This window comes from Lygodium microphyllum, chromosome 4 (assembly GCF_053477565.2).
Source record: "Lygodium microphyllum isolate KBCC chromosome 4, Lygodium_microphyllum_v1.1.10, whole genome shotgun sequence".
Lineage (NCBI taxonomy): Eukaryota > Viridiplantae > Streptophyta > Polypodiopsida > Schizaeales > Lygodiaceae > Lygodium > Lygodium microphyllum.
In genome coordinates this window covers 93,664,277-93,808,455 of record NC_141138.1, presented here as the reverse complement: position 1 = coordinate 93,808,455, position 144,179 = coordinate 93,664,277, and the positions used below count along the sequence as shown (strand labels likewise).

The window sequence follows — 144,179 nt, the reverse complement described above, 5'->3', positions numbered from 1 at the left end:
AAGTTCTCAGCACGTATTCAACCATCAAATCAACGAGGAGAAGTCATGAAGATTTCTTGCAGATCATCAAGTCAAACTCAAGCAATAACATTAAATTTCAAACTAGTATCTTTTGATACTACATTGCCATTGCTTGTGTCTCTTGACACATCCAAAGTCCGCTCATTTCTAAGAATTTTGGTGTTGATTTGCTACTATTCCAGTCACTCCAATATGGGCTTTGACATGTCGCTTCAAAGGAGTCAGGTTTCACACCTGGCAAACATGCATAAAGCTTATCCTGATGAAGAAGGGCCTATGGGCCATCACTAATGGACAAGAGAAGAAGCCCCAATATGCAACTCTTGTAGTTGCCTAAGAGAAAAGTGATGATGAAGCTCAAGCCATCATAAAGCTTCAGAAGGATGACAGCTATATCCACCATGTGTATACATGTGACACATCCCATGACACTTGAAAAAGATTGGATATTCTGTTTGGTGCACAGTCAAAGACTTCAAATTATGGTTTATCAATTGAATTTTTTAAACTAGACATGAAACCTAACACATCTCTTGCTACACATCTGAATTACATGGAAAGTCTCTTAGCCCAGCTTGCAAGGATCAACATTAAAATGGATGAAGATGTATGCATTGGTGTTTTGTTTAAAATTTTGCCTCCAAACTATGATCATGTCTCCACTACTTTAATCAACATGCAAAATCCTAAACTCGTTGACATTTAGGCCTCTCTATTAGAAGAAGAAAAGAAGATAAAAATTAAAGAAGAGCCAAGTACTTCTAAGGATGAACAAATGTTGTATGTTAGTAACAAGTACAAAGGCAAAAAGAATGTGACTTTTGCAAAAAGAACGAACACACTGAAAAGTTCTGTAATGCCAGAAAGAGGCATCAAAAGGCCTATCTCGCAATTGTGAAGGAGGAAGAAGACCATGGACACAAAGAAGTAAAAGAAGAGGAAGACCATAAGGAGCAGAAGGACAAGCCTCACCAATCCTTCTATTCACCCTACTTTGATAGACTTTCTTGAAGCCTTGTATAACCTTGCCCTAATGTTCCTTTCATAAGCTTGTAAACTCCTCATGTGACCTGGCACTACAACCTTTGTACACTTTGTGAAGCCCCTGTTATAGCCTCTAGATGTCCACCATCCACACTTAACTTTGTTTGCGACAGTCTTTGGATGATTAACATGCTTGTGGTGTGCACACACTTTGTAGGTGGTTGCTCACTAAAGCCTCTACACACTTTGTGCCTTTCTGGTTGTGATTGAGGAGGGGTGTTCAGAATTGGGCAATCACATCTAGTGTAGCCCCTTTTTTTGTATGAAGGAGTGGGCAAGGGAAATGCAAGTAATCTAGGAGAAGAGACTGAATCCCATAAGCACAGTGGTGAAAAGTACTACCTACCCAAAAGACTATAATGCATTGTACTTGCCTATCATTTGAATTTAATGTCATAGTACTTGTGTCCTTTCAGTCAACTATCATTGTCCACTTACGCAAGATTGTATTTATGAGTCTAAGCTTCAATCTTAGAACCTAATTCACTTGTGTAACAATCAATTCTCATATCTATGTCTTCATGAGTCATGTCTTTATCTTCTATCCTCCATAGCCATGCTCTAGTTCCATGCTTCTCAACAAGGAGTGTAATACTTCTTCATTCAGTAACCATTAATTAAGAAGGGATCATCAGAGGCATCAATGGCTTACACTTGGAGAGACCCATTAGGATTGATAGTGAGTACCTTGTAGGGGTCCATGTAGTGTTGTTGGAGTTTTCCTAGAAACTTGCCAAAGCTCGAATCATAGGTGAGGACTAGGTCACCTTCCTTGAATTCTTTGTGCTTGATGAAGCTGTCATGGTAAGCCTTTCGTTGAGCATGTGTAGCTTCCATACATTGTAAGGCCATCCATCATATTTCATCCAAACATTCCAAGTATAGGAGGCGGCACTATAGGGACTCAACATCTCCCAAGTGCTCTGTGATAGCCACTTGTAGAGAGAGTAGTAAGTCAACTAGAAAGATAGCTTTTGTGCCTTATACTAGCTGGTCTCATAACAGCCTTGAAAGTTCTATATGCCCAAAGGGCCTCTATAAGTCGATCATCCCAATCAAGGTGATGTACAACAATTGTCCTCGTTAGATTGAACAAATGATGCAATTGGTAACTTCAACTTGAATTCCATAATCTTGTTTAGAAAGTGAGTGCCTCTGTCCACTAACCAACTCTAAAGGACCACCAAAGTGAGTCATAATACTCTGATCCACAAATAGAGCCATATTGTTGTCATCATCTCATTTAAGAGCATTAGCTTCACCCCACAATGTCACATAGTTTGTACATACCAAGATGTACCAATTCTACTTCCTTTTGGTTGGAGGTTCAATTGGGCCTACAAAATCAATGTCTCACTTCTTGAATAGCTTCAGGGGAAGGGTGGGCTATAGTGGTATAGCACTGGATTTGATAGGCTTTTCCATTCATTGACAAGCATCACAATATTTGCAATAATCATAGGCATTTTTATTGCAAAATGTGCGATGAACTACATATAGTAGCCCAAATGGCTAAGAAATGGCCTCAATTGTTTGAAGTTAGTTTGTGCTATTAGAACTATAATATTCTCAATCTTAGCAAGGTCTGTTGCTATCCCTTGTGTAGAGACAATGCGGCCCAAAAGAACTCCTAAAGAGACTTTGGAGATGCATTTGTCAAGGTTGAGGGAGATCCCATACTCCCAGCATAGATCAAAGTACTGCTCCAGGTGTCCCCAAAATGCTCACAAATTAGGCTATAAACACAGAAGTCATCCAGATATACCTCAATGAAATCATGGAAGTAATTTTGAAATGTGGCCTTCATCACTTTTTGAAAGATGGCAGGGGTGTTACCAGAGCCCAAACAACATCACTCTATAAGCATAGGTTCCCCATTCTGTTGTGAAGGTTGTTTTGAATTGATCATCTTCTGCTATCTAAACTTGGTTATATCCATTGAATCCATCCAGTAGTAGGGAAGAGAGCTAGTGTCCAACCACTTTGTCTAATAGTCGGTCTGTGAAAGGGATAGGAAAATTGTCATTCTTTGTCTTTGAGTTCAACTTGCAGAAGTCCACACATATTCACAGCTTTCCATTCTCAACTGGGTGTGAGATAGGGGTTATTTTTTCTTCCTCTCTAAGTGATGTGAGCCGTGGGGCAAGAGATTGATCTATCATCCTAACACGAGTGATTGTTGAACTTAGTGTCACATTCTTCATCACCGATAACTTAATAGTTCTCCATCAACAATGCTATCCCTGGCACAACTGCTACATGGTCCCTGGACGCATGTTGTGGTGAGTTGCGACACCTCTCGCGGCGGATAACTCTGACTCTCAACACATCGAGATGGTTCACCTTGACCAACTAAATGGGCCAAGTGTTTCTAACCCTACCTCTTGCATTTATATATGTGTGTCATGTCTTAAGTGTGGGGATATAAGGATTCGAGTAATCCTCAAGTGCTAGGTCCCTTTGCATCTCGTCTATATATATTCATGAACAACCCACTATCTGATCTTTAAATGATATCACATTTTATCTATGTTCTATTGAGGTCTCTTTCCCACCCAGCCATCCTCTTCCACCCCGTCCTTGGGGTCTTTCCTTGCCCCTTTAGACTTTTTTTTATTTTGTTGTTCTTTCATGTGAACATATCCTATGTTCACCAAAATTAAAATCTAACCTTACAACCATGTTCATTCCTTTCAACTTGACACTTTTCCTTTTTACTACCCTCTATTCTAAGCAATGATTTCTCAATTGTTAATTTTTCAAGAATTTCATATAATTAGACGTGTTTCCATGCGGGCATGCCTTCCTCAACCGAAATCATAGTTTGACTTGACAATCTTGATCTTTCCCCCTTCTCTTGGACATTTTTTCCTTTTGTAGTCCATCATTTCGATGCATAGATTAGCTATTATTCATTTTTACATGTTTACGAGTATTTTCTTACATGATTTTTTCTATTTTTCTATGTGAATACGCTCTCTTCCCAACCATCGAAATGATGTCCTGCTTGGATACCCTTGCATGGCTTGTTCCATTGGAACTTTTTTCTTTTTCCTTCCCTCAATTTTGGCACATGGATTTTGTGTTATTAATTTGTACTATGTTTTTAGATTTTTTTAATATTTTTTCATGCAAACAAATCCTCTTGCCATTGAAATCGCATTCTGACTTAACAGTCCTATCCAACACTACTACTTTGACAATTTTGCTTTTTGTTGCCCTCTATTTTGATTGACGCCTTCTCTTGAATTACTTTTTGTTCCTCTTTTCATATGTATTTTTGTTGTTTTTTCCATGTGAATGCATGTTTCTCATGCCAGACTTATCATTCATGTTATCCATCCTATTCCCCCTATTGTCCTTTCCAAATTTTCCTTTTTGTCGCATGTCAATCTGAGGCTCATATCTTTTCCAAATAATTTTCTTGTGAATTTTTCATCTTATTGTCTTTGCGTGTCTGTATGATTACCTAATTTTCACCTTAAATTGCATGCAATTGGGTCCATCATCTCATGTTTGACCCGCTCGTCGTGCTCCTTTGATGTTCATTCTTGCCCACTGCAAAATTTTTTACCCCACCCTACACTTGTAGGATAAGGAAAGAAGATTATGTTTATTTAATTTTTTAAAAATATAAAAAACACTTTAAAAACCCAAGGAAACAAGCAAACCACACACCTATTCATGTCCCTGTTGAGATGACAAGCTCAACACATGCGGACATTAATGATGGACCGCCTGGTTAGATGGGTCCACACGTCTACACTTAGCACGTCGGTGGTCATTATGACTCTCACATGGCCACTGACTCATTACTTATTATATTCAGGTTATTACACCTATTTACAACTGGCATAGTTATAGCGCCAGGGTCGACTAGTGTAGTCGATTATGCATTGTTTCACTTAGTAGGCCACTTTCCTTTATGATGTATCTTATCTATACTTTGTGTACATTGTAAAGTGTGTGGAAGAAGAAGAAAAAACCAGCAAGAAAACCTTTTGGCCTCCATCTCTCTTCTTATCTCTTGAGTGAGCTTCTCCTTGTGCATTCTGTGTGTGTTCGGTGCAGCATCTTGAGCAAATCCCCCCACCACGTGATTCTTGACGTGGTATTAGAGCTACACCACTGATTGAAGCTGGTTTTGAAGGCTAAAGCGGAGGAGAGGAGCCAAGGATTTGACCAAGCAAGCAACGGGTAAGAAGCTCTTACATTCTCTACTTCTTCTCTTGGACAGTGCCTATGGAGGCACCGGAAGGAGGACAGAGCAAAATTCTCAGATTGCAGTAAGATTGGGTATGTGCGAAGAGCGCTGTGTATTCTACAGATAACCTTAACCCTTTAGGGCTATTCCACTGCTATTTTGGTCATCCGAGGTCATTTCAAGTCCCGTTTTAGACTCGCAAGGTTGCGGTCAGCAGTTTGAGGTATCCTTCAATTTCAGCTGTGTCTGTCATATACAGGTGCACAGGTTACAGATTTCAGATCTGTAAGTTCAAAGGTGTCTACCAGCGAATAAGCACAAGGCTTATCTCCAAACTGGTTTTTGCAGATTGCATGTATTGTTGAGCACACAATGAAAAAGGCTGTCTGGTGTATTGCTGTGCACTATAGGTCGAGGATTGCAGAAGATTTGCTTACTGGTTGGTATTAGTTTTGTGATAATGGCAGAGAACAGTGGAAATCCCATTCTTGAGAAGCTCGACAAGAACAATACCCTTCATGGAAGTTTCGTGTGACGAACTTCCTTATTGGAAAGGGCCTTTATGAATTTGTTTCAGGTGAAGAAAATGAGCCATAGCCAGGTATCCCTCCGACTGTAGATGAGTTAAAAGCATGGAAAGAGTGGAATGCGAAAGACAAAAAGGTGATGTACTAGCTATCTACAGTAATTGATAATACTATGCTGGGACATATCAGGAATGTAGAAACTTCACATGCAGCTTGGACAATTTTTGAGAGCATGTTTTTAGTAAATACAAAGGCACGAAAGATTCAACTCAAGCAAGAGTTGAATACCTTGAAGAAAGGAAAAATGTCTGTCAATGAGTATGTTTTGAAGGTGAGGAGCATTGCAGATGCCTTAGCAGTGATTGATGCAATGCCAGATGATGATGATTTGGTTTCATCCACTCTGAGTGGCCTTAACAATGAGAAGGCATGGAAATCATTTGTTACTTCAATATATGTATGGAAGCCAATTCCAGATTTTCATGAGCTGATCTCTCTCATGATTACTGAAGAGATCAATATGCTGGGTGATTCGTCTGAAAGAAATGGTGAATCGGTTCAAGCATTTTACTCTAGTTCAGGAAGGGGACATGGAAGATCCTCTTCGAGAGGCCATGGTATGGGACGAGCTGGCGATAACCATTAAAACAGGTTCAATCAACAGTTTGGTGAAATGCAAGTTTCTGGAGACAAAGGAAACTTTAGAGACAGGGGGAGCTCTAGAGGAAGAGGTGGATGGCAAAACAGAGGTTCTAACAACTCTGGTATTGTGTGTCACTATTGTGGCAAAACAAGTCATATTGCAGCCCAATGTTATGCTAGGAAAGATGATATTCGCAGTGGTAAGTTGCAGCAAGGAAACTATGCATCGTCTTCACGACAGAATGAAGACAAAAATGAACGTCTGTTTGTTATGCAGCATATGCTGAATGCTATTACAAGAAAGGGAACACATGATGATGTTTGGTATATTGATTCAGGTGCATCCAATCATATGACTAGCCATGCAGAATGGTTTGGAGAGATGTAAGATTTGCAAAATGCACGTTATGTGCAAATGGGTGATGATTCATGCCACCCAATTTCACACATTGGAAAAGTTCTCTTGTCCTTGCATGATGGTAAGACAAGGAATCTGTCAGATATATTACATGTGACATCTATTACAAAGAACTTCGTATCAGTCGATCAGATGGTAGAGCAAGGGCCGCAAGTCAGATTTAGTGCAAAGGGCTGCTTTGTAGAAGACTTCAATGACAAGTGCTATGTATGTTTACTCTGGATGTTGGAATTCCTACTATGAATGCTGCTATGTATGCTAAAGGAAAAGGTGTTGTTGCAAATATTGAAATTTGGCACAAAGGCATTGGACATGCAAATGTACAAAGGCTGAAATTAATGTAGTCCAAAGGGTTGGCCTACATTTAGAATTGCAGAATTTCATAAGGTATACGAAGCATGTCAGTTTGGTAAGCAGGCAAGACACCCCTTTTCACATGACAGAGATGTAAGCAGAAATATCCTTGATGTTGTGCATACAGATATTTGGGGTCCTATACAAAATGTATCTCTTAGAGACAGTTCATTTGTCACATTCATTGATGATTGTTCTAGAAAGCTGTGGGTATATTTTATGAAGGAAAAGAGCGAAGCATTTGAGCACTTTAGAACTTTCAAGGCTGCAATTGAAAGAGAAACAGGCTTGAAAGTAAAGTGCTTGAGGTCAGATGGAGGGGGAGAGTACCTCTCGAATGAGTTTAGTGATTTTCTGAGGTTTGATGGGATAAAGAGACAGTTCACATGTAGGTATACCCCATAGCAAAATGGGGTTGCAGAAAGGAAAAACAAGCATATTGCAGAAGTTGCACATGCCTTGATGGATGAAAAGAATATGCCTAACCTTTTTTTGTCTGAGGCTGTTCATACCATTGTTTATATTATGAATAGAACTCCCATAGCTGCAATTCATGATATGACCCCCAAAGAATGTTTTACAGGTAAGAAGCCTGATATCTCACACTTGAAAGTGTTTGGCTATATTGCATATGTTCATGTGCCAGATGAGTTGCAGAAGAAACTAGATCCAAACGCTGAAAAGTGTGTCTTTCTTGGATACTCTTTAGAGCAAAAAGGATATCGTTATTATAACCCTGTCACATGTAAGTTTAGAGTGAGCAGGGATGTCATCTTTGATGAAATGAGCTGTTGGTATGCATCTAGTGGTGATGCATTGGATGATGATGATGATCATGACACTCATGTGCAAGCTGAAAAGCAAGAAGCATGGACTCTTAGTGGACCAGAGACATCATCTGGTAGTCCTTGGTCTAGGAGACTGAGTAGCTCTACATCTTCAGGTGCATCTAGTAACACTACAGGTAAAGACAAAGGAAAGAATAAAGTGTCAGATGGCATTGATGCAGTTCTTGATGGAGACTCCAGTGGCTCAGAGAGCTTGCATGATGAGCTTAGCATTCCTTCAGTGAGGACTCCAGGTGTGCAAAGAGCACGTATCAATGCAAAGACTCCATTGAGTGATCCAGTGGTACGCAGGTCTAGCAGGGTGAGATACCCTGTTAATAGATTTGGTTTTGAAGGTTATGCAACTCACCATTATGCTTATATGTTGAAAGTGATTGAGGATGTTGAGCCCACATGTTTTGAGGACGATGTTGGTCATACTCATTGGGATGCAGCAATGGATGAGAAAATGGCTGCATTAGAGGCCAATAAGACTTTGGATCTAGTATCATTGCCAAAGGGCAAGAAAGCTATTGGATGTAAGTGGGTTTATAAGATTAAGCACAATGCAGATGGTTCTATTAGTAGGTATAAAGCTAGGCTAGCTGCAAAAGGCTATGCCCAGACATATGGCATAGATTATGAAGAAACCTTCAGTCCAGTTGCTAGGATGACAACTGTTAGATTTGTGATTGCTTTGGCAGCAGCCAAAGGTTGGAGGTTGTAGCAAATGGATGTAAAGAATGCCTTCTTGCATGGTGATTTGCAGGAAGAAGTGTATATGGATCAGCCAGCATGTTATGAAGATTTAGAGCATCCCACGTATGTGTGCAGGTTGAAGAAGGCGCTCTATGGGCTCAAGCAAGCACCTAGAGCATGGTCTGACAAGATCAGAGAGTATCTTGTCAATATTGGCTTTTATGTTTCTAATGCTGATCACTCACTTTATGTGAGAAAGGGAGATGCGGGTTTGGTCATCATAGTTATCTATGTGGATGACTTGATTATTACAGGTGATAGTGATAGTGGGATTGCTAAAGTCAAGGACTTTTTGAAGAAGAAGTTTGAGATCCCATCCCCCCCCCCCCCCCCCCATTCGCCTAGTAAGCCTCCCACCCCCCTCCTAGCTCCCATCCCCCCCCTCCCCCCCCCCCCCCCCGATCCCCCTGACATTCACTCGCCTCCCCTTTCAAGCCCTTGTTCCTCCCTAATATTAAAAAATCAATTATAAATATAAAAATTCAAATAAAATCTTAAAAAGAGCCAAAAAATCCAAAAAAACTTCTAAACAAATTTCTCAAGTTGAAAATTATTTTTTTTAAAATAAATACTTAATAAAAATCTAAAAAATTTATTAAAATTTTCAAAAATAATTAAAATTTTCTCTTGAAAATCGAAATAAATCCAAATCAATTTCCATGATCCATTCTCAATCTTTTTATTACTAGCTGCACAAAAATAAAATTTAACAACCAGTAAAATCAAATATAAAAATAGATGCATCTCTAAAAATCCCAAATATATTGAAAATTTTTTCATGTGGAATTTTTGATATTTTTTTCTCATGTTGCAAATTTTCAGCTTGGTGGGATTGTCTTTTGCATTACTTCGAGACTGTGTTTTTCTCTCTACCACCAGTCAATTTTTGTGTGCTTATTCAAATTAGGATACATTCACACACCCTATATGTATCCAAATTTTTATTTTCTTTTTGGTACACCACGAACCGCCTTAAATTGTTAAAAGGAACCAATTGATCACTTTCTCACATGCATCCACACTCAACACATATCATTTTAAATAAAATAAAATAAACTCATTGTTCACATTGCATTCATTTCATGTGCTACATACCCATATTTTTAATTTGTAATTAAAAAAAACTAGCTGCACTATTGCAAGTGTTGGGTTAAAAAGTACTCCACACATAATAATTGGTAACAAATGAATAACATGTAATAATTTTTCTTAAAGAATAAAATAAATCGCAATTTTCTTTTTTAAGGATGATCATTTAATAAAAAATTCACCCATTGCTAAAAATTGGTAAAATCCACCTCTCATTAAATGTAAATCCATCTTCAATGCATATCTCTCATCTAATCAATGAACACGATATGCAAAAATTAGAGTGACGTTGTCTACTACTTAGTCCATGTTGACAAGTTTCAGTCGTCTCAATTGTGTCAATTGTAGTGTAGTTTATGGTATGTCTTTTGTTTTGATGGTCATGTTGATGTAGTCTAGGCTACAATTGGTATGTTTTTTTTTCTTTTTCTGATATAAGGATCAGGTTGCCCATTTTTTTGCATTTCACGAAGCTATTGGTCACTTGTGCGGCCTGTAGAGACAATCAACCGCCAAGACCCACGGATCGCTAATTATTTCAAGCATTCCAAGCCAAGCACTAATGGCTACCTCTCACATAGCCGACGCGCTATCCATCTCTACGAGTGTAGTGAGCTTACCTCCATGCCTGATCAAGTTGCCTCCTGTCCCGAGCACTCGGGTAGCTCCATGATCCAACTGCAAGCTTCAAGCAAGCTCCATCCTCAAGCTCCACGCTCCAATCTCCATTGTCGTGAGCAAGAGAAGAGAAGAAAATAAGAGAGGAGAAGATGGAGAGCTTCTCCACCACAGTCCCTCACCCTCACACACTCACTCCCTCACACTCTCACACTCTCTCTCTGAAAGCACAAGCTCAAGCAAGCAAGAACAAGAAGAATAAGAAGAATAAGAAGAAGAGAGCTACTTTTGGCCACACACAAGAATGAGCTTCTCATTCACTTTTCAACTTTATATACAAAACCCTAAATCCCTTTTGGACAGTCATCCCCTTATCCCCTTTTTTACATAGCCTAGGCCCTTTTTCCATTGTCCTCCTATCTTCCTAGCTTCCTTCCTACCTCCCATCTACCTTTACAAAGTGCACGACGGGGCTCTTAAAATAAATCATGGTGCACCTTCCGCTCTTTTACAAAACTGTTGACATGCGCTTTTTCTTGTGCACCTTTCTCCTTGATTTAGGGCTTTTTTGCACTTCTTGTGTTTCTAGATTCTTCTTGGCACACCTTCATCTTTCGTTCCACTTTTGCCTTGGCCTTGTCTTCTACTTTAGATTTTCTAGATTTTCCACCTTGTTCGTTTGAGGGTTTAACATTGTCCCTCTCCTAGACAAGTGCCAATCCCATGGCACTCACCATCATAGGTAGCAGGCTTGAGCATGCACCGAAGACATGAGGTTTTTCTTGGAGGAGTTTTGGTGGTGGTGCGAATGAAGGTGGGTGGTGGCACTTTGTTGGTCTGATTGGTTGGTGATAGAATTATTAAAGTTGGTGATAGGGCTAGTTTTTGTTGGAAGTTGCACTCATGGGTTGGCACATGTATTGATGTTCTAGGGATTCTGCAGCAGGTGATGATTCTTTGGTGGACTTTCATAATGATAAAGGACAAGAGTTCAGAGTTGAGTGTTAATGAAGAGCTAACGGTACTTTTGTTGGAGTCTTCAATACCTGCAATTGAAAACCTCTCATATCTAGTCTCTCCCTAGGGGTACTGCTAGTCTTCTTATCGTGCACAAGGCATAGTTTGATTATTTTGGGAGACAGGTCGACGAACTCTAGGCGACGAGCCAAGAGTAATGTCCTATACTTGAGGTCCCAAACTGTGTATAGATTGTGGTGCAAATATTATTATGTGAGTGCACGTGCATATGTAGATATTACATAGTTAGAAGACTGTTGGCTTGGTACCTCATAGCAATATGTGGATAAATTAAGGGTTCAATGGGGTGGAAAAAATTATCGATGTTGGGGAGAAGTACACACGAAGGCTTCTTGAGACATCATTTGCAATTTCAACAACATGATGTAGCATAATCGAGCTCAGTAACACCTTAGCTTTTCGTAGCTGGTGGCTACTTGTATTGTTCAAAGAGTACAGTTTACTTTCCATGGTCTTTCGTGCTGTGCTTACCACTAGTGATTGCAATGGTACTACTGAAATGGAGTGTGAAAAAGAATTGTGCAAATAGTTCAGGGTGACAAGTCTAACTATAGGCGAGACAAGCTTCCTAGGTATGTCTTGCCCTTGATGTGCCCTGAACAATTGTGGGAGATGTGTAAAGGGCTAGGGGACTAAGGACGGAGCCAGCCAACCAAGGTCACTAGACGTACCTAATTTGAGGACCCCTAGGTGATGTGCTATGATCGTGGATGCCTTTCTTCTTTTATTTTATTTTCTTTATTTTCTTTTCTTTTTGTTTTCTTTTTCTTTTTCCTTCTTTCTTTTTTTCTTCTTCTTCTTCTTTTGGGATAACATGGATACAACCATTGCAATACATTGAGGTTATCAGCCTTTCATTTGGATTTGGAAATGTCAAGATCCAAAGGCTGTGAAAATGGATATTACAATGATGATTGTGTTACTAGCCTCCATGCTAGAGGAACAATTGTTGAGATGAAGAGATACACTTGAGATTTTGCAAACCTCTTTGTAACATGTGAGATGTCAGTACAATTGAGGTAGCAACTGCAGTGAGCCAAGTGTAGAGTTTGGCCAAGAAAGAGAGAGTAGCGAATGGCTATGCTTTGGGCCATGCTCAAATGCAATGTGGGCGTTCTACAAGGGTGGTTTTGTCTTCCAGCAGTGGGGGTTCCATCATGGCTCTTTGTTCTTAGTATTTTTGTTGCTTTTCTGTAATGGCTCTTTGTGGGGTCGGTGGTCTTATGGTAACTTGGACATTGAATGCTTTCGTACAGAGACTTGTGTCATCTTATATCCACTTGACAACTCGTGAGAGTACATGCAAGTCATATGCTTCAACTATAATGAACAGGTGCAATGCAAAGAGACATCACTTATCTAAATCCCATGGTGTTGACTTCGATACATATCACCTGCGCTTGATTATCTTTTTCGTTAAAGACATAAAATATATTAGAAGTAAGTACAGAAAGTTTGTACAATTGGGGAGCCTGCCCCTTTTAACCACCTAAAGAACAAAATTCATGGCAAGATAACATTTGGTAAGCATCTTATACAAAATAGGGGCTATTCTATTTGTATGAGGCAGGATGAGTCCTGGTGACCAAATGACTGAGGTACTACATGCAAACCCTTGTCCTAATCCATCATGTTAGGGGCCAGAGTCTGAGCAGTCGGGGAGGGTTGCACATCTTATTCGGGCTAAGGCCAGTGGAGCCACCGGCGGGGCCGGAATCCAAATGGCGTAGTCCCTAGTTATTGCCGTATTAAGAATGCTCTGGAACAATTCAGTAATTTCATTCTTAATTTTTGCTTTTTTTCCTTCTCTTGAGCATTTGGTTCCCGAGCGTCTATAGAAGGTCTACATGTCGTGGGTTACTACCCTCCGGGCATTCCTTTGAACCTTCCTCTTATTGGTTTGGGAAGGAGTTCTTGCATTCGGCTTGCGTCTTGGGCATTTTTGATTTGGGCCTCGTCTCGACAAATACCTCTTCAAGGTGGGCATGTAGCATTCCATTAGCAAAGCTTGTGTCGTGTGCTCCCTTCTACGGAGGAGAGCTTCCTTGTAAGCCAATGGCATGGGGTGCTCCATGACGAGTGACTATTGAGGAACCTGCAAAATGTGAAGCAAGGGTTAGGGCCTGAGACAGGACATAGCTACTCGCATGAGAGGGATTAAATAGTGGGTTAACATGCACATATAACGAGGAGGGGTGAGGCGAGGCATGTAGTATTTGTTGTAGAGGGGATGGCCCCTGTGATGATACCCGTCCTGCCTCAAGTATGGAATGGATTCTAGCCGATAATAGATCTTCGCTCATGCCAAGTTGTGTGGACTGGGCTGTGGTTGAACGAAGCAGGGCTCGTCCCCAGAAGGATAGACCGAAAAGGGGGAAAGCATATAGCAGAGGACTGTCCACACCCTCAAAGATGTTGGCAAGGGCTTCCAATGGCGACATTATAGCACGGTTTTCAAACCAACCTTTTCCAACTTGACTTCGACCCTCTAATTGTCGCTTTAGTTGCTCTATCTCAAAGAGATTCGGTTGGAAAAACACTTTGTTGAATGTCACAATTAAGCATAGTTCGTCAGCTTCCTCGTCAGCGATTAGTTGCATGCATTCATATAAGAGCCTGTCATAGTGCTCGTTAAGATATTCTTACTCTTCCCATGATAGCATCCAACTTAGTCAAGCACTCTATGACACTTCTATGTTCTATGAAGGCTTGCTCAGTTGCTATCTCATGCAAGGTTCTGTCAGTTTCCCTAGGCTTTAGCATAGCTGGGGGCTCATGCCTAGATGAGCAATATTGGTCAATGCTAGGATTACTTTTGTCCTTGGGATTTTCATGTTTCTCCTAAGCCTTTGCTCCTATTGTATCATGGTTCTCCTCAGATGTGGCTGGTATAGTTTTGTCACCCTATTGTGATAATGTTGTATCCACTCTTGACTGGTCAATGCAAGTTATGTTGTTGTTGGTGGATTGAGTGTTGCAAGCAATCGTTGATGGTAATGGTTGCTTTGACTTATCAGAACACACGGATGTGTCTGAGGCTTCACCGCTATTAGGAGAGATGGCAATGGGCTCATTTGTCGATGGACTCGATGCTTTATTCCTCAACTCTTCAACACTCTTGGTCTCAATATTCTTGGCATCTACAACCACTTACAACTGCCATTGTTTTCGTTGTTTCCTCCTCTTTTTCTTAGGCAATTGAGGTGTATCCCTTGAAGACTCAGGACCTTGAACTAGGTCATCTGTTGATGTGCTTGGTCGGTGGGCCTCAACATTATTTGTTTCTGGTGTGTCCTCATGGGACATAGTTGCGGCGTGCTGAATAGCCTCAATAGGTTGTGAGGGTACAACTGCCTCTCTTTTTGGAGATTCTAGCTCTTTACCTGATTCCCCTCCGTTTAGCTCCTCATCCGATTGCTTTGGCAGATGCTTTTGGTCACCGGCATTTCTCTACACACTTGTCCTTACCCATTTAAACATGCCTCCATTGCTTCTTATCAGAGCGGGTGTTGTGTGTAGAGCTTTTTTTCTCTTGCCCTAGAGATTTGGGTGACTCTAGTGTAGGACCAAGAAACGGTTTAGGATTCTTGTCAGGAAAGCTTGGACAAAACCAACTAAAGAAATCAGGGTTGTATTGAAGGGAAGCATAGAGATCTAGGATTGCACAGTCTTGAGTGAGGTAGAAGATATATGCGCTAACATCAAGTACCATGCTCCCTACTCCTAGCCTACTAGCCACGTGTAGATCTTCTTCTAGAAGCACTTTATCATACAAGGGATGTTTTCGACAGTGGCAAAAAGCTGGACCTCATGGACTATTGCCAACTGTAATGGGCCATAGGAACCCTCCCCTAAAAATTTTAAAAGAAAATGAAAAAAAATTTATCACTAGTTCAATTTTTTTTACTCCCCCCTCTCTCCCCGTCAACAGCAGTCGGGGGAGGGGGAGAGAGAGTGGGAGTCGTGGATGATGGGGGGGAGGCATGCAACCTCCAGGTGGAGGGGTGGCCATGCCACCTACCTCCTTCTCTCCCCTTATATAGGGGAGGCTTCTCTGCTCCCCTGTAAGAGAGAGAGAGAGAGGAGGCTACGTCGTCACGTCACCCCCCCCGTCAGCTGCTGTACCACCCCCCTAGTCGTCTGATCGAACTCCTCCCCCCCGTCACTTAAGGGTTTTCCCCCTCTCCTCGTTGGTGGCGCTACTGGGCCCTCCGACTGGGCGTTCCCTCCCCCCCCCCATTCGTGCTGTTGAAACGGCCCTGGGCCTTCGACTCTAGGCACCACCCCCCTCTGGTCACCCGCTGTGCTACTGAAACAGCACTCGACTACGTCCATAACCACCCTCCCCCTGATCACCAGTTGCGGGGGGCCTCGTGAGGAGGAGTAAGAAGAAGGGAAGTAGTGGAAGAGAAGGGAAGAAGAGGGAGAGAAGGAGAAGGAGAGAAGAGAAAGAAGGAAGAGAGAGAAGAGGAGGAAGAGGGAGAGAGAAGGAGAAGGAGTGAGAAAGAGAAGAGAAGAAGGGGAGAGAAGTAGAAGGAGAAGAAGAGAAGGAGAGAGGTAGAAGAAGAAGAAGAAGAGGTAGAGGGAGGGAGGGAGGAGAGAAGTAGTAGAAGAAGAGAAGAAGAAGAGAAAGAGAGGGAAGGAGGAGAAAAGAGGTAGGTGAGGAAGAACGAGAGAGAGAGAGAGAGAGAGAGAGAGAGAGAGAGAGAGAGAGAGTAGAGGAATAAGAGAGAAGGAGAAGAGAAGGAGAGGGAGAGAGAGAGAGAGAGAGTAAGAAAAAAGAAGAAGAAGAGAGAGAAAAAGAGTAATCGCTACAAGTCACCCAAACCACTCTCTCGGCAACGAACCCCATCCAGCGGTCTTTCCCAAATGAACATGTCAACCCAAAACCGTTAAGGTTTGGACTACCCAATCTCCGCGAGGCACATGGCTCCCAAGAAGAAAGTCGCCGGAAGCATAGGCGCCCAAGCCATCGGTAATATTGGAGGGGCGAGCAGAACGACCAACGCAGCACACATGAATCAAGCCCAAGTTCTAAGCCTTAAAATTAATTAAGTAATATTACTCGTGGAAGAGATGAAATGGTTTGTGCATGGAACAAGAACGAGTCTTAGGGTTTTGTTTACTCTAAGAACTAAATTGCATGCGCGAATGGAAGATTTTGGATTCACATAAAATGATAAGGTTATCGCCTTACCTCACATGAAATGATAGCTTTTACTCACATAAAATGATAAGATTATCACCTTACTTCACATAAAATGATAGCTTTTACTCACATAAAATGATAAGGTTATCACCTTACTTCACATAAAATGATAGCCTTTTAACCAGTTCAATGCATGAATAGTCATTTAGAATTCACATTTCGCAATCATGGTTAAAAGAACCACATGAAATGTTAATTTCTGTTCATGAGATGCACTTGCATCGTTAGACAAAACCCTAGACTTTCATAGATGCAAGTCACATGTGTTCCTGTGCATTAGGAATAAGTATTCATTGCCAGGAATAAAGAGAGATAAAAGTCGTTTAGGAGGTACAACTATACTAAAAGCACAATGTGCACGATGGTTAAGGTTGATTGGGCAATCCTGCATAGAACCGCACTAAGAAAATTGGAAGGATCGCATGCATCTAGATTGCATCTTGAAAGTCTAAATGAAGAATCATGTGGTTCCATGTGTGTTAACTTAGCTTGGTTGGAATTAGAGATTAAAAGACCCTTTATTGGGTTGCGAATAAGGCATGTCCGTTGCCTTGACTGACCAGCTAATGCTTGAGTTAGGAACTAAGATATCCTAAGGTAAAACCCAAGGGAAAAGGGCAAGTATAAGTCAACTTACCAAGACCATTTGCTTGCGTATCTTGTTTGGAAGTATTGGGACCTCGCCAAGTCGCGAAAAGACCAAGATCGGATGCTGGGAGCATCCAAGAAAAAAAAGGAGTCACACCTTAGCAATCAGTCGTACAAACGACCTCCGAAATGTTCGTGCTTGTACTTAGGTACATTAATTGATCTCTTTGCTCAAGGAACTAATTCAAGGAAATCACTTAATGCTTTAGGTTGAAAGCCTGGAGGGAGAGGCAGGAACAGTTACCTCTGACTGTCTGCCTGGCCCTATCCAAGGGGGTTGTTAGCTGCGCCGCGTATATGGACCTAACTTGCTGCAAGAGATCTCTCCGTGGGTGCTACTTGGAGCGGGAGGACGCTTGGGTGCCAGGGGAGGCTCTGGCTGTAAATCCCTTGCCTCCGGACCCTGCACAAGAGGCCAACGTGACTCGAGATGGGATCTCGAGGCCCGTGTACTAGTCAACCGGTGGAACTTGGAGCAGCAATCCTATAGATTGCTGGGATAGCCTTCGGGCGTGATATTGGATGTATTCCAAGATTTTGATAAATAAGAGCATTGGTGAAAAAGGAACTTGCTTGGCATTGTTTTTGTGTTAGTGCCTAAGTTACGTGAAGGAACCCGTGATTAATTTGTTTAATTAAGGAAGTTGATTTTGCATGTCAAAATGTAATGTGTTAGGTAATTAGATAACTAAAGCAAACTGAGGAAAGTGCGGTGGACGTGATTTAGGTCCGTCTTATGGAAGGGTGGTCCCAGTTAGCTGGGAAATTTTCTCAAATGATGAGATAATAAGACAATGAAGACCTAGTGTCAGTAGATGTAAAATTTTCGGTTTATTCTATTTTAGGGGAAAGGAATGGGGCTATGCTATATGGCAGAGAGGTTGAGCTTCGCATCCCTCTCGTTTTCCATTCTCCATGAACCAAGTGCAGCTTGAAATCGCTTCATCTCTGTTGTCCCTACAAAAGGTGGTACAACTGGAGCTCGACGCTAGCTCCTTCTAGAGACATTGCTGATAGGAAAAGAACCCCGACCTCAGGTCGATCCCAAGTGGGAACGGCTAGACACTTCCGATCGGGGCAAGCTCGGGAAGACCTACATCGCAAACCCTATATCATTCCCTGCAAGTGCCAGGCGGAGCCTTCTAGACCATCCTCCCGATGGGCTGCTAAGACGTGTCCCGCAAGCAGACAAGCGGGCACATTACACCAACACTCTTAATGAGGTCGGGGCAATGTATGTGGGATCTTGTATTGATGTCCAAAGGGCTTTCCTTTGCTCAGTGAGGGTCATTAGTCGGTGGCCAATTTTGGCTGCCAAACTCTTGGAGTGCCATTTCTGCACAAAGTTGCCTTGTCCTTTCCCTTTTCGTTCGATTGCTTCAAGATTTTTCTTGTTTGTCTCACATTGAGTAGTACAAAGTGAGGGTATCAAACGCAATTCTCTAGCTATGGCCTTTGGGATGTCCTATATGACTTCCTTAGCAACAGCTACATAGTGGGAGCAAACATGTTGTTGCTCGTCCCAAGTCAGGGGTTCAACTATGAGCTTTGCATGCTCTAATTTTGGCCTTCATATGTCCACATGGACGTACGCATGTGTGATGGCTGTCAGCTTGTGATCAAGCTTCATCGGGCACTTCGTCTCATCTCTGGTTCATTGGTCAGATGTGCCATCTCCTTGGCCAAATCTTCGAGAGATTTCTCCTCAAGCCTAGGCTTTAGGTGCTTCGGCAGTGCTGGAGGTGTCAAGGATGTTGGTTGTGACAGAGATTGGGATTGGGATAGAGATTGGGATTGAGTAGCTGCACTTGACGACTGCTATTGTGCCTCCTGTGTTCATTTAGGGAAAGAAGGTGTAGGAGATTTGGGACTCCTAGGTGGATTTGATCATGGCTGTTAGATGACTCTACCATTTGCTTTATTGAGCGATTAGCCTTATCATGAGCAACATTATGCCTATAGTGCTCATTATCCTCTTGGGAAGTCAAAGGCTCCTTGGGTACTAGTGGCTTTTGTGCACACTTGACAGTTACATTTGATATCCGCTTGTTAAGCATGCTAGGCTGAGGATCTACCTTTCCAATAGTCATGTTTGGTTTCTTACCTCAAGACTTGGATTTTTGTTTAGATTTCCTCCTGCACTTCTTTGGTTTTGATACAATCTAGCTTTCAACTGATAGAGATGGTTCAACAGGGGGTTTTGGTACCCAAATCCATCAGTTACCTACATAATACCCTTGAGCATGTAGCAATGCTTTGGATATCCATTGCAACATTGTGTTGGCTCTCCATCGATACATTTGTCTGTAAGGCTCGGCTTCTTTTGTGGTCTTCTACGATATTTGTAAGTCCAAAGCCTGTCCTTAGCATTGTCTCCTGACCTTCTCGTTTCAAGCATGGCCTCACTCACTGGTTCTCTCTGTTTAACATGCACAGGGCTAGTATGCTAAATACCATGTGTGATTGGAAGGTCCGTTTGTAGCCAAGTTTTGAACTGCTTGCTCTAGATTTCATCCCAGTGATAGATCTATGATGTGCTTTCAACTTTATACGATCTCTAGGTCGGCTTCAAGGCTTAGATGTGTCAAATATATATTCTATTCACCTGTTCAACTTTGATAGTTTTTTGTCTAATTCTCATAGGTCCGATTCTCAAGAGTCCGATTATCAAAATTGGACATCCGATTTTGGGTTGGTCGGATTGGCCAATTGGATGGTCCAAGTCTGAGTGGTCCATTTTGGTTGGTCCGATTCTTGTGGTCCAATTATGAGTTGGTCCAATTTTCGAGTGGTCCAATTATGGAGTGTTCGATTTTGGATTTTCGGATTATGGGATGTCTAATTTTAGGAATCAGACGTCCAATTTCACGGGTGTCCGATTTTGGGATGTCCGATTTTTTAAATCAGACTGGGTATCTCCGATCGCACAAGATGGGTTGGTCCGAGTCCAAAAATTGAACCGTCCGTGTTCGATTCTGGGAATCGGACTCTGGCAATAGTGTCTGATTCCTGCGTATGAGTTTCCAAGGATGACGAAAATCTCTCGATTCTGACGATTTTGGTCATGAGGGGTCGCATAAACTTCAAGAATGTAAGAATAGACCCTAATGAAAGATTATCTATACCTGGAATAGCAAATAAACTCCAAAATACAAATCGACAAACAAATCAAATCCTCTTGCCTTGTTATGGCAGCAGAAACCCTAATGCATATTTTTCTTTTTTTTTCTTTGTTTTTTCCTACCCTAATACATCCAAATCACAAAGAAAACACCTACACTACTCCCCCGATTGTGATCCAACATGTGCCATTGTTGGTGCATGACTATTCCCTTCTTTTGGAGGCGAATTGTGTTTGTCATGCTAGTCTCCATTCATTCATAGCGCTTAAGTTTTCGCCAGTGGGTGGATAATAAGCTCTACTACTCTTTCCTGGCATCATACACAAAACAGCGTGGTTTGGTCTATGACCGATGCTTCTGCCTATCCACTTCCAATATCAGTAAAGTGTTATGTCTGCCTCTTTCCGCTTCCTTTGTACCAAGTGGCAATCAATTATTAACCGTCGTGGAAATCCTTTCACCTCTTCAGAAGGAGACATCTACCCCTTCAGTGTCCAACAAAATTATTACTAGTTCTGGGGTTTCTTTTGCTCATATCTTCTCTCCAGTGTGGAAGCAAGTGTGCCAGTTCCTACAAGACAGATTCATGTCTGGAAAGCCTACTTCCAAATGTCTATCCAAGGAGCTTTTTACCACGTCTGCTCGGATCCTTGAGGGAGCCAAGTTTAATTGGGTTGCATTCATGTTGGCCAAGATGGATCAACATTTTCAAAGAGTCGGAAAAGGTCAAGGTAGTAATGTTTCTTATGGTGTCTTTTTTCAAAAGACTATTACTTTTGCCCCTCCTCATGGTGGTGTGCCAATGGCTTGATCCTACTCCTCTTTCGAAGCAGCTTCCACCTTCTGTTCCATCTACTCCTCCCTTATAGCTAAATTCAGATATGGAGGATGAGCCCTCTCCTAGGTTCTTTCAAACTAAATGCACACATACCACATGGTTGTCTAGTCCTTCTTTATCTTCAATTGCAAATCCTCCTGTGCAAGACACTATCCCTCATGTTTCTAGCAGTTCCCTCCTTTCATTCCTATCTTTTCCTAACTTATTTGCTACCCAAAGGGATGGACAGCTAGATCAACCAATTCCCTCTTCTTTACAGACAATGCTAGCTGGATCTTTGCTTTCCCAGTTGATTTTTGGTGTCCAATCCACATTAGAGACTTCCCTTACTTCATGTCTTCAATCTATTTACATGGGGATTTATAATTCATTGCAAGACAAAGTTGATTCCCTGACTAGTCAATTGAGCAAAGCTTTGGAGGACTAAGCATCTGAAAAAGCTACCCTCATTGGCATTCATAAACAAATGACTAATGTTACTACTTTGATGGATTCCTAGCAAGCCCAAATCAAAGAGCTAGACACTAAAGTAACTACTTTGGAAGCTGAGAATGTGTCTTTAACTCAAGAAAAGAATGCAGCTCTTGAGGACATGATAGAGTCAGCTTGTAAGTTGGATACTTTTGAGGGTGAATTGCAACATTCCCGAGACACTATTGAATCCCAAAAGAAGATTATTGAAGAGCTTAATCCAGAAAATTGTTGTTCTCTCCATTCCTCCTCCAGCTCCGATAGTTTATTTTGTCTTATCTTCTACAAAGGAGCTTGATCAATTGCAGCAAAAGGGTAAGCTATGTGATGGGTTTTCTACTAAGGTAGAACGCCTTCAGCAAAACAAATGAACTGTGTGCATGATGACTTTACTCGCTATGCTGAATTGGTGTCACCTCCCCTCTCCTTCTGGATTAAGTATAATAAGCAGAGGTTTTCCTTATATATTTCCTTCAACAATGTGGATTTGGAACCTCCAAAGGATGGTGGTTCAATCTATGGACTACAAATTTGCTGAAATCTGTCTTTGATAGATTTATGGATGAGCTAGTTTCACATGAAACCCAATTATTATCTTTTATGTATCTCACGGGACATCTACCAATTCCTGATGAGGAGGATCTGAATGTTTATGTGGGGGATGGACCCCATGCAATAATACCTAGAGCTTTGTTGTTCATCTTATTCCATGCATTTGTTTTAGGCTGGTCTTCTGCAATATCTTCTTTCTTGTCATCTACATCTTCTTCCTCATCTTCAAGCAAGTCCCACAAGTCTTTCCGCATAAGGTGATACATGGTCTTATCCTTCCAGGCATGAAAGCCTTCACTATTAAACTTTGCTATCTATTCCACTTCAATCATCTTAGTAGGAGGTCTTACCATGAGAACTCTTTGGTAGTGTCTATCCTTTTACAAGAAGATTGAGATTTACACAGGATTTTATCAATGTGACTTTAAATCATCAAATAGACTGAGAATAATCTTCAAAGTATGAATCAAAAGGTGAGTTACTTCTTGAATGTGCTAATAAGCACAAGTGATGGGACAATATCAAATCCCATTATGTAGTATCAAAAGATACTATGGTTTTGAAGATGATGATTCTTGTTGCTTGATGGTTGATGTTTTTCAGCTTGAAACCCCTCCTTGATGGTAAATCAATTTAATATTTGCTGGAAGACTGAGTGTTGTAGCAAATCTTGAATGGTAGGAACTCTACTTGACTGAAAAGAGTGAGAAATTGAATAGCTTGAGACTAGTAGTAGCAATTATGTTATCCCATTGAGCTTTGATTTCTCCAAATCTTCCAAAGCTTGATGATTGGTTGATAATATATTTGCTAAACATTGAGTGATTACTCAGTTCAAAATGATAGAAGCTTGAGTGTGCCAAGAGGAGTGAGAAAATGAAGAAAATTGAAGCTTTAAGCAATCTTGGATATGGAGTCTGATTTACGGTTTCTAAGGCAACCTGGTATTTCACTCTGTGTGGACTGCACAACTGATCATTCTTAAAACCTTTTACATGGCAATGAAGCTTGTCTTATGGGCTACAAAAGCCCTATGAACTTGGGGTTGATTGCGTGATGCGCCGACTGCGCAAAGCGTACAAATTAGGCTGCATCATTTTTCGCTTACAAGCTGGTTTTCTTGCAATGCCAAGCCATATACAAGTTAATGTTGAGGTTGCAGGTGACAAGAAGAAGCGCCCTAATGTGGGAAACGAGTCCTTAAAAGGAATCGTGAACTGAAATGGCCTCTACTGTGAGATCCAGGAACTCCAAGTAGGGTATGTCCTGTTTGGCTATGGCAGACTCAAGGTCAAGATGAAGATGGAGTTGAAAATGAGTGCCTGAGCTAAGTAGGGATGATTAGAGGTGAGAAAGGATTGGAGAGGTAGAGAAGGGAGTCATGTCATGCCCCACTAGGCTCGGATACCATGTCATAATGTGCAGATTTTGAGCATGGTAGATGCTATGGCGGGTGGAAGATGAAGACCAAATTCATAATGACATGGACAAGTAGAGACAAATTGTTACACAAATGAATTAGGTTCCAAGATGGCAGCTTGGACTCATAAACACAATCTTATGTAGAACTGACAAAGATAAGACACTTAACTGAAAGTACAAAGCATCGTGACATTGTATTCATTCCATATGAAAGTGATAGTCAAGTACAATGCTTTATAGAAGTTGGAATGTTCCACTCTCCTCACTGTGCATATGGGATTTAGTACAGCTCTTCTTGGAGCATACATCATTTGTCTATTTCTCAACAATAGATAGTCTACTAGTGGTTATGCATTCAGCATTGGTAGTGGCATGATTAGCTAGAGTAGCAAGAAACAATCAATAGTTAAACTCTCTAGTATTGAGGCAAAGTAGAAAAGTGTTGCATTAGTAGCTTGTGAGATTGCTTGGTTTGCTGAAGTTGGTGGCAGATTTGGGTATGCATGCAGATGCTCTAGTGACATTGTACTGTGATAATATGAGCAATGTACTTCTAGCTACAAACCTTTTTTATCACACCATAACAAAACATATAGAGATACACTATTACTTCATACGAGAGATGGTACTTGCAGGAAAGGTAGATCTCCTTATGATAGATGGTCTCTAATGGCTATGCATTCAACCTTGGCAATGGCATGGTTAACTGGAGTAGAAAGAAGCAACCAATAGTTGCACTCTCTAGTACTAAGGCAGAGGACAGAGGTGCCACATTCGCAACTTGTGAGATTGCTTGGTTGTGATGAAGTTGGTGATAGATTTGGGTATGCAAGTAGATGCTTGAGTTACATTGTATTATGATAATATGAGTAGTGTACTTCTAGCTACAAACCTTGTTTATCATGTGAGAACAAAACATATAAAGGTACACTATCACTTCATACGAGAGATAGTACTTGCAAGAAAAGAGGATCTCCTACATGTCAAGACAGAAGACCAAGTCGCTAATATCTTTACCAAGTCACTAGGTAAAGATAAGTTTTGTCACTTTAGAAAGCTGCTTGGAGTAGAGATAAGTTTTGTCACTTTTGAAAGTTACTTGGAGTAAAGATAAGTTTAGTCACTTTAGAGAGCTACTCCAAGTACAATATCTTTCTTGAGCTTGAGGGGGTGTTGAGAGTCAAGCTCATCTACTATCATACTTATCTTGACGTGGCGACTATAGACCTTAGCTATTAGTGGCCATGTGTGTGCCATTAATAAGTCAGTGGGTAGACTAGACTTAACCATAGTTAGTGAACTATGGTTAATAAGTTAGACTTATCTTCATTTACAATAGAGTAGATAGTTTTGTGTGTATTACTGATGCTAAAGAGAATAAGGAAAGAAGATGAGAGCACACTACTCTCTATGTCTACTCCATTCCTTTGTCTACACTTTCTCTCATGCATTTTTATCAAAGAGACCATTGTGCCACTTATAATTGGGAAACTCATCATCATCACCTTGCTATAATTTTTGCATGATCATTGCAGCATGGTGGCCCAACAAGTACTCTTCTTTGATGTCATTGATCCAATCCTTATATATAGTGGAGATGGTTGATGATGGATAAGCCCACATATGCAAAAGCACATTAGCAATAACATTATCTTTACCCACCACATAGGAAATCTCAAAATCATAGCTTTAAAGTGTGGCTAACCATCTTTGTTGCTTTGGTGAGAGTGTCAACTGTGAAAGAAAGTACTCCAAAACTCAATGATCACTTTTTACCTCGAAGTGACTGCCATAAAGATAATGGTGTCATTTCTTGATAGCACGAAGTATTGCTAGCATAATAATGAGCAAAGAGAGAATGAGAGAGTGATAGTGAGGAAGTGTTGAGAAGAATTCCAATGTGAAATTGAGTCATTGCCAACCAAGCATACTATGGAGATGCTTTTGATCTCTTATTTCTATCCCTTTACTCCATCTTTTCTCCATGTCTCTCCAAAAAAGAGCTAACATGGTGCTATCTCCAAATGTGGCAAGGTCCTCAAATGTGGCAGGACCTTACCTTAGAGTGGGACCATCATCGACCCTCAATGACACAAATGCCAACGAGAACACTTCAAATAATGATCAAATGCTTGTACTATTGTCATTTTTTACTAATAAAATTGTAGTCAAATTACTTTATTAATGAGAAAAGAAAAGGACAAGTTCCTCTTTAATGTGAAGAGAATGTATATTTCTTAAATCACCCTAAACTTTTATCTTTCATCTTATAAAAGTGTTAGAATAAGAAAATCATTAAACACATTGTAAAAGGTGAAATTAACTCATTGCCAATGAGGCATACTATGGAGACTCTTTTGATCTCTCATTTCTATCCCTTTACTCCATCTTTTCTCCATGCCTCTTTGAAAAAGAGCTAATAAGGTGGGATCTCCAAATGCAACAAGATCCTCAAATGTGGCAAGACCTCCCCTTAGAGTGGGACCATCATCGACCCTTGATGACACAAATACCAATGAGAACGCTTTAAATAATGATCAAATGCATGTCCTATTTTCATTTTTTGCTAATAAAACTGTAGTCAAACTACTTTATTATAATGAGAAAAGAAAAGGATGAGTTCCTCTTTAATGTGAAGAGAATATATATTTCTTAAATCACCTTAACCTTTTATATTTCATATTATAAAAGTGTTAGAATAAGAAAATCATTAGACATATTGTAAAATAAGGAAACATTATTTCAATAATGTAATTCTAGATTGTTATGAGTAGAATGGATGATGATAACTTGAAAAAACTACCTAGGGTCATAAGTTGTTATATTAGGAGAAAAATGTTGGATAGCTTAGTCAAATCATGACACAAATAACAATTAGATATGAATGCTTAAAACATATTGACAAATTAACAAACGATAAGTAGATAAGATATAATCCTTGTTTTAGTCTGAATAGAATAGAAAAGTGCAAGAAGTAAAAATTTAACTTTCCAAAAATCACTTAAGGAGATATGAATGTACACATATACACATAATTCTCAAAGTTACAATATCAATTGTGTAAGGATAATTCCTATAAAGTTCAAAAGTATATAGCAACAATTTGTATCCTTAGTTCTTCTAATAAATAAATTTTAATCAAAAAGAAAATTGGAAAATATTAATAAATAGTTATAATTACCATTCAACCAATGAGGATAATCAACCCTAAGGATTGAAGTCCAAAAAGAATGCTTACATTATCCTAATATTCATTCACACATTTGAGATGAGTATGGTGCGCAATTCAGATGATGTATGCATATGTAGTAAGCGTCGAAAGGTCCCCAACAACAAAGAACTCTACTTTAAGCTCAAAATTCAAGAGAATAGGCTTACACGATATGAGGCAAAAAGACCAATTGGGTACAATCTCCCCCCATGTCTTGTGGGGGCACTCCACAAAGCATGTATTTAATAATTTATTCATCTTCAAGCTCAAAAATAGCCCAATTTTACAATTAGCATGCTTTAGCTTTTGTGTCTACTTTTGTCCAAATAAAGAATAAAGCAGTTGGGCAGCCCAAAAGTCGGGCAATGCCCAAATGTCCAATAATGAATATTTAAATTATGCGCCCATGTGTATACAAAATAATAAACATATGTCAAGTGCTTCAATAAATAAGTGCACCAAAATAAATATTAGCGCCACACCTAAGATGCACGCCCATCAAAAATGATAATTTTTTCTAAATAACTTGAATACATGCTATCGCCCAGTGCTTCCCAGCGTCACCGCTGCCTACAAAATAAATATGTGTAGAGTAGGCAGCGGTGACACTAGCAATCTTGAGCTACAAAATAAATATGACAGCGGTGACACTGGGAAGCATTGTGCTAGCGTGTGATAGTGTCACCGCTACCTACTTGAATACCTAGCAGTCTTGAGCTACAAAATAAATAAATCGATTGAAACTCTGTCCTAACCTTAATTTAATATGAGTGTGCATTCAAAACTCATAAACATCCATTAATTTAAATATGTATTTTGCGAAATCACCCACTATGTAATTTAAATATGTACTTTGCGGAATCACCCGCTATGGAATCACCCACTTGCACATTAAATTAACGTGACGTCCGAAAAGGATAGGCGTCCTCGTCAACTTTTCGCACAAGGAATCCACCTTGTGTATAAGCTCTGGCAAATAACTATAATTTTATGGAATCCATTGCAAAACCTCACGGAATCCACCGTGGAATATGCCTCCTGGCATCATACCCCCGGGATGGGATAGCAATTGTCCTCAATTGCTATTAACTCAATTTGGAGTGAACAATGAGAGGTAAGCACTTAGGTCACGAGTGTGCATCCATTGGGCCTCTTCAACAAGATGATTTTTAGACTTTACCAAATATCTTGAATATCTACGGCCAATTCTAGTGGTTATATAATCATTGTCTAAAATGGTTTCGGGTTCAAGGATTTCAATTTCTTATTCTAAAAAAGGAGGATTTTCATAGACACCATGGAAGGTAATTGGCCTTTGAAAAGTCATAACAAATTGATATGAAAAGTATTGTGGATTCGCCAGTGTTGGGGTAGTTCTAATTTAAAGACATTGTCATTGATTTTGTGAATGATTTTGAAAGGTCCATAAAATCTAGGAGATAACTTTACAACAGGGTGTTTCTCTACACTTTGTAATCTTCTCTTGTTGTCAATGCGTAATCAAACATAATCATCAACTGTGAGATTCATAGCTTTCCTTTTCTTATTAGCTTGTTTTGTATATGATTGCTAGGCTTTCGCAACCATGTCTTTGCTTTAGCAAAAATAGTAGCATGCATATTGGCAATATCATCAACAGCTTTAACTTTGTTTGATAATGACGTAATAGGTGTAGCCAATCTATATCCATAAATGATTTCAAAAGGTGCTTTCCATGTAGCTATATGTGGGGTGTTGTTGTATACAAACTGAAGTAGATGTGTGCGTATCCCATGTTTGTGGTTTTGAAATTGTGTATGCACGCAAAAGATCCAAAATTGTATTGTTTGTAGCTTCTGTTTGTCCATTTGTTTCAGGATGAAATGTAGATGAAAAATCAATCTTTGTTCCTAAATTAGCAAACGAAGTAGTCCAAAAATTATTACAGAATCTAGAATCACAATTAAAAATAATACCTTTTGGCAAACCATGGTTAGTGAAAACAATTTTCAAAAACATTTGAGCAGCTTGAGATGCAGTTAATGTTTTCTTACATGGAATGAAATATGCTTGTTTGCTAAACCGATCCACAATAGTCCAAATCATATCCTGGTTAGCTTGAGTGTTAGGAAACCCAGTAATAAAATCCATTGAAATATGTTCCCATGGTCGTTCTAGAATTGGTAAAGGCATTAACAAACCATATTGCTTACCATGGTGTTGCTTAACTCTTTGACAAATTAAACATTCAGATACAAAGTTAGAAACATCAGATTCCATTTGTGGCCAGTAAAAATCTTCAACCAATGTACGTAAAGTGGAAATAATACCTCTATGGCCTTGATATGGGAGACAATGAATTTCATGCAATACAAATGATCTAAATGAAACGGTTACAAATCACCTTTTCTCATAAAACATAAATCCATTAGCATAAGACAACGAATCAATTGGAATCCAAATATTTGCAATTAATTTATTCCAATCAACTTGAAAACTAAGGTCTTGATCATAGGTATCTTTCATAGGAATAAGGGAATCAAAGGATAATATCATAGAAATATTATGAATAGTTGGTCTTCTACTCAAGGCATCGACAACAACATTTTCTTTTCCGGGTTGATATTGGATAAGTGAATGAAAACTTTGAATAAAAGCAGCCCATTTAATATGACGGTCAGAGATTTGTGGCTGACTAAGGAGATGTTTGATACTTTGTTGGTGGTCAGTTTTGATCATGAATTCAGATCCCATTAAATAGTGTTTCCATTGTCATAAAGCTTATACTACTGCCAGCAATTTCTTATCATAGGTAGAAATATACTTAAGTTCAAAGGGTTTAAGTTTGCAGCTAGAGTAGGCTATGGGATATGAATCTTGCATAAGGACAGCTCCTATTCCAGATCCACTAGCGTCAGTGACTACTAGGAAGAATGGTCTATTAAAGTCAGGGAGTTGCAATACAGAAGCATGTGTTAAGGCATGTTTCAGTAAATCAAAAGACTTTTGCAAATTTTTAGACCAATGATACACAATACCTTTCTTTAATAATTTTGTCAAAGGTAATGCAAGCAATGAAAAATTTCTCACAAATTTTCTGTAAAAGCTAGCAAGACCTAAGAAAGAATGTAATTCGTGCACATTTTTAGGTATCGGCCAATTCAAATTTGCTTCTATCTTTTTAGGATCGACTTTAATATCTTCATATGAAACAATGTATCCTAAGTATTCAATTTGGGTTTGGAAAATTTCACTCTTTTCAGGGTTAGCATATAATTGATTCTCTTTTAATAATTTGAAAAGCAAGGATAAATATTCATAATGCTCATTCTCATTTTTACTAAAAAACAATATGTCATCAAAGAAAACAATGACACAATGCTGATGCTTCAAAAATATGTGATTCATCATACGACTGAATGTGGTTGGTACATTAGTTAAACCAAAAGGCATAACAAGGAATTCATAATGTCCAAATTGAGTCCTAAATGCAGTTTTGAAAATATCGGATGTGTCCAGTCGTACTTGATGGTATCCAGATTTAAGATCGATTTTGCTAAATATTGCAGCCCCTTATAGTTTATCCATAAGGTCGTCTACCCTAGGGATCAAATATCTATTCTTGACAATGATCTTATTTAGGGCACGATAATCAATGCACGTCTTATAGGTGTTATTTTTCTTTTTAACTAATAGGATAGGTGCACCAAGAGGAGAACTACAGGGTCTAATGAGTCCTCGGGTTAACAATTGTTCAACTTGGTTTTGAATTTCTTTCTATTCAATTTGATTATGTTGATAAGGTGCTTTACATGGTGGTTAAGAATGTGGAATTAAGTCTATTTTATGATCTTCAGGATGTGTAGGTGGTAAACCAGGTGGTAAGTCAACATTAAAACAATTTTTAAATTGTGAAAGAAATTATACGTGCCTAAGATGCATCTGATTTTCTTTAACTTCAATTTCATTCACCCATATGCTCTCGTCATCATGTAAAACAGTTTTTTCTCTACCATGCACAAGACATTTCATCATTAATAAAGAATGGGGATTTAGTATACCTAGTAAAGTATCTGAAGTAGTATCGATATCGTCATTGTCTTCTGTGAAATCTGGCATTTCTTCATGGTCTTCATCTTCAGTCGCTCCCAAGTAGTTGATGTGAATAGTTAGCTTTTTGGATTGACAATTCACCGCTAGATGTCAAGGTTGATGGCACTTATAGCAGACTATGGATTTGGCTTTAGAAACATTATTGGTAATAGCAGAAAGCTTAGGAATGTTGGGATTTGGCTGGAAAGATGGCTTAGGATTTGGATTTGTGTTTGTTGGTAAAGCAAGGGGTCGTATCCAAGATTTATGGAATGAAGTTGGAACAAAGCGGTTTTGATTGAATCTTCGAAAGTTAGAATTTGAATTGCTTTGTTCCAAAGTTACCGTTATTTGAGAATTGTTATGGTTGCTTCTCTCATCCTCAAATTTTGTCTTCAGCATCATGGGGCAAGGAAATCGCATCCTCGAGAGTCATTGGCTTGAACATGTTCACTTCCGCATAGAAGTGACTAAGCAAACCGTACATAAACTTGCGCTTATGGGTCACCTCAGGTACATCTTTGAGCATTCGAAGTTGCAATAAGGCATTCCAAAAACACTCGATATATTGTAAAATAGACTCATGATCTCTTTGTTGCAGAATATCCCACTATTTAATTGCTTTTTCGTGGAATTGAGGTGGAAGAAAACTCTGCAAAAAATTCTTTTGAAGAGTCTCCCAAGTAGTAGGACAATCAATGCTTTTGCGGACAACAGTCCACCATAGCGATGCTATGTCCACTAAATGATTAGTAACACACTTGAGTTTGTCTTTTTCAGCATGCTGTTCTTCATGGAAATAATCATCAAACTGACTGATAAAAGTGAGAACAATCTTTCCATCGCGTAACCCATTAAAAGTATGGAATTTGAAATTTCTTTTACTTATCTTAGCTTCTTTCCAGATAGATTGTGCTTCAAGTGTCATATCGATCATGCATCATATAACATCTTCAGGTTGCGGTCCATCTTGATCGGCAGTAGATCGTTGAAGAGTGGCCAATTGAGCTTGCAAAGTTTGACGTGCTCTTCATTCCTCTTGAAGCTGCATCATAATTAGGTCCATTTTTTGCTCCATCATTGGTTCCGATAAATCACCTTCGGTCATAAAACCTTCCATATTTTGATCGGTCATCCAACAAAATTTCAAACAACCTCACACGCTCGAAATCTTGTTAACGGGATGAGCGTAGCTCAAAGTCGGGTTTACAAGGCTTGCTCTCTTTTTTTTTAATGGCTTTTTGCAATCTTTCTTCTTGGAAGATACGAAAGTTGCTGAAATCCTTCTTCGACGAATTCTTTGCCTGTGTGAAGATTGCATATAACAATCTACTTGCTGGAAATTATCTTTGTCACAGCACGGGTGTGAATAGAGGCTTGTAGAGAAGTGTAAAATCAATTCGAGAGTATGGCAATAGGAATTGTCGCTAAGGAAGAGATTTAGTGAAGTAAGGTTTTTAAGCTTTATTAAAGCTTAGCCTTTGACTTAAGCTTTTTAACTAAAAAGCTTCAACCAGTTGTTTCACTGTGCGTAGGTCGAGAGGATGTTCTCGCTATTTTTTACGCCGTGAAGAACGTGCCACCACCACAATTTCTTGGATTGATTAGGATTAAGCTTTTTTAAATAAGCTTACTAACCTTTGTAACCTCCAACTAATGAAATTTGACTTATCTTCTTCTTTGAGAAAAAACGACTTGATGAAGGAGCTTGGGAAGTGGTCCTCCGCCGTCAGAGACTGATCCTTGGCGATCCAACATCGCAGCAAGGGGTTCTTCACTACCAAGAACACGTTGGTATTGACGGATTGTCACGAGACTGAGTGTAGAGCCCATTTGTTCTAGGAGCTTTGCCTTCGCGCGAGATGGTAAGCGATTGGAAGCTCTCCATCTTAGCTTCGCTCTGATACCACTGGTGCGCAAATCGGATGATGTATGCATACGTAGCAAGCGCGGAAGGTACCCAAGAACAAAGAACACTACTTTAAGCTCAAAATTCAAGAGAATAGACTTGTACGACATGAGGCAAAAAGACCAATTGGGTACAATCTCCCCCCATGCCTTGTGTGAGCGCTCCACAAAGCATGTATTTAATAATTTATTCATCCCCAAGCTAAAAAATAGTCCAATTTTACAATTAGCATGCTTTAGCTTTTGTATTTGCTTTTGTCCAAATAAAGAATAAAGCAGTTGGGTAGCCCAAAAGTCGGGCAGTGCCCAAATACAATGTCCAATAATGAATATTTACACCACGCGCATACAAAATAATAGATATATGTCAAGCGCTTCAATAAATAGGCGCGCCAAAATAAATATTAGTGCCACGCCTAAGATTTGTGCCCATCAAAAATGATATTTTTTTCTAAATAACTTGAATACACGCTATATCCTAGTGCTTCCTAGCGTCACCGCTACCTGCTCTACACATCAACTGAAGCATTCACAATTGTTAGAAAATAATAAAATTAAACTAATAAAAGTGAATACCTAGCAGTCTTCAGCTACAAAATAAATAAATAGGTTGGAACTCTATCCTAACCTTAATTTAATACAAGTGCACACTCAAAACTCATAAACGTCCATTAATTTAAATATGTATTTTACGGAATCACCCGCTATTATGGAATCACCCACTTGCATATTAAATTAAAGTGACGTCCAAAAAGGACAGGCGTCCCTGTCAACTTTTCGCATAAGGAATCCACCTTCTGTACAAGCCCCAACTAATAAATATAATTTTACAAAATCCACCACAAAACCTCACGGAATCCACCGTGGAATATGCCTCCTGGCATCAGAGTAGGAAGAGGATTCTAATCCTCAAAAACACTAAGAAAAAGTATAATCCCTCCTAATTGTTTATAAACAACAAACTAATAATTCCTAGGGTCACCATCTTATAAATTGCAATTCAAAAAATAAGTAGATAATATAAATACAACAACTATACTAGATGTCGTACAAGGATAAACCTTGCTTAATAATCAAATATCTTAAATAATGTGACAAGTGATTAAGATAGCACTAAATATTGGACTTGCATTAAATAGACTCAAAATAAAGATAAATTGATGTAATAGGAAACTTATAGGTTTTTATGATCAAGTAGAAACTTATTAGCCCACAAATAAGACTTAAGGGACATTCAACAAGGGGTACTGCTCATCTGATTGGTTGCCTAGCTTAAGGCCATCCAAAGCTTGTAGCAAACTAGAGACCACTAGATGAACTTCAAGAAAACCTGATGATCCTCTCCCAATTGTATTGAAAGAGAGAGACATGCTTTTGATGAATGCTCTTGCTTTACACTCGTGGACACTCTCTCTTTTTACACGCATAGCCAGTGATCATTTTCACTTGATCTATTTTCTAGTTTATTTTACTTATTCAGGTTTTTAAAATTCTGCTTATGACTTTTTATTTTTTAAAAACCCACAAAAGTGACAATATTCCAACAATAGTGAAAAGCCAATCCAATGCTTCTAAAAAAGTCCAACATGTACAATGCTTTGAAAACCAATGCTATTTTAATGATGATGACCTCATGCTCAAATAACTTCACAAGCTCAAGCAGCAATAATAAAAATCCAACATTAGCAGTGATCCAATAACAATGGCAAGACTAGTTAGTAAGCACCAATGCCAACAACAAGGTAAATATTCTTGCTTTTTCATAAGTGTGTTGTCATCTTTTTATAAGTGTGTGTGGTGTGGTGATGTAGTGAAACAACATAGGAGCAAAGTGGACAGTGAATATTGCAAGGTGCATTTGAGGGGGGGCCGAAATTTGAAAAGGGGAAGTAGAAAACTGGATGAAATTTAAGGTGAAGCATGCGCAAGGGGAGTGGAATATACACTTATGGCCCAACAATACCTCCCTAGTGTCAATGATGCAAACTTGTAGATATGCTAGATGAGTTAAGTGATCCTCTTTGGGCCTGCGTTAGGGGCAAGTGGAACTTACACCTATGGCCCCCACAATGCCACCCTAGCATCGATGATGCAAACTTATAGATTTGCTAGATGAGCCAAGAAATCCTCTTTGGGCCTATCACAAGCAATTGCCTCTCTTCCTATTGTAATTACGAAGCCACACATAGGGTGTGACCATGGTACAAGAGTTGAAGGCAAGCTATGCACAATGATGACCATGGGCTTATTGATGGATCAACAAATATTTAGGCTTTGTGTCACATCCATGAATGTAACACTCCACTAGTTGATAGCTCCCTTGTGGTCTATGTGGACGAGGTCATGTACATATCTACATTGTCCATGATATAGTGGCTTCAAGGTGATAACATTAGCTTATGTTTGTAGTTAGAATCTGTATATGCACTGGGGTATAGCTAGCTTGCATATCATCTACAACCTCATTTGCTTTTGGACAACATAGCTTAAAAAAAGCCGAAGTGTTAAATTCAAATGTAGACACTCTCTTACAATGCAGTAGAGGACTAGTCTCACTAGAAGCTAAAATGAGAAAGAGTAATGGAGAGAGAGAGAGAGAGAGAGAGAGAGAGAGAGAGAGAGAGAGAGAGAGAGAGAGAGAGAGAGAGAGAGAGAGGCTATAGGCATAGAGAATAAAAACTAGTTGTGCTGGTTATAGGCATTGAACATGGATACATATACACACACCCCCATAGATATATATATATATATATATATATACATACATACATATATATAATGTATTACTAGGTTATTAAATAATTATGTATTATTTATTAGTGTATTATTTTATTAGTCTATTTTAGTATTTTAGCTAACACACACACACACACACACACACACACACACACACACACATTAGATATTACTAAGATAAAGTATTGCTTAGTTATGTATTACTCTATGAATAGTTTATTAGTTAGTGTATTTAGTTAATTAATTAGTATATTGTGTTGCAATTTCTTAGTATATCAGTATAACTAAATTGCTAGTATATTTGTACTTAGAATTAATGTACGTTGCTCATTCATTTATGTCTCGTCATGATAGGGTTCACTTTAGCAAAGGCAATTGCAATCTTGATACATACACTTTTTCATAATATTAGAATCTACCTTCTTCCCTTTTTGTTATAATCAATGGTGAAGAAAAGTAAAGAAAAGCACATCTCTTCTTGAAAGATGGGGGAACGGCACCTTCCCCCACAATTATAGAACAATTGAAAGTCCTATGTTAACTCTTCAATGTACTACTTGTATATCATGTTACATGTTTTTTTGTGTTATCGCCACATGCTTTTAAAACTTTATGGAGTTATAAGTCAATTCTTAACCAGAAAAATTAGCAAAATGTGAAAGCCACTATGTCTCAGAGCTTGACCAAGCAGCTTTTTGGTTTTTGGGTTTATGTTTTGCGAGGTATTCTTCTAACATGACATCTCGGGCTATATGACAAGTTTCCAACAAAATCTGATTAGCTTCAAAAACTTGTGTGTGTTATTCATCTAATTTATACATTAAAACAAACATCTCATTTTGCTTAGATATGGTTAAAATAGATTCAATTCAACATGATTAATATCATACATAAAAAATAATACATTCAGTTCTTAGGGAGAGGCACCTCCCCTTTTTAACATCAGGAGCTACTAATATGTAGCAAAAACTATATAGCAAATAATATAGAAGAGGGTCCCCTATGAATTTTAAAAACCCATTGACCATTTGGCTTGCTCGCTAGTTGAAAGAGAAGTAGAGGGAGATATGATGGTGAGAGGTGAAAGCATTTTTCACTTCTACCATTTGATTAACATACCCAATGATGAATCCTCCTTTAGATGGTCAAATGAAGGTCACATCCATACTACTTTTGTTGGAATGAGCATATAATGGGAGGACAACCCCTTGTATCCTATTGTCACTTTGCTATGAAGTTTCTATGGGGCCCCTATCCTCCTTTACAAGGGAAAGGGAAGTGGAACCCAGGAGGAAGAAGCTTGGCGGTGAGAGCTATGGCGGATGGATAGCAAGAGCCAAGAGAGAGAGAGAGAGACTCAAAAGTGGGAACTCCAACAACCACAATGTGTGGCCGGGCCTTCCTTTATTCAAACTGTCACTAAAAGAATAAAGAATAAGTGACTGTGATGATCGTTCACCACATGCAGTGTGCAATGGCGGGTATTGTCAGCGTAGTAATACACAAGCGGCTAGGCAGAGGCGCCTTTACCCCCAATAACCTCCTACTTAAAGGCAAATTTGCCCCAATGAGCAAGAAAAAGAAAAGGCAGTACAATATGTACACATGTACAACATGATGAGGAAAAAGGTGTCATCTTATCCAATGCCCATCAATCTCCTAAGGAAGGAAAGTGCTCGATAGTGAGGCTTTTTGTGAGCAAGTCTGTAGGATTTTGCTTAGTCGGAATCTTGACAAGGTCAACAGACCTATCCTCAATGACCTTGCAAATGAAGTGATACCTCACCTCAATATGTTTCGTCTTTGCATGGAAGACCGGATTCTTGGCCAACTGAATGGTACTCATAGAATCGAATGCAGTGTAGGTATAGCATTTGTCATACCAAGGTCTGCAATCAAACGGCCTAACCAGATAGTCTCCTTGCAAGCCTCACGGAGGCTGCAATATACTCGGCCTCAGTAGTAGAAAGAGCCGTATACTTCTGTGCCTTGGACATCCAAGAGATAGCCCGTCCAGAATAAGTGAACACATAGCCAGAAGTGGACTTCCTACTATCTGCATGTCCTACATAATCAAAGTCAGTGTACCCCACGACTCCTATATCCTGGCTACCATAACAAAGATACATATTTGCTATGCCCTTCAGGTACCTCATGATACCCTTTACGGCATCCCAATGTTTCTTGCCAGGAGTAGCCATATAACATGCCACAACCCCAACTGCAAAAGCAATATCTGGATGGGTGGCTATCATGGCATACATAAGACCGCTACGACTGATGCATAGGGAATCTTGGCCATCTTGACCCTCTACTCATCTGTCTGCGGACAATCGGCCTGTGAAACCTTCACATGAGAAGGTAATGGATAGCCAATAGGCTTAAGATCCTGTATGCGGAAGCGCTCAAGGACTTTATGAATGTACTCCCTCTGTGACAGATAGAGTAGTCCTTGAGATCGATCGCGCGTAATGCGCATACCAAGTATATGAGAGACCTATCCCAGATCTTTCATCTCAAAGCTCTTCTTGAGCTGGGCCTTCAGAGCATCTAGCTCCTCATGAGCTCTCCCTGCTAAAAGTATGTCATTCACATAGAGTACCAAAATCAGTAAAGAACCATCATGGGCTTTCTTCATGTACAAGCACGAATCCATAGCATTGCGGCTGTAGCCCTGTGACTGCATGAATGCATCAAACTTATGGTACCATTCCCTAAGTGCCTGCTTCTAGCCATATAGACTCTTCTTTAGCTTGCACAATAGGTGTTCCCTGCCAGGGTCTGCAAAGCCCTTAAGCTGCTTCATGTAAATCTCATCATGCAAGTCCCCATGTAAAAAAGCCGTCTTGACATCCATCTGGTACAAGTCCAGGTCGAGCTGTGCAACCAAGGCCAAGACTAAGCATAGGGTGGTCATCTTGACCACATGAGAAAAGACTTCATCAAAGTCAACACCATGCTCCTGCTTAAAACCCTTAGCAACCAATCAAGCCTTGTATGCCGGCTTGGGGTGTCCAGGGGTACTTTTCAGCTTGTACACCCACTTGCATGGCAAAGCCTTCTTACCCTGAGGTAAGGAAACCAAATCCTAAGTTTGATTCTTATGCAATGAGTCAAGCTCAGACTGCATAGCCCTCTCCCAAGAGTGACAATCACCCCTGCGCATAGCCTTATCATAAGTAAGATGCTCTCTTGTATTTGTAACCAGTACATAATCCATAGAGTGCGCAAAATAGTCAGGAGGTCATCTATATCTAGTAGAACGCCTCAACCCAGGCTCTGTTGCCTGACCACCATCATGTCTAACATCAACATGTCTAGCATCTAGGCCATGAGCATCAGGTAATACTACGCGCTGTCTAGTTGGCCGTGGAGCGGGCTGAACAGGAGCAGGTCTTTCCTCCTGACAGATAACTCTGCGTACCTCAACCACTTTCTCAGGCTGCATATGCATTTTGTCCTCATCAAAGATGACATCATGGTTGCGGATCACTTTTTGAGCCTGCGGATCCCATAGACGGTAACCCATCTCTTCTGCATCTCCAAAGCCAATGAAAATGCATTTGACACTTTTAAGATCTAGCTTATTGCGTTTGTCCTTGGGCACATGGCAGAATGCCTCACATCCAAAGACACGCAAATGATCATAAGAGGGGGGCTTGCCTGCCCATACCTCCTCTACAACCTGAAAATCAATGCCACTGCTAGGCGACCTATTAATGAGATGCACTGTAGTAGTAACTGCCTCGGCCCAAAAGTGCTGCGGTAAGCCAGCCTAGCTAAGCATGATATGGACCCTTTCCTGAATGGTCCTATTCATGCGTTCAGCTATACCATTACTGGGGTGGGGTGTAAGGGGCGGTCAACTGACGCTTAATACCCTGCTCATCACAAAACTGCTCAAAAGCACCTGATACATACTCACCCTCATTATCTGGCCTTAGGCATTTTAACATTTTCCCAGACTGGTTCTCTGCCAATGCAAGCCAATGTTGAAATGTGTCTAAGACATCAGATTTTCTCTTTATGGGATAAGCCCAAACCTTATGTGAGTAATCATCTATGAAAGTAACAAAGTACTTTGCCCCACCAAGTGATTAACAGGGCATGGGCCCACATACATCTGAGTGCACAAGGGCCAAGGGCTCACCCATGCGTTTCTTACCAGACTTTTTATGCGTATTTATAGTCTGCCTGCCATACAAACAATGATCACAAGAATCAAAATGCGAAGAGTCAAAAGGCGAAAGATACTGCAAAGCATGGAGCATTTTCATTCCTTTAAGAGACATGTATCCCAAACGAGCATGCCAAAGGGATACATGGGGAATAGAACCCACAGACAAAACATGATCCAATGTAGCTCTAGATACAAGTAAGGGATAGAGGCTGTCAGACTTGGCACCTCTTGCAAGTACAAGCCTGCCTCGAGTAATCTTCCATGTAGAGTCTCCAAAAGACACAAAATACCCTGCATCATCAAGCTGTCCATCTGACATAAGGTGGCGAGTCAACACAGGTACATGGCGTACATCATGCAAAACAAAAGAGCTGCTAGAAGGAAACTACAGCCTAACATCTTCAATGCACACAATATCGAGAGACCTGTCATCACCAAGACGCACAAAACCAAACATGGTACGATAGTATAAACCAATCTCTATAGGGTGTTGCATGAAAGGACGCACCCGAATCCAAGAGCCAGTACTGCGGATACATAGAATGTATCTCAAAAGTCTGTAAGGCATCGCATAAAGAAGTTGCAAGTATGTAATCATCATCTGAATCAGTGGCTTGCATGACATTAACCTCTTCTATCTTTACATTGGACTTTGCAGATACAATACTGTGCTCAGAAGACTTTTCCTGCACTTTTTCTTTTCCCTTTTTCTTGCACTTATCATCGCGCATTTTATGGCACTACGGCCTAATATGTCCTACTTTCCCATAATAATGATAGGTAAGATCAGATTTCTGTCGACGAGACTTACTGCGACCACGTGACTTGGACATGGACTTCTAAGAGTCCCTGCCCTTATAATCATTGTCATGCCTGCCATGTCTGCCACCTCTAACGGTCAATGCATGTGAAGAGCAGGAAGCATCATTGTTTCTCCTGTCGATTTCCTCAGGCAATAAAGCACTCTCAATATCTTTGATTTTTAGCCCATCAAGCTTGTTCGTGCATATGGCAATACGGAAAACATCCCATGATTCAGGCAAGGTGCCAAGCAGAAACAACGTGTGCAAGTTGTCTTTGAACTCAATACCCTGTGACAACAGACTCTTCATGATAGCATGAAACTGACTGAAATGAGATGAAAGGAAGGTCCCCTCCTTCATGTGAAGGTCTATTAGCTGCTTTAGTCAATACATCTGTGACGCATGACTTTGCTGCGCATAGAGCTTTTGAATCTTCTCCCATAAATTCCATGCACTATGATTTTTATCTTCAATAACATTATGATGGACCTCTTCTAAGAGTGACAAAATAATGGTAGACTTGCATAGCTCATCAACTTCCATCCAAATATCATCATCCATATCCTTAAGTTTGACACCCTTGAAACGCAAGGGTTTAATCTGCAACTTCTGCACTAAAACCTGCCATATTTGGGACTTCCAATACCCATAGTTGGTACCATCCAACTTAGCAATGTTAAAGAGAGCTGTGTCTTTCAAATGACGAGCCATATTGTCCCAAATCAAAGCAAAAAAGTAAAATTGCAGGTTGTAATTAGCAGGAAATGTACTAAAACCACTGCTAAAACATGTTGAAAGGGTGGATTTCACCAAGAGAAGGACTTGTCCACCAAATATGACCAAGATAACATGAAATAGTAAGCATTACACTCATAGAAGTGCTCAAAATCAGTAAATTTCAGCTTGTAATAAGACAACAATATGTAAAACTGTCCCAAAATGAAGTAATCATTGATACATATGTCACTGCAACTGCCAGGTAGCAAGATATATCCAACAATGAGTTTCCAGGGGCAAGACAGTACCAAGAACTGTCAAAATAATCACTTGTCAGGCAAGAGACATCTCATAGGTCTAGAAGTCATGCATGTAATGGGTCTCAGGGTAAGAGAAGAGACCAAGCACAAGCACAACTAATAGAGTAAGAAGCTCAATACATAACCATCTAAGATGTATACAAAACTGACAAACCTGTGATAGAGATAAGTGCCTGCCCCAATAGGCATATCAAATCAGCCCACTACAGACAAACTGCAGACATAAAGCTCTCAAGAGAGCAAATGCATGTAATTGTCCCATAAGCTCAAGCTTATTTATAAATAAGACTTTATGTACATCCGAATATACCAAGAGGCTCCCACTAGAATTGAAGTCAAATGCAAAGAGAGCAAGCAACGCTCGAATACATCGAATATATAGCATCAAACATGCCAAATCCTAGTAGGGTACATCCGGAGCATAAATCCCAAGCTATATCAAACCTATAAAGCATAAGCCTGAAAGCATTCAAAGAGCATGTAACTGACAACCAAATATAATACCCTGTAGATTCAAAATCCTCAAATATATCTGAAGATGAAGCTCTAAGGAATTGTCAAACATGGGTAAACCAAGTGGCATCCATATCTGACCAAAGCATAAATACAAGAGGCCTAAATGTCAAGCAGGGACAATAGGCATAGACTGGTCCAAATCATGCTAACTGAAGCTAAATGCCAATAAAGAAAGACCAAGTCAGAGCTTAATCCAAGCTCAAAAGCATTTTGGAACCAAGAAAAAGAAATTGACAACCTCCAAATACATCGATATGATCATTCAAACCTCCAAGAAGCACCTCGTATCCATGAACCAATGTATACACTAAGTAAATGAGCTTCAGTCCGCTATATTACAACAAGCAATTTACTGTTAAACGAAGCTTAAACGGTGCTCAAATCTGCTCCAAAACAGTCCCAAACATAGACATAGCATCCCATAACATCCAAGTATCATCGGGCATCAATAAGCATCAAACGGGCAATACCAAGAAGCATTAAACAGCAAATGTCAAGTGCTACCCTATTTTGACAAACCTGGGACTGTGTATACAGTAAAGGACTGAAGGGGGAAGCACTCGAATCGATCACCGAAAGTCAAGCACGAATGCCTGGAAGTCAAGCAATGCTCGGGAAGGTTGCCAAGAGTGTTGGGAAGCCGAGGAGGAGTAGGGAAAGGTTGGGGAGTAGATCAGTCGAGCCCTCTAAAAACTGCGCCGAAAATTGCGCTGGCTGTTCTTGGGGATTGGGGGATCTTCAACAGTCCTTGGGGGCACTTGGCAATGTTAAGGGGGCTCCAATGTAGCCTGGGAAGAAGCCGATGAAGGTCCGAAAGCTTGGGGAGGAGGCATGAGATCAAAACATACCTGCAAATGAAGGTGCCATGGCTACCATTGAAGCTCGGGTTGAAGCTCTTCAAATTGGGGTTGTAGAGAATGCAGGGCAAGCTCCAATGCCTTTGCTTTGAGACCAGTTGAAAGGGAAGTGGAACCCATAAGGAAGAAGCTTGGCAGTGAGAGCTATGGCGGATGGATAGCAAGAGCGAAGAGAGAGAGAGAGAGACTCAAAAGTGGAAACTCCAACAACCACAATGTGTGGCCGAGCCTTCCTTTATTCAAACTGTCACTAAAAGAATAAAGAATTAGTGACTGTGACGAGCGCCGGTCACATGCAGTGTGTAGTGGCGAATACTGTCAGTGTAGTAATACATGGGCGGCTAGGCGGATGCGCCTTTACCTCCCAATATTCTTTATTGTTTGGCAAAGGTCTCCTAAAAATGTAAATAGAATATCAATATCCACATCAAATTGTTTAATAAATAAAATGCTAAAATCTACACAGATACACGTGTCAACTTTCTTTTATTTTCTTCTCTCTTAATTTGATACGGGTATAGATAACGCTATGGGTATTTAGGGGGGAGAGAGAGAGAGAGAGAGAGGTTACACACCATGGCTTTATAGATGCCCGACCGACCCGCGCTGTAGTGGAGCGCTAGTAATAAATGGATAAAGGAATCATGATGCCACATTACACATTTATGATCTCCGGAAAATGACCTCTGTGCAACGCAATTGACTTCCATTAAGTGCAGTATCAGGGTTTAAACTTGCTAGATTATACGCAAAGACGACGGGGCGATCTCGAAAGCCATGGCGAGAACTTGGCCGATCTATCTTTACGTGCCTAATCTTATCGGTAACAAGAGTTCTTGATGCCATCGTACAGGTAAAATAAATTTCCTTGGTCACAGACCTGCATCCAGGGTGTTTTGCCCTTTTCGTTTCTTGCAGGATATGCCAGAATATCAGCCAATCTCGTTGCCTTCGCTTTGACATTCACCAATAAGAGAGTTTTTGTGGCTCTGTACCTCATCAGGTAACGGCAACACGATGGAAAGCAGCAACAGTTTCTTTATCTTGCTAAAACGACAGGTTCCTGATATCCTTGTTTTTCAGCTTCATTTGTGACGAGTTGGATGGTAGATTCGCGCGGCTTCTCAACCAGGGTGAGTCATTCTCCAGAAATGCTTCTATTTTGTTTATTTACAAAAGCTACTTCCATTCAACTTAAAGCTAGCTATTTCTGGAAAATCTATTTTTGTTGCGTATTGCTTCTTAGTAATAGGGAAGCAATGCAAGCCGGTGGACTTCATGTCAAAGTCCTTGGATACTTTTAAATATATCAACATGCCACGAGGGAACTCTCGAGGATTTCTTAGTATCCGTGTGTGAAAAGTTATTGTAGATATTAGTCCCATGGCAACTGATGGTTGTAGCTCATTACTGCATATTAGAAAGAAAGGGCAAGAATGGGCTATGTTCGTTAGCCAAGTGCTTAATATTAGCAAAGTCAATCTTCTAATGATAGATGATGCATGTCCTTCAAAGTATTTCTTTTGGTCTATTCATCAATGACTGCTCTCTAGGTAGCAAGTGAGTTTATAATTATTGGAAGACCGTTTGGCTGGAATGACTATTGAACTTAGTATCATGGTAAATTGACATGTCCTTGGGCAGTCCATACAACTTGTATAAGGATTGTTTTTATCATGTGCTTGGAAAAAGCTTTCATATGATATCCATATTTGGGTGTTCCTAAATTTAGGGGGTTCTAAATTTTAGGTCTTGAAATTTTAGGAGCCTTAGATTGGCATTAAAATGTTAACCATATTTGGCGGTTTCGATTCTTGATAGTTCTTGTGCAAGCTTCATGGTGTCCTACCACTTGTAAATTTTTAGGACATGTGGTTGGACACTTGTCTTGTGCTACTCTGCTTTTCTTCTTGGCACTAGTCTTTCTTTCACCTATAAAAAGAGTTTGTTTTGGCTCATTCGACATTAGTTCTCTTTGCTATAAACTCATGTATAGTAGCTGAAGTGTGAGAGTGCGTGGCGGAAAGAAAAGCGAACATGGAGAGAAGAAAGAGACTAAAAGAACATAGGAGAGAAGGAATAAATTGACCGCAATGGGATAAAGATATAAGGTTGCAATGGTCAATTCTAACACATAGCATTGATGAATGTATGAGAAGGTAGGCCACCCAAACTAGGACACGACTGGTAATCAAGTGGCTAGGTCCATAATACGGGTGTGTAGGACAACCTATGCTAAAAAAGAAATATACTACTGTACCCTTTATGTAAAGATGTAAAGTGTCTAAAGTACATAATGTGACAAAGACTATTAGAGTTCCTAATGTCCTTGTTCTTAGATTTAGACTCACAAGTAGGAGATGATAGTACAAGACACACATGTTTACTAATTCATCCTCTCAAATCTTGGATTTGGCAAAAGGCCAAACAAGATGCGGAGTTGAGAATGGTAAGAAGAGTATCGATAAAGTCTATCAATGAAGAATGCTAGCCAAGGAGCAAGACTCCCTCTCTAGATGAAAGCTCAATCCAATGTAAAGCCACCATAGGCCAACGGAAATGGAGAGGCCTCCAACAGATCACTCTAAAAACTCTAGTCGGGAATGGGTGAGCGAAGCCCATGATTGTGAGACAATAGTGAGGAACTGTTGAAGGCACCATAACCTATTAAGAAGCAATAGGGACTAAGGGCTAAGTGGCAAGGAATTGTGGCTCGATGACAAAGGAAAGAGGTTGTTGCATAAAAGAAAGGCTCGAGGTAGATTATAATCCTTGAAGCAACTTCTCAAGTTCCTAGGTATCCCTTGTGAAGATATGCTAGGGTTTGCACTGAGAAAATGTGATATGCACGACTAAGACTTAAACACAAAGACTTAGATAGAGAAGCAAAGCTTAAATCCTAAGAACAAAATGCAAATGCAAACACAAAAATCAAAACTCAAACACAAAGACAAACATGGAGAGAAGAAACTTTGAAGTGAATGAATGCTATAACCGAATGTAAGAGTATATAGAATGCCCAAGGGCAGAGCGATGAAGTGTCGAAGAGCAACATCAACTGGAGATGGATCCCAAGTACTATGACTACCGGTCAAAGTGATGGAAGGTGAGAAAAATGCCAAACATCGATCGACGAAGGGTCAGAAGACAGGCAACAGTAGGGACGGTGTTTGATGTAGTGGGTGGCACCAGAAAGTTGCAAATGTAGCGATGATTCAAATATCAGTAGGATGGAGAGGTCACTGGTTGCTGCCAGGTGGAGAAAAGGGCCAAATGCTGGTTGCACACTAACGCCTGATGTAGAGGAAGGGCTGCTACTTGTCACTAGGTTGATAGAGTGTTGAATGCAAGTTGGATGAGCTAGTGATGACAAATGGATTAAATGTAGCAGAGGAGTCAGAACCTGCACAAAAGGGATGAGGCTGAACGGTGAGTAGCTTGTCTATTTATAGTAGTTGAAGGGTGCCCTAAAAATTAGGGTTTGGGAGAACCATTAAAACTCTCTCAAATTGTGTACCAAATTTGCGATTTTCACTAATTAAATGTGTTTTGAAGCTATTTAAACATACTAATGAGTTGTAAATTATAACATCTCCTCTTAGGCCCAAAACTAAGTTGAAAAGGGAAGGCCAACAATATTTACTCCAAGGTGTCCTACCCCAAAGTAGCTAGGGCATTAGATAAGGATGCATGGTGGTTCCTAGTGGCCTACCAAGACTACAGAGGCAATGGTTATCTAACCAAGGGAGTCCAAGTATTCACCCTAGAGAGGGTAGGGCATTGGACAAATGTGCTCGTTGGTTGCCTCGTGGCCTACCAAGCTCTACAAAGATGGATGGAACCACATTGAACTTTCTCATGGGAAAATTGTTCACTTGCCCAAGGGCCCTTTACAAAAATCATGAAATCATGCAATGCGTAGAGGAAGGTATGATTGGGGGGGAGGGGGGGAGAAGCCAATGTCAAAGACAAGTGCCAAAACTTGTAGATTACCAAGAAGGGCAGAAACCACCTCTCAACCGGGATATTGATGTTGAAGAAGGAAGAGGAGTCTGAGGATGTTGGTTGTTGTGTGGTGTTGAGAACCATGTGGATGAAAATGATGAAGCAACTTGATTGGAAGAGTAATGATAGAAGTCATCTTCATGATAGCATTAAGAGAGATGCTGCATAATCCACCGCAAGAGGGGAAGCCTTCATGCTGGTAAGAGCAAAACTCCAAGTAGATGGAACTATGAAAGCAATGGCGCGCAACTTATCTCTAGCTCAAGAAGGATCAGTGCAAATCTGCATGTTAGCCCTACAGTGAAATACAAAGCCCTACAAAAGAGATCAAAACTTAAAACGCAGAGGTGAGTAGCGATATGTTCCAAGAAAAGCAAAATTGAAAATAAAGGAAGGTAAAGCTAAGTGCAATGCAACGAGTGTGTAAGTATGCATCGGAAGTCTAAAAAGGGAAAGACGGCCATTGTTGCCTATATTGAGGTGGGCAAGTGGTTCCTAGAAGATGCAATGGATACCCTAGGAATGAATGTGTAAAGAGCAATAGGTGACCTAATAGTAGATCAATCAGCTAATCCTTCAAGATTAGTGAAGGAGATAGGCTGCTGAGACTATCCATATACCACATGTCTAGTAGCCATCAGGGTAGATGGAGCAGATGGTGCAATAGTGGAGACATAGCTCCATTTAATTGGCTAGTCCGAGTGGAGGCAGTCGCAGCAATTTGCTCCGGTTTTCTAGGTGGAAGACCATGGGCCTTGGTACAACACTTGTCCACATGGGCCGACCTTTGACAATGTGTGCAAAACCTACTTTTCTTAAGAATTTGCTGCCAAAGGGGTTGTTTATCTTTGGTTCTATTGGAGGATGGGTGTCATCCGTGTTTTGGCTTGCTTTTGCATTTTGCAAGTTCTTGCCACTGTTGGTTTTCCCTCTCGAAGAAGAGGCAACCAACCCTCATCCCTTTAAATTAATATATGTGGAGGACTTCTTGTGGACTTGATCGTGTAGCCTCGCATAATGCAAGAATTGACACTCAAACTCATAGAAGGTCAGTAATCTAGGTAGCGAGACAATGTTGGATAAAATGGAAGTATTTTTTCAATAACTTGTTTAAGAATAATCTAATCGGATCGTTGTTTGACTTCGGGGAGCTAGTAGTATCAAACTCGATGAGTAATTGTTGATATTCAGCCAACTTGACTTTCAGATCATCCCCTTAATGGAAAACTTCTGAAGCTCAAAATCGAGATTGATTCATCAAGTGCGATCTCTGCTGCATAGCGGTCAATGAGATGACTCAAATGCTTAGATGCGAGGGAAAAATGTTGTAACTGAGAGTGAAACTTAGGAAGCAACCCCTATATTAACTCAACATTGGTTGTAGCATTGTGGGCTTTCCATTGGCGGATGTGATTGGGGTGAGCTAATGAAGGGTCTATACCAGTGATTCCAAAGTCCTTGGGATTCAAGCATTTGTTATATGAAGTTCAACCAAGTGGTACAAATTGACCTATTGAAACAAGTCTTATCTGTGAAGGCACTCTTGGCAGTTGCAATAGGAGTGGTAGTGCTAGGAGATAGAGGTGTGTAATGGGGATATGGTGGATAAGGGTGATAGAGTGGAGTGGAGTACACATGGGAGGGAATCCTAGAGTGCCCACCATATATATAAGAAGTGTGCATAGCGGATCCAAATGTGGGTAGGGGTGGAATGGGCATGGGCATGGGTATGGGATGTTGAGCTAAAAATGCATTAGCTTCACTTAAATAGCCCCAAAACATGCTTAACTAAGGAAAAAACCTTGTTTATTTAAAATGAAATGCGTTCCTAGAGAGTGTCTATATCCCATAAGCACAAATCCACTTGGGAGGGCCCAAACTTTCTATAAATAGGTATGTTGCCCTCTATTTAGCCTCAATCTCGTTTTTGCAGGTTTCAGGTGTTTTCAGCTTGCTACCCATACCCCATTCGCAGAGAACATCACAGTCCAAGCTGTCCGTCATCCAGCTGTTGTACAACTTGCCACGTCAGCTTACTGTTGCGTTTTTAAGCCCTAGCTGCTGCCCTATAGATTTTCTCTCTCCTCCAGCTATTGCCATCATCTCCTCAGCTTGCCGCTGCTGTGTTACTTCTTGCAGCTTGCGTTTGCTGTTTTCTCTCTCCTCTCATGTGCGTTTTTAGTATTTCTCTCTCTTGCATTGCCGTTTGCATTTGATCCACCCTTCTTTGGCTGTGTTTGCTGGTGTTCGACATTTGGAGGCCGTCTTGCTACAATTCGGGATCCGTTTGGAGTACAACACACTCTCTAGCTCATTATCTCTACCCTGATCCTTGAGATACAAGAGTTCGAGGTACATTATTCATTCATTGCACAGTGTGTTTGCTGCACGAGCATTGTATATTTGATAGTCGTATCATTTCATTTATTCTCTGATGCATAGAGCCCAACAATGGATAGAAGATAAGTTTGAATTTCACCCTTTAGGTTCGGTGCACCAATCTATTGACCATGTAGGAAGGGCGAAACCTCCACTTAGGATTGGCCATCCGCAAGTGGAAATTGGCATAGAGTACACTCCATTGCCTTCATACTTATTCTCTCCGATGCCATGGCCTCTTTGGGGTGACTACTTGGGCTCCCTTGGTAAGATAACCATCACCTCTGTAGTCTTAGTAGGCCATTCGGCAGCCGACGTGCACCCTACGTCCGATGCTTTGGTTGCTTTGGAGTGGGATGCCTTGGGGTAAAAGATAAAGATTAAAAAAGGGCTTGACTAGCCTACTTCTCGTGGCACCGTTATTGGGCTTAAGAGGGGGTGTTAAGCTAAAAATGCATTAGCTGTACTTAAATAGCCCAAAACATGCTTAAGGAAGAAACCTTGTTTATTTAAAAAGAAATGTGTTCCTAGAGAGTGTCTGAATTCCATAAGCACAAAACCACTTGGGAGGGTCCAAACTTTTTATAAATAGGTATGCTGCCGTCCATTCAGCCTTAATCTCATTTTTGCAGGTTTTAGGTATTTTCAGCTTGCTATCCACATCCTGTTCGTAGAGGACATCGTAGTCCAAGCTATGCATTGCAATCTTCAAAGGGTGACATTCCCCCTACTAACGATGCACCAAGAGGTGGAGTGAATGGAAGGTAAGTAGGTGGGATGGGGGACAAGAGTGCTAGAAGTGAAGATGAAAGATCCAAGTTCTAGTGTGCTTTGAGTGGAAGTGGAGTGTAATCCCCAGTTTTGGAATGAAGATGTAAGTAGATTAGAATGTGGTGGGATTGGGGAGAGTTGAAAAGTGTGGTTTACTTGCTCAAATAAAATAGATGGTAGAGATATACTTGATGAAGGGTATTTGCTTCGAGAGTCTCTATTGAAGTAAATATATTGAAAATCATATGGGTCTTGCACAACAAAAGAAGAAACAGGAGAGAGTTTTGACTCATACGACTCTAAAGGATTCTAGGAACTTTACATAAGGTCTGGTTGAGATAAAGGAGATGGATTGCGAGATTCATTGAATGTTGTGGTCTCTCCAGGATCAAAGAGATGGTCAGTTTCAATAATCGGTCCAGACAGAGTAGTAGCACTCCTTGGAGGGGTGTAAACTTGATTGTACGTGATGTGCAAGTATTTCTTAAACTCCTCATTTGTAATATGACCAAAATGTAAAGAAAAGGATAGTAAAGGTGAAGGTGTGTCTATCTTCTCCTTGAGACCCTAATGCCTTCTCAGAGCATGCAACGGTGGAGAAGCTTGATAGGGCGTCACAAGATCCCCAGAAGAAGGTGCTTGAGACATTATGAGTCAAAATTGAGTCGTGTGAGTCTTGCATGCCAAGAATCGTGTGGTGGGGGGACTTACTTGAGCTACTGTGCCAAACACACACCATACATACAAGAATAAGCTTACTCAAGAGCAGAAGAAGAGAGATGGAGATCAAAACGTTTTCTTGCTAGTTTCTTCTTTTTTCACCCACAATACAATGTACATAAAGTATAGATAAGATACAACATAAAGAAAAGTGGCTTGCTAAGTCAAACAGTGCGTAGCTGACTAAGCTTATTGATTGGCGCTATAACTATGCTAGCTACAGGTAGGTGCAACAAACTAAATATAATAAGTGATAAGTCATTGGCCATGTGAGGATCATAATGACCATCGACGTGCTAAGTGTAGACGTGCGGACCCATCTGGCCAGGTGATCCATCATCAATGTTCGCACATGTTGAGCTTGCCATCTCAATACTTCCTCTCAAGCTTAATCATATCTTTGCAACTCCAAGTAAGCTTTGAAAATTTTGAAGTTTCTTTTTACCCAATGCCCCAGTGAAAATGTCAGCAACTGTTCCTGTGTGCTGACATATACCAAGGCAATCTCTCTTGCAAGTACCTTCTCTCTCACAAAGTGATAGTGCACCTCAATGTGTTTTATCCTAGTATGGAATATTGCATTCCTAGCTAGTTATATGTTGCTCATGTTGTCACAGTGAATGATAACTAGACCATCTCCTGCACATCCAAATCACCCAATAGCTTTTGCAGCCATATCACCTCACATGTTGCCATAGCAGCATCTCTATACTCGGCCTCTATGCTTGATAAAGCAATTGTAGGTTGCTTTTTGCTGCTCTATGTAACTGTTGCACTACTAAGGGAAAACATGAATCCGCTGGTAGATCTTGTCTAACATGCTACTAGCTCAATTTGCATTTGTGTATCCAATTACTAGTACATTCTTACTTGTCTCATAAAAAAGTCCATAATGTAAAGTGGACTTCACATATCTCAATATGCGTCTAACTGCATCCAAATGCGGCTTTCTAGACATATGCATAAACTGACTGACAAGGCTAACAACATAGCTCAAGTCAGGCCTTGTGATTGCCATGTAAATTAGACTCTCTACTATCCTCCTGAACCTAGCAGGGTCTTCTATCTCATCACCAACGTCAGCACTCAACTTTACATTTTGCTCCAGTGGTACTGAAAGAGGCTTACATGTTGTCATACCATACTTGGATAACATATCTAAGCCATATTGCCTTTGGGATGGCCATATATCATCATTACATTTGATCATTTGAATACCAAGAAAGTACTTCAGCTCACCCAAATCCTTCATCTCAAACTTCTTAAAAGTCCTTAACTTTAGTAATTTGATTGTCACTGTCACCTGTAATAATTAAGTCATCCATATAGATGACTATGATGACCAAGCCTGCATCTCCCTTTCTCACATAAAGTGAGTGGTTAGTTTTCGAATCATAAAAGCCAATGTTAACAAGATACTCTTCGATCTTGTCAAACCATGCTCTAGGTGCTTGCTTTAGCCCATAGAGCGCTTTCTTTAACGTGCATATATATGTGGGATGCTCTAAATCCTTGTAACTTGTTGATTGCTCCATATACACCTCTTCTTGCAATTCATCATGCAAGAAGATATTCTTGACATCCATATGTTGCAAATTTTAATCTTTAGATGTTGCCAAAGCAATCACACATTTAATTGTTGCCATCCTAGCAATTGAGCTGAATGTTTCTTCATAATCTATGCCATATGTTTGAGCATAGCCTTTTGCAACCAGCCTAGCCTTATATCTGTTAACCAAACTATTTGCATTATGCTTGATTTTGTGAATCCACTTACATCCAACAGCTTTCTTGCCCTTAGGCAAAGGTACTAAATCCCAAGTCTTATTGGCTTTTAATGCAGCCATCTCCTTATCCATTGCTGCATCCCAATGAGCATGACCAACCACATCCTTAAAATAACTGGGCTCAACATCCTCAACTAGTTTTATGATATAAGTATAATGGTGAGCTATATAACTTTCAAAATCAAATCTTTTAACAGGATATCTGACCGTGCTAGACCTGTGTACCACTGCATGAATTAGTGGAGTCTTTACATTGCCATGCGCTCTGTATACTTGGTGTCTTGACCGAAGAAATACCAAGCTCATCATCCAAACTCTTTGAACCACTAGAATCTTCATAAAATCCCAAATGACTAGTAGATGCATCATTATCATCTAACACTTTTTTTTTTCTTTGTCTTTACCCGCGCAATATTTGTAGATCCCTTGGAAGATGTGGGCTACTCCTTAGTTTCCCATATCAAGGGCTAATTGTAGATGTAGTACCAGATGATGTTTTTGGTCTAATAAGGTTGTGTGATTGTTGCTTTTCTTTCTACACATAACTAACATGATGATGATGATGATCATCCAATGCATCACCACTAGATGCATACCAACTGCTCATCTCATAAAAAATAACATCTGTGCTTATTCTGAACTCACGTGTGACAGGGTTACAACAATGATATCCTTTCTGCTCTAAAGAGTATCCAATAAAAATGCATTTTTCGGCCTTTTGATCAAGCTTCTTTTGCAGCTCATCTGGCACATGAACATACGCAATATAGCCAAACACTTCCAAGTGTGACACATCGAGCTTCTTGTCTGTAAAGCATTCTTCGAGGGTCATTGCATGAACTGTAGTTATGGGAGTTCTGTTCATAATATAGACAGCAGTATGAATATCTTCAAAATAAAAATGTTTTAGTATTTTCTTTTAAGCCATCAATGCTTGTGCAACTTTTACAATATGCTTATTTTCTCTTTCTGTAACTCCATTTTGCTGTGGAGTGTACAGTGTACTTGCAAGTAAACTATCTCTTTATTCCATGAGATCTCAAGAAGGTACTAAACTCATTAGAGAGATACTCTTCTGCTCTATCTGGTCTCAAGGACTTAACTTTTAAGTCTATTTCTCTTTCAACAGCAGCCCTGAAAGTTTTAAAGTGCTCAAATATATCACTCTTTTCCTTTATGAAATATACCCACAGCTTCCTTGAACAATCATCAATAAACGTGACAATATGTACTGCTAACAAGAGATATATTCTTTGTAGGCCTCCAAACATCTATATGTATAGCATCAAGTATGTTTTTACCCATATCTTTGTCATGTGAAAAATGTTTGTCTTGCTTGCTTACCAAATTGGCATGCTCCACACACTTAATGAAATTTTGCAACTCTAAAAGTAGACAACCATGTAACCAATCCTTTGGATTACATAAATTTTGGCTTGTGCACATTTGCATGATGAGTCACTGTGCATAGTGATCTCTTCGGTAATCATGAGAGATACCAACTCATCAAAATCTGAAAATGGCTTCCATACATATATAGAAGTAATAAATGATTTCCAAGCCTCCTCATTATTAAGCCACTCAAAGTAGATGGAACCAAATCATCATCATCGGGCAATGCATCAATCACTGCCAAAGCATCTACAATGCTTCTCATCTTCAAAACGTACTCATTAACATACATTTTTTCTTTCTTCAAAGTATTCAACTCTTACTTGAGTTAAATTTTCCTCGCCTTTGTATTTATTGAAAACATGTTTTTAAAAATTCTCCAAGCTTCATGTGAAGTTTTTGCATTTTTGAAATGTTCCAATATAGTATTATCGATGGCTGCAGATAGCCAATATATCATCTTTTTGTCCTTTGCATTCCATTCTTTCCACATCTTTAATTCATCTATAGTCGTAGGGTTACTCAGCTTTGGCTCTTATTTTTCACTTAAAAAGAACTCATAAAGATTTTTTCCAATAAAGAAGTTCGTTACAAAGAACTTCCATGATGGGTAGTTGTTTTTGTCTAGCTTCTTAATAATGGGGATTTCACTGTTCTTTGCCAATATCCCAAAAATGATGTAACATAGCGAGCACGTCTTTTGCAACCTTTCACAAGTGTACAACAATATGCCAAGCAATCTTTTTTACTGACTACTTAACAGTACATGTAATTTGCAACTTGTTTGTAGATAAAACTTGTGTTTGCTTCGTGGCAAACACCTCAAAACTTATCTTGAAATCTGTATCTTGTGCACCCACTGTTGGCCGACATAGCCAAAATTGCAATATGCCTTGAAACTCTTGTTTTCAATCTTGTGTGTATAAACGGGGCTTGAAACAGCCTCAGATATCCGAAAAAGCAATGTGCAAGCCCTAAAGAGCCTATCTGTAGAATATACAGTTCTCTTTTTGCACACCAAATCTCACAGCAATGTGAGATTTTCACTGTCTTGCTTGCCAGTGCCTCCATAGGCACTTGTCAGAGTGTAGCGGTGCGGAAGCGTAGGACTGAGAGAGAGAGAGAACGTAGAGAGAGAAGGGAGAGAAAGAGACAGTGGATGATGAAGATCTGCTGTATAAAGAATGCTGAATACAAAGATATACACGGGTGCAGTGCGTTGGACTGCGTGTCTCCACCTCGACGATGCAACCTGCTGTCCACCTCGAAGTCTGCTGCAGTCTGCACTGTCTGCTGTCTGAAATCTGTGAACAGAGACAGAAATTGCGCGTCACCGGTCTGTAATCTGCGTCAGAGAAGTGTATAAGACTGCTGGGAACGTCGGGTATAAATAGCCAAGATCTGCCAGAAAATAGGGCGCCAGAAATACCCTGTCGGCTGCATTAAATGCAGCCGACTAATTGTACAGGTTGGACTGCCACGTGGCAGTCCGACTGCACACCTGTCCGACTGCACTCTGCCTCCTGCCTGGCTGCCTCCTGCCTGGCTGTGATCTCTAACACCCCCTCTCAGAGCCGGGGCAGGGCAGAAGCCTGAGGGATCTGGAATGTCTCCGAAGTAGAGCCTGAGGAAGTGCCTTCGTAAACAAATCCGCAAGATTGTCCTCCGTCTTGCAATACTTCACAGTGATGGTCTCATCCAGAAGCTTTTCTCGGATGAAGTGGTACTGGATCTCAATGTGCTTTGTCCGGGCATGAAAAACAGGATTCCTTGCCAAGGCAATGCAACTCTCATTGTCACATCACAGCAATGTAGGACGAGTCTGGGGGCACCCAAGCTCCTCCAATAATCTCCGAAGCCACACAACCTCGCATGCGGTGGAAGACGTGGCCCGATACTCCGCCTCAGTAGACGAAAGGGCTACCGTGGGCTGCTTCTTGCTACTCCATGAAATAACACCTGCACCCAAAGTAAAACAGTAACCTGTAGTAGACCGCCTGTGGTCCACGTCACCGGCCCAATCCGAGTCGCTCCAACCTGCAAGTACAAGATCAGACCCATCTGTCCCTGCGGGGTAATGAATCCCTAAATCAGACGTCCCCCTCAGATACCGAAGTATCCTCTGAGCAGCCTGCCAATGCACCGTCTTAGGTTCACTCATGAACCCTGCCAAGAGCCCAATAGCAAAACATAGATCAACCCTCGTGTTGAGAAGCCAAATCAAGGACCCAATCAACTGTCGATAGCGGGACGCATCCGCCAAAGGAGAAGCTGAATGGGAAGTGGCCTTCCAGTTCGGATCCATAGGAGTAGAGAGGGCCCGATAATCCTCCATGTCAAAAGACACCAAGAGCTCCTGTACATATCTCTGTTGAGAGATAAAGATCCCCCTCTGAGACTGATAAATCTCATGGCCCAAAAAGAAATGGAGTAGACCCAAATCCGTCATCTCGAACGTCCGATGTAAAGCTGACTTCGTCTCCTGGACTTGCTGTGCATCATCACCTGTGACAATCAAATCATCAACATATAATACAAATAGCACACAACCATCCTCGGAAGTGTGAACATACAGCTGCGGATTGGCCTTGGACCGCCGATATCCCAACTGAGATTGGAGGAACGAATCAATCTTCTCGTTCCATGCACGCGGAGCCTGCTTGAGGCCATACAAGGCCTTCTTCAACCTGTAGACTTTCCCATCTAAAGAACCAAAGCCAGGAGGTTGCTCAACATAGATCTCCTCCTTCAAATCACCATTCAGGAAGGCCGACTTCACATCCAATTGATAAACAGGCCATCTCCTATGGCCAACCAAAGCAAGAACAGCTCTAATGGTCGCCATACGAGCTGTGGGGGCAAAAGTGTCATGACAGTCAATCCCTGGGCACTGTGCAAAACCTTTAGCAACAAGGCGAGCCTTGTGCTTATCCAAAGTACCATCACTGAGATATTTGGTCTTGAAGACCCACTTGACTCCAATCACCTTCTTCTTCGGGGGGCGGGGCATGAGTGACCAAGTGCCATTCCTCTCAATAGCCTCCAACTCGGCTTCCATAGCTTTCTTCCATGGGGCGGACTGTAAAGCCTCCTTCACGGAGGTGGGCTCTCGATCCTGCATCACACGGGTCATCAAACAATAGTTGGAGCAAACCAGCTCCGTAGAATGTGCCTGGTGCCTCCGTGACCGCCGCGGACCATCCTGCGGTCCCCACTCCTCAGGAACCCCCTCGATCCCTGAATCACGGAGTGTGTCACGGGCCCAGCGAGGAGGAGGCCGAACCTCCCCTCGTCGTTCTCCATCAGCAGAAGACTCGGGAATATCCACCGGTGGTAACTCCTCAGAGGTGTCCGGTGGAACTATAGACTCTGTGTTAGAAACAGAATCCTAATCAAAAGGTACGGGCTCCAGTGGAACTGTAGAAGGAGCCCAACTCTCCCCTGGATCTCCAAGAACGGGATGCTCCTCACCCGTTGAAGTAGCCGGAACCTCCACAAACTGCACATCATGGCTAGTGTACACATCCCGCTTGACGGGATCATACAGTCGGTAGCCTTGGGATTGGGAGTTGTAGCCAACAAATACCTGTTTTCGGGAAGCCGCTTCAAATTTATCACGGTGAGCCTTGGGAATGTGAACATAGGCATCACACCCAAAGACATGAAAGTAAGAAACATCTGGCTTCGTCCCAAAATAAGCCTCAAATGGAGTCATCCCTTCCACGGCCGAAGTAGGGGATCGATTAAGGATGTGGATTGCAGTAGCGACAGCCTCGGCCCACAGAACCTGAGGGGTCTGTCGGTGCTCCATCATGGTGTGCGCCATCTCGATCACACTGCGGTTCTTCCGTTCAAGAATACCATTTTCTTGAGGAGTATTGGTATTGGCAAACTCCTGGTGAATTCCTCTATCTGCACAAAACCGAGCAAACTCATTAGACACAAATTCACCTCCCTTGTCGGATCGCAAGGTCTTTAACTTCCGGCCTGATCGGTTCTCCTCAAAGAGAAGCCAATCCTTGAAGTGCGAGAAAGCTTCTGACTTTAATGCCAAAAAATAGGCCCATGTCATCCTGCTATAGTCATCCACGATCAGCATGAAGTGCGAGCTTCCACACAGGGACTCATTCCTCATAGGGCCACATAGATCCGTAGATACTAGCTCCATCAGTGAAGTAGACCGCTGCGAAGCTGTGTGGGGAATGGCATCCCTATGCTGCTTCCCCCGAATGCAGGAGACACATGGTTGTTGGCTCACCACTATATCCGGCAACCCTCGAACAAGCTGTCCACGTGACGCCCTCCGAAGATAGTCATAGTTCAGGTGACCAAACCGAGCATGCCATAATTCTGACTGTGACTGTGAGGTAAGAAGAAGAGTAGAGAGGGCAGTGGAAGACTTAAGTTTGTAAATGCCGTTCTCCTCATATCCAAATGAGAGAACCTTCCTCGATCCACGATCAAGGACTCGCACCGTAGAACTGTCAAACTCCACCAAAAGACCAAGGGAGCAAATCTTATGAACTGAAAAGACCAAAAGACCAAGGGAGCAAATCTTATGAACTGTCAAACTCCACCAAAAGACCAAGGGAGCAAATCATGGTGCGCGCCATCTCGATCACACTGCGGTTCTTCCGTTCAAGAATACCATTTTCTTGAGGAGTATTGGTATTGGCAAACTCCTGGTGAATTCCTCTATCTGCACAAAACCGAGCAAACTCATTAGACACAAATTCACCTCCCTTGTCGGATCGCAAGGTCTTCAACTTCCGGCCTAATCGGTTCTCCTCAAAGAGAAGCCAATCCTTGAAGTGCGAGAAAGCTTCTGACTTTAATGCCAAAAAATAGGCCCATGTCATCCTGCTATAGTCATCCACGATCAGCATGAAGTACGAGCTCCCACGCAGGGACTCATTCCTCATAGGGCCACATAGATCCGTAGATACTAGCTCCATCGGTGAAGTAGACCGCCGCGAAGCTATGTGGGGAATGGCATCCCTATGCTGCTTCCCCCGAATGCAGGAGACACATGGTTGCTGGCTCACCACTATATCCGGCAATCCTCGAACAAGCTGTCCACGTGACGCCCTCCGAAGATAGTCATAGTTTAGGTGACCAAACCGAGCATGCCATAATTCTGACTGTGACTGTGAGGTAAGAAGAAGAGTAGAGAGGGCAGTGGAAGACTTCAGTTTGTAAATGCTGTTCTCCTCATATCCAGATGAGAGAACCTTCCTCGATCCACGATCAAGGACTCGCACCGTAGAACTGTCAAACTCCACCAAAAGACCAAGGGAGCAAATCTTATGAACTGAAAGGAGATGGTACCCTAACCCTGGTAAATGCAAAACCTCTGAGGTATGGGTACCACCTCGTCCATCCGGAATAAGTTGCATCTTACCCCGACCTGCAACAGAAACTGAAGAGCTGTCTCCAATGAGAATCTGCCCACGCGAGGGTCGCAGCTGGGCAACACCATCTGATGAAGGAGTCATGTGCCGTGAGGCACCACTATCAACAATCCACTCTCGAGCTTGGGGAGCCGTCATCACAGCATCAGAAGCATTCGGTGAAGCGTCCTCAATGACAGCTAGATGAAGAAATGCAGCTGATGAGGGTGCAGCCACCGCTCCAGAATCCTTGGTGTCCTTCTTCTTGGTGTCCTTCGTGTCTTTGTCAGGGCAATCCTTTTTCCAATGGCCAGTCTTTCCACAAATATGGCATGTGGAGTCTTTGTCCTTGTCCTTCTCCTTGTCCTTCGTGGACTTGTTATCCCCCTTCTTCTTCTTTTGGTCCTTCCCCTTCTTCTGAGAGGCTTGACCTGTCAGCGCCTCCGACTTGGAAGCATTCTGTCCCTTTAACTGTTCCTCTTGGTCCAAGACCATAGGAACCAACTCTTCCCACTGAAGAGTAGACTCTCGCCCCGAAGCAATAAGGGCAGAGTAAAATGTACCGAATCGTGGCGGCAACTGGGACAATAGTGTGATCGCCATGTCTTCGGAGGAAATCGGCTTCCCCGCATTCTGAACCTGCATCTGTAGCTGCCTTAGCTTGTTAATGTGCTCCCGTAGTGAAGAAGACTTATTTACGGACAAGGTCCGCATCTGTACCTCCAAAGAAACCCTCTTCATCAGGGTCATCCGATTGTACATTTGATCAAGCTCCAGCCATATCTCCCGAGCCACCGTCAAGTGCTCGATGTGAGCGATCACGGCTGTAGTGCATGATAGAAAGAGAAAGGATCGAATCCTAGCATTCAGTTTGTCCCAATGAGATTGGGCCTTGGCCAACTCCGCACGAGCATCGGAAGAGAGTTTGGACTCATCTCTTACCGAGGGCCGGTCAATCTCCTCCTGTACCAACTCCTCCAAATCATAGGACTCAAGGATGGCCAACATCATGACGTGCCAAATGCGGTAGTTGTCGCCGTCGAGCTTCTGATCTGTAGGAAGAGCCGGTAAGACAGGCACCTTCTGGTCCATAATCGCCTGGAACTCCAAGTCCATCTCTGTAGACATCTTCACCTGCAATGCCTTCACAAACGCAAAAGCAGCCCCCTCTGACTGGGAAAACTCAGCCTGCTAAGGCTCTTCCGCGTCCTGAAGCTTCTTCACCCGCCGGAGGCGATGAAAAAGCAAAACCTGCACTTGTAGGCTGAAAACTCAAACTTCCTCCGCGTCAAAGAGCAGTAAACAGCAGCAAATCCACCACCTGTACTCCTTTCCTGTGCGCCCACACTCGTTTCAGCCTTGTTCCAAGGCGCAGCCCTCCTGTCTGCCCTTAAACGCAAAAAACGCAAATTTGTGTCGCGATGGAAACTCCTCTTCAGGTTGATTCTGCGCTCAGTCAGCCCTCAAACACTGCTCTGATACCATGTCAGAGTGCAGCGGTGCGGAAGCGTAGGACTGAGAGAGAGAGAGAACGCAGAGAGAGAAGGGAGAGAGAGACAGTGGACGATGAAGATCTGCTGTATAAAGAATGCTGAATACAAAGATATACACGGGCGCAGTGCGCTGGACTGCGTGTCTCCACCTCGATGATGCAACTTGCTGTCCACCTCGAAGTCTGCTGCAGTCTGCACTGTCTGCTGTCTGAAATCTGTGAACAGAGACAGAAACTGCGCGTCACTGGTCTGTAATCTGCGTCAGAGAAGTGTATAAGACTGCTGGGAACGTCGGGTATAAATAGCCGAGATCTGCCAGAAAATAGGGCGCCAGAAATACCCTGTCGGCTGCATTAAATGCAGCCGACTGACTGTACAAGTCGGACTGCCACGTGGCAGTCTGACTGCACACCTGTCCGACTGCACTCTGCCTCCTGCCTGGCTGTGATCTCTAACAGCACTATCCAAGAGAAAGAGTGGAAGAATGAGAGAGCTTCTTACCCGTTGTTTGCTTGCTTGAATTCTTGCTTCTTCTTTACTTCAATATTCAAAACCATCCTCTCTTAGTGGTGCCGCTTTGATGCCATATCAAGAATCACATGGTGGGGGGACTTGCTTGAGCTGTTGTAACCAGCCTTCCTCCTTGGATAGGTGGTAAATCCCTGATTACAACTTAATTACAACAGCAAATAATAAATGCAAATCTGAAAATACAAATTTACCTAGTGATCTTGGACAATGCGCACCCGATTGGCCCCAAAATTGGCGCCCCTTTTTGTATTTCTTTAGCTTTATTGAAGAAAAGTTTGATTTACAATGAGATTCTCTCGATCCCCTTCGTAATTCAAACTTTTCTTACTGTCCAAAGTAACCAGTAAGTCTTCATTCTGATTTATCCCTTGATTTGGGCACTTGATTGGCCTTCACCCGCTTTGATGGAGATGGAAAATGCCCCAAATTCAATTATTTGCTGGTCCCTCCACTTGAATAGCTAAAAACAGCTTTAGCCTTGTTTTCTTGGAGCTTCCAATTTCTTGCACGCTTCTCGAAGCTGTTGCTAAACCCTAATTTTTGCAGCAAATTAGGGTTTACAGCAGAGAAATCTGCAATTTCTCAGCCTCCAAGGGTCCAAATGCTGAGATCTTCGGAGCAAGGCTGTGAAATGGCCGGGAGATGAGAGAGAAAGTTGTAGAGAGAGAAAATTCAGAGTTTTGTTGCGAAGAATGACTGAAAATCAGTCAAATGCAGCGGCTGCCTTGCCACAACAGCTTGTATATGCAAAGAATTGAAGAAAATCAGTCATTTATTGTTGCTACCCTGTCTCAACAGCTTGTAGATGCTGTCACCTGCTTTTGATTGGTCTTCTCCTATCCCTGGCTGTCTCAGAAGGTCCTCCAATGGCTGCAAATCAGACCAGTAGTATCTCCTCTCTCCCTCTTGCAGGCTGAATGCACTAAAAATGCCTCTCTCCAGCCTTTAAGGACGTTTTTCAGTCTTGCATGGGCATTTTTAACAAGTGACAACCTTCCCAAATGGTTATTCTAGCATTATCCATAATTAAATATTAATTTTTAGTCTTTAAATATTGAAAATTAATCTAATGATTATTTCAGTGCCCTGAAAAATAATATGACTGGCCAATAATTAAATTGGCTAGGCATCTTCCACTCCCGAGTGTCTCTGCGCCATCTTTGACCATCGGATTGGTATTAGGTACCATTAAACGCCACTTCTCTAGTGTCACCAACTGACACTTATGGCCAAATGAATGACCTAGGCCAACAATTGGCACTAGATACCACCAAGTACATGTGCGGCATAACTTATAGCAATTTTTACCTTTGACATCCTGTGATTTTCTTGGGTCTCGGGCGTAAATTTACTCCAACCCCAGTTGCACCTCACATGTGCAACATTTACTTAATCATGTGATTAAAAATTAATCCACATGTTAGGTGAGGTTTTAAAAATACATGTCCGATAGTTGCTGTGCCAAACACACCCCATACACACAAGAGAACCTCACTCAAGAACACAAGAAGAGAGATGGAGGCCAAAACGTTTTCTTGTTGGTTTCTTGTTTCGAATTTCACCTACAATACAATGTACACAAAGTATAGATAAGACAACATAAAGGAAAGTGGGCTGCTAAGTCAAACAGTGCATAACTGACTATACTAATCAATTAGTGCTATAACTATGTCAATTGTAGGTAGGTGCGACAAACTAAATATAATAAGTGATAAGTCAGTGGCCATGTGAGGACCATAATGACCAGTGACGTGGTAAGTATAGATGTGTGAACCCATTTAGCTAGGCGGTCCATCATCAATGTCCGCACGTGTTGAGCTTGCCATCTCAACATCGCACAAAGACTAGCCTCCACAATCACTGCAGGATACTTTAGAACAATACCAGCTCTGATACCATGTGAATATATGTTAGGGTTTGTACTGAGGAAACATAGAATGCATAACCAAGACTGAAACACAAAGACTTAGATAGAGACAAACAAAAATCAAACCCTAAATGCAAAATGCAAAACTCAAAACTCAAGCACAGAGACAAACATAGAGAGAAGAAACTCTGAAGTGAATGAATGTTGTAAATGAATGTAAGAGTACTAGTTGGAGTGATGAAAGGCGAGGAAAATACCAAATGTTGATCAGCAGAGGGTCAAAAGACTTAGGTGACATAAGAAATGATGTTTGATGCTGTGGACAGCACTAGAAAGCTGCAAACACAGCAATGATGTAGCTGCCAGTATGATGAAGTTGGTCGCTAGTTGCTGCTAGGTGGAGAAAGGGACCAAACGTAGCCTGCACACTAAAGCTTGATGTAGAGGGAGGGCTGCTACTTGTTGCTAGGCTGACGGAGTATCAAATGCAGGCTGGAGGAGATAGTTTGTGAGCTGGTGATGGCAAATGGATCAAACACAGCAGAGGAGTGAGAAAGTGCACAAAGGGGATGAGGTTGAATGGTGGGCAGCTTGCCTATTTTGTAGATGTTGAAGGGTGATCCAAATATGAGGGCTTTGGGACACCATTGAAACTCTCTCAAGCTGTGTCTTAAATTTGTATTTTTAATTAATTAAGCGTGTTTTGGGGCTGTTTAAAGATGCTTATCAGTTCTAAAGCGTGTTTTAGCTCAACATCCCCCTTTGAAACACAAAAGGGTCGAGAATCCATAGTTGCATCGTTGATATCATCCCCCTCACAAAGGGATGGAGGTACGAGGGAACCACCAAAGTAGACGGTGGGGATGGGATGGAACCTGTGAAAAGGGTGGTGCACAATTGGGAACAAGTGCAATAATGTGAACCTACCTCAAAGGGCCTTGTAAAAGGGAAGGGAAATGGAGCCTCTCTCTTACAACTTGTCACAAGAGTGGCTCTTGCAAAAGAATCCTCGATAGAGACGACCCTTATGTTGAAAATAACTCAGGTCTCAAGTCTTGTAAGGCCATAAACTGAGAGAAGATGGAAACCCAAGTCTAGAACATGTAGGGCCTTTGAGATAGAGCATAACAAATGGTCAAATAATAGAGGCAAGTTATCACACTACTAATAGGTACCAAAGAAATGCCACAAAAAATGACCATACCTTGTGATGAATGGAAATCTTGCAGTAAGTCTCCTTGAGGAGTCATATGACTTGATGCATTGTCCTTGATGACCCAAGGACGCTCAGAAGATGAGATAGCTAGAGGAGGCTTCTCCACTCCATGAATGTGAAGAAACACAAACTTAGTGGTAATAGCTAGTATCAAAGTAGAGGTGGATGGAGGCTCCGATGTAGATCCACCCTTTGCTCTCGGATCAAGACGAGTGTTTCTTCCAATACTTCTCCTCAGAGTGCAAGATCTTCTTATAGTGGGGACATTGGGGATATCCTTTGCGCTCCCCCTAGAATCTATATTAAGTTTGAAGATGACTGTGATTTCTTCTTCTTTTCTTTTTTTTGCCATAGAAAACCTTAGATGAGACCTCAAGGGGGGACCATGAAAGAGGTTTTAGGGAATACTACCCTACCACCAAAATTGATTCTCAAGGAATTAGATATTGTTGCATACCACACGGGTATCTATGCTAGAATTATGGGTGGCACGTGCACCTAATACATGGGAGGCTTACCACTCTCCTTCCTTCTGGAAGTATGCATTTTCCCAGTGGGGAAAGGATATTCCTAATCCTTTACTAAAGACATTGCTTTATTTGGGTTTAAAAGGAGCTAGCTTGACAGGGGAGGGAACCCTATGAGCTAAAGTTAAGGAAGCATGCAAGCATGCTTGTCCTTTACCTATAAATGTTGCAAAAGCATGGCTATGTATATTGGCTTTGCTAGAATATGTCTTCTTGGACGTGGATCATGCTCAAGTACCAATGGGACTAGCTCCTTCCTAGTGATGATTTTCCATATATGAGAGGTGAGAAGATTGGTGTGAACACATTATATGTTGATGATAGAAGGTGTGAGAGAAGTGTTACAACCAGGTCCTTTGAGGGAATGTCCTTACTAAGGGATATAAACTCATCTTGAATCTTCTCCGTCTTATTGATGTGATCCCTTATCCTAGGGAAATTTGTGAAATAGAGAGTTGGTGTAGCTACAACTCAAGAGATAGATGATGCCCAAATGTTCGGATCTGATAGAGAGTTGCCAATCTCTTCTAAACCTCTGCAGCACTGTTGGTGTGTCTTACATGTATGAGCACAAAATCTTCACAACTCAAAAAGACAAAAGAGTAGGCTTTGGCATTTAGTTGATTACATAAAGTTGTCAAGCTCGAGGTGGCTTCAATATGGGAATCCATTGTAGGTTGGGGTATAAGGATTGCAATAAAATCCCAAAGGTTGCAAATATTGAGGATGCACTTGACTTTGTATGACCATGGAGGCTAGTTTATCCCATCTAGCGTCTCAGATGTAAGTAGAAAGAGTGAAGAACAAGCATGTGAATAGGGGGGTACTAAATTTTAGGAGCTCGGATTGGTGTAAAAATGCCAATACTATAAAATAGGAATGGCATTCTAAAAATAGTAAGTTTGTGCTTTGACAATGCTTACTAAATATGGTTGTTTCTATTCTTGATAGTTCTCAACCTAAAAAGGGAGGCCATAAAGAAGAGATAATTGTTGAGACACTTATGAGACAAGCCTCCAAGTATCCTACTAGTCTCACTTCATGATGTGTGGCTAGATACTTGTCTTGTGCTACTCTACTTTCCCTCTTTGCACTAATCCCCCTTTTTCCTTAAAAAAAGAGCACAATCGGGCAATGACATGCATGAATACATGAAATGCTAATACCTCCATCTAGGCCACTTAAGTTAGATGCTACCTCATGTATTGACTTTAATTCACTAAAATGCCCTTAACATCTTTGCATCTAGAGTAGTATTATTCTTATCATACTCTTGATAGTCTCATAATGTTTTATTTATAGTTCTTGGCATTTTGGAGATATGCTTTCTAAGAAATTTGTGTCTCATAGGGTTTTATTTATAGTTAGCATTTTGGAGATATGCTTTCTAGGGAATTGGTGATAACTTTTTTTGCACACACCAAGTGCAACCAAATATGGCTGACCTGCAAAATGGGGGCTTAGATGCTACACAAAAATGACCAGAACCAAATGGTGAACAAATGAGAGTTTTCAAGGCATGGATGATGGTAGACTCAAAATAAAGGTTGCACATGCATTGTTAGTTTATCAAAGCTCCAAATGTTCAAGTCTAACTTAGACTAGGGCTCACAGCCAAGAGATTACAAACAAAAATGACAAAATGCTTACAATGCCGACCCACCACTTCCTTTGTACTTGCCTAGTTCTACTCACATATACGTTTAAAGGCAAGATCACCCTCTCATGAGATGCCCATGCCAGCCAAGGAGTCTTGATGCTAGTCGACCGATGCTCGAGTCTATTATCCGCATTTCTTGCCAGCCTTGTAACTTGTAGAAAAGAGCACTAAAGAAATAAATATTTGACCACTTTGATGTGCAGCTCCTAGTTGTAGCCTTGGAGCAACATGCCCTAGCTGCCTTCATGTGCACATTGGGTGGAAAATAGGAGATTTCATATAGCCTATCGACAAGTAGTTGTGAATGTACATGGAGTCTATCCTCGACACATGAGTATGGACTAGAAACAACAAACTCACCATACTTACCACTTGCTTGCATGTGCTCTCCATGTCTATATCTCTTGCTAGTAGTTTGAGAGTATCCCATGCCAATGTATTCCATAGTGAGAATACTATTATAGATTGGTTGAGCTTGGACTATGACAGTTCCATGAGCCTCTAGGGGTTTTGTCTATGTCTTGGTAGCACATGATAGAGAGCATGCTTGAGCTTCTAGTGGTTTTGTGCATGTCACCATGGCATGTGATAGAGAGTAGGTTTGAATTTCTAGTGGTTTTGTGTATGTAACCATGGCATCAGAGTTAGAGTAGGCTGCTGCTTTAATATCAATGGAATGCCTTGATAGATCCAATTTGCATACATGACATGATACAAGCCCGTATAAGCATAGAAAGAAACATAAAGAGATCGACATGAAACTAATGCCGAGCCATAGAGCTAAATGTGCTCACCCCTTGAGTCTAGACTAGCATCATGCTGGGCCAAGCTCCTATTGCAAGCGTTGATGTCCCATACCATCAGTCCACATTATCCAAGCGTATGGATGGAGCTACCAAGGGTCTTGAGTCTAAGTGTAATGTCCCCCTAGGATCCAACGTGCACACGAGACATGACATAAGGCAACATAGGGCAAACTCAACATAAAAGGGATTGGACATCAGACTCACCTCCCAGTCGTAGAGCCAAACGGGCTCACCTCCAATCTTGGGAGCTAGCAGCACTTTGGGCCACGACCACATCCCAAGGGTTGGTATCCCATACCATCAAGCCATACCATCCCTGTGTACAGATATGTCGGCCAATGGGCCAAGAGTCCAAGAGTGATGATCACACAATGAACGTGCTTAATAGGTTCTGGAGTTCTATTTATAGGACTTGACTCCCTTAACCTCAAAGTTGTTAGCCAGTGTCATTTCTTGGACAGTCGGCCAGTGTACGACAGCAGGCAGGATGCTACGTCAGCAAGGCTATGCAGTCGACCAGCTTTTCTGCAATCGGTTGCATTAAATGCAGCCGACTTGGTGCTGAGAATTTCTATTTTTTTGAGACAGACTGTGCTCGGGCTGACGGAGATCGAGACCATCAAGTCGGAGACATACGCAAATATTTCCTCTGTCCCCTTGTGTATTTTTGCACTCTTATACAGCATACTACATCGCAGACTTTCTGCGTTTACACTGTCTCCTTTTCTCTCTCTCTCTTCTCTCTATGTTCACTCTCTCTCAGTCTTTGTCCTATGCTTCCGTATCGCTGCACTTTGACATGGTATCAGAGCGGTGAAGATGGAGTGACTAAGGGTTGAATCTATCTGAAGAGGAGATTTCAGCGCGACACAAGGCTGCGTTTCCAGGATTCGAGGGCGAGTGGGAGGGCTGCGCATTGGATCAAGGCTGAAGCGAGCGTGGGCGTGCGGGAAAGGAGTCTAATCGGTGAATTTGCTGCAGGTTATTGTTGTTTGAAGGGGAGGAAGGCTGCGTTTGAGGCCTTCCATTGCAGATTTTACCTTTTCATCACCTCCGGCGGGTAAAGAAGGTTTGGGCAGCGGAGGAATCAACCCTAGAAGGCTGCATTTTCACAGTCAGAGGGGGTACTTTTGTGTTTGTGTAGGTATTACAGGTTAACATGTCTACAGAGACTGATTTGGAGTTCCAGGCGATCATGGACAGGAAGGTGCTTGTCCTACTGGCTCTTCTATCAGATCAAAAGCTTGATGGTTGATAGCTAACCGTATCAATCCACTTGAAATTAGAGAAATTTATATTCTTCTTATATTTTTTGTGTATTCTCTACTTCTTGCTTTGATTCTATCTATTGCACCTTATAAATTTTACATGTAGTTGAGGAAAATCATATAGATCTGGTGCGTAGATCGAACGCTGTATGCTCGCGTAGTGAATGTCGGAAGGTCCCCAAGAACAATAGAACTCTACTTTTTGCACAAATTACAAGGTAAAACTGCCAAGCGTTCGGTCATGTCTCTCACCCTGTCAAAATTATTCCTTTCCCAATCCATAGCTCTTTCTTCCATCCTTTTTCTCTCTTCCTCCAGTTGGCTCGCTAGGGTGGTCACTACCTGTTGCTGCTCATTTGTTAAAAACCACAACTGGTTCCTTTCTTTTAACTTCCGAGCCAGCTGCTCTTCAGCAATCCCTTTGGCTTGATCTACAATGCTGAGCCTTTGTTGCACCTCGGCCAGTACTTCTGATTTTTCCTGCACCAGCTGCTCTTGGCTTTGGATCTCAGCAAAGGAATAGCCTTTTTTGATTGAAAGCCATGGCCATGAGGGCCTCTACATCTTTCTGGGAGGTCTCCAACGCATCTTGTAATCTTTGTGCTTCATCTTGTAGCCGTTTTTCTTCTGCTGCTGAGACTCCTGGCCCTTCATTCTTCAAAAACTCGATTTCACTTATTAATGTGTTTTGTTCTTTTAGCTCAAGTGACCAAGAGAGCATATCAAATTCAATTGTTGGACTTGAAGATGAGACTAGGACTCGCGAGAAATTTTCAAGTGTGTCGTTGCTTTATCAAATAACAGTATGAAAAAATTTTAATTTATTATTCCTAGTATTTTTAATCTATACATCAAAACTTAGTTATAAAATTTTGCACTTTTTTGATATTTTTCTAATAAAAGTGCTATATTTTAAAATTTAAAAAGTTATTATTCTTTAAAAAAATAAGGATTTTTATTAATGAAAATTATATATGTTCAAAAAAGTTATTTCCATTTCCTATCAGGATTTGAAAAGGATTCAATGTAAGATTGAACCACAATCTTAATATGCAGCCAATAAAAATGATGGTTGATCAAGGCCAAAGTTCGATGTATATTGGGGTGTCTAATGCTTGGTGCATCGTGACACTCATATAAAATTTTCTTAGAGATATCTTGATCATCGGGCATACACACGTTGCTTTGTTTAAAAAGTAATCCACTGCAAATGGAATACTTTTCTGCCAACTTTCTCTTAGTAGCTAGGCTTCAAGCGTTCGGATTACCTAAGCTTCTTGGGCTACTTGGTCCCCCTTGAACTAGTTGCTAGATCTTGTTAGCTTGCCTATGTTAGCTATGCCAGTTTGTCATCTCTTGCTTGTGAGCTCTTGTCAGAGTCTAATGGAGACATAGGAGCTTTGATAGTTTTAAGTGCATGTTTTAAATTTGTTGGCTTCCTGTGTGTATTTCTAGGCTAGTTTCTACTTTCCTTAGTATCTGCCCACACTTGCTATACATTATTGTTGTCATTTGGGATTTTTTCAGGGTCACCCCTATTTTTTGTGGCATTTTTTTCTTCAGTGACTAGTATTAAATGCTGGTTGACCAGCCTTGTTGGCACCTACTGGTGCAGGTTGGCTAGATTTGGGCATTTATGGTGTTTAGACTGTGATGGAAGTGTGGAAGAAGCTTGCGTCTTTGTATCAACATAAGAAGTTTGTCCTTAAGATTTCCCTTGAGAAGAAGTTGTGGATGCTCAGACTTGATAGTTCCTTCTCTGTGAAGGAGCACATCACAAAGATGGAGGACATAAGAGGTGAGCTTGCTTCTTTTGGTTGGATGATATCCTTTGAAGACATAGCTATGATCCTTTTGACTCAACTTCCATCTCCTCCGTTTGATGTCTTAAGATGGTGGAGGGAATTCTTGATTTCCCTCCTATTTACACTTTGTGCCCTAGTTGTTTTAGGGGCAAGCAACATAGAGAGCCTCATCCCTAGATTGCCACTTGGAGAGTTTCTACTCCACTTGAGTTGATTCATATTGACCTTTGTAGACCTATAGGCATGGCCTCCCTTGGAAAGGTCAAGTATTTGATGCTGATTATAGATGACTATCATTGTTATGTGTGGCCTTATTTTTTGGAGTACAAGAGCAAGATGTACTCCCATTTTTGTGAGTGGAAGGTGTTTGTGGAGATATAGATCACTTCCTAAGTTCATGGCATACAAGCAGATCATGGTGGGGAGTTTGCTTCTAATCTATTTTCTCAGTTTTGTAGAGATCATGGCATTCGGATGGAGTATACTCATCCAAATACACCTTTGGAGAATGGTGTGGTGGAGTGTGTGAATCAAACTATGCTAGAGATGGCCCAAACGAGGTTGGAGCATCGGGGTCTTTCTCATACCCTTTGGGGTGAGGTGGTGGCTGCTGCAGTTCACATTTGCAACCTTTCCCCGACTTTTGCATTTCAGGACACAACTTTCTACAAGGCTTTCTTTGGTGGAAAGCCCTCCATGTCTCACTTTCGAATCTTTGAATGTGATACATTTGTCCATGTGGCTAACAAGAAGAGGAAGATGAAGCTTGACTCGGAAGTCGAGGAAGCTTATATTCATGGGCTATTCATTACCACGTAGAGCTATCAACTCTACTGACCAAGGATACGGAAGCTTGAGGTGAGCAGGGATGTGATCTTTGACGAGGCTTCGGTTTCTGAGGATTCTATTGATGATTTTATCACAAGGGATTCTTTGTCATTGACTGACATACCCCACCCCCCGTTCCTCTACTTCCTTCCAGGTTATCTCCTAGCAACCCTTCTTTGTCTTTGGCTTCTTCCTTTTTTCCTTCTCTGTCAAAAGATGATGTACCGGCGAGACAGTAGGGTTTGTAGGAAGAAACACGGAGTGAACTTAGCAAACATGGAGAAGAGAAGAGAAGAGAGAAGAAACTCTAATGAATGGAATGATGAAGTTCTGAATCATGGAGTGAATGTGATACAAGGGAACAAGGGTGCCGTAGCACAAGGAAGATGATGAAGACAGCCACGAACCACGAACCACGAACCACGAACCACAATGTCCTTCTGAAGGGGTGTGAGGGTAGTGGAGAGGCTAGAGAGAAGAGGTGATGGACTGAATGAATCAGTCGTAAGGAATGAATGAGAGAGTGGCCTATAAATAGGCATAGTTAGTCTAGGATGGCGCCCCTTTTTGGGGCTGAAAACCCTAAACGCAAACCCTAAACGCAAAACGCGGAAATGCAAAAACGCAAAAATGCAAACTGCAGGTGAAGGGTGAAGGGTTTCTCAACATTCTCCACTCTCTACTTCGACTTTCCTACCACCTTTGATGGATGTGACTATCACTTCTTCTTCATTGCATACTTCCACCTCTTTAGCAGGATATGAGGGGGTGTTAGTTTGCCTATGTTAGTTATGTCAGTTTGGTTGTGAGCTCTTGTTAGATTCTGATAGAGACATAGGAGCTTTGATAGTTTAAGTGCATTTTCTTTATTTGTTGGCTTCATGTGTGCATTTCTAGGCTAGTTTTTGCTTTCCACAGTCTGTGTGCACTTGTTGGACATTGTCATTGTCATTTGGGATTTTTTTGGGGTCACCCCTATTTTTTTCTTCAATGACCAGCATTAAATGCTAGTTGACTAGCCTTGTTGGCATCTACTTGTACATGTTAGCTAGATTTGGGCATTTATAGCTATTTATACCAGCCCCCCCACTCTGCATACATACACACTTTTCAATCTTTAGCCTTCCCTTTGCAGGTGTACACTTCGACACTTCGACTCTTAGTGCTTGGTCTTGCCATCGTCATCATTCTGATCTAGTGTCCTTATTGACACTTTGGGTTGTGTGTAGGGTGTTACGAGGATGTGAAAATTTGATGCTTTGCTTATGTTTAATTGACATTTGATTAAAGGATTAATCAAATGTGCAATTAAAAGATGCACATGTGTTGGACATGTGAGGTGCAAGCTACTTTTTTTAACAGTTGAAGGCCCAAGGACCCTGTGAAAAAGATGGGTGCCAAAGGCAAAAGTTGTAACAAGTTATACTTGTTAGGTTCTTAGGTGAACTATGGTGTCAGTTTGCCCCTAGGACCATTAATTGGCCATTAAGTGTTAGTGGTGACACTAGGGACTAGGCATTAATTATTGGATTAATGCTTGTCCAAGGGTCAATTAATGCATGGGACCACTTTGGGTTGCAAATGGCCTAGCCAATTAATTTTTGGATGGGCAAGGTCAATTTTCTGGGCATGGATTAAGGGCTGAAGAAAATTAATTAAATGGCTGAAAATTGCTGAAAATGGATTAAGAAAGCTGCCACTTGGCAAAACTTTCCCATGCAAGTGGGGGAAAGGCTAAATAGGGCTGAAGGGAGAGGGAAATCTCGTTTTTTCATTTTGGAGCTGTTGGGAAGAGGTGTTGGACTGTTGCTGCCAACTTTTGGGGCCAATTCCCAGCCATTGGAGACCATTTTGGTGATGGAGATTGCATATTCTTGACCTTGGGAAGCTGGCAATTGCTGCTAGATGCTGATGCACTTTCTCTTGAAGATCACAGTCTCTGATGCTCCTATTGTTGTTGGTGCATCCGTTTGGGGCTGGTACAACAGGGCAGCAACTGATTTTGATTAGTTCTTCGCAACAAATCTCAGAATTTTCTCTCACTACAGCATTCTCTCATCTCTTTTAGCCTATGCTCAGCCATTCTCAGCAATTCTCACCCATTCAGAGGAGATCTCAGCCATTTTTGGTGGGCTGATCTGTAATTTCTGCTGTAAACCCTAATTTACAGCAGAAATTAGGGTTTAGCAGCCACCTTGGGATCTGTGCCAGAGATTGAAGGCTCAAGGGACTGAAATCAGCAGCTGATAATTGAAGATTATCAAGGGATTTCAGGAGCCAACCCATCCCGAATTGATTTGGGGCAGCATTTGGCTAGCCAAGGGTCAAATTGGAGAAGAAGTCCTGGGTGAATCAAGGGGCAAATGACCCAAAAGGCTTGCTGGTCATTTATGACAGCAAGAGCAATTGGTTAGCAGGAGGAGATTGAAGAATCTTGAGTTGTACTCCTTCCAATTGAATGAAAGCTAAAGAAATACCGCAAGGGGCGCCAATTTTGGGGCCAACAGGGAGTCTACTGTCCAAGAATGTTATGGTAAAGTGTGTATTTCATTTTATGTGCATTTATTTATTACTGTAATTAACTCTTAAATCAGGTTATCACCACCCATTCCAAGAAGGAAGGCTGGTTTCATAGGGACTGATTAGTCCATCATCTTTGTATCAATATTCTTCTTTGGTCAAAACTGTATTGGGCCCGGTGATCCGCCATTGGGCCCTTTGCATATAGGACACGATAAACTCGGTCAACGGGTACAATGCGGAGTTGCTGTCTTTGTATCAAGTGAGAAGAAATAAAATTATAAGTAGAACCATTATCAAATAAAATTGTAATGTCTTGGCCATTTATACGTCTTGTGACCTTAAAAGATCATGGGGACCAAAAACAGTATTATTAATGGGATTATTGTTGCTATTGCTAGCATTAACAAAACATTCGTCAAATAAAATTTTAAAAGAAAGACTTGTAGTCTTGAGTATTTATTGAAGACTTAGAAGTAGACTTCGCCTTTTTGTTTTGGAGATGCTTACAATCACTACGAAAATGACTCATCTAATGGTATATGAAACAAAGCCTTTTGAGCGATCTTCGTTGTGAGTAATCTTACATTTGCTATCTTTTTTCTTGTGCAACTGCAAAGTTGGTTGACGAGTTGTTGCAAAGGTAGACGACTTCTTTAACTTAAAGATTGAGGTAGCTCGATGGGAAACCCTTGTCGACTAACTGACTCTACTTATGGCCAAAGTATTCTCTATATCAAGCTTAAATAATCTTTGAAAATCTTCAATCTGATTATCGGTCACAAAACGTTTTTAAAAAACGAATTGAGAATCAACCCGAGTTGCCAGCTTAGGGCATAAGCACACCCACCAAGTGTATGCCTTCCCTTTAGCATGCACACCCACCAAGTGTACGCCTTCCCTTGTAACATGATTTTTGCTTGATGTGTTGGGCATCATTGAACTCTTATAAATCAAAATATGCCATCCCTTTGGCTCACCATGAATCTGCGTTCATCTCGTCACATTCTTTCTTTTCTCTTTTCAATGGATTGGGTTGGAATTGAAGAGGCAATGTTCTCATGTCTAGGGGCACAAATGAAAATTGGGAGTGCGGAGCTCTGCTAATTGGCATTGCATATTGTTTATTTGAGCTTGGAGAATAACCACAATAGACGAATCTCCTTCATATTTAAAAGAAGAAGAGGCTTTGAATACTGCCTATGCGTGTGCTTGGGTTAAGCCGGATGGGTATCTTGCATGTGTTGAGATTTAGTGGAAATGAGTGCATCAAAGGGAGACACATTATGAGAAGATATGGTATAGACAAGAAGAGAGGTTTTGGGAGAGATAGAGAGAGAGAGGGAAACTAACCTTCCTTCTGTGGATGGGTGGTAAATCCGTGATTGCAACTTAATTATAGCAGCAAACAATAAATGCAAATCTGAAAATACAAATTTACCTATTGATCTTGGACAATGCCAAGGCATCGGACAAAGGGTGCACATCGGTTGCCCAATGGCCTACCAAGACTTGCAAATGTTGCTAGAACTGCATAAACTCTTTTTTTTTTGGGTAAAAAAGATGTGGTTTGCAACCTTTCAAGAAACTGGGCCTTTGGGGGGGGGGGAGGAATGAAAAGGGATGGTTAGACCCAAGACATCACAAAATAGACAAGTTATCAAGAAGGAGATTCAATCCCTTACCAGTATCACGTAGTTGTTTTTGTAGGGTGTGCATAGTCCACTTGTCAACGGACAGTCCGTCAAGTCTGATGGATAGTCCATTCATCAATTTGATGGACAATTTGTCATTGCCTGCTTCATCTTCGTTCCCCTTCCTTGAGCTACCATATACTACATGGTGCCTCTCTTTCATGATCTCACCATAGTGAGATAATTCTCTCTCTCTTTCTCTCTAATTGTTTGAAGGAAAAAAATGACTTTGTAGCAAAAATTCTTCTTCCTTCCTCTCTTCACCACTATTGCACAATCATTCTCTCTCTCCACGAAAAGAAAGTTCTTCTCACTCCACGATTCAAAATCTTACTTCTCTCTCCCTGATGGCGATCGTTCAAAATGAATATTAATATAACTTTTAATCTTAATGCTAAAGTTAAAAGGAATGCTAATATTAAATGTTAACACAATAATAACACTTAATGGGCTATAAGTTTTTGGCCTCCGATGATGTTTTGCCAGACTCAGGTTATAAAAAAAATCACCTTTTTTTTGTGTACAAGCATCAACTCAACACAAAACTTGATCATGGGTACAAAACAAAAAACATACTTTGCTTTCGTACCCACCACCCATAACACGTGCCTTTCGTGCACGACTTTCCCGCGAGTAGTGTCCCATACCACCCTTAACACGATAAAGGTGCACTTGTCAAGTGTGAGCCATCATGGTCCCATAAGCAAAAGTGGTTTTGTGCATGCCATCAAATATTGCGTCCAATTGTAGGCTGATACTTTAATACCAATATATCATCTCCCTAGGATCCAACTTGCGCACGAGACACAACAGAAGCCAAACTTGACATAAAAGGGACTAGACATTAGACTCACCTCTGGCTGTAGAGCTAAATGGCTTCACCTTAGAGCCTGGGAGCTAGTAGCACTTTAGGCCACTACCACATGCCAAGGGTTGGCGTCCCATACTAGCAACCCACACCATCTCGGTGTATGGATGTGTCGGCCAATGGGCCAAGAGTGCAAGGGTGGTGATCACTGAATGAATGCGCTCAATAGGGCCTTGAGTCCTATTTATAGGATCTAGTTGCCCTAACCCCAAAGTGCCATTAATGCATTTGTACTAAGTCACTTTGTAACCATCGTGACCAACGGTAGGAGCGCCCATCTAGATGTCCAGGAACATAACACCAAGTGTGGTGATCTGTCAAGAGGACATGTATTTCTGAAACCTCACTTAACATGTGGATTAATTTTTAATCACATGATTAAGTAAATGATGCACATGTGAGGTGCAAGTGGGGTTAAAGTAAATTTACGAGCCCGGGACTCGAAGAAATCACAAGATGTCAAAGGAAAAAGTTGCTATAAGTTATGCCGCACAGGTACTTACTGGTAACTAGTGCTAGTTGTTGGCCTAGGTCATCCATTTGGTCATAAGTGTCAGTTGGTGACACTAGAGAAGTGACGTTTAATGATACCTAATGCCAATTTGATGGTCAAAGATGGTGCAGAGATACTCAGGAATGGAAGTTGCCTAGCCAATTTAATTATTGGCTAGCTAGATTATTTTTTAGGGTACTGAAATATTATTAGATTAATTTTCAGTATTTAAAGGCTGAAAATTAATATTTAATTATGAAAAATGCTAGAAAAACCATTTGGGAAGGTTGCTACTTGTAAAAAATGCCCATGCAAGATTGAAAAACGTCTTTAAAGGTTGGGGAGAGGCATTTTTATAAATTCAGCCTGCAAGAGAGAGGAAGGGGAGGGTGCTGGTCTGATTTGTAGCCATTGGAGGACCTTCTGAGGCATATAGAGGCAAAAGAAGACGAATCAATAGCAGGAGACAACATCTATAGGCTGTTGAGGCAGGGCAGTAGTAGTAAATGACTGATCTTTTTCAGTTCTTTGTATCTATATGTTGTTGTGGCAAGGCAACAGCTGCACTTGACTGATTTTCAGTCATTCTTCTCGACAAAACTTTGAATTTTCTCTCTCTATAGGTTTTCCTCTCATCTCCCAGCCATTTCACAGCCTTGCTCTGAAGATCTCAGCATTTGGACCCTTGGAGGTTGAGAAATTGCAAATATCTTTGCTGTAGACCCTAATTTACAGTAGAAATTAGGGTTTAGCAGTAGCCTTGGGAAGTGCGCCAAAAATTGGAAGCTCCAAGACTTGGATTCAACAAGGTTGAAGGTGAAATTTAGTTGAATTCAAATGGAGGACTAGCCAGCCATTGAATTTGGGGCATTTCCATTGTCTATGAAGTGGGTGAAGGCCAATTGAGTGCTTGAATCAAGGGGCAAAATAGATTGAAGACTTGCTGGTCACTTTGGACAGCAAGGGGAGTTGAAATATTGAAAGGGATTGGGAGAACCCCATTGTAAATCAACTTTTTCTTGAATAAAGCTAAAGAAATATTGAAAGGGGCGCCAATTTTGGGGCCAATCGGGTGTGCATTATCCAAGATCAATATGTAAATTTGTATTTTCAGATTTGCATTTATTGTTTGTTGCTGTAATTAAGTTGTAATCAGGGATCTACCACCCTATCCAAGGAGGAAGGTTGGTTTCATGGTTCCATTACCGGGATACCACTCAATCCCTTGATTTGGTGGGCCTGAGGCACTTGATTGCAAGCCAAAGCTTTGTGCTAGTGCTGATTTTTACTCTCAGCTGAGAAAGTACAGTAATATGTCTTCGTACAATGAGATGGACTCAAGCAGTGAAGACGTCTCTCTAGTATTAACGTTCACATGGGAATGAAGGAAATGCAATGCTTGACCTTGGACAAGGCTTTGACCATGGACAACAAGCTGAAAATGTTGCTGTTGGGCAAGATGCACGGCCTTCAGGGCATAAGGAAAGTGAAGAGGAATTTGATGACCAGTTCAAGAATCGGATGAGGACAGCAGCAAATCTCTTTGCTGAATTGACAAAGAATCCTTAATTTACCTAATTTTTGAATGCTTCAAAGAAGGACAGTAAAGGCAAGAAGAAGACGTCCTCTACACCTTCGGAACAACAAGATGCACCGAAGAGAATGCCAAACCTTTCATTTGAAGCTTCCAAAGATGCTAATGAAATAAAACAATTGGTACCTACTACGGGGCAAGGAATGAAAATGCATGGCCATCACCGAAGTGCCAATCCAATTGATCTTGGATAGCCAGGCGTGCATGCTATGATGGGGAAGCCAGGATATTTTGGTGGAAGCACGATTTTTCATACCATGGTTGGACAAGGACCGCATACGCGAATGTATGGCACAAATACCTGTGGTATGCAGCAACCAATGCATGGAGTGCAAGGCCCAATGTATTCAGGTATGGCTGGAAATATGCAAAACCCTATGTATGGCAGCATTGGCTTGATGCCTGGGGCACAAAGTAGCATGTTTAGTACTGCATCTGCACCCCCGAATGCTTATGGGGCTCAAGGAATGAATGTTGGTCATTCAAATGCTCCGTTTCACGTTGGTTTTGATGTGAATTCAGCAAATGCACCCTTTTTGCAGTAGCTAGTGTATGACAACTTGACACCCAAAGGGGTAGCAAAGGACTATGATGTGGGTGGAAAAGGAGTGAAGTTTGAGTCCTTAAGTGGTGTACAGGATAGGCTAAAAGCTTTAACTTTCATTCAGCTGTTTGATGCAGCCTATTCAGGGGGGAACTTCATGGAGTCCTCAAAGATTTGAAAGACAGTCACTTTCTTGAAAGGGATTGCATTATAGTGGTGGTCCACTCTTTTGATGCAAGGTAGGGCACTGTCAATGTGGGTACAATTCAAGCAAATGTTTGCATCGAATTGGTTGACAAGTACCTTTGAGGTTGACATCATGACAGCTTGGAATAAGCTGGATGCTAAGGAATGTAAGAATTGGGAGCAATATAATAAGAAGTTTTGGGATGCATTGCTGCCTATTACTTCTTATCGCCTCGTACCCCTTCATGAGCAAGTGGAAAAATATGTTTGTGGGATGGGCTGCCCAAAGGAATCAGGGATTTTTGTATTAAATCTACCGTGTCTAGCATGTCTCAGCTTATAAAGACTGTTGCTACAGCCGATGCTTTGTTGGGGTGGGAAGGATTTGGGCTTCCTAGAGAGTGGGGAGAAGTCGAATAAAAAGTTGTTTAAGGTTGAGAAAAGGGACAGATCTGGATATCAGCTTGAAAAGGGGCCAAAACAACAAAGAAAGGGCTCGAAAACATTGGCACAATGTAGGGAATTCATAGCTGCAAATAAATATTTTATTTGTGAACAAGAGGGTCACATTGCAAGGGACTATCCTAATAGCCAGCAAGCTGGAAAATTAGAAAATCAGGGAGATTCTAAAGAAAAGAAGCCTAAAACATCAGTGGGTTTGGTGCCCGCCAATGTTGTTAGTGATTAGCCTAATGATGATGCTACTGAGTTGTGCAGAGCATGGGGCAAAATTAGGGATCAACATGCATTGATTTTCTTTGATAATGGTGGACGAGCCAACCTTATCTTTGTTGATATGGCCGCCCGTCTAGGCATTAGAGAGGATGAGATGGGACCCATGGGGAAAGTTGGAATGGCATGTAAAGGCCATGCAGAGCTTGTCACACTGCTCATTGAAAAGCTTCGGTTGCACATACAAGGATATGTGGACAGTGAAGAGTTCTTCATTGCTTCACTTGAGGGTTGTGATGTATTGCTTGGTATGCCATGGTGTCACCGTATGCATGCAGTGATTGATTCTCGTGTAAAAAAGATCACTATTTAGCATAAGGGAAAGGTACTCACACTTGATGTAAAGTTGAAAGGTAAATCTGTCCGTGTTGTATCTGTAGCTGCCATTTCTAAAGTAATGAAAAATCATCTTTCAGCGTACTTGGTTTTTACTAAGGATAAAGATGAGAGTGAGAATGTTGGAAACATGTCTAAGTTAGAGAAGGATCGCATGTCATTTTTAAAAATGTATGTTGGTTGCTTCTCTTAGTTACTTCTAGGGCAGCTACCGCCTGAACGGCCAGAAGATCATGGCATAGATCTTATCCCTTGAAGTAGCCCATCTAATAAGCCACCCTATAGAGTCCGTGTCTCCCAACAGGAGGAGATTATGTCTCAGGGAAATGAGCTCTTAGAAAAAGGGTTGATTCAGCCCAACTCATCTCCTTTTTGTTCTCTAGTGCTTTTGGTGTAAAAAAAGGATGGTTCATGGCATATGTGCATTGATTATCATGCTTTGAACAAGATCACAATAAAGAATCGCTTTCCGATTCCTCGGATCGATGATGTTATGGATAGATTGCTAGGGGCAACCATATTTAGTAGTATAGATTTGAAAAGTGGATATCATTAGATACACATTAGACTAGAAGATGTGCCTAAGACAACTTTTAGGACATCTTTTGGATTGTATGAGTTTCTTGTTATGCCTTTTGGACTTACGAATGCTCCTATCACTTTTAATCAGATGATGGATCGTATCTTCAGGCCACATAGAGGATTTGTGGGCACTTTCTTTGATGACATGATTGTCTATTCAAAGAACGAGGCAGAGTATAGAAAACACTTGGATATGGTGTTTAATGAACAGTGTGACCATAGGCTGGTTATCGATGACAAGAAAAGTAAATTCTTCTTGCATGAAATCCACTTTTTGGGACATATTGTATCGGCTGATGGTATTCGCATGGACCTTGTAAAGGTTGAAGCAATATGATCATGGCCACCTTTGAGGAATGTGCATGAGATCCGTAGCTTCTTGGGTTTATGTTCTTACTACAGGAAGTATGTACGCGGGTTTGCTGAAATTGCATCTCGATTGTATGCCTTGTAGAAGAAGGATGTGCCATTTAGATGGACAGCAGTGGAAATTTTAGCATTTGAAAAGTTGAAGGAAAATGCAAGACGGTTGAGTTGTCGCTTATGAGAGGGTGCAGAAAAGAATTTGCAGGTCTATGAGAAAGAGCTCTTGGCTGTAATTCATGCATTGTCTACGTGAAAACATTATTTGTTAGGGGTTGATTTTACAGTGCAGACAGACCATCAAACTTTGAGGTACTTTCTGACGCTGACAAAGTTGTTAGAGAAGTATATAAGATGGGCAAATTTTCTCTCTATGTTTCATTTTCAGATTGTACATATTGATGGTAAAAAGAATGTTGTGGTTGATGCACTGTTACATAAGCCACAAATTTCAGCTGTCAACATGGTTTATCACACTGAGTTGATGCCATGAAAGAGCAATATGTTGTTGATTCGGACTTTGCTAATGTTTATGATCAGCTTTGCAATGGCCAAAGGCATGAACACTTTGTGCTAAGAGATGGATTTCTGATGATGCATGGATGACTATGTGTCACAAAGTAGTTAAGGCCTAGAGTTATCACTGAAAGTCATGTTCCTCCGTATGCAAGACACAGAGGTATTGATGCCATGGTCAAGGCAGTGGAGCATTTCTTTTATTGGCCAGCTTTGAGGCATGATATAGAACAATTTGTTAAGACATGCATCATATGCCAGAAGATAAAGCACGATAGGCAAAAGTTTTCGGGTTTATTACAGCCCTTGCTTATTCCAGATTGGCCTTGGCAGAGCATTGCAACAGACTTTATTTTTGAGCTTCCTAAGACACCTACAGGGAATGATGGGATATGGACTATCATTTGTAGGTTTAGCAAATAAGTCCATTTCATTCCGGTGAGGAAAAAAATAAAGGTTGATCATATGGCACGATTGTTTTTGCAGCACATCTTTAAATATCATGGTATATTAGAGTCGATCATTAGTGATCGAGATCCTCGGATGACCAGTTTATTTTGGAAGGGCTTGTTGTTTGAGGAAGCAAATTCTACAGTGTTAGATATTTTAAGATGCTATGTTTCAGACCACAAGACACAGTGGGAGCAGTATTTTCCCTTGGTTGAGTTTGCTTACAAGAACACAGTACATAGTTCTACAGGCAAAGCTCCATTTGAGGTGGTTGAGAGTGGCAAGAAGGCACCACCTATTTTGCAAACTAAGGATAAGATCTTTGAGGCTGATCATTATGTGGAAAACTTGGATGTAGCCTATGCAAAGATAAAATATGCACTTTAGAAATCGCAAGAAAAGCAAAAGAGGGCAAGTGATCGACATAGACATGCTTTGCAGTTTGCAGAGGGTGATTATATATTGCTGCGTTTTGAAAAGGCAAGGCTGAAAAAGATGAAAGGAAGAGAAAGATTGTATCCAAAGTTGAGTATGAGATACTATGGGCCCTTCCAGGTGTTGGAGAAGATCAACAATGTGGCATATAGGCTGAAATTACCTCCACATTGACAGATATATAATGCCTTTCATGTTAGTTTGTTGAGGCCTTTTGATGGTGATGTGCCAAAGGATATGTTTGTTGAAATTTAGCCTGAGGTTGAGGAGCTAGATGAGATTTTGGTACGTGAGCAGATTTTGGCACTTAAGGAAAGAAAGCTCAAAGTAAAGTTTCTAGGAGATACTTGGTGAAATTTCAGAATTATTCACCAATGGATGCTATATGGATGGAAGAGGATGACTTGGCAGACCATCCTCAGTTGTTGCAGCTTTACTTAGATGCCTTTCAGTTAGAGCCGACTTTAGTTTGGGCTCTATCAGGTTTAGCAGAAGAAGGGTCCAGAGTATTGCCTGATGCTTAAGGGGGAGGTAGCACTTTCCCTTCTCCAGTTATGGACAACTCTCGTATGTAGTGGATCTCGGATGTATTCAGCATGTATCCAAGGTATTGCGCTGATAGTATGCTTGCCATGAGATCACTACTTAGTGTACTAGTCACTGTGAGAGGTATGCAAATGTGTATGAGTTTTACCCGGGCACTAGAACTATACTTTTGCGTCGGCTTATGAATAATTTAGCATGAACTTTGCCTCAATTTTGAGACTAAAATTCTGATAAGTTTCAGCTTAGTTTTTGATTAGCTTGAGAACGGTTTATGGTCACTTTTTGGATCAGTTGTGCATAATTTTTTGCACAGATTGCTGGTTAGTTTTTGCAATGAGTTTGTGATTAGTTTGGAGTCACATTTGCAACAGTTTGTGATAAGTTCTTAGATCAGCAAGTGATCAGTTTATGATCAGATTATGCTCAGTTTTCAATGGTTTACATCTAGTTCCATGGACAACAGCATATGTTATGATGCCATTGATGTTTTAGCCATGGTTTATGCTTGGTTATGCTATGCTATCGTTTGGTTTTGCTAGATGAGTTCAGCTCAGGAGAAATGGACATGTCACATGATAATATGACAATGTTTTTGAGATTCTTTGTGAGTCTTATGCTATGTTATGTTGGTTGGTAATTTTCAGCATATGTTGGGCATAGGAATGGTTGAACACCAGTGTGTAATGTTGTGTTGACTATGATGCCCTATGGAAATTCCAATGTAGTACTTTGCTTTTGATGCATTTAGAAGTGCAATCGAGGACGATTACAAGGATTTCAAGGGGAAGGGCTGTCAAGAGGACATGCATTTTTGAAACCTCACGTAACATGTGGATTAATTTTTAATCACATGATTAAGTAAATGATGCATATGTGAGGTGCAACTAGGGTTAAAGTAAATTCACGAGCCCAAGACCTGAAGAAATCACGGGATGTCAAAGGCAAAAGTTGCTATAAGTTATGCCGCACAGGTACTTATTGGTTTTTGGTGCTAGTTGTTGGCCTAGGTCATCCATTTGGCCTTAAGTGTCAGTTGGTGACATTAGAGAAGTGGCGTTTAATGGTACCTAACACCAATCTGATGGTCAAAGATGGTGCAGAGACACTCGGGAATGGAAGTTGCCTAGCCAATTTAATTATTGGCTAGCCAAATTATTTTTCAGAGCACTGAAATAATTATTAGATTAATTTTCAGTATTTAAAGATTGAAAATTAATATTTAATTATAGAAAATGCTGGAAAAACCATTTGAGAAGCTTGCTGTTTGTCAAAAATGTCCATGTAAGATTGAAAAACGTCTTTAGAGGCTAGGGAGAGGCATTTTTGTAAATTTAGTCTGCAAGAGATAGGGAGGGGAGGTTGCTAGTTTGATTTGTAGCCATTGGAGGACCTTCTGAGGCAGCCAGGGGCAAAAGAAGACTAATCAACAGCAGGAGACAGCATCTACAGGTTGTTGAGGCAGGGCAACAGTAGTAAATGACCGATTTTCTTCAGTTCTTTGCATCTACATGCTGTTGTGGTCGGGCAGCAGTTGCACTTGACTGATTTTCAGTCATTCTTCGCGACAAGACTTTGAATTTTCTCTCTCTACAGCTTTCCCTCTCATCTCCCAGTCATTTCATAGCCTTGCTCTGAAGATCTTAGCATTTGGACCCTTGGAGGCTGAGAAATTGCAAATATCTTTGCTGTAGACCCTAATTTACAGCAGAAATTAGGGTTTAGCAGTAGCCTTGGGAAGCTTTCCAGAAATTGGAAGCTCCAAGTCTTGGATTCAACAAGGCTAAAGGTGAATTTCAGCTGAATTCAGGTGGAGGACTAGCCAGCCATTGAATTTGGGGCATTTCCATCGTCTATGAAGTGGGTGAAGGCTTATTGAGTGCCTGAATCAAGGGGCAAAATAGATTGAAGACTTACTGGTCACTTTGGACAGCAAGGGGAGTTGAAATACTGAAAGAGATTGGGAGAATCCCATTGTAAATCAACTTTTTCTTCAATAAAGCTAAAGAAATACTGAAAGGGGTGCCAATTTTGGGGCCAATCGGGTGTGCATTGTCCAAGATTAGTAGGTAAATTTGTATTTTTAGATTTGCATTTATTGTTTGTTGCTATAATTAAGTTGTAATCACGGATTTACCATCCTATCCGAGGAGGAAGGTTGGTTTCATGATCACACGAGATGTGGCACTAGTGAGCCGATGTGCTCTTGTTATAGGACTCCTTAACCACATTAGACTTTAGGGCAATTTCATGTGACGATACCCCTTAATTGCCCTAGGAGTAGGGTGCATTCACACCTAGTGACCTAATGGTCAGTGGTTGGTGGCCAATGCTATAGGTGCCCATCTTGGATGTCCAAGTATATAATAGTTAGTATATAATAGTTAGCAGCTAGCCGATCTCTACTATAAGGGGGCACAAAAGTTTCTGATGTTGCACAGCCTACAAGATTTCGAATTTGTTTAGTTTCGTTGCTTTTGAAGCAGATCTGCTCATTAAGTTGCAAAAGCTTGTAAGTGCTTGATTTTTATTAGCAAATACAATTCGATTCCAGACTATATGAGTTACTAACAATCTCAGGTTTTCAGTGATTCTTTTCTTAATTTAGCTGAAACTGCAGGTACTTTGTTTGTATTTTCAAGGTTATAGGTTGCTGTATGCAATTTTAATGCTTCAATTGTGATTTTTCTTAATTTTGAAATTGGAAGTCACTGAAGGATCTTACTACAATTTTCCTTAGAAGTCTTACTGATACACTAACCATGTCATGACCTTTACAGCTTCTACATTTGGAGCTGTTCTGGATATGGTCACTGATAGGTACTTTATGTGTTTTAGAAAGGAACGCTCATGTAAATATGAGAATGTTCAAGTGTCTAAATTCCCTGTATTCTTTCTGGTTTGGCTCAGGGTGAGCACTGCGGGACTCCTTGTGGTCCTTTCGCACAAATACAAGTGAGTTACAGTGCAAATCTTTTGTGCATTCTTTAGGCTCTATGTATAATCTTAAAACTTTCTAGGGTTGACTGGAAATTCTTTTTCATTGAATATAGAAGCTGCTTTGGGCTGTTTCTCGGCTTGCTGGCTTTGGACATTGCTAGCCACTGGCTTCAAATGTATAGGTGGGTATCTGCTTTGATCAGCACTTTATTTTTGTAACATTGATTTTGATGTTCACAAAAAGTCAAGCTATACTTGCATCCACAAGCTTAAACTGTAGGCTACCGTTAGCATGCTCATACACTATTTTGCAGTGCTAGATTAGCATGCAGTTTAGATTTAATGGAGTGTTGTGGCATCAAATTATCCTTTTTGAAGCAGGTGCCCTCACATACGACACTCGCAAGGCTGGATTTTAAGCACATTCAAAACTTTTTATTCCCTTGTGTTTTAAGTTAAAAGTTCGTTGGTGTGAAGTCTCATACACATCCATATAGAAGAGGAATAATGTGTTGTATGTGTAAAAACAAACTTTTGATATTGGCTAGGCTTGGAAGCCCTGTCAAGAAAAGTATAAGGAGCTGACAATGGTGGTGAAGCTCAGAAGTCTACATATTTCCTGGAGCAGAATCATGGTTCTCATCTTTATGCATCAAAACAATGCATGAATTCTGCTAAGGCCTTGATCATGTGTTTGTTTTGAATTAGACCTGGTGTTTTGTTTGTGCTGATGTCGAGGTTGAGACTTGGAATCCTCTTTGAGAGTGAGTGTTACAGGGAATAGACAAATTGCTGACCCCTTCACAGGGCTAAAGTATACAATGATTAGAATTTTCTAGCTCTGTGGCTCCCAAAGTGTATAATGTGGCCCTTAACATGATGAGATATTGAGGCATAGATTTTTAATGTGACCCTCAAATTTAGAGTGTGAGAAAATGTCTGTAGTGTCCGATAGAGATCTATGATCACTAGTTTATTTAAAGATCCTCATTTGATATCATGGGGTGAAACCAAGTTTTCAATATTTTTAATGTTTTCAGACTTATGAATTTAAAATTTTTAAGTACAATCTTTGAACATGTTAAGACTACCATTGAGAAAGTCCATGTTAGCAGCATAAGAACGTAGTTGTTAAAACACTGATTGGACATTTTATATTGACTTCTTTCTGATTATCTTTTCCCGAAGTATAGGAAACTAAGCTTCAAGACATCATGCTCACAAGCCTAACAGAGATGTAAAAAAAAAGAAAAATATTCAAAATTGAGGAGGCCAAATAAGTACTGCTAATGCCACAAGTCAGTTTCTGAGATTCTGTATGTTAGAGCTATGGGTTCTAATCTCCTTTCTGTCTATGCTATTGATCAGCTGGGCATGGGGCTGTGTTCAGCAGTAGAGGTGTTACAATTAAAATTTGAGAATTAGACCATAGGAGTCTGTCTCTTGGACAGGTCTAGAGGAGGGTGGGCTCTATAAGTCATGTCCCTAATGATGAGGACATCTCAGAGAGGTCCTCTATGCGTAGCAACAGGGGATGCAGGGGACAGAGGCCTGGAATGCAGGGATGCTGTCATGAAATGCAAGATGCCTAGGAAATGTGTGCCAATCTGGGACCATCCTGGCTTGATACTAAATTACTGGTTAATGCACTAAAGAGGCCTGGGGGTGGAAGACTCTGCAGATGGGTCAGGAGTGGGTGTAGGAGGCTGGGGTGTGGAAGACTCTGCGAATGGGTCAGGAGGGAGTAGTAGACCCGGCTCAAAAAAGCTAATGAAGTAGGCAGAGGAATCAGCGTGGAGGCCGGTGCAGTGGGCTGCACTATATCCCTCTCATAAAAAACTACATCTCTTTGGGTAATCATCTTGTTCATCTTGTAGCTTTTCTAGGCAATCATCTTGTTCATCCAAGGATCGAACAAGCGATAGGCCTTTGCCCGGGAGGAGTATCCTATGAAAATCAAGAGATCAGCTTAGGGATCGAGCTTCTCTATCTTATCATTAGGTGTGTGCATGTAGGCATGACACCCAAAGACTTTGAAGTGGGAGATGAGAGGGTGAGTGCCAAAGAATACCTCGAAGGGGGTCTTTTGAGGGACTGCTGTAGTCGGGTACTGGTTGAGGATGTACAATGATGTGTTAATAGCCACAGTCCATAGATATTCCAGGAGCTTTGCTACGAGTAGTATAGAGGGTGCCATGTTCATCATGGTCCGGTTCCTACACTCTACAACTCCATTCTGAGAGGGGGAATTGGTAGAGGTGAGCTAGTGAGAGATGCCATGCTTGTGTAAGAACCATCACTCCTCATGGTTCTTATACGATGACCAATTTGATTTTGTACAAGGCACACCTATGTAGAGAAGTATGTGAAGGTGTCGGATTTATGCTCTAGGAAATATACCTAAATACATTTTGAACAATCACTCATGATAAAAAAGAAGTACAGTGCACCATTAAGGGTGGTAATGGATGTTGGTTCACAAAAATCAATGTGAATTAGTCTCAGGAGCTTCTTAGCTCTCTATGTATGGTTTACTGAGGGAATGGCGTGTGATGCTACTTCCTAAGCTAACAAGTGTGACAAACATCCTTGGATAGTTCAAGGCATGGGATTCCCTCAATCATTTGATGGCGTGATAACTAATAGAGAGTCATATCCAAGGTGTCCAAAGTGGAAATGGCATATGCACTCATTGTATGTAGGCTCCCACGTAGTGGCTTAAGTATGGAAATGGTGAAATTTAGAGTTGTAGGCAGTTAGTTGTGAGAGGAACTAGGTCATCATATAGAGGCCATTAGGCCGTGCCTTGCCATGTGTGGTTCGAGTGTCTATGACCTTGGTTGTGGTCATTGAAAAAGAAAATTGCTTGCTTTAATTGGCAAAGTTGTTGACTGGATAAAAGGCTCACCTCAAGTTGGGGGACGTAGTACACATCGTCAAATGAAGTGAGATCCTGACACTGGTCTCAGTAAAAAAACTTGACGCAGCCTTGTTGAGCTAAAAATGCATTACAAACTGATTAGCTCTTTAAAACAGCCTCAAAATACGTAAATTACCAAAAGTTTCATTAAACATGTGTGGTCCTAGAGAGTTAACCCTAATTTGGGAGGATCCTTTTGCATCTATAAATAGATAGTTTTCCCACTATTCAATTCATCCTTGTCTTGCAGGTTTCAGCTATCAGCCCTCTTCCACTAGCTGTTGAGCCCCCAACGGCTGTTGCTACACGGTCTACAGCTGTTGGCCAGCCTTGCAATGCTGATAGTGATTAGCTGCCATCATCTTCAGGTAGTTACATTGCTGCATTTACAAGTTTCAGCCCCAAAGATTGCTGTCTTTTGGTTTTCAGCTTGCTACCCTTCCATTTCCAGCAAACCCTATCATATCTTCACATGGTATCATAGCCAATGCTCTTTTAGATAGTATCTTGTGATTGTCGTGGAGAGCTTGATTTTGTGTGAGATATATGAACGACACATAACTAATTCATGATGGCTTAGATGACTTCATCTGTGGATCCTCTGATACTTTTTCCAACTGCTTTTTCAATGAAGGCCTCGAGGAGGTATTATGGTCTTGATTTGGAGGACAACACTCCTTTTACTAACCTTTCTTGTAGGGATCACTTGTCGAGGATGAACTCTTCTTTGTCCCGTACTTCTTCACAAGGTGTATCTTAGTTGGAGCACTCTATTGACAAGATTGATCACCTCTCAGTTGAGGAAAGACTATCCACTTAGGACACATCCAAGAGTTCAAACTCTTCACAAATCAAGCTCAGTGGTAGGTTCGTATAATCCATTTCTGTGCGAGTCTGATTTTGTCTGTATTGCTCCTTTTGTCATACAAGAACCAATTGTAAGTTACCATGGAGACCCTGATTGATACCGATATGGTTTTGAAGAAAACTCTACGTTCAGAGATGTTCCACAAGGTAATCCTTCATCTTTTGTTTCATTTGAGTATGAGTTTGGTGCTTCCCATTCACCTTTACATTTCTTGCCCTTCTCTCTCATTTTGACTTTACATTTAGATTCCTCTTCTTTCAATCTAGACATTCACTTTAGACCTACAAGAGGTTATCGAGTCTTAATGCGTATCAAGGTTTTAGGCCATCCCTAGACACTTAGAGGTATACAACTTTGCATCATGGTACATCGTTAGCAAGAATGCCACCTTTAATACTCTCTTGTACATACACTTGTAAATGTATTACTCGTTGTCCTCTAGTATTGGTGTGTGAAGAATCCCCTTCTTGCACATTGTACCACTCTCCTCGGTTGCCCAAATTTATGAATCCCCATCTTGTTCCTTTTGAAGGAAGCAAGGAGTGAAAAAGAATCACCTCCACATTTAGATTCAACCGCCTTTTTTGATTGACCATAAACACGGACCACATTTTGACGCTGATGGTTAGTCTCCTCCGTTAAAAGAAAAAGGAAGAAGTATACTTTGTTGAGCTAAAATTGCATTAGCTTGAATTAAATAGTCCCAAATATGCTTAATTAATGAAAAAACCTTTTTATTTAAAAAGAAATGTGATCCTATAGAGTTACTATGTCCCACATGCAAAACCCTCATTTGGGTGTCCCAAACTTTCTATAAATAGACATGCAACCCACCGCTCTCCCTTAATCTCGTTTTCACAGGTTTTAGGAGCCGTATCTTTTTTGCCCACACCTTGTTCACAAAGAACATCGTGGTCGGATCTTCCCTTTGTTGTTTGCTACAAGTTGGCGCTTGATTTCAGTCTCCATCTCTTTCTTCCATTGCTGGCGACTACTCTACATTAGTGTTTTGCTGATCCCTTCTATCGTCCAGCTGCACACAACCTTTTGGAGGTTGTACTTATAGTCTGGAGCTCCGGCCTGACATTCTCTCTCCTCCCCATGTTGCGTTTATTGTTTGTGGTTGCTACCTTGACTTTTTCTCTTCTTCCTCTATTGCATATCCTCTCTTCTATTGTTTGTTTGTATTAGATCTAGCATTTTGTGGCTGTCTTTGTTGGTGTTTGACACATGGAGGTTGCCTTGTTGCATTTTGGGATTCATTTGGAGTATGGCATGCTCTCCAGCTCGAAACCTTTGCCTTGCTCATAGAGATACAAGAGTTAGAAGTTCAGTATTCATTGCGTAGTGTGTTTTGTTGCATGAGCATTGTATATTTAGTAGTCATTTACTATATTATTCATTGTGTTCACTGTCTTTGAGTTTCTCTAAGCCTAATTGTATTCTGTGTTTATCAGTTTGTGCTTTATTGTATGATTGGTTTTGTGCTTTTTGCATTTAGAGTAGTTATTCACACACTCCTACCCTCATAAAGACCCTCATGGTCTTTTTTAACTAAAAAGAACAGGTTTTGTACATTTTACCAAAAATTGGGATATGTAGATGACAATTGTTCCTCAATGGCCAAGGGTCTTAGAGCCATACCTAAAATCATCTCATCCCTAACTAATGGTCTTCTACCCATACCAAAGTTGAATCCTATCCCCATTCCTAAGCCAACCGTAGTCCCTTTCGGTAGTGGTAGTGCCATTCCAAGGAGGTTGAGAGGGGGTCTTCCTAAGGAAGTAGCATAGTTTCTTCAACCCTTGGTATTTGTTGTCGCAGCTCATAGGGTTGAAGGTCACCACAGGAGTTTGGCAAGAAAACTGGACAAGATAGATGAAGATGTGTCTTCAAGAGATAAGTAGATTACAGTGAATGTTTAAAGGTTCAAGAGGTACTTCACGGTCAATCACAGGGGTTTGAGAGAGAAGAATGTATGGGGGTTCAAGAGCTTAGACTCCGGAGATGGTAGAGATAAGAGAAGGGTTGAAGGTTTCAAGCCAAGTTCTTGAAGATGTTGATAGAGCTTCCAACTGTATGTTCTTAGCAAAGATCACAAGAGTATTATCTCATAAGTTCTAACTCAAATCAAGCTTGTTTTCTTGACTGTAAGAGCAATCACCAATTATAAAATCAAGTACAATATGCTGTCATGTATCATAAACAACTCTACATCCCATCATTCATACATGATGCCATAGTATGAATCAACTTTGCATGATTACATTCAATGTAAACTGTTAGGGATAAAAGCTTATGAGTTAATTACAAGGCTTGTAGGGCAAAGAGACTTGCTTCAAGAGGGCTTCAAATTGAGTTCCTGATAAGGATAAGTTACTACAGCCAAGAAATAAGAGAAAAAGCTCCTCTTAATTCAACTCAAAGCATCTATGAATGATCTACAAACATTGCCCTGCCATAGGGGCATATAATATTTGCATATTTTGACAAGATGTCTTCTGTAGAGTAAGAAATGAATTAAAAGAACAATGCTCTAGCTAATTTTTTATCAGCCCAAGTATCTTCCGGAATTCATCTCTGATGATAGCATAAACTTCCCCTTTTTGTCCAATGCGTACGGGAGTAGTAACTGCTTGGAATGAACCAAGCCTCTTCCTCCTTATGCATGTGTTGTAGACGGCCTTATTTTTGAGAGGTGGGCTGCTCAACTGGTTTGGACCAGTCGACCGTTACATTTTCAGCTTTCACTTCTTTAATTTTTGCATTCATGCTTTCTTTATCTTCAGCTTCAATTGCTGCAATTAATTCTTTAACTGCTTCAAGATGAATTCCTTGTGAAGTCAGCTTCTTTTCATTCTATATAAAAACTTGAAGAACTTGCAAAAAAGCATGCACTGTTTCTTCAGCTTCATCACCAGCATATTGTCTTTTCCTTTTGATTATATGAATAATTATATCATGGAATTCACGTTTGGCAATTTCAAGAATTTCGCCTAAGCTGAATTCAATTTTGCTTCCCAGAATTCATTTTTCTAGGAGTCGTTTGAGATCAGTTGCGGATTCTATGTTAGACTGCAATTTGTAACTTGGTTGCTTGTTTTTCTTCTTTCCTTCGGTCTTCTTTGTTTGTGGCACATCTTTCATCTCTTGATTTGGGGTTATATTTTCAGGAAGCTTTGGTTGTTCAGGCATTCTTCTAGTTACGCATTTCGGAGGGCCAGAAGAGGAAGGCCCTGGTTCATCTTCTCTTATTCTCTTTTCTTCAATCAAGACCTCTTTATGATTGACGTCAGCCAAATGTGCAAAGGCGGAAAAAGAATCTACCGGTTCTTTCCAACGAGTTATTCCTCGAATGCACTGACTGGCGTTAGCCAAATCTTCTTTGGTTGCTTTACCACGTTCCATTTAATCTAGTGCCTGTATCCATACTTCAGATTGCACATTAGCTTTACATGCTTTCAAATTTGATTTAGTTGGTTCAATTTGCAGCCCATAGGTAGCTACATCAATTGTTGCGTAGGCATTCTTTATAGCTAAATCTTCTAATCTTTTCTTCATTCCACCATTGTCAAATTTGGCTCCAGTGGAAGACCAGTTTCAGTTGCATGAAAATTTCCGTCTTTCCAAAAGATGAGCTTCTGTGCTTCAGCCTCACGGAATGCAGAACACTCCCTCTTGTCATGTTGTTGACTGTCACACCAAATACAACGCCTCTTAAAGCCTTCTCTCATGGGTCTTTGAGTTGATGATCGTCCTCGTTCTTCAACTTTGACATCCAGCTTTTCCACCTTGGAACTAATTTCTGTAAGATTCAGTTGAAGGTCACACATCCTTTTAATGAGTTCATTCATGGCATCATTTTTAGAACGAACAGAAGAAGAAAGAGTTGGTTGACTAGTCAAAGGAATAGGTGATTTTGAAGGTGGAACAAGCTCCATCAATGGAGTTGTTGAAGTTGAAGTAGAGCCCAATCTTAGTCGCATCCGCTCTCTTCGAGCAATCATGTTAATTGCATCAGTAACATCTGTCTATGCAGTCTTGACTCCTGATTCAGAGGTAGCATCTTCTAGGCGATCACCAAGCTTCTCTTGCAGAATGAAATCTGCAGCCTTAAGGAATAATTCAATCTTCTGACCTTTCATACTCTGTTGGTCTTCAGCATTAAGTTGTCCAAATTTACTTTCAAACTCATGGTATAAAGCTGTTGCAGCTAAACCTTTGTTGGGTTTCTCAACCCAATTAGTGAAACTTTTCTTCGTCATTAGGCCATAGTCTTCTAAGAAGAATTCTTCGCGTAGGGCTTTTTTGAATGCAGCCCAATCCGCATCTTGCTGAAAAATATCATGGATTCTTTCTTGAAGATCATGCTTGGCTAGTCTGGCAAAATAGTGACTCTATGCATGTTGCGGTACACCAAAGAAGAGCATTTTCTCAACATACAAGCGAATGAAAAAGAGGCATTTTGGCCATTAAATTGTTTTAATCCCCACCTAACTTCCTCTAGGGCCTTGATAGCTGTGGAATCAATCTTCTCTTCGTCTTGCCTTTCTTGTTGTTGTTGTTGTAACATTTGGATTTGTTGTTGCTGAGTCTGCTGCAGTATGTGCACCAATTGTTGTAGAGTATCTCCTGAAGAATCCCCTATCTTGGAGTTTTCTTACACTGACCTTCACGTCGCGTTCATCAATGTCGCAGCACATAAGGTTGAAGGTCACCACAGGGGTTTGGTAAGAAAACTGGACAAGATAGATAGAGATGTGTCTTCAAGAGATAAGTAGATTACAGTGAATGTTTAAATGTTCAAGAGATACTTCACGGTCAATCATAGGGGTTTGAGAGAGAAGAATGATGGGGTTTCAAGAGCTTAGACTCCGGAGATGGTAGAGATAAGAGAAGGGTTGAAGGTTTCAAGCCAAGTTTTTGAAGATGTTGATAGAGCTTCCAACTGCATGTTCTTAGCAAAGATCACAAGAGTATTATCTCATAAGTTCTAATTCAAATCAAGCTTGTTTTCTTGACTGTAAGAGCAATCACAAATTATAAAATCAAGTACAATATGCTGTCATGTATCATAAATAACTCTGCATTCCATCATTCATACATGATGCCATAGCATGAATCAACTTTGTATGATTACATTCAATGTAGACTGTTAGGGACAAAAGCTTATGAGTCAATTACAAGGCTTGTAGGGCAAAGAGACTTGCTTCAAGAGAGCTTCAAATTGAGTTCTTGATAAGGATAAGTTACTATAGCCAAGAAATAAGAGAAAAAGCTCCTCTTAATTCAACTCAAAGCATCTATGAATGATTTACAAACATTGCCCTGCCGTAGGGGCACATAATACTTGCATATTTTGACAAGATGTCTTCTGTAGAGTAAGAAATGAATTAAAAGAACAATGCTATAGCTAATTCTTTGAATATGGCTAAAGATATCAGTCCCAAATCAGCTCAAATATCTTCCGGAATTCACCTTTGATAATAGCATAAACTTCCCCTAACACGGTGTCGGTGCGAGAGTCCACCACGGGGGTAAGAGACAGTAGGGTGAATGTAGATTCAGGGAGAGGAGTAGACAGAAGAGAAGGGGTTCGAAGAAATTGAAGACATAGAAGAATACTCCCATAAAGAATTAGAAAATGTAGAAGAATACTAACAAAGATGAAGCCTGTTAGTTTATTCTTGCATTATGAGAAGATAAAACTCTAAAAGACAAAAACATGTATAAAATAATATCTTCCTCTATGTTGCTCAGATCGCCAATCTGATGCTTCCATTGGCTTCGACAAGGGGGTAAAATACCAAGACTCTTGACCAAAATTCGGCCAGATCACTACTTCATCTCCCACTTTGGAGTGTTGTTCACTGCCTAAAAACAACGATCGCATGTCGCACGATTTCGTCAATCTCTCTTTTTACATAAAATCCTCTCAAATTAGTTGAAAGCTACATGCTTTTTTTTACATGTTATCATAATCTAGAAGTTGTCTACAGTTTATTGATTTTGACAAGAGATAATATTTAAAATATAAAAAATTGGCTAAAATTGGTCAAAAAATCTAATATTTTTGAACCATGGACACTAACACTAATGTCTAAAATGGCATTGGCTCTCTAAATCAATAAGAAAGCCACACTCTAGATTTTTTTACATGGTATGTGCGTAGCGGCACGACATCGTGTTCATTAGCGGCTGCCCACCGATGCGGTGGATCTTGGATCTCCCTCTTAGTCAATGCCTTGTAGTATCTTTAACTGGTTTTGTACTTATCTTTTTCTAGGCTAGTCTCTTAGGAGTCCTAGGCTATCCTTAGGCACCTTAGGCTAGTTAGGCTACATTTTCTTATGGCTCAACCATGTTTTTTCAAGTCTTCCGTTGCATTCTACACTCACTTAGGCTTTCTTTTAGTATAGTATCCAAAGCATCACAATATGAAACATTTGGTATGTAGGTATCTTTCTTAATTCTTTCATGTTGGGTTTTGTATTTTAGTTGGGACTAACATTGTAGGTCCTACTTGGACTGAAGATTATATTTTGGTTTTGCCCATAGTGAGTATTGCCTCCATCAACATTGAGATGAAGATAGTATTCTTTCTCTTAAGATTGGATCTTGGGCATCTTTCTTCTCTTGGCAACTGTCTTTCTTTCCTTACTACCTTGGGGATTGTGTCTTGGCATTCTTGAGTGGCATAAGAGCCATCTCTTAAGGTTGAGTTTTAGGTATGCCTACAACACTTGGTTAGAATTGGATCCAATCTCGAGATTGAGTACATGCACATCTCGACTTCTATAGTGGCTGACTTTTTCCTGTTTCTTCTGGTTGGGGAGGGTAAAGTCTTCCATCTTTATCCATTTGATCCATTTGCATGGTGGATTGCTATTCTAGTGCTTTTTCAACTAACATGGAGCTATCTTGTGAGGTTGAGATTCAGGCTTGCCTATGCCACTTGATCATCCTTGGAGCTCTCTCTTGGGATTGAGTACAATCATATTCTACATACCAAGAAGGTTGATTCTCCTTTGGCCATTTTGGCTAAAGGGTATCAAGTCTACCTTCATCATTAGATTCATCATGGTTCTTAGCACCATATAAAGACCAACAACATGTTTTTGTTCCTGCTCCATTGACATCCATGGTTGAGAGGGGTTTACTACCCTTCATTGGTATTTTGCAGGTTTTAATATTTGTCTTTGACATCAGTCTCCCTTGCCTGTCGTACCTTCCCTTCGCATTGCATGATCATCATCATCTTTATAAAAGGGCCCTTGGGCAAGTGAACAATTCTCATCATGTAGCATTACTCTATGCATCTTATTGTGTAGAGCACCTTTGAGCACATCTTGAGTTGTCTTCACCAATGGTACCTTATTCCCACATCACCATACTTCTTCACCTCTTTCCCTTTGTCATCGACACCCATGAATGGTTGGGATAACTTGTCTATTTTGTGATGTGTTGGGTCTAACTCCCCCCCCAAGGCCCAGTTACTTGAAAGGCTGCAAACCATATCTTTTTTACAAAAAAAAAAGAGTTTAATGCAGTTCTAGCCACCTTTGCAGGCCTTGGTAGGCCATTGGGCAACCGATGTGCACCCCTTGTTCGATGCTTTGGCCTCTTTGGGGTGATTACTTAGGCTCCCTTGGTAAGATAATTATTGTCTTTGTAGTCTTTGTAGACCATTGGGCAACCAACATGCATCCTTTTGGCCTTTGTAGTCTTTGTAGACCATTGGGCAACCAACATGCTTCCTTTGCTAGATGCCTTGGTTGCTTTGGGGTGGGATGCATTGGGCTAAAATGGGCTTGGGTATTTCTTCCAGTCTCTTCTTGGTTCGAGTTTTGGGCTTGAGAGGGGTATTGAGCTAAAAATAAATGACAAACTGGTTAGCTCTTTAAAACAGCCCCAAAATATGCAAATTACCAAAAGTTTCATTAAACGGTGCACAATCTTAAGAGTGTTTTTGTGACTCATAAGCAACATTTAATTTGGAAGGATCCTTTTGTGTCTATAAATAGACAGGTTGCCCACCATTCAACGCACTTGTCTTGCAGGTTCCAACTATCAGTCCTCTTTCACTAGTTGTTGCTATGTGGTCTACAGTTGTTGTCTAGCCTCCCATTGCTTCCCTGATCAGTTGCCGTCATCTTCAGGCGGTTACATTCCTATGTTTACCAATTTTAGCCATGGAGATGGCTGCATCTTGAATTTCAGCTTGCTGCCCTTCCATTTCTAGCATTGGCACAGCAGGTTGTTTTTGTGTTTTATTACTTTTCTTCATCAACCTTTTTCTTGGGTTGGTGGTTAGTGCATTCGAGATCTGCCTCCAGTGGATGACACCCATTGATATCTTTTGTCATGAGGATATGTATTTTTGAAACCTCACTTAACATGTGGATTAATTTTTAATCACATGATTAAGTAAATGTTGCATATGTGAGGTGCAACTGGGGTTGGAGCAAATTTACAAGCCCGAGACTCGAGAAAATCCCGAGATGTCAAAGGCAAAAGTTGTTACAAGTTATGCCGCACAGGTACTTGGTGGTATTTGGTGTCAATTGTTGGCCTAGGTCATTCATTTGGCCATAAGTGTTAGTTGGTGACACTAGAGATGTGGCATTTAATGGTACCTAACGTCGATCTAATGGTTAAAGATGGCACAGAGAGACTTGGGAGTGGAAGATGCCTAGCCAATTTAATTATTAGCCAGTTAGATTATTTTTATGGGCACTGAAATAATTATTAGATTTCAAAGGCTAAAAATTAATATTTAATCATGGATAATGTTGGAAAAACCATTTGGGAAGGCTGCCACTTGGCAAACTTGCCCATAGGGGCTGGTAAAAGGTTGAAGAAGAGGAAAAACGAGAGGATTCTTGCTATAGCAAAGGTGGGAGAGCTGTGAGCAGCCATGGCCAGCTTATTTTCAGCTATTGCAACCAGCCACGAGTGAGTTTTGAGGAAACAATTGCAGATTCGGACCCTCCACAGTTGGGCGATTGCATCCAGGTACAAGGTGACAGCTGATTTGGATGTCTCATGTGTAGGCAATAGCATTTAATGCTGTTGTGGCAGGGCAGCAGCTGCATTTGACTGATTTTCAGTCATTTTTCATGACAAAACTCTGAATTCTCTCTCTCTATAGCTTTCTCTCTCATCTCCTAGCCATTTCACAGCCTTGATTCGAAGATCTCAGCATTTGGAGCCTTGGCGGTTGAGAAATTGCAACTTTCTCTGTTGTAAGCCCTAATTTACAGCAGAGGTTAGGGTTTAGAAGCAGCCTTGGGAAGTGTGCCAGAAATCAGAAGCTCCAAGACTTGGATTTTTCATGGCTGAAGGTGAATTTCAGCTACATTCAGGTAGAGGACTAGCCAGCCATTGAATTTGGGGCATTTCTATCATCTATGAAGTGGGTGAAGACGCAATTAAGTGCGCAAATCAAGGGGCAAGTCAGATTGAAGACTTGCTGGTCACTTTGAAGAGCAAGGGGAGTTTGGATTGCGAAGGGGATTGGGAGAATCCCATTGTAAATCAACTTCTTCTTCAATAAAGCTAAAGAAATACTGAAAGGGGTGACAATTTTGGGGCCAATCGGGTGTGTATTGTTCAAGATCAGTATGTAAATTTGTATTTTCAGATTTGCATTTATTGTTTGTTGCTGTATACTACCCATCCATGGAAGAAAGGCTAGTTTCACCTTCCTCAGCCCTCTCCCATGAGAGCCATCCATTGTTGGACAACTCTTTCCTCCAGCATTTTGTACATTCCCTCATTCATTTACAACATTGCTTCATTCACTTTAGAGTTATCTTTCTTTTGAGTTTGTGTTTTGTGTTTTTATATTTTGCATTTTGTGTTTGGGGTTTGCATTTATTGTGTTATTGTTTGAGTTATGTGTTTCAGCTATGTTCGTATATTCTATGTTTCCTTTGTGCAAACCCTAGTATATCTTTACTAATCTAGGCGATGGATTTTGACCAAGGAGTTGTTCCCACAGTGGACATTCCTAGTTGCATGGGCTTGGGAGACACAATTGTCGTGGACAGGGGTCGTCATATGATGGTCATCAAATGATTGAAATAGGTGAAGATGTGCTCGGTTGGGTAAAGTGGGCCTTTTTGGTTACCTTGTTAGGAGGTAACTTGCAAATATGGACTAAGATCACATTCTCTAATGTCTCTATGGAGACGAGGCGGGTTTCTGGTCTAGTAGACCAACCAAACATGGCCTCTAGAGTTGAGAATGAAATTGGTTATGATGGCTGAATGGTGGCAATATTGATCTGAGTCCTCCACTGCCCTTGATTTTGGTTGCCACCATTGTGCTTTCCAAGGCTAGGGGTTACTGGATTGAGCGGTAGAGATCTGAATATTGGGTTTATGGTTGGGTGTCTCTTGCCTTTCATTGACGTTGATTGTTAAAATGGGCAGCCTTTTGTTAGTTTGGCAATATCTATTTTTCTTTGGTAGATTCTACCACTCGGGTTTAAGAGCAAATTCGGGTGTTAAACATCCTTATATGATTAACTTGATTGGTTTTGTTTTTGGTTTTGATTTTGATTTTGAGGTTAGTTTTGTGCGTTCTTACCTTGCCCTATTACCCCCTTTGAGAGGTAATGACAAGTGTCTCGTCTAAGGAGGATATACTATGAAATTGATTAGCATAACATAGTACCTAACATTGGAACTCATAGAATGTGGGCATAGTTGGTTGTGAAATCACTAGGTGTATGAAATTGAAGTATGGCTTAGGGAGTGCATTTAATGTGACCTAGTCATAAGGCGATTTAGAATCCTCGGTGGTGGGTAGCTTGGGAAATAATTGTCGATATTCAACCAACTTGACCTTAAGGTCATTCCAATTTTTGATCCTAAACTCTCGGAGCTAATGGTTGAGATTTATATAACAAGTCCTATCTCGAGCTGCATGGTGGATGTATTGCTGAATATTCAGGGTGCAGCAGTCTTAGTGATCATTTGCAGATCTGGGTTGTTGCAAATGCATTTTTGGTGATATTGCTGAAGTGGGATCACCTTGCAGTGGTGTATGCATGGATTATATGCTGAAATCTCAGTCTCAGTTATATTGTTGTTTGAAAGTCATTCCTTCTTCTATTGTACATGAACTTGGATCAAATCTTGCTATTATCTCTTGGAATTTTGGGCTGAAACTAGATGAATATTCAGCCTAATATTTATTAAACGTCATTCGTACTTGGCACTTTGCTGAGACAAGAGGCAAGACATTTTGTTTCTCAAGGACTGTGATGATACTCTCTTGGAAATCAAGCATACATCTATGACAATGAGGATTGGGCAAGACTCAACAAGAAGGCCATTGCAAATATTGAAATGGCTGTATCCGATGATGTGCTTATAGACATTAAGCATCTTGATATGGCTTATGCCAGATGGAAAATGTTGATGGATACTTATGAAAATACAACTCTAGTAAATCAAGTGCATCTCATGCACAAGCTTGTGAACATGGAGTTGGACGAGTCTAAGCCAACATCGAAGCATTTGAGTGCTTTCACAAGGATTCTGAGTCAGTTGTAGAACTTTGGGTTGCAGCTCTTCAATGATAAATCAAAGGCAATTTTCTTGTTGATGACTTTGCTTGATAGTTGGGAGTCTTTGGTTGTGTTACTAAGCAACAACCTTGCTTTAACCTTTGATGGTATTAGGGGCTCTATTCTCAATGAGAAGTCAAAAGAAAGTCTAGTGAAGAAAGTAATGGTTTAGCCTATCACCTTAGAGGGAGGTCAGAAAAGAGGTATAATGCAAGAAATAAAGGCAAAAGCAAGAGTAAAAGCAAGGGCAAACATCAGGATGTTACTTGCCATCAATGTGGGCGTAAAGAGCATAAAAAGCCCCAATTGTTGGTACTACAAGGAAGAGCAAGAAAGAAAGAAACAACAAGGAAAGAAAACCAAGGATGATAAGAAAGATGATGACAGCTCTCCCTCAAAAGAAGTTGCAAAGGGAAATGTTGCATCTAGTGTGGTCATTGAAGAGCTATTGACACTGGAGAGATACTTGTTGCAGCCTCATGTAATGATGTCGATGTTATGGCAGCAACAGGTGATATGCACATCACCAAAAAGGAGGTGATTGATGCCTTACTTTCAGCTCATGATGGGGTGTCCCAATCATGGATAGTGGACAGAAGTGCCTCTTTTCATGTTACTCCCTCTTTGGAGTCATTTTTTGAATACGCTATAGCTTGCTTACGCAAGGTTTATTTGGGCAACAATTATGTATGTGAAATAGTGGGTGTAGGTATCATTTACTTTGGCTCTTGAAAATGGCAAAGAGCTGATTTTACAAGATGTCAGATGTGTACTCGGCATAAAGAAAAGTCAATTGGCAGCTGGGCAGCTTGATGTAAGAGGATATTTTACTACCTTTGGTGGTGGATCTTGGAAGGTTCATAAGGGCTCTATACTGATTGTTAAAGGTAGCAAAAAGTGAACTTTGTACTATTTGCATTCTAAAGCATTATCTGGCAAGTTTTTGGCTGTGGCTGAATGTCATTCATAGATGGAACTTTGGCATAAAAGACTTGGCCATATGGCCAGAAAGGCCTTCAGGTTCTCTCCTCTTTAGGGAGATTTGATGTAAAAGGCTTTGGTTTCGACTTTTGTGATGATTGCATATATGAAAAACATGTGAAGTCTCCTTATTACTCTGGTATCATTAGGAAGTCCAATGCTCTTGACTTAGTACACTTTGATGCGTGCACTATGCTTGTTAATTCACTTGGAGGTGTATGATACTTTGTCACTTTTGCTGATGATTTCAGTAGAAAGTCATGGGTGTATATGTTAAAGAGCGGAAAGGAAGTGTTGGATGCTTTTAAAAGGTTTCAGCCTTTGTTACCTCACAAAAAAGGCTTAAGTTAAAATCTATAAGAACGGATAATGGGAGCGAGTATGTTTCTAATGAGTTTAAAAAGTTTTGTGAGATGCATGGGACTAAGAGGGGGTTGATAGCCCCTTACAATCTTGAATCAAATGGTGTGGCTGAAAGATATAATCGCACACTTTGTGAGAGAGTCAAATGCATGCTGTCCATAGCTAATCTCCCGCAGCAGTTTTGGGGAGAAGCTCTTAAAACTACAGTTCATGTATGCAATCGCTCTGCCAATCGTGCATTGGAAAATGACATTCTTAAAGAGGTTTGGTCTAGCAAACCTGCTTCATATAACCATTTCTGTGTCTTTGGTTGTGATGCCTTTGTGTATGTTCTTGTAAATCAGAGGACTAAACTAGACATGAAATCCATCAGGGGCATCTTCATGGGATATGGGGATGGGGGAGAGATGGGTTATAGAGTTTGACTCTCTCACGATAGGAAGATAGTATGTAGTCGAGACGTAGTATTTAATGAGGCAAAGTTGTTGAAAAATGCTACACATGATGACTTGACAAAAAGAAGGTTAAATTTCAGCATGAATAGCTAGCCATTCAGCAACCATTAGCTGAAGATTCTGTTCCTTTTGATGTTAAAAATGAGCAGAGTAACCTATTCTGCTACAGCCAGAAGATAATAGACAGCAAATAGATGCATAGGATGGAATATGACAGCAAAGAAGAATGTGCTGAAAATAGGTTATAGCAGCAAGAAAATGCTGAAAATCAGCCACTAGGTGATGGTGTGCACATACTTGAGGATGCAAGCCCATTGCCTAACAATACAGATCATTGGGTAAGATCTATATGTATTAGAAGGCAGCCACAAAGGTTTCAGCTATCTTTGGATTGCATTTTATTGATTGATGAAGGTGAGCCTCTAATATTTAGAGAGGCACAATGATGTGAAAACAAGAGAAAGTGGAAGCTTGCTATGTAGGAAGAGATGAAGTCCTTGCATGTGGATAACACATGGGAGTTTGAACGTTTGCCCAACGATAGGAAAGCTATCCTTAATAAATGGGTTTACAAGGTGAAATGTATTATGGGAAGGCTAACTGCAAGGCACGTTTGGTTGCTAAGGGCTATACACAGAAGGAAGGCATAGACTTCTAGGAGGTTTTTTTACCAATGGTGAAGATGACTATGCTCCATGTTTTGTTTGCTCTCACTGTATCCTTGGATTTAGAGTTGGATCAGATGGATGTGAAGACTGCTTTTTTTCATGGTGACTTGGATGAAGAGCTGTACATGAAATAGCCTGAAGGTTTTGCTATTCTAGGGGAAGGGCATTTGGTTTGTAAGCTGAAACGTAGCTTACATGGGCTGAAACAAGCCCCTAGACAGTGGTATAAAAAGCTTGATACTTTTATGATTAGCCATGGATTTAAATGCAGTCATGTAGATCACTACTTATATACTAAAAAGGATGATGATGGAAGCCTTATTGTGCTAGTCTTATATATGGATGACATGCTACCTACTGGAAAGCATGAATACTTTAAATGCTCTTAAAAGGCAGCTAAGCTCCGTCTTCTCAATGAAAGATTTGGGAGTAGTTGAACACATGTTGGGCATGCACATTAAAAGAGATAGAGGGCAGCACATGTTGTTTCTCTCACAGGACAAGTATATCAGCAAAGTACTTGACAGATTTAATATGGTTGATGCTAAGCCTTTTGGTGTGCCTTTACCGCCACATATAAAGCTTAGCAAAGCTGATTGTCCAAAGAATAATGCAGTTGCTAGTGCTATGAAGGACATACCTTATGTATTAGCTTGTGGCTGTTTGATGTATGCCATGGTTGCAACTTGCCCTGTCATTGCTCAGGTAGTGGGTGTTGTTATTAGATTCATGTCTAACCTTGGCAAGCCACGTTGGAAAGCAGTGAAATGTATCTTTAGATACTTAAAAGGTACATGGGAGAAGTGTATATGCTATGGAAAGGGTACACTAGAGTTGTAGGGATTCTGTGATTCGGACATGGCAGGAGATCTTGACACTAGAAAGTCTACTAGTGGGTATGTCTTTACTTTGGTTGGTGGGGCTATTTCTTAGTGTTCAAGGTTGCAGAAAATTGTGGCACTAAGTGCCTATTTCAACCACAGAAGCTTCTAAGGAAGCTATTTGGCTTGGCCGTTTGGTCAAGGATTTTGGTCTCTCTTCATGTACTCCAATGCTTGGTTGTGATAATCAAAGTGTGTCTGGCTAAGAATGCCATGTTTCATACATCTACCCAACACGGATGTGTTCGGTACCACTTCATTTGGCAGGTCTTGGATAATGGTCTTGTCACACTGACTAGGGTCAAAACCCAAGATAACCCTATAGATGTTCTCACTAAGAGTCTTTCAAAGGCTTAGCATGAGCATTGCATCTGATTAGTGGTAGTTGGCAAGCTTAAAGGTACCACTTTGGGTCTTTAAGTGGGAGGTTGTTGGGTGTAAAATCTCAGTGTATATAAACTTACGGGTGTAAACACACCCTTATTTATACTTGAACATATAAATAAATTTTATTCTTTGTGTACCGTCACTCAACTGGCATAGTCATCTTGGGATTCTCTCACTTCTTACTCTCAGCACTGCCCTTGCTGTATTTTTGTCTCGCACTTCGTTGCGCACTCACCTCAACAAAAAGAACTAACTCTCCCTCTTACTCCATGTGTCTACTCTTTTCATCTACATAGAGCTTCATGTGGTCTTGGGCTTTCCTAAGATTCACCTTACATTGTTGAAGTAGGACATATATGTATTCTAATTTCTCTTTGCTATGAGGGTTTATCTCATCATTGAAGAGGACTGTAGGAAGGGGTATCTTATATCCATACAATGCCTAAAAAGGGGAAACTTCAATGTTGAAATGAGTGGAGTTGTTGCATGCAAACTCTACCAAATGGAGCCGTGTGTATAAACTTACAGGTGTAAACACACCCTTATTTGTACCTTAATATATAAATACATTTTATTCTTTGTGTATTGTCACTCAACTAGTACACTCATCTTGGCATTTTCTCACTTCTCACTCTCAGCACTGCCCTTGCTGCATTTTTGTCTCGCACTTCATTGCGCACTCATCTCAACAAAAAGGACTAACTCTCCCTCTTACTCCATGTGTCTACTCTTTTCATCTGCATAGAGCTTCATGCGGTCTTGCGCTTTCCTACGATTCACCTTACATTGTTGAAGTAGGGTATATATGTATTCTAATTTCTCTTTGCAATAGGGTTTATCTCATCATTGAAGAGGACTTTAGGAAGGGGTACCTTATACCCATACAATGCCTAAAAAGGGGACACTTCAATGTTGAAATGAGTGGAGTTGTTGCATGCAAACTCTACCAAATAGAGCCGTGAATCCTAAGTATGCTGTACACCATGACAAAGTATTTGAGATACATCTCAAGCCATTTGTTAACCCTCTTTGTTTTGTCATTAGTTTGGAGGTGATATTTTGTAAATCAAACCAATTTGGTGCCCATAGACCTGAAAATTGCTTGCCAAAAGTTGCTCGTAAACTTAGCATCCGGATCATGCACTATGGCTTGCGGTAACCCATTGAGCTACAAAGCTCTCCCACAATAATAATATGGAAATTTTGTGATCGACGTTCATTGTGCGACCCTTGCAAGATTCTAGAATATTATACACTCAATCTCTACTCAATAGATTTATAGTATACATCTAATTTCCACTTCCCATCTTCCTCAAATGGGTAAAGGGGAATGTACTTGCACTTTCAAATAAGTTTTGGGGTCCAAGACTTGAGGGGTGTGCAAAGTTCCTCCTCAAACTGGGTTGTGTACCCTGTCAAGGTTGTTAGCGGCAAGGGAGGGTCACCTTACTATTATCTTACCATCTTGTTTGGGTTTTTTCCTTAGTTGGAACAGACATGGCAAAAGCATTGTAGTCTAATCAGATAGCATGCAATTCAATGCAAGTTTGATCAAAAGAGAGCTTTTGCTATCAATGAGATGTAGTAGTAATAATGAAAGTAGGTTGAGGAAGGGGTTACCTCATTAGCCTAGTGACTCGCTGGTTACCATCTTACCCCTTTTAGATTAAAAAAAAAATAAAAAATTACTCAAGGGTCACACAAATCAAATATGGTTATGGGTTGGGATTACAATCTCAACTCAAGAAATGAGGCTAGATTGATCCATAATCATTTATATATCCAATGAACGATTAAGTGGGATTAATATAATAATTTGACCCATGCTATGCAAAGGATGATGACCGATATAGAAGAGGGCTGAATTCTTAATGTCTCAAGCAATTGAACATATGCTCAACAAATGGCTAAAAGAGAGATTGCAATCAGTATGACATACATCTTCCATTCTTGGAGTAAGATTAAGTTCTTGCAATGAAGAGACCTAAATCTCTCTTCCAAATTAGCTATAGAAGCAAAATGTCTTCAATGTCTTGAAATCTCCAAGCATTAGAGTCATGCATTGTTGTGGGTGACTCCCATGAACCTTGCTCACGCCTCACTTCAAGAATTGGAAAGCTTATGAGAAGTTTTCATGGTTGCCATGAAGGATCCTTTGAATCTTGAGCTTCAAGTCTTCAATCTTGAGCAAACCTTGATCAAGAGTTGCTATAGGTAGGCCTTGGAAATGAGATATGAAGCTCTCTTGAAGATTGAAAGGTGGGAGTGTGTGGCTATTGTTGCCCTTATGTTGTTCATATTAGGATTTTTTCAAGAAGGCAAGAGATGTCAATAAATGAGGAGAAATGCTTCAATGCCGACCAATGCTAGTACTAATTCTTGGGTTAGACCTTGGGAAAGTGATTAAGCGAGGGAGCAATTGGAAAAAACAGCAGAAAAATAAGTGAAATTTGCATTGCATTTTGTGAGTTTGCCTTGAAGGGGACTACGTGGCCTGAAGCACTGCCAGATGGTAATGGGTGTGCTCTAAATCGCTTGTAGGATATCTCTATGGTGTCTTTTGCACGTGGAGAGTGAAGTTCAAGGGAGGAGAGTAAGATTTCTCCTTGCACCTTCTTGAATGCTTGGAAGGAAGAAGAGAGAAGGTTTTCATGAAAAGATGGTAGTTGCTTTACCCTTCTCTAACTCCTGTAGTGATCTCCTTTACTAAGAATCTCTAAAATTTGCATAAAGTTACTAACAACTTGTTAAGATAGCCTTGCTACGTTTAGATATGTCTATAATTCTGGTATATCCTTCAAGAAAGCTGCCAGCTACGTGCAGGGGACTGCTATTTATTGTGGTTCTTCATTGTTGTACCTATACTTGGTGTACCTGAGTAAATAGGGTTTCCTACTTTGAAAAGGAAACTAGATACAAAGAAAAGGAAGGATGAAAGGACCAAAGTTTGCAACTCTGATTCTAATTGTGAAGAAGAGGATTGAGGAGAGAGAAAGGAAGAGAGTGAAGGCTGCAAAAAGGAGAGAGAAAGATAGGAAGAGAGAGAAAGAAGGAAGGGAAGATAGCCTTGTTACGTTTACATATGTCTATAGCTCTGGTATATTCTTCAAGAAAGTTGCCAGCTACGTGCGGGGGACTACTAATTATTGTGGTTCTTCATTGTTGTACCTGTACTTGGTGTACCTGAGTAAATAGGGTTTCCTACTTTGACAAGGAAACTAGATACAAAGAAAAGGAAGGATGAAAGAACCAAAGTTTGCAACTCTGATACTAATTGTAAAGAAGAGGTTTGAGGAGAGACAAACGAAGAGAGTGAAGATTGCAGAAAAGAGAGAGAAAGATTAGAGAAGGAGAGAGAAAGACAAGAAGAGAGAGAAAGAAGGAAGGGAAGCCATGGAAGCTGTGAGGAAGGTGAAGAGACTTAGCTCATTAATTTTTGGATGCCCTAATTGACTCCTTTTACACCTTTTATGCCTCATCAATGTGACTGAGTATTACTTGTGCTAAACTCACTCTTTTACTTTTGATAGCTTATCCTTTCTTAATCACACTTATGTTATAATTTAATCTCTCTCTCTCTCTCTCTCTCTTCTAAAGGGTCAGTGCTTACTTATCAATTGTTTCCCACTTATCTTATCTGAGCACTTATGGCTTAAGCCCCTTTCACATGCAATACATTTCCTCCAAATTTTCTTGTCAAATTTCTAGTGATTTTTGTCTAAATTTTCATATACTTGACTCCAAATCCTAGGGATGTTTTTGTCTAGTTTGACAGCCCTAATATTTACCAATTGCACTACCACCATCCGGTGCCTTCATAAGTAGGTGTTGCCATTTCTTTCCCTTCTTGTGTGCTTTTTTAGGTGTTTAAACATTAGCAAAACAGCCCCATTTTGGATACTGTGGCACTCCTTCAAGTTGTACTTGTGTTTAGCATATGCACGAGATAGTGTCACCATGGTATATCATAATGATCTTACTAGAATGTTTGACACTGCTAGACCGCCTTGAGAGGCTTGTATACATGATGTAGTGGTGACTTTGCATTAGCTCCAGTTTATTCCGTTGAGCATGAGCACTCTGTTGTAATCAGTTTTTTTTTTGAGTAATATAATCAGCCACATTCTACTGGAAAAAAAAAAGAATGTTTGACACTAATGACAAAAATGGCACTAATTATCCGTGTAGGCATACATAATGTGCCATGTGTTGGTGGCAAAACAATTATGGCCATAGTTGAGACTTGCAGGCCCAAATGTGTAGTAGCAGCAAGCATCTTCCAATGGTGGAGAATTGGTTGTTAGTAGTGGATCAGGCTGAAAACCTGCCGCTCTACTCCCAACAACTAAGATGGGACAGAAGGGATGCACATCTACATATGTGGATTGTTATATCATGCAAGAGGCAGGTCATTCCTCATATTTGGTCATGTTCTATGGCTAAGTATGCTTGGGATGTACTTGCATTATTGTATCAGGTGTGCAATGACAAGCATGTTGTAGACTTGCATAAGTAGTTGGAGGTTGACCATTGAGCACATGAATGAGGGAGATTTTGTGAATTCATACATCATGCAAATCAAAGATCTCAAGGAGTTGGCCAAAATTGATGAGATTACTACAAATGCATTGAGTCTTATTTCCACAATCTTGGGTGGATTGCTAGATTCTTGTCAAAGCTTTGCTACTACTTTTTGCGTGGTTGCTAAGGGCAATGCCAATGCATTCTCTTTTAATGAGTTGGTGTTCTTATTGCTATAGGAGTTATGGGTTTACGAATCAGGCATGATTTTAGAGGTTTAGGCTTTTGCAGCCTCCCTTAGAGACAAGGGAAAGCATGGAAGCAATCAGGGGAAAAGCTTAAGGGCAAGGCAGGTCCGTCTTCTGACTCTAGTGTTACAAAAGATGATGGGAAGAAGAAGAGATGCAAGGATGAGGTAGCACACACAGCTCATTTAAGCCTAGGAGAAGATTATGCTTTTGTGGTTAGATGCTCTTATGATCCTTCATTGCATACAGTTCTCATCAGTGGTTGAGACTAAGGATGCATGGCACTTTGACGACGATGCTGATAAGAACCCAAGGAGGGATCAATTTTTTGTGGCAACAAGGGATGGTATGATATTAAAGGCATTGGGGAGGTTCTGTGCTAGCTTCTTGGTTAGTTTTCAACAATGAGCATGATTGTAGTGGTGGTGATGTAATCATCATTACCGGCATGTTATACAATGGGCTATATAGGATGGATTGTTATGAGAAGAGTGCATGTGAGGATGGTATGGTAGTTGATGCTTGGGTCATTGATCACATTGAGTTGTGGCATGCTTTGTCTAGTCATTTGAACCATGGTTGTTTGCTTCACTTGAAAAGGCATGACATGGTGCTTGATTGGCCCTTACTGAAGTGCTAGTCAAACATGTATGAGAGGGTTGTGTACTTGGCAATATGCATCACGCTTTGCAACATGCATGTTAGACATGCAATGCCAGTTTATAAAAAATAAAAATAATTAGATGGGTGGATACTAAACAATCGCAAAGCCTGGACAAACTATCTTTGACAAAAGGTAGCTTATGCATCATACACAATTGGTTTTCGTACAATTGTCACCAAAAACCCTTAATCTTCACATGCTTAAAAAGTATTGATACTGTCCTGTATTAAGCATGCCTTGTATGAATGAAATATGCTCACATATAGCCATCAAATCCATAGATATTCAGGTTTACTCCTTGAATACACTAATTTCCTAGACCATTCTTTGGATCTTATCCTAATCACCTAGGTCATTCTTGTAATCCAAGTCCCACACCATTCTCAAGTTCCTATGATGGCCTCTAGGTCATTCTCAAAATCCATTTGTATACTAAGAAGCAAGTATATGGCCTTGCATTCATAAATCCAAAAATAACTACATGGTCCTCCAATGCTAGATACAAACATTTACACGGCCTCTAATTACCTCTCCATTGAAAATGGTCTTTCAGAATTTCTGCCATGCTAGGTACTGACACTGAGATGGTCTCTTATTTTGCATTAGTCAAATATGGCTTTTTAGGATTCCTCAAATACCCTACATAGAGATGTGCCCAAACTCGTAATCCAAGTTTAGAAAGATATATGATTCAATATTTCACTGTTCTATGTAGAATGGGGACACAATGTGACACTACGATCTATCTATTGGTCATAACTAAGTGTCTCCATGTTTTGTCGCCTGACTTACTAGTATGGACTCCTTTATGACTACAAAAGTGACATAGTTTGGACATACAAAGTTCGAACTAGGAAGTTTGAGAGTTCTAAATTGTAACTTTGCAACATGTACTTGTTTTCCTTATAAAATTTAAGATAACATGTGATTCTGCCCCAGGAGATAAATCATAGTCCATTCTTCCATACTTGTCCTCTTTGTAAACAATCACTTCATCTATTGCACAATGAATATATGCATGGAGCATGTGTGCATTTGCATATTGTTGCATGATTTGTGGGCTCAACCCAAGGAACTTGGGTTGAGAAAACTTCATTTCTTTTGGGAGCAGTGGGTTTGCCCATCTTCAACCCTTTAACGTGTCCCTCTTTGATGTGTCTGTGTGAGACTAATAGCGCTCTTCCACACTCTAGATTGGTAGTAATTGAGCTTAGCTGTTGGGCACTTGGATTGAGCAGAAATACATTTCCTTGTTTGTGTGCATGTGTTTTTTTTTTTTGGGGGGGGGTGGTGTGGGGGAGGCGGGGGGCGCCAGGGGTTACCCATCTTCAATGTGGTCATGCTTTAACAATCTGCAAGCCTAATTTTGGTTGGTGCAGGTAGACCGATTTTGAGATATCTTCTTTCTTGAAAGAAGATTTAGAGGAGGAAACAAAAAGGGTAAACTTCTTGTGTACGTTTTATTGTTGAAATGATTTTCGAGGTTATAGTTGTCTTTGCCCAGCTTTGAAACTTGAATCGACCAGATTTAACTGATTCAAAATCATGATCACAATCTGGAGTACCAGTCAATGAAATGAAATTGTCATGATCTTATTGATTTTAAATGCAGCTTTGATGTCACAAGGCTGTGGTGGTGTTTCTGGATTAGAACATAGGTGGCTAGGGTGTCATGCTGTTTTTGTCCAGTGATGAATTTTTGTCATTGCTCTGTGGGTTGTAAACATGGAACATTTCATACGTTAGTAAAGGCCAGGGGAAGAGGCAATAAATTTCTCTGCATGTGCTTTTTTGGCTCCCTGCGAACAAGCAAAAGGTAGAAAGGAAAGGCAGCAAAGAGGAAACACAGCAAGGCCAAGGTTTATGTCTGGTTGGTCCTGATTGTTGCTTGGCAGTGGCAGGCATGTGGATGTGAATGTGACATATATTGCATGGAGTTAGCATGTTGACATGGAATATATAGCGTCTTGCATCCAGTTAGCATGTGCTGTTCTACTCGTCAAAATCTGCTGTAATGGGTTATGAGCTACTGCAATCCAAGTGGGAGAACCAAAATGAGAATGAAAAAGAAAAATCAAGAAATCTGGAATTGTAATTGCATCTTGTCAACAAACAGTAATGTTAACTTCGTGATCAGCATCCTCTAACTTCATGGAAATTGGTTGCATGTTTTAAAAATGAGGCATTGGAAACTCGGTGAAACACAAACTTTTGTTCTAGGTGATGAGCATGTCCTCATGGAAAAAGGTGGGGTTGTGCAGCACTTTCCTGGCAAGCAAAACCAGCCACAAGGATATGGGTGATAGCAAAAGCAAGCTGCTGAAGGCCTACTACCAGTATCGAATTTTTATGGGCTATTGTTGTGTGGGTGCTGAAGTAAGTTTTTTGAATTTTTTGTCATCCCAATTGTTAGCAGTCTAATGCTCTGATTTAAAAACTCTCCTTCTTGATGTCTCAGAATGATGGTTGAATTCTTCATTTTTCTTGTCTGCCAGGTGCTTTATCTTATTCTATATATCATCGCAGATGATCAATTTAGCAGCATCCTTGATGCAAGTGTCTGATCTCTATCGAAGCTGTGTTTTGACTTTTTCTTAAAAGAAGACTCACTGTTTCGTATGTTTCAGGTGATACATCATTCAATAGTGAAGTCATCACCTTGGGTGATTCCTGGTCTTATAGCTTTACCTGGTTGGGCAATCAAGCAATGGGTGAATGTTCTGCAGGTATGTTCAATGTTTATTGTTTCTTGGTTCAGAGTAAACTGTAGCTAATTAGTCCAATACATGCATTATGACTCGTAGCATATTTAATTGCTTGTTCTTTCAATGGTTAGGTTTCCTATGCTTAAATTTGGCAGTACTTAAGGCTAGGACTGAGAGTGTTATACTCTGTATTATACTCTTTTGATGTGTGATACATAACAGTATCGATATACAATAAAGCACCTTCGTTAGTAGATTCCTTTTGTAAGGACTATCATGCTTGACTGTTGTAGATACTTTCATACTTCATTCCATCTAATATGTCAATTGTGACTGCAGATACGCTCAGCTGCGAATGTTTGTGTGATGTATGACCTTCAAAAGGCGAAGTCCCAATGATATATATTTTTCAGAGTTTGAGCTAAGTGCTTTGAAGGACTCCATGCATTTCAATGAAGAGAAGGCACACCATTATCCGTTCTGCATTCTGCAGTGCAACAATTCAGACATTTTATGACTGACAAAGCGATTTGAGTGCCTCTATTATTGCAGAGGTTGATGTACACTTTATGTAGCTCGTGACAGTAACCTTTTACTACTGCAATAGCGAATCAGGATTAGGACCCAGCTGTTTCTTTCCCTTGTACACTATCAACCTGATTACACAACCAATATATTATCTGATGTATGTCCTGCGACCAGACAAACATCCCTAAGCTGTGTCCAGACAGGCATCCCCAAGCAAGCAAGCATTAAGCTCAAGTATTTGGTCTTTTCTTGCGATGAAATCAGCTAATAACAGGATGGTGTAATTATATTTTCTGATTAGGGTAGCATCTAATCAGGCGGTATGATATGATCACCTGTATTCGGAGTATGAATTGATACTGGAAGTATCTCTATTTCTGTGATTGCTGACTAACGTTAAAAAAGGGTCCACTCGTGTATGCAGTACTCGTCCAGAAATGTTTGCTGACTAATGCTAAAAAAGGCTCCACTCGTACATGCAGTACTCTTGTCCAGAAATGACCAATTTGTACTATTGGATTCCATGGACATTTTCACTCTCGGTGAATGCTCAGAGAATGTTGAAAGAGGACACGAACCTAATAAAAGTTGAGAATGAAAAAGCTCTAATGCTAGAAATATTTAATCTTGTATCCATGTAAAAGTTGTGCAGAGATTGGTCAAGTTTTTTGGCTTTCTTATTAGAAGGTGTATGCTAGAGGGATGATGGCCTTAAATGGTTCTCCTCTATACATGCAGAGGGCTCACAGTTGGAGATAGTCGTCCTCTGCATTTTCGGGGCATATTTTTAAAAGGATGATGGCTTTAGATGGTTCTTTGAATCAGAGAGTTGAGAGAGATGTTTGTTTGAGTCGTTGAGCATATATGTATGATTCCACTAGCAAGCGAGTCTATAAGTTATGAATTGGCTAGTGTTAAGTGTTAGTGTATTGTAGAAGCTACTATTGGTACTCCTTTATAGCCAGGGTGCTTGTGGAGCATCCTTGGTTTATGGATTTATTTTGGGGCTAGTTGGTTTTGTGGAGCATCCTTGGTTTATGGATTTATTTTGGGGCTAGTTGGTTTTAATTTGTTGGGATTGATTCAAGTATGTTAAAAATCATTCTCATGCTGATGTTGAATCATCATATATTTCGTTGGTGCATAAAGGTGTGAGTTTTAATTGCTGAGTTTCAGTGAGCATTAAGTTAGCTTCTTATTGAAGGATTATTCTCTTTGGTTGGTTATATTTCAGTACTTTCCTTTTGGTCTCTTTGAAGTTATGTATGGAATTAAGAGGGGGAGAGAGGTGAGGGGAGGCTTTCAACAATCTCTACTCACGGTACGCATATGCTACTCACTATAATGGTATCCAAGCAAATATAAGCTCGTGGACTTCCAATTAGTTGGAGTTTGCATGAAGGTGGGTCTTTGGAATGATCTCAATCTATGTTGAAGATTGGCGAGAATTGTTATCATCAATGTGAGGAGCATGGTAGATGATAGAAGCCAAAGTTTTATGGATTGATTGAAAATTTTTCGTGCTCTTTTATCTTGGCTTTTGCAATTCAGGCGACATTGTATATATGAAATCACAATCTTTAAGCCTTAACGCTAATGTTGAATAATTTTGTTAACATTTTAAATTAATATTTCAATTAATTAGGTATGCCACATGTACAAGACAACTTACATGTGAAGGCTTTGGAGTCTCAAATTCACTTTAAGATTGATGTTGCTCGTGTATAGTGTTTTGCATTTCGAGCAAGCAATTTATTGCATCATTGACTCGTATATCACTATCCAATACTTTTTGTACTATGGGGATTATTATTATTATTTTCTTCACCACCAAGCTATGCTTTTCTTCTATGGGTGAAATAATCATCACTCTTAAGTTTGTTCTCAAGTATATCAACAATTTAGGCTTGATCTCAAGTATTATAATAAGTGATAAATTTATTTTCGTACTTTATATTTGTGGAAGACTTGGGATCAACAACTTCATGACTAGGAAGATTAATCTCTTCAACCACTCACAATGGTTTAATCACTAGATCTACTAGCTATGCAATTGGAATAAGAGGAAAAACATCATATATTACTTTGATAAACTCTTCACTCAAAAGGTTGCACGAAGATGATTAAGAACATAGTGCTTGCATTGTGGTTGTAACTTTGGGTACCAAGCTCAATGAAAGGATGCAAAGCTCATAATAATCCTTTTACATTTTGCACTTTGAAGATATTGAAGATGGTCATTATGTTTTGTGTTGGATGAGACAATCCAATGGTTACTCTCATGATAAGTATATTGGCAAAGAGGAGATTATGCGCACTTTGCATCATCTCATGCTCAGAGCTTCTTTATAGTGGAATGTCTTTCAATTGGAGATGCTTGAATGCTTTTTGCAATCACAATTCAAGCTTCAAGTTTAGCAAGAGTGGGATGTTTTTGCATAATGAAATTGGGAGGTCATACCTCAAAACATAGTGTTTTGGAGTCTTTATTCTAGTTCATGATAAAGAAACTATTTGAGGATGCTTATCAAGGTAGATTTATATCTACCTCAATCCTTCATTCTCATTTGAAATACACACATTTGAGTTCGATGCCTCCGATGCATATCAAGATAGATTTATATCTGGGTTTTTCGGTGCTTCTAATTTTCTCAATCATTTCTTAAATCTTAGATCTCATTGTGGTGGAAGATTCAATCAAAGGCCTTCATAAAGGAACGGTAATTCTTTGCAAGGACAATAATAACACCAAGTCTTTTATGTCACCTGAATCCAATTACGTTGTCAAGCGTTTTAAAAAAAATGCAAAATCCCTAGTGAAACTGTAGTTAGGTTTGATTTTTGTTAGCTTTGTTGTTTGTGTGATTGATTGCTTTGTTGTTTTGTAATTGGATTTTTAGTGTTTGTCTAGCTTAGGATTTTTTTTTTTTGGTTATTTTGTTTGATTTGTTGAGTGTGAAACTTGATAGCCTTGGTTGAGCTTGGTATTTTTTTGGAAGGTTGGAGCAAGTTTGCCAGTAGCTGTCGAATATTGTGGAACAAGGTTTTCTTTTTGAGACTCTTGCACATCACATGGATAATGGGTTCACGAGCACTTCACGTTGCGCTTATCTGATACACTATATTCGAGGGTCGCCTCCTGTTCTTATCAAATACTTCCATGCCATGGATTGGATTTATGCACATTTCATACCATCGTTGAGCACTTGCACGACATGAGACCTGTTGTTGCTATATGCAGTAAATCGTAGTTGCACGCGCACTTGAGAGAGCACCTATAATTGAGCATACACATTTTTTGCATGCACGATATTTGGGATATTCATCACAAAGTTAGGAACCTCTAGTTGAGTGAGTAAGGTGGTTGGGTGAGTTAGAGGGTTGTGAAGGACGCTGCCAATTGTGAAATGGATTGTTCTTATTTGGTCAATATCTTGAGGATCATCATTTCCCGAGCGATGGTGAGATAATGGTAGGTGGAGCAGAGATTGACATTTCTTTTGTTGAGTGTTGAGAGGTGAGGTTAAGGATTTAAATAATCAAGGAATTTTATTTGTATAATGCATGACACACTAGCACATGTAGATAGGCTAGGCACAATTTTTTCAAGTATATTCATATTTTTGTATAAAGCATTGATTGATTGGTTGCATATCATGGATCCAATATTACATATTTTTCAAATCATGAATGATTGGGCACAAAGTTCTATTTCAAATCATATTTCTTCTAGAACGCATTACATGAACAAAGCCAAGCTCATATAAAGGAAATATCAATCAAATATCAATGGGGGAGTTGATCTGATTTATTCATCAAGAGCGATGTATTTCTAGGGCTTATGAAGAGGAGCAGGCCAACAGCAAAGTATGGTGTATTATAGTATATAGAAGAGACGACGCGGGGTTGCTTGCCATCGAATCCGATTATGAGTAAAGCAAGGAGTAGAGAGGAATGCGAGGTGTTTGACCAAAATTTGGGTGGCTTATTTACTAATTTGGTAGATCTTTTCCATGCAAAGATGGCGGCCAACTTGTCATCAGATTGATAGTGGGCGGCATATTCTGCATATTCGCTGGCAGGGCGGCGTTTTGGAACACAGAAATATGGATTGTGGGTAGAAACAGTAGCATACGCAGAATGGAGCTGAACACGTGTTGTCAGATAACGTATGAGGATTCGTTCCTATTTTGCTGTAAACGTATTATCATGGCTCTGAGTTTTCGAATGGCGGCTTGATCAAAGGCCAGGGCAGGGGACATCATCCAGAACATGGCGGCATATGCAGATCGCAGGCAAAAATGGCAAAACAATGATAGTGTCGATGGTCTGATACGACGGCGTTGCTTGATGTGTTGAAGAAGAGACGAAGCGACCTATTGGCAGGTGGCGACTTCCTACATGAAGGCATAGGCCGACTATAGATGAACCTATAAGTAGAGTCGTGACGTAATGATGGCCTGGATAATGAAGAGCAGGTGAGGTTCGGAAAACACAGCGCCGTGAAAAAAGCTTAATGTTTAAGCTTTTGGTTTTTAAGCCTTTAACGGATTTTGAGTTTTCCAAACAAACTTAGAATGAGGCAAAGTTGAGGATTTAAAGCCTTAGGCTTTTTAGCAAAGCAAAAAACCCAAAAGCCTAAAACACAATATATGTATCTTTTGAGAAACCTATTTAAGGAGAGAACTAGAAGGCTCAAGGGCCTTTCCCCTATATTAATTTATCATGTGAGAGGAGAGTGTAGGGTCGCATGTGGGAGTGTGAACTCTCGTCGTGCTAGTTGTGAAGTCGGAGAATTTGGATGTCGAAGCACCGAGTGACGGCCTAAGGTTATCAAGGTATGAAATTTCTATGATTTTGGATTTGTCTTAAAAGTTTGTTTGAACTTTGTGTAAAGTGTTGGTGTTTTTGAACTTCGTGGGAGATTGAGTGATGCTCTACCCGAATTGGGGTTTTAGTTGTTTGAGCTATAAGAGGCATTGTGTGTTGTTTTGTTTTCGTGTGGTGGTTGTCGAAACATGTAAATTTTTTTTGTTGTGTTGTGCATTTGACAAAGTCAATTCCCTCAACCAGCACTCCTTAACGTCTCGTTATCAGGTTGTGAGTGAGGCTTGCACTCAATCACCGCTCGCGTAACAATGTTACAAATTGCTTCTTTTGCTTGAGCTACCACTATTTTCTATCTTAGAGCAATCAATGGGGTCACATTGGTAACTTTTATATTCAATAACAATAATATTCTCAAGTTAATTTCTTAGAAGTAAATGACTAAAATTTTTCCTATCAAGCTTTGCTTAATGTGGATTATTTGGTTTAAGAACAAATGCTTATATTTCATAACAACAATAGTGCACACAACTTTATGTGGAAAATGTTAAAATTTAAACCTCAAAATGATTTCATTTTATTATTATAAAGTCAACACAATATTTTCAAGCACAAAATATAATAGTTAAAAAGAGGTTAAGAGCCTAGAAATTCATATGGATTTATATGTTGAAAAGAGAGATTTTCTTGTTACACCCTTAAAGTATGTCTTGGAAATACCACTTTAAACCATGAATAGAGTATAAATATGTACAAAACATATATAATGCATAATAATTAAAATATATTTTTAGACCTAAGGAGGGGATCTACATTATACTTAATCTGTTAATGAAATGCAGCTAAGTAATCTAAGACAACTCTTGCGTGACAACAATATTTTATGCATTTTTTGACTATCTTATTGAACTTATCATGTTGCTTATTATTGTCTCGATTGAAAGACCATTCCATAGACTTGATTCTACAGAGTTAGTCACCTTGTAAAGCCCCATATAGAAAGAACGAGATAAAATTGGAATAAATTTAAGCTCAAGTTGAGGAGTTAACTAGTTGATGAATTATTTAATTTGGTAGTTTAGTTTTTGAAGCTCTTATCCTAGTCAATAAAAATAATCAATATTTTATGATGTAGTCAAGAAAACGAATTAAAATTTTATTAGGTGTGGTAACAATAAGATCAGTACTAAGAATCACCATCTTATCTCCTTGATGATCTAAACAAGGTTTAATAGGCTAGTGCTTTTAGTAAGATCGCAAATGGCTACATATGATATTTGTATGACTACCTTTAGAACACAATGTGACCATTGAGTTTTTAGATATGCCCTTTGGTTTAGTATCCCAATCACATTAATTTGAATGATAAATTACATTTTTTCACAATTTCAATGTTATGAAATTGTACTCTTTGGCAATATTCTTGTTTTTAGTAAAAATGAGAAAGAACATAAAGATAATTGACCTTTAGTCTTCAATTAAGGAAATAAAATAAATTATATGTGAATCTAAGGAATAATGTTATGTTGGAATTTGAGATAGAATGTGTAGACCACATTGTTTTAGAGAAGTAAAGTAGGTCCAAATATGAAGTGATTTCAACTTGTTCATAACTTGATAATGTTCATAAAGTGTGATACTATGTGTAACATGCCTATTCGACAAATCCTTGATAACACATTTTTGGTAGTCCATCAAGGGATGTATCTGTTACAAGATGCGGATCTAGAGCATGACACAAGCTATGGTGGATGAAAGATGAAGACCAAACTCATAATGACATGGACAAGTAGAGACAAACTATTACACAAGTGAATTAGATTCCAAGATGAAAGCTTGGACTCCTTAACACAATCTTGTGTAGGATCGACAATGATAAGATACTTAACTGAAATTACAAAGCATCATGACATTGTATTCATTTCATATAAAAGTGATAGTCAAGTACAATACTTTATAGAGTTTGGGTTGTTCCACTTTCCTCGCTGTGCATATGGGATTCAGGATAACTCTTCTTGGAGCATACATCATTTGTCTATTTTTCAATATCTCCCTCAAATAATGAGTCTCTACCCTTGCTCGCTTTTGCCCCCCCTGCATGTGTACATGGACTAGGAAACTAGCTCTTTGGCAGCCTAGTCAAGTTAAGGCTTGAAACTTTACATCTTGATAGGGTTTTTACATCCACTATGGGAACCAAATTCCTTAGAACAATCTATCAAAGTTGTTGATGGTAGTAGAAGTATCTTTTTCTTCTTATTCATTCATGAATTGACCTTGGTGGTGGTCATTTTGCATATGTTGTGCTCTTTTTTTGTGAAAGCACTCATTGGCAATATGGCTAGTCTTATCGCAATAATGACATTGCATCCGACTTTTGTTGTCGGTGTTGAATCCTCGACCTCTTCCTTTGGGTCCAGTAGCTCCTTTGATGTATAGGAGATTTTCCCTTGAGCTGGTCTCTTTTACATCTTTGTTTTTAAAATTGCTTTCTTCATTAAGTAGTGAGTGCTTAATATCTTTGAGTGAGAGACTGGGAACATTACTTGGAGTGGACACAAGGTTCTCATATGGATCCTTGTTTACACTTGCAAGCAATACGGTTATTACTTCATCTTCATCAATATTCTTCTTAAGAGTTGCAAGCTAGGTTTTTAGGCTCTTCAACTTGTTAATGTGTGTGGTCATAGAAGCAGTCTTTGATATCTATTTTATAAAACTGCATGAGTAGTGTTACCTTTGAGTTCTTTGCTTGGGTACCAAACATTCTGCCAAGTTTCTCCCAAGCAGTTCTAGCATTTCTAATGCCAGATATATGATGTAGTACATCATCACTTAGTCCCCAGGCAATGATGCCTAATGCCTTGTTATTCATTTTTTTCCATTCTTTAGTTTTGAGCTGGTCTTCTTCAACGAACCCGTCTTCATCATCTTCCCCCTTGCTATCTGGATCATTTTTAAACACGTCCCACAAGTTCTTTCGCATTAGGTGATACATGGTCTTCTCCTTCTAGGCATGAAAACCTTCACCATTGAATTTAGCTATTTGCTCAAGCTTTGCCATGTTGCTAAAGTTAACCAGCAAAATATTGTATTTTAATATGTCAAGAGATACAAGAGAATTAGTGTCAAATTGACACTAGTTGAGTGTTGATGGATACTAGTTGGTACTTGATCTCTACTTTCTTTCACAAACTTCGTGGATGACTTTTGAGCTTCCTTGAGCACTTCCAGAATAGTAATGAACTTCAAAGAGTATTTCTCAATGATTAAAATAATTTTTGATGACTTCAATGAGAAGAAACTGTGAAGAATGTCAAATTTAAAGCTTTGGCTATGGCTTTCTGGATTAGGATTTAGACATAGGTATGGTTTTATAGTGATTTCAGAGCTACAATGGATCATTTCCAAAAGTTTTTTTAATGAAAATGTAGCTCTCTTCAAGTTCTATAGAAGCCCACCACAAGAATTGGTTTGATATATTTGTCAAGCAACATGACTTTGGGCAAGGAGATTTAGTCTTGTTATATTTTGTCAAAGGATACAAGTAGAAAATGAAGTTTTGGGGATTGGGACCCTTCAAAGTTTGTATTGTCAAAAGAAAGGGGAATGTGGAATTAGAAACCTTAGAAGGATAGAGTATAGGTTTATTTAATGAAAGCCACATTAAAAAGTACTACCCCCCATCACATCCATTCATTGAACCTCCGATGCTGGACCCACTATCCAATGTGAGAGTTAAACCATCATAGAGCTTGAGGATGCAAATGAGTAAGCAGTAGGACCAACCTACCTCTATGGATCACCACAACCTCCCAAATGGTGTCGACCCATGTTGATGCAATAATTGACAAGGGAGCCGATGCCAATATCTTAATGCATGAACACTGGACCACACTGGGTCAACCCCAATTGCATCCAACCAATATAAATTTAGCCCATTTGGGAGCCAATCCTACCCACTCTTAGGAAAATGCAAATTGGTGGTTTCTATTGAGATGAGAGTCTACCCATCATTTTCTACATGCTACTCAATAAGAAAAGTGTTGTCAAGGAGACCTTACTAGGATGAGTGTTCAAAATACAAGCTCAATGCAATGTAGACTATGCCTCATAGCGCATCCACCTTGCCATCGGGCATATTAGAAATCGCGATGCGTGGAGAGAGAATCCATTGTTTAAACAAAACCAGGCGTCAACGTCTTCCAATTTGCGCAATGCTGAGCAATTGGGGGGCCAATGTCTCATTGTAATGTTCCACGTAGGAGCGCCTAGAGTTCACATATGTTTTCCTAGAAGAGACCTTGGAGTGATATGACCTCTATGTGGAGGTACAACTCCTCCAAGTCAGGTGGGTGCTATTGTCCACAAACACAGATATGGTAGCAACTTCAAAAACAGGCAATGCTAAGGCAATAGTTGCCAAATGTCAATGACATAGATGATTTTAAGAGCCAATGTATACTTTCACGTTATAGAATATGTGGCGAAACTTGTATTTTAGACTTTCAAAAGTGTGGAGATTTGATCTCTAAACCGAATATATCCTATAATCAATTGGCAAATATTTTTCATGAAAATAATAAAGTAATAAAAGGTTCAAAGTATTATTTTTGAACTCAATATGGTAATTTTTTCTTAATAATAACGTAGCAAAAACATTGAATGACGAATAATTCAACCAATGATCATGTTATTACAAAGAAAATAGTACAACTAAAGCAAGGTAAATCAAATTAATACATATTGATTAAAGCTCAACTTTCCTATGGACAAATACCTATAAGTAATGTATTGATGAGTCACAATGCAACATTCGCTTGGATTGTATATACAAAAGCTTCACCATTCAAGTTGATTACATAAAGAGCAACTTAATTATCTTAGTCTTGCTATCCATCAATACTAGGAACTTCATCATTTTCATGACACAATGCCAAGTCAATTGTGGCATACTTATCAAAAGACGCTCACTTACCAACTTCATGATTGAGTGTCTACTTGACAGGCACCTTTCAACCCTACATACATGCACACACCCATCACAAGACAAGTATCATGACATGTATATGTCGAATACACAATACATGCCAATCCATGTATCTCACAAGTGATTACAAAATGCATATGCACAAAGACTCAAAGATACAAATAATGCATGGTAAGAGACCCATCTCATGACACACACACATGCCAATCAACGACCCCTTGCCATACACGTGTGTGTGAAGAGTGAACACCTTTGCACAATGAGTGATAGGAGAGGATTTCCTTATCAGTTCTCATGACATGCATATCCCGAATTTACGGTGCATGCCAATCAAACGGCCTCTCCTATCACACGTGGATGTGTACACACATACAAGCACACACATACATGCACACATCGTCACAAGAAAGGACCGTCTCATGACATGCATACGTTGAATTCACAACGCGTGCCAATCAACGGGCCTCTCCTACCACACACACCATACCACCTACTTTCTAATCTTTTTTAATGGCATTCTTGAAAACAATTGGCATGTGGTAAGGTATCCTACTATCGATGGTAAACACCACCTCGCATTAGCATTAAGTCCCAATCCAATCCCTATGTGGTTTGCTTCAAAATGCTTGTGTGTACTTAAAGCTGTTTCAAGAATCTCTTACCTTTGAACAACTTGAAACGAATTTGTGCCAACAATAATTTTTTAGATTTGTTGCTACCTTAAATGAAATTGGTTGCCAACATAAAGCAAAAAGTGTAAGCTACAATCCACCTAAGCGAGATGCATGACTTCATGCAAATAAATAACACCATATCTTTGTGTAAATAAAGAACCCTAAGACCACCCAATGCTTCAACATCCATAGAGAGTATACCTTAGATTATAATATACAACAAAGTGAAGTAAGACAACAATAGAATAAATTATAAGAGAATAGATTACCATGCTTTCCCTAGAATACATGGCTAAGGTGTTGACACACATGGCACCAATTTTGACACAGTCATGGTTTAGAGAATTGTTTTGTAAGCCATTGGGTTGCATCCTTTTTCCTATATACACATGTTACTAAATGGTGATTAGCTAGTGTTTTCATTTCTTACTTCATTTTATAGGACTAGATATACACTATGCACTGCCTTCATCCCATCCACCAATGCATGAATAATGTTTGGTATATTATTGATGACACCAACGATCCTAGCCCTCTCTTTTGCACTAGGCACCCTGCCAGGATCATGTATGCACCCCATTGATGGCTTGTGGAGGCAACATTAGCCTCAAGCCCAGGCGAGCTAACAATAGTTATTTGACATACATGATAACTTTTGATTTTTAGTCTTTCATCTTTGTCCTTTGTTATGACTAGACCTTTTGAATTACTAGGTGTGCTTGATTGGTACACAATAAACTTTTTTGACCTGTTTATTTGAAAGCCCACTACAAGCTCCACTTCCCTTACTAAGAATTCCAATTGTCATCAAAATACAACCTATTATAGCCCCTTAGAACCCACACAAGTCTTTCCAAATACCATCTATTTTGGATTCAATTTCCCAAAACATTTGTTTCATGCTCCAATATTGAAATAGCAACATTATAGCATAGGTTTTCTTACAAAGCTCGCATTATTTCTTCATGAATTCACCACAATCCTTAACAACCTCCCAAGCTCCCTGGTCTGTAAAAATTTATATATACTGCTTGCAAGAAAACAACATATAAAGAACAAGCATATGTTATATCATACCTTGACGCCTTAAAAAGAACAGTCACATCTTTCTTTCCTTCCCCACAAATGAGTTGTTGTAATTCATTGCCCTGATAATCTTTGTGAAAGGAGGATTATTGGGTGTGCTTGGTTGGGAACACTAGTTTGTTGTGGCATAAGGCAACTTTGTTTCAAAAATCTGCAATTGTGAAGGCTTAACTTCCATGTGCCCACCTTGTGTGGACAACAAAACTCCCTTCAAATTGTTGCCTTGCTCCACAATTTCCCGTGACCTCTCCTCATCAGCAATTGTATTTGCATCTTGTTCTTGAGAATCCAAACTTGGTCGAACACGTCTCACAAAACTTTGTTTCCTCTTTTATGCTCCAGTACATTTGTCATTGCCAGCACTCTTATTAAGTTCCCCACTGCTAGATTTTTTGTCCAGCTGAGCATCATCCTTATTTAATGTTCCTTCATTTGGCAGAGAAGACTTTGATGTCAAGCTAATCAATTGATGCTTGGTAGCACTTATATCACTTTACATAATCTTCTCCCTAGCTTCATGATGTCCATTGGACCTACTCTTTTTTGCAGCTTTGCTATGCTTGTCTCCTCCTCCAGTTCATGAGGTGAGATAGAACCCGATTGTTCTTACGACAACTTTGGCTAGGGCATGTTTGTTTCCAGCACCAACCTCCTTGAATTAGATCCTAGTTGGTTAACCGTAGGACTTATGACCATCTCTTATGTTGTCTTAGTTGCAAGGACACTACCATTTCCAGGATTGTCGACTGTTGTTGACCTATCAACATCCTTTCTCCCCATATCAAAAACTCCACCTTTTAGTGATATTGAATTCTCAGGACTCTCCCTGATTGTTCTGTGGTTTCAGTTGCACACTTTCCATTGTCCTAATCAATGTCCATTGTGTCCTCTCTTGTGTTGGCAGCACTTCCCCCATCCACATTTTCTAGTAGTGTCTGCTTCCTCTTTGGAGAAAGTTGATAAGTTCCAGATTTCTTTTTACCTCATACTTTCCTGCCTGATTCAGGCACACATAGCTACAAACAAGATGAGCAAGAAATCAAAATGACATTTGCATATTGAATAACATATTTGCATAGTAAAGAAAAATAAAGATCTCAACATACCTCTTGTCGAATTCCTCTATGACATCACCACAAGCCTTGACATTCTTGAATGGTTCCCACGACTCAGGCCACCCTCGCCTACAATATAACACATGTCAGATACTCTAAGTTAGGCCATAAGAGAAGTGTAGGTATCAAGAAAAACTAAATCTGATGGATTAATGTTACCAACTCTCATCACTTTATCAAGTACGTCACTTGACCCTGCAATCATCAAAAAAAGAAAGATCAGAATTGTTGCTTTTGAAATTGGCAATGTGATGGAGAGGACTAAGCAACATAATTCAGCATAACCATTAATGATATCAGGAAACATGACAATGGCTAGTGTGTAGGCTACAACATAGCCTCAAATGTTTGAACAACCTGACTTGAGAATTTAATACATAAGATGTCAACTGGTAAGCCAAACAGATATGCAAGAAGGATTCGTTTGACTTAGGAGCATAACTAGTCAACAAATTTCACCTTTGAAGCTCGTGTGCAGGTTCAGGAAGAGAAAAAGAATTGAGGAATCTCATTGCTTTAATATGACAACTAGCATACATGGCGTGAAAGTGGTGAGAAAAGCCAGGAAGATGATGCACCTTGCGTACTCGCATCTTTCTTCACAGCTTCAACTTCATAGAAGCCTTCTGTGAGTCCCTCGACTCCTGCGTCTTGCCTGGAACCATTTTCTTCTTTCTCGCTCCCACTTGCTTCCTCTTCATCCTCCTCCTCTCCTTCTTCTTCTTCCCCTTCCTTCGGTTGCAAAGCTCCATCACCATGACCAGCTTGTCTCTAATTTTCCTTCTCGTCAGCGTCCTTGTCATGTTTCCTCTTGGCGCTAGAGCTCCTCACATGCTTTTCTATTGCTGCGTCCTTCTTCTTGGCGGATGGAGGGGTCTTACCTGAGCGTGGCTGGAGGGACTTATTGAGGGAGGAAGAGAAGGATCTTCGGGGGCGGTTGTGAGCGAAATCCTTGTGAGGAGTGGTGGGATAATGGCCAAGCTAGAGAGGCGGGGCATGGTGACCCATGGTATGGTGTCCACGCATGCAAAGAAACCTCCTGGTCCTCGCTGGCCTTCGTCTGTTGTGTGGCAATAGGGTTTAGCAACGACTCTCCAAACCAGGGAGAGAGCGAATGCACAGAAACGTGAGAGCACCCGCATATGCACAAAAGAAGAAACATAGTAAGAGGGAAGGAGCTAAAGTAGAAGAAGGGAGAACAATTAATGTGAAATGCGGGTTGTGGTTCCCTATGTTATTTCTATTAACTCTTCGCTTGGATCCCACCAAATCCTCTTCCTTTCATGGCATGTCTTTGTAAGTATTCTATAAAGGCTTAAGCGTCCTAGTAGTATTCCTCTTCTTGAAAATGGCTTGATGTACAAGCTCTAGGATAGGGTTTCAAATATTAACATGGTTCTTAGGCTTTGTATCTCTCAACGATACTATTGAGGGATACTTTTCAGCTCAAGGAATTTACAACAACATTATCCTTGCCCAGCAAAAATTGATCTCAAAATTAATCTCTTATAGTATTTCTATCCACCTTCTTTTTCTCATATTGAGATCAACTTGGGTTAAAATCTACATTCCAAGGCCCATAGGAAGCATATGTAGAAGATATTTCTGCCTTTGATCACAAAGAAGCCATGGAGTTACTATTATTAGGAGAACATTATGGGTGTCCACACCTATTAATCAATAGTCATGCAAGGTTTTTTCACATAAAGATTAGACTTGTAAATGCTTTTACTCAACTCTATGCACCCAAGTTAGTGATTTGCAACTAAAATACAACTTCTAGCCCTCGACCCGCATTGCTAGCTCTAAAAATCTTCAACATCTCTTACTAGACTTATTACCTACAAGCCTTTTTCTTTTGTGTCAAATTTCTCCTTCCCTCATCCTTCCACAAGTGACTTATAATCAAAAAGTAATACCACCACATATACAAATGCCATTGAAAAAGGTAATACTGGAGTACCTCAATCTTGTTGAGCTACTTAGAAAACTAGCTACATCTATTTTAGTCCCTAGACCATGTAGTGACTCGTGAGTTTCACTTGCACCATGTACTACAAATGCTTGTGTTCACACAACTATCACCCTAGCATAGAGCATGAATCTCGATCCTGCTAAGGTGTTACTCAACTTAGCTTGAAGTATGTGCATAAGAAGGCAGTTTCCTAGTACTCCACAAAAGTTTGTCTCAATCCAAATGGTCAATGTGGAAAAAATGATGGACATCCTTTCTAAAAATCAAGGCCTCATGTGCTTGCTTGTGAACCACATGCCTATACATATTGAAGGATATCCCATACAACTGCTAGTCATGATGAGTCGTACTAAAGATGTTGCTCAAGAAGAATGCTAGAGCACTTAAGCTTATCCCTAGTTGTGCACTTGCCACATAAATTCAAGATCAATCCCAAGTCAACGAAATCAAATAAAAATCCAATTCTCAATGCCTGTTTTAGAAGAAATCGTATATGTATCAAGTTGACAGTGCTTGTAGGGATTGTCATATCATGAGCAATGTAGAGTAGCCATGTACCACCAAAACAATTCAATCAAATCCAACTCACTGTAACAACGTCTCTCTTCTCTCCATCATTCTCTCATGTAACCTGGTCTATGCCCAAAATTAGAGCATCACCCCCTCTGGTATAAAAGCCTACTCGAGAAGGAGTTACACATAGCTAACCAGCTTGAGGGTCCCAACCTCTTGATGGGCATTATTACTTATCATTGTGTATTAGCAGCTCCAACATTCGATTTGGATCCTCTTACTAAGTTAGGTGTGGGACCTCGTGAGAGATGCTCCATATCAATTTTACTTTAATTCTCTCAAAGATAAGCATCAAAGAGATACTATCACATTTATTTAGGACGAAAATAGATGCACCTTTACTGATGACTAGGATATGCTAATGTTTTCCACGAGCATCTCTCAGTGCTAGCCAAAGTTGAGCCCAAGAGTGTTGTTGATTGGTCCTAATGTGTTGCTAAAATCTTGGAATCCACTCTAGGACCAATCAACAACACTCTTGGGCTCAACTTCAGCTAGCACTGAGAGACTGTCACATTTATTTAGGATGAAAATAGATGCACATTTATTGATGACTAGGATATACTAATGTTTTTTACGAGCATCTCTCAGTGCTAGCCGAGGTTGAGCCCAAGAGTGTTGTTAATTGGTCCTAGTGTGTTGCTAAAATCTTGGATGTGGAAATGGAGAGAGTCCTTGGAACCTTTAGCTGAAATTAGCTTGCCCTTGGATAAACCATTCATTGAAGGGGAGCTATTATTTGTGCTCAATTCTATGAAGAGGGGAAGTCCCTTAGCATTAATGGGCTTTAGGTAGAGCTCTATCTTGCTTTGCAACTTTCAAGATGCATGCTTTAAAGATTTGACTAGCTCAAGTTATTGGACCATTAGTACCTCAAACCTTTTGGTTGTAAGAATTGTGTATATGTATGTATGTAAACAAGAGTAGATGTAATGTTGAGTAATGTGTGTGTGTAGAGGGGTGTGTGTGAGTCATGTGTATGAGTATGTAAAGAAGGAGCAAGGATAAGTAGTATGTGACATGTGTCTATGTATGTACTATGTGTATGAGTACATATGTACACATGGCGAATGTTTCTATATATTATCCCATAACTTATAAATACTGTGGTGAATTTACTATATTTCTTTCAATATTTGTTTCGCATGAATGGCAAAGAGCTTTCAAAATCTTGATATAACTTAGAAATGTTAGCAAATAAAAATTTTTGGAGTTATAACTCAACCTACTCGAGTTTCGAAAAAAAATCTAAAAAAATAAATGTATAGCCATTTGGCAACATATAGCCACTAAAATCATCTATGGTCAATGATTGAGGTGCAAGGGAGGAGATCTGGAAGTAGGGAAACACTTCTCTAGAAGGAAGTTTAGAGAAATTTGGCTTGTGGAGAGAGATATAAAAGCTTCAAGCTAATAGGATACTATTGGCTATGGCTACCATGGAAGCTTTATTGAAGATAGAAATGCAAATGAAGTTGGTGATGAGATCCAGCACTCAACTTGAGAGCTGGGAAGAGATGGAGATGAGCTAAGCCATGCCCGACTGGGCTCTGATACCATGTAGCAAGATATGGATCTAGAGCATGACACAAGCTATGGTGGATGAAAGATGAAGACCAAACTCATAATGACATGGACAAGTGGAGACAAACTGTTACACAAGTGAATTAGGTTCCAAGATGGAAGCTTGGACTCATAAACACAATCTTGTGTAGGATCGACAATGACAAGACACTTAACTAAAAGTACAAAGCATCATGACATTGTATTCATTTCATATAAAAGTGATAGTCAAGTACAATGCATAATAGAGTTTGGGTTGTTCGACTTTCCTCACTGTGCATATGGGATTTAGGATAGCTCTTCCTAGAGCATACATCATTTGTCTATTTTTCAACAATATCTAGGTAACTTTATCTAGGACTCCCATGGAATATTCAAATTTTGTAATCTAGAAGCACTCGAGTTTACCCTCATAGGAGAAGCATTCCCACAAGGGTTAACATGATAGGTTCTGAGGGACTTCTAAGGTCTCCGAAAAAACTTTCTAGAATTGGTTTCAAACTTGAGGTTCTTAGATTATCCATAGGTCTATATTAATCTTTAGATTGGTATAACTTGAGCAATCATGTATACATACCAAGGATAGAGAGACATATATGAGAACTTCATGGTTATTAAGACCTTGATTGGACCACTTGTATCTTTAGATAAGGGATTTTGTGTGACTAGGATGAAAATCCTAAAGGGCATGACTAACCCCCCACCCTTCACATATCCAAAGATGATGGTTTAGGGATATTCGATGGATGGCTACATATTGCTACTTCCACATTGATATGGACAAAGTTGAAAACTATATATCTCAAAAAAATTTAATGGGATGAAGAGTTAAAGTTAGTAGGATCCTTTCCCTTTGGTGGCATTTTGTGTTAATGTTACCATTAGAATTAAAGGAGAAACCATGTTCCTGAATATAACAAAGTTTCAAGGGTCATACTTGCTAATAGGATTATAGTCATGGGAAGAAAAATGTAATGAGTATCAATTTACAAGTTGCTTAGATTTTCCCTCACACCTTTGAGTATTAGATGTTCATGAGAAATTGTAATGAAGGATAGATGCACATGTAATTTTTTTCAAGGATTCTTTATTAGCCTTTGGAGGAGAGAACATTTGGGGAAGCATTCATGGGATTGAGGATGAGTATAAAAAGGGCACCTTGTGCCATTGGAAAGAACTTTTTGTCTCATTTGACAAACATCTAACTCTCAATTAGCATTAGCATTAACTAATTCTTCTTGTATTTTCTTCTCGGGGAAGTTACTATATGTATATCCTCTACATCATGTGCGTTCAAGGCCTATTTATAAATATCCTTATTTGTGATTTTTCTTGAGTGAAAAATAATCATTTTCTATTCAATCTATAAATAACCCCCTTATGTTACACCCTTCTATATGTTAAAAAACTATAAAACATGGTATTTTAAAAATACCTTATTTTGAACCCACGTGATGCACACATACATTCATGAGTAACTTACCCAAGATTTTATTGTAGCAAGCATGGCTTCATTGTGGTGTGGATTTAATGGAAATATTGTCCATGTCATAGTTGTGTTTTAGCATTTCTTTGTGCAATTTCCTATTTCCTAGGACTAAACAGTGAGATTAGTACTAGTTAGAGTAGGCTTTCTTTACATTGGTATTATCAATGCAAGTTTAGATCCAACTATGCTGTCATTTTCAAAGTTAGATATGGCTATAGTAGTTTGTGCAAAGTAACTAGAGTTACAATCCTTGGTTATTGTGATAAGACTATCTAGGTGTAAACTTCTACAGTTCACTCTGTGACCACATTGAAGGTACTTGAGCCATATATGGGAAAAATGGTAGAGTCCCTCTGCCATTTCAGCAAGTTGGGACCCCTTTTCCAAGTCATTTTGGAGGTCTCTAAATAAATGGAAGGCTACTGGGGTAGACAACAACAATTATAATGTCCTCTACTTCTTGAAAAGGAGGGTTTCTCCTGTTTTTTCAAGCTTTCTCTCAAGCTTTCAGAGAGTGCTACTCAAAAATCTCTTCATTTCTCTCTTTCCCTTGTTGATATTGCATCTAAGATTCAACCAATGGATTGTAAGCATCACAACCTTGAAGAAGAATACTAGCTTGAAGAGGATCATCTTCATGTTTGCAATAACAAAGCTTCTAGCACAATTTTCCCTACATGCAGGGGCCATTAATACTAGATCATGACTTGGTTTCAACATAACCCTAGCCTTTGGAAACTTGTAAGCCTTTCTTGCTACTATAGCAAGCCTCTATGGACCACTTGGAAGGGATCTTTTCTTGTCTTAAGCTTGAAGCTTCACTATTGAAGTTGTAATAATAGATTTAAGCAAAAACGTCTTCAGTCATTCATTGTTTCCTGCTCTTTACAACTTCTAATAATTCCAAATAGCCATGATAAGCTTCAATGTAAAGTATTCAAGACCTTATCTCATTCCTTCCACCCTATTCCACTCTATCGACCAATTCAATGCAAGGTATTTTCTCAGGTTTGAAAATTTTTTAGCATTACAAGGCTTCCAATCATTATCAAGGCTATGGCAAGCCTCTTCAACCAACATTGAAGGGTTCATTATATTTTGGAAGCAAGAAGGAAGCATCATTTACTGATGTAATAATAGGGAAACCATTGATTCCTAGTTAAAGCTTCAAGAATCTTTAAAATTTCTTGGATCTCTTACTCTATTTTGTCAAAAGGACGGATCTAGAGTGTGGCTATGGTGGATAGAAGAGAAAGAGAAAACTCATGATTACATTGACTATAGTTAATGACTGTCATACAAATGAATTAGGTTCCAAGATGGAAGCTTGGACTCATAAACACAATCTTGTGTGTGTAGGTAATGACACTGACACTTGAGTGAAAGGACAAAAGTACTATGACATTGCCATAACCTCCCTCCATATGTATCAGAGGTCATTCTAGGTCACTTGCATGTTACAAGGGGTTTACACGTGGAAACAAGGATAAAATTGAGACCTCTTTGAAATATTCTAGATAGGTTGGTAAAATTGGTTCAAGAATAGGAGATTATAAGCTTTAAATCTTTGTGATAAATTCCTCTATCAACCAATAATATTCATGATAAAGTACTCTATTAGCCATAAAACAGAGATTATACACTAGTACAAGAGTTTATCATGGAGATTTGGAGCAAAAAATCTCTTCATTTGGGAATCGAAATCAAAAGGTATTGATAAATTACTGATTTCACATAATTGAAACAACATAATTCACTATGGAAAAGAATAAGAAGAAAAATCCAATATTGGATACCATTCAAGATGATTTAAGGGCCCACCACAATAATGATTGTGATTTGCTAGAAGCCAACATGCTCATTGCATTACTCAAGTTCTAGCTCATTTTCTTGAAGAAGATTATGAAGAAGATTGGCTAAAGATTGGCCAATATTTGAGCACAATGAAAAAGAAGGAGACTTGGACTGATGAGGAGTTCAAGCATATTAAGAGGAAAGATTATGGCTTTTTTCTTAAAGATGGGCATCTATGGAAGCACACAAAGAAGAAAAAAGGAGCGCCTATCCGAGTTTTAGGTAACAAAAGATTGCAACAACACGTAATGAAGGAATTTCATGAAAGTTTATGGGATGGCCATAGAGGCATATGGGAAACCTTGATTAAAGTCAAAGAAAAATACTAGTGGCAGAACATGTATCGAGACATAGAGCATTTTGTTGAAACTTGTTATGTGTGTCAGATGTACTCTATGGTTAAGCATTGAGATGGGTTACAACCGACTTATACCTTGTCTATACATTATAGATGGGTAAGTGATCTTGTAACCACAGCTACAGGGATATGGAATATGCAATATTTAGTGCTTGCAAGAGAGGATCTAACTAATCAAGTTGAAGGTAAAGCTTTGACAACCAAGACTACTCAAGTTGTTTGTCACTTTTTGCTTGAAGAAATATTTTATAGATATAGCTGTGTTGGCAAAGTAACCACAGATAGAGGAGAGTTGGATGCCGATGAGGCATGTAACTTCTTTGCTCAATTGAGTTTTAAGATGGATTTGACATCAACTTACAATCTTGAAGGAAATGGAAAAAGTGAGAGAGGGCATCAGCCTATTCTCAAAGCTCTAGCAAAGTCTTGTAGAGGAAAGATCAAAGAATGGCCCAAAATGTTGCCTTTCGCATTATGGGCTGACCGGACTACTCAGAATACCGTAACTGGCTATATGTCAGCTGAACTTATGCATGGGCAGCAACCAATTATGCCAATTGAAGAATCTATTTTCACATGAAGTCTTCTACCTTGGGAGGAAGGTATCAGTAGAGAAGAGTTGTTACTTTGCGCATATGGCAGCTAGAAAGAAGACTTGAAGATGTTCAAGCAGCTATTGAGAAGCTAAAAACAGCAAGACTAAAGAATAAAAGAAGATTTGATAGGCAACATCAACTTTGGCCAAGAGCTATCCAAGAAAATGAGTGGGTGCTTGTCTATGACAGCAGCCTAGACAATCAATACAGTGCTTCTAGGAAGATGGTAAAGCGATGGTTTGCCACATATGTGGTGAAGGTAGTATATGACAATGCTACCTATTCATTGGCTGAATTAGATGGAACAAGTACGAAAGTACCAATAGCTGGAAAATGGATCAAGATCTTTAAACGAAGAGAAGCATATACCTATGAACTACAAGACTTAGAAGGAGGACATGGACTTGAAGACACGAAAGAGGAAGAAGACTTCAAAGATGAAGAAGAAGACATGACAAATGAAGATATCTCATAATGTTGCAAATCCAAAGAAGTGGCACATGCCGGAGGATGTGCAGGCTAGGAAGGGGGTGAATGTCATGGGAATGTTTGCCCATGGATGAAAAATAACACTTTTTATTGTTTCCAAATCACTCTAGAACTTTCTAGAGAGTTCACAAAATAAGTTGTTTTTCCTACTTCAATTACTCTTGTCCTTCACTTCTATTTCCATTCCAACATAATGTTCCACCCTTTGGTTTCCTGCCTTAAGTCAAAAGTTTCCACCTTGAATAAAGACAATGTCATGTCTACCTTGAAGTTAAAACCCACCCTACTTTGCTTCTTTGACCACAAGTTGTAATAAGTCATGTAAATCACCAAGCATTAAACATGATGTAAGACTAGGTTGTTGGAACTCTAGCCTTTGATTGTGCCTTGTAAGCTTCTTTGCCACTATGCTTGAATAGGAAAACTACTCTCTTAAGCTTCTTATAACTCTCAAAAATGTATATGGTCAACCTAGTGTACACATGACATTGAATGAGTGACTTGGAATGACTTATGAGACTTCAAAACCTTTGTGCATTAAGTGTGTGGAAGAGGATGATTAGCCCTTTTTTTTTTGCCGCATTTTTTGGGCTATCCAAGGCGCCATGGATGGAGGAGAGAAAGAGGGGTCCAAACCACCACACAAAGGAGGAGCTCAAGCCATGCAACCACAAGCAATTGAAGAGGACTGTACTTGACATGTAAGTACCACTCTTCCCATGTATTGACAAAAATGGAAGGCCACTCTTGGCTGTGGGAAATAGGGTAAATCTATATAAAGAGGAGGGCAACATCCCATTGATAGGGGAATTTTCATGCTCATTGAAGAATAAAGAAGGAAGTTATGAACATTGTTTGTATTTATGTCTATGGGGCAGCTACTCTTTCCTATCAAGAGAGCCTCTTGTTCCACTTCTTGATCTAAATTATCAAGGTTTGTGGGCTGTTCTTAAAGGCCCAAGCTTGCTTATGGGCTGAATCTCTATTTTGCAAAGCACCTCTTGTATGGTTCAAGAGGAACATGTATTTGTTAAGAAGAAGAGAAGGACAATGCCTTATGTACCTACCGCTTGATGTAGACTCTCTTCTCTATCAAGAAGATATCATTGGGAGACATTAAACTCTGATTTTGGACTGTCATATGTAGCCCAACACTTTCTTTGGGCTAATTCTTGTCTCATTGATGTTCTATTTTCTACTCTTATGGTTTATGAAGAGAACATGCTCTACTTTCACTTGTAATTGCTGCATCTAATCACTCTTGCCTTGAAAGGAATTGCAAGTACTCTTTGGAAGATTATTGGTGTTATCTTGGATTATCCTTGGCAGCCCAAAATAGACAATTCATGGGCTGAAGCTTAATTTGTGATCCTCTTCTGTAATCTTGGTAAATCATGGGTTGTTCTTGGTTCACATGAGTGACTACAAGCTATACTCTTTGTAAGAAAGTTTCAAGGACATCTTTTAGCACTGTTATGTGATACTTTTGGTTTCTTCTTCTCAGCCTAAAATAGGGTAATTCAGGCTTGAAACCTGTAATCATAAATTATACTTCATCTACAATCATTGCAAGTACAAACTAGACGTGTATTTCCCTCTACATAGTATCTTGCTTCCTCTTCATTCAAGGGAGGTTTCAAAGAAGTCTTTTGGTGATTTCTTGCCATGCTTTGGAATTAATCTTGGTTGTCCATAATAGGCAATCCATAAGCTGAAGCTTTTATGCAGCTGCCTTATTCAAGTTACATTGATCTAACTCATGAATCTCATGATCTTTTTATGAAAAACTGACAACAGTGATGCTAGTTCCATAACGTTGAGTCATTCAAAGGCTGATATAGGCAGTCTTTATCTTGAACCTCTATCTTTATTGTACTAATCAGTTGAAAAGAGAATGTATCTTGTAGATCTTCTTCATGCCTAGGCTGAAATAGGCAACTATATTCATAGGCAAGGAAAGGCAGGACTCTTCTTGTATCAATTGAAGTTGTACTCCTGTTTGTAAATCATCCATCTTTATGACCATAAGTTTCAAGCTCTTAACCCATTTATTCAACTGTCTTATGTATAAATTTGTCTTTCTAAGAAAAGCCAAAGTATATGATGAATTGAAGGATGTGAAGTTCCTCATGAACCTATAAACATTCACTTGAATCTACTTATCTCTTAAAGACACATCTCCATCTATCTTGTCCAATTTTCTTGCCAAACCCCTGTGGTGACCTACAGCCCTACGTGTTGCGATAGCGTGAAGGATTGGCCTTCTCCAACCAACACAACTTTATTGAGGGGATTCCTTAGGCTCTCATCTTTCTACCATTAGTTTATCAAGAATTATGTGCATGTGGAGACACCCCTTACACCAACTGATTAAAGAAAGAGGCATTCTTTTTGGGATGCTATAGGGGAGAAGAACTTAATGAGCTAAAACTACTACTTGTTTCAACACCTATATTGGTTTTCCTAGATTTCACTAAAGAGTTTGCAATTTTTTCTCATGCAAGTGGTCGTGGAATCAGGGTTGTTTTGGTACAAGATCATTGAGTGATTACATATGAGAGTAGGAAGCTTGATGAGCAAGAAATGAGCTTTCATGTTTATAAATAAAAAATGTCAGCAATACTCCATACCATCAAGAAATGGCACCATTATCACTTCAAGGTGAAGAGTAGTCGCCAAGTTTTGAATTGCTTCCTCTCACAATTTACACTTTCTCCAAAGTAATGAAGATGGTTGGCCACATTATGATTTTGAGATTTCATATATGGTAAGAAAAGATAATGTTGTGGCTGATGCACTTTTTGGATGACCATCTCCACTATCTATAAATATTGGATCAATGACATTCAAGGAGTGGGCATGTTTGGTATTGACTATCTCCACTATCTATAAAGATTGGATCAATGACATCCAAGGAGTGCACTTGTTGGATCAACATGTTGCAATGATTATGAAAAAATTACAACAAGGTGATGATGGTGAATTTCCAAACTTCAAGTGGCATAATGGTTTCTTGTGATTCAAAGGTCGAGTCTACTTGACACCTTTATCCAATTTCAAGTAAACAATTCTACAAGAGATGTATTCCTTTGCGATGGCAGGAAATTTGGGCATTTTCAAGATGTTTAGCAAGGTTCATAAGAACTTTTATTGGAAAGGGCTATCGAAATATGTGAAGGATTTTGTGTCCCAATGCACATTGTGTCAACAAAACAATGATTGTTCTCTTCTACCTAGTGGATTGTTACATCCATTCCCTATATCCCTATGGTAAATGGATGAACATTTCAATGGATATTGCTATTGGTATTCTGACTACCAAGCATGGATGGAATGGGGTATTTTTAATTGTTTATTGACTCATTAAATCATCCATTTTCTTCCTACCAAGGCCCAATATTTAGCCAACATTAATTTATGGAAGGAGTTTTCAAATTGCATGGTATGCCTATGAAGATTTTCTGTGTGACTGGGATTCAAAATTTATGGGTAGATTTTGGGAGAGTTTACTTAACTTTATGGGCACCGTCCTAACTCTTACCACAATATATTGCCCTCAAACTAATTATCAAATGGAGAGAGTGAATAAATGGCTAGAGGCTTACTTGATACATTATTGCAATGACAAGCAATCATGTTGGGATCATTGGCCTCACCTAGCTAAAGTTTGCTACAACAACACTTATCACATGAGCATTGGGATATCTCCTTTTGAGGCTCTCTATTGATATAAGGTCCAACGACCTTCTACTTTATTTCATGATGATGTCATGAGCACATGAGAGTACTTATGAAGTAATGTAAAGAAAACATTTGCAATGAGCAAGAGTCTTATACATATGAAAAGAGAAGACATGTGGAGTTTCACGTGGGAGATTGGGTATTTTTGAAGGTCCCAAAATCTCTCTATGCATCTCTCAAAGAAGGTTACAACAACAAGTTGGCATATAGATTCTACAGTCCTTATTATCAAGTGCTATAAAGAGTTGGAGATCTTGCCTATAAACTTCAACTACCTTCAACCATGTGTATTCATGATATATTCCATGTTTCTCAGCTAAAATAACATATTGAACGTGGAATTCAAGTGGTTGACAACTAGCACCCATTGATGGGGATGGTATGATCATTTATGAGCCCAAAAAGATAGTTGGTCAATGTGAGAAGGTCCTTAGGAACCATACTATTATGGAGTAACTCATCAAATGGAGGGGTCCACCATTGGAGGATTCTACTTTGCAATCATCTACTTGGACAACTTTTTGTGGCTTCTTCAAGAAGATTCTTGATCAACAAAACATGAAAAGAGCATTCTATATAAAATTTATATGTTAAAAACAATCAACCTAAATGTATCAAATTTGGATTTTTATGCTATGCATACGTGCTATGTGTGTCCTCTACATTTTGATACCTTATTTTATTTGTTTAGAGGTCTCTGTCCAAAGTTATGGCCTTTTTTCTTTTGCAAACCTATTCTGGAGAGAACTTTGATTCCTTTAGTTTTACCATATTTGTGATGCTTTCTTCTTATGGGGGAACACTTCACTGCATTATGAAGCATTTAGCAACCTTTCTCCATGATTGTCCTTTATGCAATCTACTCTTTTGTATCTTCTTCATCCTTAAGCTTTGAGGACAAAGATTCTTTAGGCACTGATGGTTTATAGTAATAATGAGGGACAAATGCTTATGTAAATTGTTTCAAGGAGCCTTTATTAGTCTTTGGAGGAGAACTATGGGGGGAACATTGGTGGGATTTAGGACAAGTGTAAAAGGGCACCTTGTGCTATTGTAAAGAACTTTTTGGTGCATTTGACAAACATCTAATTCTTAGCTAGCATTAGGTAGTTGTTCTTGTATTTTCTTGTAGCAGTAATGGCTTCCTTGTGCTGTGGATTTAACGGAAAAATTGTCCATGGCATAGCCATCTTCTAGCATTTCATTGTGCAAATTTCTATTTCTTAGAGGTAAATAGTTAGATTAATTCTAGTCAGAGGATTCTCTCTTTACAAAAACTCCCTAATTTCATTGAAATCATTATAAAGGAAATCCTTGACTAGATTGAACATCTATATATTGTGACAAGGTCATTGAGCCTTATTGTAAAATACAAGATTATAAATGTTGAATTAGAGGTTGGTTACTTATTTGGGGAGAAAAGTAATTTTCTAATCAAACTAAACCAAATGAGTTACATATTTGATAAAGATGTTTTCTATATGTGCTCCAAATGTTTTCTATGAAATGTTCAGACATTGATGTGTTGTATAAAAAGATCTAGGGAAAAAATGTGCTTCTCAAACCAAATGCAACCACTTTATTTTTATAGAAGAATATCAAATTGAGAAGAATGTGAGTCTAGGAAGGAGCCATGAATGATTATTATTTCTACAGTAAGTGCCATTACAACAAATAAATCCATGCCTGATTGATTTTCCTTATGAATGGTGCAAACTTGTGATGGAAGCAGTGTTAGAAGGACATTAACATACAAGATGACTCCCAAAAATGGGAGGATATAAATGAAGTAATAAATGAACTTTACCTTCTACCTTCTCACCAAATCTATCAATATGAATGAATTCTTTAGCTTGAAATAAAATAAGTTATCAATAGAGTAGTATTATTCCAAGTACATAACCTTAATGAAGCATGCACTAGCCATGACCATCAAATAACAAGTAGCACAGTTTTCTTGAGGCCTCATTGCACCCTTGGATGCTCGCTTTGGGATAATGCGTACCACTTCCCTTTGAGACACTCTTATCAAGGCTAAATCTATTGATTGAGAGATAGGTGCAAAATTTACTTAAGAGAAGGGCAAGGATGTGAGGCTTTTCATAAGTGCTTGTATTCTAAGAAGCAATAGTATGGAAATGGAGCCAATGTTGTGAAAAGGGTAGAGAAAATCCCTATCTTCTAGAACCCATGTCTCTTTCTTGACCAATAAGGGTAAGATAAGTATTTCAAGTGCAAGGGGACCTGATAGCACATGGAAAATTACCCAAATTTTGAATAGAGATCCCTACCTATATACTTCAATTATGGAACCAAAGACACTCCAAGGATTACTTTTCAAGGCTCAAGACTATTTTTGTCAAGGAAACTTAAGTGGAAGAGGGAATGGTAATGGAGGATGCCCAAATGTTAAGAATGGAGAAGGACATGGATGAGGTTATGTACCTACTTCCATGCAAAAGCAAAACCACCCTTGCTTGAGGAGGAGGAAGGGGGTGGTAGTATCAAGGTTCCCATAGACAATGTGGACCTATATAAGCATAAGCTACATATCAAGGCAATACTTTTCAACTTCTTACTCATTGTGAAAGCACCCGTTCTTTTATGTCACCAAGATGTATTAGGAAGTTTTTTAAAAATCAAGTAACCAATAAGAATATGACTTTTTGTATTGGGATTAGAACTAAGCCAATATGACTTTAGATTTTTCTCCTAGAAATATAGAATGGGACATTAGGAATTGACTGGTGATCTACTAATGATTTAAGGATCTGAGCTACACAAGGGAACTTCAATTTTCTCCATTGAGATGGACAACAAATTTGTGTGCAAGGCAAGGCATCCCAACCAAGGTTGACGTAGTGACATTCAATCATATTTTTGAAAGGATTTTTGGGAAGCCAACATGTCTTCCTTGTGAGGCCTAACAAGACTCAACAAGATTAGCATGAATGATTAGCATGGCTCGATGATGTCTTTGAAGAGGTACTAGGTTTACCACAACCCTCAAAGATTGATCATGAGATTGAGATAATCCCAAGGGCCTAACTAGTCTCAGAAACACTACAAAAGATGGCTTCACCAAAACCTTTTGAGCTCAAGAATCAACTTAGAGAACCCACAAACCAAGAATTCATTCAATAAAGACATTCATCTTTGGTTGCACTTGTGCTATTAGAAAAGAAGAAGGATAGTGCTTATACCTTTGCATTGACTATAAAGTTTCAAATCAAGTAACCACAAAATAATAAATACCTTATTCCTTGCATCAATAAAATATTAAAAAGTTTACTTGACTATTTAGTGCTAAAGTTATTTCAAATACTGATCTACCTAGTTATTGTTAGACTAGAATCTTGAAAGAAAAGATCTGAAAGACTAATTACAATAAGCACTACGGCTGCTATTGACATCTGTTGCAGCATGTAACCAATGCATTAGCCGCATTCAAAAAACTAATGATGGATATATTTTACCATAGTTGAATGAGTTGGTGCTTGTACTCTTACAAAATATCCTAATTTAGTCCAAGTCAAAGTAGGAGCATGATAATCATGACTACAAAGAATTACAATTTCTTTGTGCTTACAAGACCTTTCCAAAAAGGAGTAAGCATACCTTCTTGTAACTTCTTAGATTTAATATCTATTGTTCATTTTTTCCAAGCATGGTATAATTGTAGATCCTACTAGAGTTCAAGATGTGGTGGGATGGCTAGAACCTAAGAGTATCAAAGAATTTTATGGGTATCTATGACTCATAGATTGACATAGAATGTTAAGGTTATGCCCTTATATCAATACCCATGATCAAGCTTCTCAAGAAGAATAGCAAGATAATATGGAAATCAAAACATAGCATACTAGCTTTGATGATAAGCTCAAGCATATTCTCACAAATGCATTTTTTCTTAAACTACCTAGCTTCAAAAGAGTTTAACATTATTTTGTGATGCAAGTAATATTTTGTTCCATGGTATCGTAGTCCAAGTAGTTGTTGGTGGTTAAAGGCTACCTATGCCTTGCCTGCCTCACCACCTACATTTACTTGTATACAATACTTGCACACTTGTACCTTGTAGGTAGCGAGCACCTATGACTGTCACTTTGTTATTTATTCTTTTAGTGGCAATAGAATAATGGAAGGTAGGTTACACATTGTGATTGTTGGAGTTGCCACATAGTAGTCTCTCTCTTCTTTCATGAACCTCCATAGCTTTTGCTCTATTCTTGTTTTTCTTGTGCTTCCAATTTCACTCCACATTTCAATTGGTATCAAAGTGAGAATTTACTTGCTTTAGCTTGGGAAGAAGAGCTCAAATTCAAGCTTTCATGGCTCATTCTTCCAAGGTAAGCATTGACCTTTCAAGACTTATTCTAGGGCTTTAGGGGGACCCATTGAGCATTGTTCATTGACCATTGAGCTGAGAAGTACTAGTAGAGGGAACATGAGTGGCCAACATAATTTGCACTGAATTTTTCAGCCCCTAATTCTTGCTCTACGTCTCATACTTTAGTCATTCTTTGCTCTTAGTGCTACTTCTACCTTTTGGCAATCATTCTAATATTGTTTAGTTTGCTCTTGAGAACTCTTTAAAGAGTTCTTGATTAGCCATACACTCACAATTTGGTAATATCTAATGTATACAATATGGGCAACAGACTATGAGTTTCATAATACTTATGTAATCTGTTGATGATGCTATTTTGAGGCCTCATT

At 39.9% G+C, this 144,179-nt stretch overlaps 1 protein-coding gene and 1 pseudogene across 2 annotated transcripts; one reads left to right on the top strand and one right to left on the bottom strand.

Moving 5' to 3' along the window:
• Positions 1-43,668: 43,668 nt before the first annotated feature.
• Positions 43,669-114,913, top strand: LOC148037336 (putative CDP-diacylglycerol--inositol 3-phosphatidyltransferase 2). Its single transcript, XM_087676244.1, has 10 exons — positions 43,669-43,945; positions 44,041-44,125; positions 44,206-44,255; positions 86,204-86,243; positions 86,334-86,378; positions 86,477-86,545; positions 113,159-113,273; positions 113,393-113,449; positions 113,525-113,623; positions 113,942-114,913. The coding sequence occupies exons 1-10, from the start codon at positions 43,900-43,902 to the stop codon at positions 113,999-114,001; spliced, it is 666 nt and encodes a 221-aa protein (XP_087532370.1). The 5' UTR covers positions 43,669-43,899; the 3' UTR covers positions 114,002-114,913.
• A 10,399-nt stretch (positions 114,914-125,312) lies between these two features.
• Positions 125,313-127,820, bottom strand: LOC148037335 (uncharacterized; annotated as a pseudogene). Its single transcript, XR_015690744.1, has 8 exons — positions 127,704-127,820; positions 127,401-127,593; positions 126,993-127,017; positions 126,814-126,892; positions 126,647-126,723; positions 126,465-126,501; positions 125,821-126,198; positions 125,313-125,775 (listed from the first exon to the last, which is right to left on the bottom strand). The product of XR_015690744.1 is annotated as an uncharacterized LOC148037335 (transcript).
• Between the last annotated feature and the right edge of the window lie 16,359 nt (positions 127,821-144,179).

Bases quoted from the DNA above. Each gene is read 5' to 3' on its own strand.
- LOC148037336 (XM_087676244.1), top strand. From the start codon at position 43,900: ATGGCGAGAACTTGGCCGATCTATCTTTACGTGCCTAATCTTATCG. The intron at 44,256-86,203 runs GTGAGTCATTCT...TGACCTTTACAG, and splicing joins CGCGCGGCTTCTCAACCAGG to CTTCTACATTTGGAGCTGTT. The intron at 113,624-113,941 runs GTATGTTCAATG...TTGTGACTGCAG, and splicing joins AATGGGTGAATGTTCTGCAG to ATACGCTCAGCTGCGAATGT.